This window comes from Oenanthe melanoleuca, chromosome 1A (assembly GCF_029582105.1).
Source record: "Oenanthe melanoleuca isolate GR-GAL-2019-014 chromosome 1A, OMel1.0, whole genome shotgun sequence".
Classification (NCBI taxonomy): Eukaryota; Metazoa; Chordata; class Aves; order Passeriformes; family Muscicapidae; genus Oenanthe; species Oenanthe melanoleuca.
Genome location: NC_079334.1, coordinates 36,951,723 through 37,064,733, shown reverse-complemented (window position 1 = coordinate 37,064,733; position 113,011 = coordinate 36,951,723). Strand labels below are relative to the sequence as shown.

The 113,011-nt window shown below is 37.9% G+C and overlaps 4 protein-coding genes across 10 annotated transcripts; 2 read left to right on the top strand and 2 right to left on the bottom strand.

The window, feature by feature from the left end:
• Positions 1-3,867: 3,867 nt before the first annotated feature.
• LOC130248346 (bestrophin-3-like) lies at positions 3,868-6,359 on the bottom strand. The gene is made up of 2 exons (XM_056482055.1): positions 6,345-6,359; positions 3,868-4,933 (listed from the first exon to the last, which is right to left on the bottom strand). The coding sequence occupies exons 1-2, from the start codon at positions 6,357-6,359 to the stop codon at positions 4,025-4,027; spliced, it is 924 nt and encodes a 307-aa protein (XP_056338030.1). The 3' UTR covers positions 3,868-4,024.
• A 505-nt stretch (positions 6,360-6,864) lies between these two features.
• On the bottom strand, positions 6,865-24,315 carry LOC130248379 (bestrophin-3). The gene is made up of 9 exons (XM_056482102.1): positions 24,193-24,315; positions 20,400-20,569; positions 18,639-18,733; positions 17,888-18,121; positions 12,887-13,041; positions 12,118-12,195; positions 11,576-11,728; positions 8,312-8,392; positions 6,865-7,020 (listed from the first exon to the last, which is right to left on the bottom strand). Exons 2-9 carry the CDS (start codon positions 20,549-20,551, stop codon positions 6,865-6,867), a joined length of 1,104 nt encoding a protein of 367 aa, XP_056338077.1. The 5' UTR covers positions 20,552-20,569; positions 24,193-24,315.
• Positions 24,316-35,414: 11,099 nt separating this feature from the next.
• Positions 35,415-67,587, top strand: RAB3IP (RAB3A interacting protein). Of its 4 annotated transcripts, none has more exons than XM_056482098.1 (11): positions 35,415-35,495; positions 43,587-43,859; positions 44,068-44,329; positions 51,066-51,161; positions 53,675-53,752; positions 54,123-54,326; positions 58,714-58,842; positions 61,019-61,131; positions 64,516-64,615; positions 64,723-64,792; positions 67,219-67,587. In XM_056482098.1, the coding sequence occupies exons 2-11, from the start codon at positions 43,612-43,614 to the stop codon at positions 67,299-67,301; spliced, it is 1,383 nt and encodes a 460-aa protein (XP_056338073.1). In that variant the 5' UTR covers positions 35,415-35,495; positions 43,587-43,611; the 3' UTR covers positions 67,302-67,587. The 4 variants fall into 4 exon arrangements, with proteins under 4 accessions (XP_056338073.1, XP_056338075.1, XP_056338076.1 ...); XM_056482101.1 differs by lacking the exon at positions 35,415-35,495 and adding an exon at positions 35,675-35,890; XM_056482099.1 differs by lacking the exon at positions 35,415-35,495 and adding an exon at positions 41,445-41,662.
• Positions 67,588-68,719: 1,132 nt separating this feature from the next.
• MYRFL (myelin regulatory factor like) lies at positions 68,720-107,659 on the top strand. Of its 4 annotated transcripts, none has more exons than XM_056482094.1 (25): positions 68,721-69,046; positions 75,566-75,656; positions 78,528-78,595; positions 78,690-78,942; positions 79,659-79,750; positions 81,572-81,719; positions 84,741-84,936; positions 85,373-85,449; positions 86,702-86,812; positions 87,365-87,455; positions 90,208-90,408; positions 90,772-90,880; positions 91,357-91,466; positions 94,927-95,090; positions 95,685-95,748; positions 96,490-96,575; positions 97,353-97,424; positions 97,547-97,593; positions 97,692-97,856; positions 102,142-102,216; positions 104,099-104,186; positions 104,400-104,474; positions 105,255-105,363; positions 107,308-107,382; positions 107,476-107,659. In XM_056482094.1, exons 1-25 carry the CDS (start codon positions 69,001-69,003, stop codon positions 107,560-107,562), a joined length of 2,700 nt encoding a protein of 899 aa, XP_056338069.1. In that variant the 5' UTR covers positions 68,721-69,000; the 3' UTR covers positions 107,563-107,659. The 4 variants fall into 4 exon arrangements, with proteins under 4 accessions (XP_056338071.1, XP_056338069.1, XP_056338070.1 ...); XM_056482095.1 differs by having other exon boundaries at positions 68,722-69,046; positions 97,550-97,593; XM_056482096.1 differs by lacking the exon at positions 104,400-104,474 and having other exon boundaries at positions 68,720-69,046.
• Positions 107,660-113,011: the final 5,352 nt, after the last annotated feature.

The window sequence follows — 113,011 nt, the reverse complement described above, 5'->3', positions numbered from 1 at the left end:
GTTTTTAGCTGTAAGACTCAGTAAGTATTACAAAACCAGGTCAGTTTTCCTGTAGGTATCTCTGAAATATTGATCTTGCCTTCCAGTATGAAATAATCCTTCTCTCTGGTGCCTGTTTTCATGACTCTCTATTTGCAGCCACATTGTGTTACACATTTGGCATCCAGGCTATCAACCTCTAGCAAAGGGGACTCTGCGGCCAGCTGTCTCTTTCTGCAGATGACACTGAGCAGTGTGAAGTTACTGTGTATTTCAGGCAGATCTTGCCTTGATTCCCCTTTGTCCAGGTCACTCTTAAAGAATGGATTGACCATGAGCTAACTTATTTGTCTAGAAAATGTCATTTGTTTGGTCATGAACCAAGACAAACATCTTAAAGCCCCATCCCTCATTTAACAGCAGCAGGGTATTTTTGTTTTCTCTCCTATGCAGCATACTTAACACTGGTACATTTTAAATATGTGCATGTTCCTCAAATATGAGTTTGAAGTCAGAGTTAGAGCTCTGTTATTTACAACAGAAGATCTGAAGGGTATTTGGACATGTCCCCACAGCCAGTCAGTCCCTGATATCTTGGCTCTATGAATTCCAGTGCAGTGTGAACACATCCTAGAGACAGGTGGAAAGTCAGGCAGCATGCACAGGGACTAGCCCTCTCTTTGTTCTGATATATCTGATCTAGCTCAAGATTAACACCATCTGATGGGAGCAAACTGCTGCTCTGACCTACTTATCCTGGCCCTGTTTTATCCTCGTCCAACTTTGCCAGCTTCTGTAAGTGCCTTGCTGTTCCTGGTAGACATCAAGTTGTTTTGCATGACAGGTCAAACCCTTGCCAGAAGTGTTTCTTGAGAGCTCAGTACAACCAAGATGATGGTGTTTCTCATAGTGCCTTTATTTATGCAATAACTCAACGTTGCTTATACCTGTGAACATGAATTGTAGATTGCTGTGTTGGCTAAAATACTCCATTTACCATGCTAAGGAAAATAGTTTACTGAGAGAAGTGCCTAAGAGAGCACATAATCCTGAAAGATAATTTAATACAAATCAGAGTACACTGATGTTTGCCAAAGTGAGATAACAGACTAAATGAGGAGAGGAAATTTTCCTGGTAACTCATCCCAGTGAGAATTACTTTTTCAGAAGTAATGAACAGACTGCTGTAGCTAACCTGGAGCTGGCCCACTGTGTGAAATGCTGGCTGTGTATTACAGATTGCACTGCGCCACTTCAGAGCTGTAATTCCTAATTTAGCATCTACATGTGTAACAGACACCTCTGTGGGGCTTAACTGAATCTCTTACCCACCTAATGGCTGCTGTGTGGCCAACCCTTAGCCTCCATCAAATACTGAACACAGTTTCAGGGCCAGGGAGTGCTGGCAGAGTGAATGGGAGAGGTAGCAAAATCATTGCTGATTAGATGTATGATGGAAAGATGTGTTGGTGGAAAGCAGCAGTGTGCATCCTAGGCAGCAGCAGTGGAGAGGAAGATGAGTAGAGCTGCAGGATGAGAAGCTGTGAAGGCTTTTAATGCTTAGCTGTGATGAAACAAACTGATGTCTGGGTTGGGGGCAAAAAGAACTTTGGTCCTATACTTTAAGTCCTGGTGGAAGCTGTGTGAAGGTTTAGAGGGAGGAGGTGTGGTGGGACTGGACTCTCAGTGCAGATTTGTGGTGGACACTTGAGAGTCATCTCCAATTTCTGGCTTAATTTCCCTTAGAGAGTGAAGCACAGCTCCTCAAGCTTATGTACTGTGAGGAGAGAGCTAGATAGAGGGCCAGGTTTCCTTCACAGCTGCTGAAAAACCTTCCTATACAGGCATGGCTGGGAGGAGTGTGGCCAAACTGCCCAGAAACTTGTACTGCTCTCCTGCCTTTAGGAATAGTGGTATAGAGGAGAGCAGCAGTTATTTTTACTTTGTTTATAGCTGTGTGACTGGAGCTGTCTGCCCTTAAAATTAAGTTCCTTGACAATTGCAGATGCAATTAGATTGAGAAACATTGAATTGAAAAGTGTGGCTTCAGCTACAAGAGGAAAGAGGGAATCAGGAGGAAAAAGGAAATGCTTCCAGAAGTTGCATAAGGGCCATTCAGAAAATCAGACTGCCAGGCTAAGGCACTGTTTATTCCTGTATAATTTCACTCCATAGAGTTTCTCATTTTGTTGGTCAAACCTCAATAAAGCAACCTGAATTGCTTGGAGACTACTTGTGGGGTGGCAAGGGTGAGGTTGCACCAGAACGCCTGGCTCCAAACTGTGATCAAACTTCAATAAGCTGCTCTCAGACACCAGTGTCACCTCATCTCATGGTGTGAAGAAGTCCTTCCATAGGTGCCTGGAAAATCTGTGCTTGGCTTCCCTGCATAACTGGAATTCACATCATATGGATTTAAATAGTGCTTCCTTGGGCCAAGTGTCCTCTTCTTCCTAAACTGATGGGATATATGTGCTGTTGTCTAGTGTCTCTGGAGGATTTGAGGGTTGGCTCTGCTCAGACCATGCCTAACATACAGCAGCAGGAGCCAATTTCCAGACTGAGATAAAGCTGGAAGAAGTACAGGTGAGGAGGGCAGTTGATCTTTGTTCAAAGCCCACCCAGATGAGATACAATCCTGCTGTATATGATGCTGGCTAGAAGGGCTCCTCACCTAAGTTGTTGGCCATAGGAGCAGGAGCAGGCAGGTCTGTTCATTCCCTTCCCAAGTTCAGGGAGTCCTGAAGTCTCCCAGGAGCCACTGGTGTTACCAGTTATCATGGAGGAGAGGCTGGTTTGTTTTTTGAAGTGCAACCTTCTGAGCAAGGGTGGGCTTGCTGTCCATTCAGTCCATACTGCTTTTGCTGGTTGTTGCAGACCCATAACTTTTGGTCCTCCACCCCATCTGTTCTTTCAGTCCCTGAGCTACCTTGTCTCTCCCTTGTCTGTCCTCTACTTGGATACTCACTGATGGGAGAATGCTGGCAACATGCTCCTGACTGCACTTTTGTAAATGTGGGTGAGAGCTAAACCCAAGGAGCTGTGGCTGCTTTCCTGGCCTACTTGGAGACTTCTCCCAGGAGTGATAGCTGAAAGGCAAGGTCACATTCAGCAGGCTAAGAGAGGTGGCTTGGTCATCCCTGGAGTAGCAGGAGCCACCTAATGCTGGCTCAGGTTTGGGTAAATTAAGAATGTGTGTAGTACATCTGGGAAGCTTGGGAATGGGGAAAGGGTTTAGGAAGAGGAGAATAGTTTTGGTAGGAGTCATGGGCCACTTTGTTGTCTGCCTGGGATGACTACAGCTTGTGCACTTCCAGCTGAAGCACTCCACAAGAGTGGAGCCCTAAGCTTTGTTGCACCTGCAGCTCCATCACCTCTCGAGAGTGCTGCAGCCCTGTCAACACTAGGGAGGCTGCCTGGTGGCCTCATTTTACAAGTTCATCAGCTGTTTTGCACCTTCCATTTTTATAATGAAATTAAACATTTAATCCTTTTATCTTCTCTACTCTTTAGTGGCATAGCTTCATCAGGAGTGGGGCAGAATATTGTCCTACACAAATGAGGGGCCTGATTTTTCAAGTGTTCCTCCAGACAGTGAGAGATGGTGGGCTGAATCTCTCCAGATTGAGAAAGGGATTGAGCCCAAATCTTTCCTTTAAGCCACTTGAGTAGAAACCAAAACTGTTGGTAGATTTTACAGGGATTTCATGGGGCTTAAGATGATGGAGCAGACAAAGGCAGCAGAGTTCAGTGTATATCCAACCCACTGTTCTGATAACCTCAGTGTTTCCTCTAGTTATGTCTACACAGCTCACTGCCATATACATCCTGAGGCTCCCAGTTCTCCCTGTAAATGTATTTCCCACAAGGTCACAAGGCTTAAAGTATGTCCCCACAATGCCTCCTATTTAGGTGCCCAAATGCTCTGCTGGATCTTGTTCATGACTTGTCTGAGTATCGAGTCTGCCCTTCTGCATTTCCAGCAAATTTTGTGAGAATAATGTTCAAGAGAAGACAAGTTCAGTCAAACCCAAAGGAAGAATGGTCAAAGTTTTTTTCCACTCTCCTCATTAGAAAATTCTACTATGGCTGTTTCTTTACTGTCCATATTTTCCCATAAGTCCTGCATCTCAAATGTTTGTGGAGCAGAAGCAGAAGTAACATTTTTTCCATCACTGAATGTCCTTTGCTGTGAAGCTGTCCCAGAATCTGTTGAAGGTGGTGGAGCATCAGCATTTGATGCTGTATTAGGACTATGGAAGCTTGGTAAACTCCATCGCTGAAGGTTTCTCTCATGATCTGTTATGAGACCAGCTATGTTACTAACCTGGGGCTCGTGTTTGGGCTCTCCTATCACACTAGGGAGTGACTGATGCACCTCTGAACTTGAGAGGTATGGATTCATTTCTGGGGGGAAAAAGTGTTGGTCCAGAAGAGCCACATTAGCCTCAGCTAGGATCCTTTGGAGCTTCTCTTCTGGCACACTTGCGGAGCGCTCTGTTGGCACATCAGGTTGGGTCTCCTGGGCTTCAGAAATGACCACCTCAGGAACTGGCCTGCTTGTCTCCGACGAGGTGTCACTGTCATCAAACTGTGCCTCGCTCCTTGAGGTTTCTGTTATGGGCCCCAGCTCTCTGCTACTGTGAACTCTGCTACTCCTGGTAACTCCTTCATATTTCCTCTTGAAGCTTGAGGTAGAGTGCCTCCCTCTCGTGTGCATCTCCTGCAGCCGTCTGATGTGCCCCTTTTCGTCTGCTGGGAAAAACACGGAATTCTCACTCGTCTGCCGGCTGTAGCGCTGGTGAGCTGGGTACGAAGGGCCCTCATGGACACTGAGAAACCTCTTGACTCTTCTCAGAACTGAATAATGCCTCTGGTGTTTCTCCTCTTCCCAAGGCCACTCTTCACCATAGAGGAATTCGGTATCAGCCAGCCTGCCAGATAAAGCCAGGTACTAGATGTCACTTACATGTAGGAAACATTGGGTCTCCATGCACATTTATCCCTCTGGCTCAGACACAGAACCCAAAACCCCAGTGTTTCCCTAAAGAGAAGGAGCAAAAGGATGAGAGTGCCAGGAAAGAGTGTCTGTGCCTTTGAATCAGCCAGATCACACAGAGAACTCTCCACATTTGGATGTCTCTTCTCCTAAGGACCAGGCTGGGAAGGCAGCACCAAACCATGGTTAGGTTTGTGCTCAGGGTGAGGGAAAGGGGGGGAAGGAACCTACTCAGTGCTGTAGTTGCTTTTTCAGGAGAATCCTTCAGGCAAAAATAGCAACAGTGAAAAGTTACTGCTGGAAACCGAGGACTACAGTTTCAAAAAATGTTGAAATTACTCAGATGGCCAAATCTCACTTGGCGGTAGATGTTCCATTCCTGTAAACATTCAAGGTCAGGTTAATTGTTCTTAAACTGCTTTGGGCAACCTGTTCCAGATGTTAGCTCGAGGTGACTGGAGAAGACTTTGGATTTGGGCTCATGTATTCTATATTTGTTTTGGACTTGGAAGAATTTTTAGAGCTTGTTTTTGAAGTTTGCATAAGAACTAGCCATTATTTTTAGAGATATTAACAGAGCAATGGTTCAGATGAAAAGATAATTAATAAAAAGTCAACACATCAGAGCTGTTTGCATTCCACAGGAGCTATCATGGAGCTACTTTTCATTCCTTCCTTCCTTAATTTTTTGAGTGAAATACTCCTTATTAAAAATTGTTTGCAGACTTAATGATGTTTCTTCTTTGCCACCTTTACCCCCAAGAAATTACTTTAAAATAAATTATATTCTATGAATTTTTCTTCTTTACCTTTTTTTACTTTCTTCTTTACTTTTCTTTTTGCCTTTTTATAGTATTTTCCAGAAGGAAAAAACTTCTGAAAAGACTGTGTGTGATAAAAGGAACTCATATAAACCATTGTCTTTTGCAGTAGAATGCAGGCAAAAATGACAAAATAAGAGGAATAAAAATGAGAAAACCACAATTTGGAGGCCAAATGGAACAGAAAAATAAAGACATTTTATTTTGATAAAGGTGAGAAATGATGGGAAAATTGTAAATATCTTGAGATGATTTTTAAAGTTAAAAAAACAGCTTTTGTAAGGTTTTAAAAAAGGTTTTCAGGTGAGAACATCTACTTGCCTGGTATTTTTTCAGGTGTGCTGGTATTTACACTTATTGATCTGTCCATATTGCAGCATGTCACAAGTATTTAAACTAATAGCTTCTAAGCTAACTGGCCTGTCTCTGATTTCTCATACAGATCCTGACAACAGGGGGCAATCCCATACCCTCTATTCCTTGTAACCATTGTTTTGTGTTGATCTCTGCAAATAAATCCTCTTCATACCTTCACAAAATCTGACCATTTCAACTTCCATGCCAGGATTATTAGCCAATGAAAAGTCATACAACATTTAAGATGATTTCTTGTTGATCTTCACAAAAATCTGTACTGATTTCAACTGTTGTCTGCTAACTAAATGAACAAAGGAATATCTGTTTTGCTACCTGGGGATGCATGAAGAAGCTGTAGCAAAGCAAGTATTATTAGAAAAAGTCAGTCACTGTCTTCAGGTATCACCCTGTGCTCAGAGACTAACAACAAATGTGTTCAGAGACTGTCAACAAACCCTCCCTGCATGCTCTATTTATTGATTATACAACTTAAGAAATGCATGCACAGCTTGGATGAATGCATGGACCACTGGAGACATCCTCCCACCAGCACCAGCCTGTCCACTCCCTCCTGATTTCTTTTCCCCTTTCCATCTTCTCTGCTTGCAGTATCATTAGTGCCCACATCCCTGCACTGACTGTCTGCCAATCAGTGCAGACTGTTGGGGTGCTGATCTTTCTGATGGCATTGGGGACCCTTGGTGCCACTCACCCCATTTCAATAGTCGATCCAAGGAATGAAGGAATGCAGTAATCAGCAGCTGCTTTTGTGTAGGGTGGCCGGGCAGAGGTGTCGTTCCAGTAAATATCTTTCTCCATCTTTGGCAAGTTCATGTGCATCTCATCCACTGCCAGGAGTGAAACCTTAAATTTTTTTTGCATAAATCATGTCACTTACAACATATTGGAGTACATGAAATAGTCTATTTTATACTCCCTGAGTAACATTTCTTTCAGAAACCCTTAAACATAAGCTGTGTGTGATGGCCTGGGCATTAGGAAGAGACTCAGTATTACAAAATAAGCCCCCTATATCTGCATACACTCATGAAAGCATAAATTTTATCATAACTTGAATCTTCTGTACTGCAAAGATATTTGTGCCATATTGAAGTCCTCCCCACGTGTATAATGAATTAAATGTGATCCTTCATGTGCTTTGGAAAGTCTGTATAAAGCATTACCCATGTGCTCCTTAAAATGTCCAGAGGTCAAGAATGTTTCTGATAGGCCTCATTGCCATTTTAAGACATTTCAAATTAAGTATGTGAACATCCTTTCTAATAAATTTTACACAACAGGCTCTAAGGCACATTAGCATGAGTATCCTGACACAGTGCTAAGCCAGAGAGCATCTCTGTCACTGTGAAGTCCTTTCCCATTCTTGCATACACCTGCATGGCTTACTTTAGTTACTTTGCTTAATTTGGTGGTTTATTTGGCCCTTGCTCCCCCTAACTCCTGGGCTCTGTTTGCTGAAGTGGGGTCCAAGAGCAGCTCAGCCAGCCCTGTGCTTGGCTCTGTGCAAGGGAGTGCTGTGGGACCTCCTCATGTCTCTGAGCTCCCTGACAGCACAACAGCCAGGGCTCTTTGGGAATCAGGGGTAACTGGAATAAAACTATCCCTGTCATCTCAGCCCCTGTGACTGGGGATTGGCTCCTGTGCTGACCACAGATACTGCCATGGGTGGCAGCATCCAAACATGAATCATGGCACTGGCCCTGCTTATTAGTTCAGGGCCCCACTTGGTCTTTTTACTATTTTTGCTGCCTTTCTTATTAAAGGAATGTTCATTTGCAATATTTTAATCTCAAGACAGATTAGCAAAATGTGTTTTTATCTGTGTGGGAATGGCATTTGGGTTTTGCAGGATTGACCTACATTACATGTTTTTCCAGACATAGAGTGGTCTTATAATTTAAAGTCAGCTGTCTGCATGTTTAGTCAGGCATTGTAAATGCCAAATACCAAAATCAAGATGAATTAGCTTGTGAAAACAAACTCTGTGGATCACAGCCACAGGTAATCCTTCAGGGAAAGAATATGTTTTGCTGGCATTTGGTGCCCTGATTTATTCCTCAATATAAGACATAGTATTAGATGTAATGATAACCTATGATAGAGTAAAGCTGGAAGTGGAAACAACAACAGCAACCTGTAAATTTCTGTCGATGCACCAGTTAGTTTCAAAATCATCATCATCTTCTCCAAACGGATTAATGAGTTGTTCAGCGACCTGGAAAGAAAACAAGACAGTGAAGGGAGGTTGGCATGCCATGTCAGGACTACTGCTGCAGAGAAAGTAGGGCTGGGCTTTTCTCTCTCTCCCTGCCTGTCACTTGCAATCATAGCTTGAGCTCCTGTGTGATGGTTCTGCCAGCCCAGCAGAGGAGCAGCTTGCTTTCACTGCGGATTCATGTCTCTGTGCCTCGCTGCTGCTGTCACTCATAATCATCAGCTGGCCTGCTGGGAGCTGAGACATGGCTGGGCCAAGGTAATTGTCACATCCAATAGTCATTACCTTTCCTTGCTGTTGTCTTTGGCTCATTTAAATGAATGGTTTAGCACTAGAGGCTCTGTTATTGCACTGCTGTCTGCAATACTCCACCAGCCCATGGGGTCAGTGTTCCCAAGCCTTTCAGCTGCAGGGAGTAGAGCTCATCTCCCCACCTCAGCCCTCAGTCCCTGCTTCTTTATCAGCATTAACCCCAAAGGCAACCTTCCAAGGGTCTTGAGGAAAAATAGCCTACAAAAATATTTGACTCAAATCAACTCTGTGGATTGTGCTAATGAAATCCCAGAGACAGAATCTGAATGTGTTCTTTAATTCAGCCTGCTGGCTTGGGTTTCTGTACCTGAAGTGGTTGAAACTGCAGGGCAGAAGCTCATCCTATGGAGGATACAATGAAGCAATGAGCTCAGACACACTTGTGGTGAGGTACTTTAGTCTGGGAATGAGTCTGGAAAGGGAACCCTCTCTGGCTCCCCATATCCAGTGAAAAACACCAGAGACTGCCCCACACCCCTGTGATCACTAAAGTACATTGTGTGGAGAGTAAGCACATAGATGCTGATAGAGGAAAAAAGATTAAGTAGAAAAGGTTTTAAAAAATTTTAGGAAATTCTTCTCTCTTCCCTAGTTTCTTGGTACACTGACATTAAATATCCTCTCCCCTCCATCCTCTTCTCCTTCTGCTTATCTTTTAAAGCCCTGGTTTTGAAGCAGATCACATTCTTGATAACCCTTTCAAGCCTTCCTTGTGGTCACCAGGGCCATGCACAGGAGCAGCAGTCAGGTCCTTGTTTAATGTGGATATGGGTAAAGCAGCTGCATGACTGAACAGTCCTGTTCATTAACCTCACTATGGACAGCAATGATCTAAGTAACTTATAGCTCTAAGGTGGTTGCTCCCTGGATATTTTTCCTGCATGCCTCAAGGTTGTACCTGTGGATAAGCACTTGTTAACTCTCTGAGGCTACAAGTTCCCAGGCCAGCATTGGCACACAACAAAAGAACTGCTGAGCAAATTAACACTGCAGAAACACCTGTAAGGTGGGAGCAATGAAAGGAGACCTCTGCTGAAACTCATGGTATTAAATTTTGGTTACAGCTGTGAAAGTGCTGCAATAGGGAGGAGCCAGAACACAGTCTGTGTTGTGGCTCTCCAGGGAAGATATGGAACAGCTCCACATAAACCAGCAGACCACCAAAAATTCACCATAAAACCTATCACATGAGCGTAAAAAAGTGAGGACTGGGACAGAGCAAACAATGGTGGTGACTTTTTTTGGCTGACTTGGTCCTGGCATGTGAGTCGTGATTTTATTCTCCAGAAAGGGATGTAGTGCTGGACAACTAAATTCTGTGTTTGGACAGTTCATCTGTCCTTGTAATGCAGATGGGGATCTAGAAGTGTCTTATGTAAATGGGAAAATTTGGCCCTGTGTTATAGGTGTAGCAGACCAGGCTTGAGGCCAAGGAATGAGCTCAGTTTAATAACCCATTATTTCTGAGGAATTGCCAAGTTACTGGAAGTCAATACCTCCGGGCCCTTTTTGCTGCCTGGCAGCCAAAGTCCAACACACTCAGCAGGAATCTGGCTGTAACCTTCAAGACAAAAATATCCTGACTCGGGGCACTGAAGGTGGACCAACCTCCAGTCTGAAGAAATTCTGCTGATATTAAATTAACTTTTAAAAACTTATTCTTCTTCCTTTCATTTTCTCATGCAGAAGATTTTTCTGTTACAATGGCACCCACACCTGCCACAGCCAGGAGTTGGCTGGAAGCTCTGAGCCTAACTGGAAGAGATGCTATAAACATCCTTGGGTGCTGAAGAAGGAAAACCCATTTCTCTCAGGAGTACCAGCAGGGCGGTCAAGAGGAACAGCTTACAGTTTTTAACCCTCTAGTATAAAAGAGATTCAAATTTCACATTTCTTCAGGAGAAGTTGCTACCTTCACCATACCAGGCTCCCTTCCTGGCTCCCACTCCCATCCAGGCTACTATGCAGGAAAATCCTTTCTCCTCTCATTTCCTAGGGCTCAATGCTAGAGGAGCTTGTCCTGCACACACTTTACTTTTCCCCACAATCTGCCAGCTTTGCGCTCTCCTTCTCTACTCTGCCCTTCGGAATAGGTTGTGGGAAGGTGTCTCTAAAACTGGACAATTTTGTTCAATTTATATTCTAACAAAAAAGTTAGCTCTGTGTTTCCAGCCATTAATAAACACAAAAGGAAATCTAATATATATGGACCCCAAAAAATCTTTTTTCCAGTTAGTCTATTGCAGAGGAGAGAATCACCTTGGTGAATGTGGCTAAATTACTCAACTATCTGATTGTGATGTGTTTGCCTAGCAGTCATAAACAGGCTGATGGGCAGCATCCAATTCCTCTATCATTTTTCTTTTTTAATGAACATTTTTATGGAGTGGAGTTCTAGCCAATATTGTCTCTTTCATAGCCCTCTGGGATTGCCTGCATCTGATGTGGTTAACAGCAGATACTAACAGCTCTGATCATAAGAAGAAAGTATCATTCAGTCCTTCTCAGCTGATGCTAGGTCTGCAGCCATAGTTCCCCACTGCAGAATGGAGCAGGAGAAAGGTTTTTTTATTTATAGTTAAAGTCCTTAGACCTTGTGGGAGTAATACTCCCCTGGGGAGTTGTGGCTGCATTGGTGCTACTAAAATGGGCTCTTTCAGATTCATGACCATTTCTCACCAACGGTCTGTCAGGTAAATTAAAAATGTGCTGCATGATATTTCTATATGACCACAGGACACTTCAGGCTGAATTCACCTCTGGTGTAACTTCAGTATTCATTGGTGATTTTACTTGTGTGCCACAGATCTGACACCTTGACCAGCCCCCCAGGGAGGGTTCCCCCACCAGCTGTCCAGAAAGCCAGTTTACCTTGAGCCATCCTGCGTAGAAGAAGAACTGCAGCAGTGTGAAGATTGGAATGTAAATATCTAAGTCATGTCCCTGATACCCTTGGTCAGTATCCAAAAATTGACGCCCTATCAGGCAGGCAAAGAAAAAGGTATAGACTGCAAGAGTAACAACCTGCAAAGAACAGAACTTCATTGAAATAATCAACTAATACAGTCATGTGCATAAGGCAACCCATACTCAAAGGCTTTCACCTGCCTTTTACCATATAATTTATAAATCTGTAGGAGGTGCTGCAAATATAGAGGCTACAGGAAGAACACTCAGGAAACAGAAAAACATTTCAGTGCTTGCCAACCCTCTTCCAAATTATGCAAGATCTTAAAAATATCTCTGCATTAAATACGCCTTAAATAGTGAGCCATGACCCTGTGTGAGTGAACCAGTGCTCAATATCTGAGAGGCTCTGGGACTATGAATGTTTTATACCATGAATGTTTGGTACCAACCCCCCTTTTATGGAAATTGTGTTTTGAATTTTCTACAGGATAATAGCTGAGTACCTGAGTATAGACCAGTGGAATTCCAACCCAGTCATAACCAAACAAAAGGCTACACCAAGACCGGTACTTGTTCATCTCCTAAAACAGGAAAAAAAGCCAACCAGCAAGAAACCATAACAAAATAAAATTGCATGAGATACAATTCTGAATTATAAATATTTTGTTGCAGTTCATATTTGCACATATAAAAGGACAGGAAGAAAATAAAGTATAGTATATATAAATTGATACTATAACTGTACCCAACACCTCATTTGAATATTGACTTGGTTTTTGGAGTTGGAGTGTTTCATATACTTTGTATTTCTTCACAATTCATCTTCTGTTTCTATCTTATTCACAGTCTAGTGATACATGAAAGAGAATATATTGCATCATAAAAAGGATATTTTACCACTTAATGAAATATTCAGGGAGATTATCTTTTCTGAAACTGATAATAAAAATCTTCAGAATACCAAATTATTCTCATTTCTCATATTTTTAGTGATGGAACAAGTATAAATGTAGAGTAATGTTAAAATAATTTTTTATTCATCAATTTTTTGCTTCTTTCAATACCTTCTTAAAAAAGAATGTTAAAAAAAGTAAATGCTGCTATGTGTGTTTAGGCGTACATTGGTACACAAAGAAAAGTGGAATAAATCCTTAGTAAGGTCATTTAGATGACACAGGAGATCTGTTTATACTAAATAAAACCAATCATGTAAGTGGAAAGCAACATAGCAATTTCAGATTAGTTTTTTGTAGATTTCCTTTTTCTACTTACATTCATCAGTGTCTGCAGATCCACACTGTCTCGAATTCTTCCCTCTTTTCGTGCCTTTGAGGCCAAATTTCCAAACCAGACAAATGGGACCCAGTATTTCAGGTGAGGAGACTTAAGGTCATCAAAAAGTTTTCTTTCATATTTTGTCATAAAACCTGTTTACAAAAACACCAAAACAACCTCCATTTATTCTGTGCTTTCAGTACTACTGGTATGATAAATTTGGAATATGTTTCTATCTGTTTATGTAATATTTGCATAGAACTCTGCTAAACACAACTTATAATTCTAACTACTAACCTCCTCTGAAAAAAAAACAAACCAAAAAAACCCCCCAAAAAACCCCAGGACATATCTTGCTTGAAAGAACTTCTTTTTGCATTAATTACCTGTGCTAAATTCCTCTTTACCAGTATAGGCAATAATTTGTTATTACTATGTTCTTATATCTAACTGCTGACATATAGTAGATACATAGAATACTAAGAATTGGACAAATTACTCTCTAGTTCCATATTGTACTTTCAGAAAAATAAGGGACTGGATATATAAGTCAGGAAACATTTTCACCAATGCTGGCTTTCGAAGGCATTTTGACATTTATTGTAAGGGCAGTTATATGACCTGATTCTGATAATTTTTTGTTATATCTGCTAAGCAATGAGCAAGCAACAGAGGATACAAGTGCATGCATGATACAGAGCCCAACAGAGTGTGTGCCTTCTGCCAGTGAAGCACTTCCCTGACAGATTGTTTGATGTTTTCTTTGGGGTTATGAAGGCATGCAAAGGGATGAAGAGGGAATGGTGCACAGAAATCCCGCTGCTAAGGGGACACCGGGCCAGGTGACATGCTGGGTGCAAGCTGAAGCTGCTCTTTGCCTGGCAATTTGCCTTGCTGGGAAGGTATTAGGTTTCCTTAAGAGTTCCCTGCCCCATGAAGCCCTGCTTCCCCCTGCTGCAAGCAAGTCCAAGGTCACAAAACCGGGAGCCAGGGCTGCGTGTGACAAATCCTGCACCAGAGCCAGTCTCTGCCTGGGGCTGGCAAGGGAGCAGCTGGCTTTGGAGCAACACCTCTACCCCCTCAGGGAAGAAAGCCCTGCCCTGCTGTCCTCCTTCCACCCAGGCTTTGACAAAAACAACCTCAGGAAATTCACATTTTCCTTTGCCCAAATCCTGGATTTTCTGGTATTGGAGCAATCATCATGTTTGGAGGATCTTAGTTTTTGCTCAGGTGTGTGACATCTATCAGGGTGGGCATAAAGCTTCTTTTATTGTCATTATTGTCATTATTGTCATTAGCTCTGAAATAAGACAAAGTTATTAACATGACATCAGCAAAATAGGGGGTCAGCCAACCAATTACAAGTTTGAATGATGAAAATTCAGTAAGAGAATTGACAATAGACTCCAACTAGTAACTAAGTATATGCATAAGTAACTAAGAATATATCCATTATGGCTAACATTGCTAAAGATACATGACACAGCAAACAAATACATATATAGAAACTCAGTTGTGTTGCCTAGAAATGTGAATTAAATTATAGGAGATTTGCAAAACACAGTTATCTTAAATATTCTGTTGTTGAGGAAAATGTCACTGTTGCACAGTTGGAACAAGCCTACACAGGAGGCATGAAATACTGCAACTACTGAGAAGGAAGGCAAGGACAGGATATAAAACACTGTGGAAGAGAAAATATTTAGCAGCAAGAGACGGTACTCATGCAATATCATAGAATTTCAGAGCAGAGTAAGATAAAGCTTTTAAAAGTTCTCTGGGCATTTTGCAGCCATGGCTCATAATCAACTTCACAGAAATAATCAGGCAACCAGACAAATTAACCTGCTAGTCATGACTCCTGACTCCTAAAAGTCAGTCTTTCAGGCTGCCTTAATTTTTTGTCTGGCCAGCCTGCTTATTACAGGACAGGAAAAGATACTTCTGAAACAGACAGATAAAAAAACAAAAAAATGAGTCTAGAGTAAGCACTGGACGCAAGTCACTTGGAGGCTCTTGAAAGACACAGCCTGAAGGGGTCACAAAGAACATCAAGGGTCAATTCAGCTTTCCACTGAAACTTGGCACCTTCTGTTCAGAAAGCTCAACAAAGTCTGTTTTTTTAATTATAAAGTTCAAATTGGCATTGAGATGTTTGTGTTAAAATATATTAAATATTCTCTTTGATAAATATTAATAATACCTAGTATCCTTATTGCTCTTACTGCTGGCAATACAGACAATAAACAGTTCAGAATAGCTCACTGTTATTGCAGCGATAAAGAAAAACACTTTATATTCCATCAAACATGGGGGAGGATATCAAGCTTCAGTTATTAAAATTACATGGTTTCAAAATATGGTCATGTTAGTTTTATTTAGGAGTATTCAAAGAATCAACCAAGAAACTCTAAAAACAAGAATACTGGTTTTGACAAGCACTGGAAGACTGGAGCAGCTCCAGAAAACAGAAAATATTTGTCAAATATTGTGCCAATATCTTGAAAAGGATGATCTAAGGAATGACAGGGCACTGAATCCTAGTGAAAGTATCAGAAGAGTAACATAGAGTGCAATCAATAAATAATCAAAGGACACTAATGTGAACAGTGTCAGGAAAAGAGATCTTACAGGAAAATTATTGATGAGAACACAAGCATGGCTGGGAAAAATCACTCGTGATTCAAAGAGTATTCAGTTCTCCTGTCAAAACTCAGTGCTTTGAGACTAGACTGGTTCAGGTTATTCACATTAAATATTTTTAATACTACTGGTTAGAGAAGAAGGAACACAATCATGTAGATAAAAGTTTCATTTTCTGCTTCTGTGTTATGTGGGAAACAGTTAATTTAGGTGCTTCCTTCCAGTACAGCCATCCACGGGTATTCATGTTGCTGAGCTCACACCTCATGTTTGCCTTCAGTGTTTCCCATCAGCTCTTTTGGGGTGCTGTCTGCTCAGCTGCTCACTCATTACTCAGTGTTTTAACTGTTGTGTTCTTGGGCATCCAGCTTCCCTCTTGCACTTTGCAGCCAACAGGATTGCTGTGCTCAGGATGGCTGCTAGGATTTGACTCTTACAGCATGTGTGCTCCAGCAGTCAGCATCATAAAGGAGTGGATCTACATTGATCTACTGCCTACAGTTCATAAGGAGTGTTAAAACATGAAAAAGAGTCAGAAGGAAGGTCCAGCAGTCAGGAATGTATCCTATAGAGAGAGACTAGGGTCAGTGAGGCTCCTGAGTTTCATTCAAGCTTTTATGCAGTCTGCTAATAGGTAACCATTGAGGGAAAAGGTATGTTTTCTTCTAATTATAAAAAGGAGAACCCAAACCTATTACAAAGTCAGTGAATAGAAAGTAACACTGTGAAGTTCAGACTGAGAACAAGATGTCACTCTTCAACAGCAAGTTTACTGTTGTGGATGTCTGTTCACCTAGGATGTGGTGTAGTCTCCAGTATATCCATCAGAATTTTAAATCTGGGCTGATTATATATTATATATAGAAGGTATTACAGCTCAGTCAGAAATTGCAGCATGATAAAAGATGCTGCATGGAAGTTTTTGTGCCTTGTGTTATGGATGAGTCAGACCAGATTATTGTGGCACTGTTCTCAAATTTAAAATCTATGAATTTAAGCAGTTCATTTGCTGAAAAAAAAACATGTGTGTAGCAATAGTTATGTCATGGCAGTTCTCAGTTTGACAGCAAAATGCAAAATCGTCATTAAGTTGTTTCAATGATGACTGTGCTGTAAGTATCAGATTTGTGCTGTTCACATTCATAATAAATGCCTCTCTCCCATGCAGTCTGATATGCAATGCCACAGGGAGTTAGAGAGGGGATGATTGCAGAGTATTGTCTAAGTCACTGGATGTTAATAGGAGCAAAACATACCCTGAAAAGATCTGCACTGCATCAATAAAAATTCTGCAGCACAATATGCATTAAAACCTACAAAATAAGTACTGAAATCCAGAGATGACTACACTATCTGTACCTATATACACAGTTTATAGTAGAAGATTTGCCACTGTTAAAAAAACAACAATCAAAGCTTGCTTTCCAGTCTACAATTTTGGTACAATGCTGTGACATTCTGTCTCTTTGGAACAGATTGTCTTTAGCAATAGGGAGGCAGAGCTGGATTAGCTGCCTGGAAATGTTGTAATTTTCCAGTGCATTGTAGAAGCAGATTGCTGCGGAGAGTGACAGAAGTTTCCTTGACCTCTCACAGTCTCAGATAAACAGTTTTGTTGTGCAGCACAAGGCAGAGATCTTTAAAATTCAATGAATCCAACATAAATGGTTTGGGGTTTTTTTTTTCAGTAAGATTGGTGCTTTCTGCCTGGTATTTTTTTTTTTTTTTTTAATATCCAAAGCTTCTCACACGTATTTAAAATGTATATATGTATATACACACTGAATATTTTAACTTGCTACAACTTTACTTACTAATCTCTGTCAAAGGAATAATTTTGAGAAATTCAGGATGTTCAGTAGCAAATATGACTTCTACCTGGAACAGATCTCCATATCTACCTCTGACACTGACCATGTGTTTTAGTTTGGACAAACTTAGGGGAAAAAAACCTTTAGAAGAGCTTTTTAGGGAATAAATGGTTTTTTTGAGTAAATCACAACATTTAAAATGTGCAATCTATTTAAAATGCAGTCTACCTAAATAAAAATTGAGCTAAAGCTGTACTTGTGAAGCACCTGCAGAGATCAGTCTGTGATACACTGGACCAAGTGATATCCCAGACACTGAGGCAATGCCATGTAACAAGTCACCATTCCTACTTCATCATATTATATTGCAACTTTAAGAACATTAAAGATGCACTCTTAGGGTTATGTCATTTAAGTCACTAACAAAAAGATGATTGATTTGATTCAGGTTAGTATGGGGCAAAAATGAGGCCGGCTCCTTCCCTCCTTGAGCCCCCACCTCTGAAGGAAAGGAAAGCAATTTTGGGAAGGCAAATTCCAGTACCTGCTCCTACCACATGGTCCATGGTGGGGAACCTTTTGTAGACAGCTGTGCTGACAGAGCGGAAGATGAGCAGAGAGGTTAAATTCACATAGCGCATCAGAGTCCTCCTCAGCAGGCGCCCGTACTCATCTCTGCCCTGCACACAGCTGGAGATGAGCAACATCAGACGGTCTGGCCACGGCAAGTTCACAAACTGGTTCCACCAGCGATTCACCACCAAAGTAACATAGAAACCTGAGGGTTAGAAGGAGAAAAATAGTCCAGTGCCTATCAGGATTTCAGTTACATTAATCACTAAATCACTAAACTGCTGCATTTCCCAGAATAAATGCAGTAAGGCATGTAAAACCAGGATGCAATAAATACTATTTAATGGACACTGCAATGTAACAGTACATTCCAGCTGAGTACCTCATACCCACGAATTTCCAAATTTCCTCTTCTGTAGTAAAACTTAGGGTGAGTTTAGTTCATTGGAAGATCAGGTACAAGGTATCAGTGTTAGTTGGCATGATCTCGATCTAGGAATATGTATCTAGCTCTAGACATATGGAAACCTTTCTTGTTAGTATAATAAGAACTTGATATAAGAAATGTTGATGTGACAAAAGCAACTTGTTGGAAGTGGATGATTTATTATGAACCTCTAACCTCCCACATGCACCTTAGCTCTGAAGTGCTTCCATGCATCAACATTCACAAAATGCCTGAACAGAGACAGAGTTGGGGAATAATTTCACATTTAACTTACCAAGCACAAAAGTTACTGGGATTTGTTCAGCATATTTGTCACAGTAAATTGACAGTTTTTCAAACAACCGTTTTTGGCGACCTGTAAGAAAAAATCTGCAGCAAAAATAAAATGTATCTGTCCTTCCATAATATTCTGGCACTAGCTACTAAGTGCAAACACATATAAATAATCAGATATGTGCACTGGGAGCAACCTTGGCTAGTGCCTTCAAGCAAATTCTTAAGGGTAAAGATCTGAACATTTTTGGAAGTATTCAAGAAGCTGGAGGAAACAACAGTATTATTCCCCAGTCTTTGTGGTTTTCTCAGGACTAATTTGACTGGCACTACTAATTGGATCAACATGTCTGGAGAATCAGTTTGCTGTCCCATACAGACCAAAGATGTCTGCAAGTAGAGCTTACTCTCCTTTTTTCAGAGTAGTATTTAATGGAAACGCTCAGGTCTGCCTGAATTGCAAAACGTTACCAATAAAATTCCTCTGATTTGAAAATGTTACATTGTTGCAACAGGTTTTTAATTCTTACTCCTCTGAAATTTTTCTTTTCTACAAGATTAAAATACAACTGTATTTATTTTGCAATTGGGAAAATATTCACCAAATGATAGCAAATGGACTATGGTATCAGCTTCTATCCACAAAAAAAAGATACCTGATGAAATACAACAAACCTCCATATAATTTTTAAAATTGGTATTGCTGTTATTCTTTAATTTTTATAAAAGGAACATATAACAAAGATTTGGTGGGTTTTGCTTACAATTGTGCAATAAAACCGGGAGCACATATAGAAAGTTTTCTGTGGTGTATTTACCATGGTCTTCAATTGCCTAACATTTCAATAAAACTAGATTAATTTTAATAACTGTGAGACTTTGGTGTTCCTTTACATGCTATAATTTTCTTTCTTTGTTTACAGGTATAGATTACTGAACAAAAAATAGTGATTAATCAGAGAAAAACTGGAGCTCATTTTCTCCTTGCTTCCAATAAAAAGCAGAGATCTAATTAGAGATCACGGTAAGAACTGAACTATAATTTTGATACTTCCACATAATGTACTTCATCAATTAAAAGTTTCACCATATTAATTGATGCATTGCATCTGTCATACAGTGTTTAATTCACACCTTGGTGGAAAAAGCAATTCTTCTTCTAACGTGTTCCTCCCAGGTGCTGGCTGACACACAGATAATAACCATGTCTGGCTTCCATGCAGTTTTCCTTGGTTCTTTGCAAGCTTAAAAATCAAGTTTGCATGCTTTCCTAGCTTGAAGGAAAATTTTTCTTTTCCTTTTTTCTATATAAGTTCACTCTAAAATTATTACCTCTCAATATTGTTAAATTCCCACCAAGTAACCAAAGCCAGAGTCTTGCAGGGAGAACAAAAGGTCTATACCTTTGATCTAAAGCAGGGAAGCATGCTTACAACTGACAGCTCAATGTCAGAATGACAAAAGCTGTATAACCTAGGCTAGTCCTGAGTTTTTATTTCATCTAACTTCAGCAGACAGCTGCCCAATGCTAGGCTAAAAGTAGAACCAGCTGGATATGATAAACACTATATGATAAACAGTAAATTCTACATATTTCCTCTAGAGCCTTAAAATAAACATGGAAAGGCAAGCACATTAGAAAATGTCCAAGGAAAAGACAATAAGTAAACGGTAACCTCCCCCCATTATTCATCAGCCTAACTCTAGTAAGTCTGAAACTTCAGTATAACATTTAATGAGATGTGAATTGGAAAGAGTGTACCTGTATAATACACTTATCGCTGTGTAAAGAGTAGCAAAAACAATAAATTCTCTGTACAGCAATTTGTAGATGCTGCCTTTCCACCTTAGGAGTAATCTGTGAAATCCAAAGAAAGTGGCATTTGCTACTTTGCTGGAATAAGTGACTGTCATCGTCGTGGTAGGCTGGGCCTAGAAACAGTAGAAGAGAAGCAGGACACCAACAACATTTTAGACAGTGTATCCTAACCTGAATGTACCCTTTTATAGATAGATACACGGATATACATGTAAATTTAATTATATAATAGTATGTGCACACAAATACACGGTGATTGCATTCATATATATAGAAAGAGGGAAAAATAAAAATCTTGCAGTTACAAGCCCTCCTGAGACCTGCAGATTGACTGACACAAGGCTGTATTTGGGCTTCATGTCAATGACCACCCAAACCCAGCAGCTAGCAATGAATGTGCCCACCTTTCTGGGTGGCAGTGGCAGGGACATGTTAACACCTCTGAAGTCTCTGCTGACTCTCAGTTTGCTCCACTCCAGTGTGAGCAAACAATAGGAAACAAATTTGCTTGACACTTTTTTCAAAACTTTTCAGCTTCTTGGTAAGAGAAGTAAAGCTAAATTCCACAAAAGATGTACATCCCCAGCCAGTGTTTTTTTAGCTGGCTGTGGTAATTATAATAATTGAAAAACCAAATGAGATTTGGAGACTGCCTCTCATTAACAGTTACAACAGCAGCTGAAATCAGCTGGGGAATGCAGTTATTTCTCTCCTTGGCAGCCAGACTCACTCGTCAATACTTCAGCATTGCAAGGCCCTGCAAAACAAGCCATAGGGTTGCTCACAGGTAGTGTGAGACACAGCATAATTAAAGCACAACTGAAAATACACAGGTAAATATTTTCTGCTGGGTTTGGTACCTGCTTACCCAGTGCAGGGAGATGCTACAGGAATTTTCATATGCTTACAAAACAAATCCTAGCAGTTTTATACAGCATGCAAGAAAGAGAGCAATTAAGACAAGCACAGGATCTCAAGAACATTACTGTGTATCACAAATATGATTCCTGTCTATATTTTTGTGATGCCACTGTAGCAAATTTATTGGGGGTGGGGGAGAAAAATCTTTACTCCTAGTTAATATATGACAAGTATTTTGTGCATCTTGGCTGTGTCTCTGATGCAGAGCTTAAGATAAGCCATTAAAATTCACCTGTAAAAGTGCCACTTTTTATTTTAGTCACCAAGAGAATCAGGAGGGAAAAGACACCATAAGCCTAGTATTGCTGACAGGTTGTTCTCGTCTGCAGAATGACTGCTTGATATTTGCCATGGGTCTAAAGATTTTTATTGTTTGGTTTGTTTTTTTGTTTGTTTGTTTTTTTCCCTAACACATGTGTTTCGGTCTTTAGAATCCAAATGATAGTTTTTCTTTTCCTGAGCCTTGGCACAGACCTTTGAATTTTTGGTTGTCACTGCTGTACTCCAAGAAGTTCAATGCTAGAGCCAACTTGTCTGACTGGCATCATGGAAATGCAGTCCTGTCTGCTAAAAATCTTGTGGTCAGGATGCAGTGCTTAAGAAAATGGAGGCACAGATGTCCATTCTCCAGCAAAAGTGAAGCTTTATAAACAATGAAAGAAATCTGTGGCTGGGCTACAGGGAAGGAATGAGGTAAAAAAATATGCTTAAAGAATATACTTTTTTTCCTGGAATTGCTGTAGAAGCCTTTAGGTCTTGCTCATTGATGTTGTGGAGTGTGTGTTTAAGCCATATCACCAACAAGTGTGTCTCTATCTCCCCATTAATATCTGCTTTGTAATGGAGATCTCCAGTGGGAATGACTGAGTGTAGACACTTAGATCTAGAGAAGATGTCTGATAATGGGAGGGCTCATAGTCACAGGGCCACAACGAGAGGATGCAGTTAGACAAATGCAGGATGAAACAAAGCATAAATTGCTAACTGTGGGGGCAGCCAAATAGCAGAACAGGAGACTGGATAGTCACCCTCTTGTTTAGGATCTTTAAGCTGAGGGCAATTGTAGGATGACCTTCAGGAAGAATTCACATAACTGAGACAGCCAGAGGCTGAGAGGTTCTGTTGGTTTCTCCTGGTATCTGGGCATCTGTAAAACTTTCTATGAGATCTCTTCTATTGTGGGCCACAGAGGCAAAAAGATTGCAGGCAGCACCCTTGCAGCATCTGCAGCTCTGCAGGAAGGCAGCAATTAGAGTAAAAAACATGACTCTCACTTTCTGTGTTGGAGGTTCAGGAAGGCTTCGTTCCTCCCAGCTAAGGTGGAAAGTGCCAGAAATTGGTCAGCAGCTAAGCTGGACAAAGTGGCTCTACCATCTCTACAGACCTGAAGCAAATCCTGTCTTGCAAAGGATGTCTTGCAAATGCGGAGCTGTAGTGATTACAGGAATTAGGATTAAGAATTTCTCCCATTAGACAGGGAGAAGAGCTTTATGCATGAAATGCAATTTGTCTGCTTGATTCTAGGAACTATATTTCACTTAATCACACTCCAGCCATCTCTTAGCACCTTATTCAATGGCCTTGACTCTGAATATAAACTCTGGAAGACACTGGATGCCCCTGCTTTTTCTTTCTGCCTCTGAAATGGGTCAAAGAAAAGTGGGACTCTTACAGCAATTTTAGGCTTTGGTTTCCTTGCCTTTCCTTGCTTGTGGTATGCTTTACTTTATCTTCCTGTTAAATAAATGCTTTCCTTAACATTTGTCATTGGGTTCATACAGGGACTTCAGGATAATATAATTCAATGTCTTAAAATGTACATTAAGTCAGATTAGGTGATTACAGAACAGTTTAGACCATACAAAGCTATGAAAAACAGTTGTGTGTTCGGTTAGATTTCTTAGCAAACACAAATTAAAATCTGCATTTGTGTTTTCTTTTCTCTGGGAACAGCTACAACCATTTAGGTATGGCCTCCCCTTGCAAAGGGAAGTTTTGGCGTAAAGCCTTGCGCTGACTCTGGCTCTCGCACGGTGGTCCCATGTCCCTGGTTCACAGGCAGCATGTTGGCAGAGTGTCCTTCCTACATTACTTATGGCCACAGGAAATTAAAAAGCTAAAACTGAGATGGACAGGAAGAGCAAAGTATAACAATGCCCCCCAGCACATTCCTTCGTGAGCGCTCCTTTGGCCAAGGCTGAAGAAGGACAGAGTACATTAGATCAGATACCACAGGCACCGGTGTCATGAAAAACATTCCTAATTACCATGCTGCCCTTAAATTCATCAACAGATACAGGGCTAGGCTTTTTGCAGGTATGGATTTGTGAGTTATGCCTGTTTGATAGCTGTAGAGACCTTGATTCATATCTATGATGCTGCTTTTTCTTTCACTCAGTGTTTATTTACTTTCTGAAACTTTTTCAAGCTTAGATTGAAGTGTGAGTTATATATTACTCCACTTTTGCTAAGATCATCGGAAGATTTTAGGCATAAACCAAAACTAAAAATATAACTGCGTCCTCTCCATTAATATTGAACCCAATTGTAAATGGGATTTTTGCCTGGCTGAGAATTTCAGGATGCATTAGGATTCAGAGAGAAACCACAATACAAAATAACAGCCATCGGTGTTTCTTAACTGACCATGAAAAGCTCGTTGCAGAATGTATAAATAAATAGTACCTCTATGCAGACCTACCCCTTGTCATTGTTCACCTTATTTTTTAGTTTACAGCATAGAAGAGAAAGTGAGTGAGAGAGATTTGAGTTAAGCCAGCTATAAAGACATTAAGCTTATGCTGTATCCACTGACCTTCTATTTTGATTCAGCAATCCAAGCCCGAAGGCAAATCCTGGACCCTTCCTCTTTCTCAGACGTCCTAAACCAAGTCCCCTTCAGATCCGCAATAATCACCTTGCTCTTCCCTTAACCTGAAGCAAGGGGTTGCTGCTGCTGAGCTCTAAGAGGAGTGGACTGACAAGAACAGGGGTTAAAATGTCTTTCCACTTCTGGAAGTCTGTTTTTGCCAAGTACTCTGTCCTGTCAGTTACACAGGGAACAAACGCAAGCAGCAGCAGCAGCAGCAGCTGCTGATCTTGCTCTTTTCTAGTCTATAATTATAACGCCACTTGCCATCGGAAGGACCTCTTTCATTTGAATGAAGAATCTTGCAATGGTTTTGGCTGGCACATACTAGGGTTTTTTTGCATTTTATTTCCTCCAAAATGAGATGGACAAGAAGGGAGCATTTTGTACTGAAACTTGCCATGAAAAGTGATATGTCTCTAACGCAGTCCTGTGAAGACACATCAATGTATAGCACTGATTAATTACATCTAAATAGGAAGACCTGAGACAACCCCACCGAACCTGAAAATGTGCCCCAGCTGCACCTTGGCCCACCCTGAAGCACAGCATTTACTGCATTTCTGCTGTGCTAATTTGATTTGGGAAATAAGGTCTCTGGGGCATGCTGTAGAAATCCTTCATGCCTCAAAATAGGCAGATTTGCTGCTACCAAAAGTCTCAGTGGACCTCTTCACAATTGTCTATTTCAGCACGTGAAAACCCTTCTGCAATTGGAGGTTTTGCATAGGACTTCTTTCCCTTTGTAAAATGAGAAGAACTCTGTCTTTTATGACCCATGGCATTAAGAGTGAGCTGTAAAAGGTGATAGACTGTGAAAGCTCAGGAGATATCATATAATGTTGTCATAAACTTTAGCAGAGAATGAAATAATGTGACTGTGAAGTAAATAAAAAAAATTGCAGAGGGAGAGAATAAGCAAGATTTATAGATTTAATTCATTTTATGATGAAAGATTTCCCCCCCGCCTTAGTCCCATTAAGCTATTTGAGGCCATTTATTTAATTAAAACTCTCCCAGAAAGAATGGAAGTTTCTGCCATTGTTTGCCTTTCTTCTTGTTGTTAATGGCTGAAGGAAGATACTTTGATGTCAAAGCAGGCGAGATATTAGACTGTGGCATGTGTGTGTCAGGCAGTGGCCTTTGGCGAAAGATGACAAATCATTTTAGCATTCCAGTGACTTGGCATGAAGAAACATACTGCCTGATCCTATTATAGAGACTGCCCTGTGCAAGGAAAATTCTTAACAACGGAGATATTTTAAGGTCACTGGTAAAATAATTACTTAGACCTAAAACATTTTTCTTTGCTGAGCATAATCGTTTGCTGGTCTCACTGAGCAGTAAATAATAGCACCTCTGTGTGTCAGTGGGTATCAGGTGGTTTTCCTGGCGGCTCTTCAGTTTTCCTGCAGATTGGAATGACTGAGATTGCTCTACTGTCTCTGAGCTGTTTTGCAGAAGACATGAGATTTAGAGTTCCCATGTTTTCAGAAGTAGAGGCAGAAATAAATACAGGTTTCCATCTGTGTATGGAAACAGCCCGTTGGGACTGGTTCTGTAGGAAGTACTCCTTTTTACATCTCTACGGTGTCCCTATTTCCTTGTTGGATATTTCCAAAGAGAGGCAATGTTTTTACCTCTGTTCCTTGTTTTCCTCTAGGGAAATGTGGTTTCATCTACAAAAATAGTTTTCAGAAGTTTCTTTCTATATGCAGTTCTACTAATGATCATCGATAATGGTGTAATTTGCATTCATTTTTTCTTGATGTACTTTAAACACATACAAGAGACAAAAACATTTTAGTACTGTGTTACTAGACAGGTTTCTGCTGGTATCGTCCATGGGTGTATTACAAGACAGCTGAGTGCAACATTTAAAAATCCATAAAATAAAAGTTATTTAATATATTTATGCTTCCGACTTCTCTTTCCTCTTGATTTTTGAGCCCATTTATACTGGAAGTTTTCTGGAAGACATTAATACATATCATGTGCTAGTGAAGCTTCAAGCAAGCATTTCAATATCTGTAACAACAACACATAATGCCAAAATCCAAAGAAATGCCATAAATAATAGGCTAAAATGTGGTCTGGATAACATGAAAGAATTTTCTTATTTAAAGGAAGTGAATAATTTTAGTGTTGGGAAGAGAGCGGCATTAAAAAACCTGCTGTCAGATTTTCTCAAATGAGAATATATTGAGTTTTGCTATACTTTTCTACTTACTGTCACTTACTGCTGGAATTCCTGTCTTAAATAAATCAGTAAATTAACATAAAATGTCCTCTGCCCATAGAATGACTGTGTAGAGACTTGCTGTGCTATCTTACAGTCTCTTTCATGAGAGAAATTGCAATAATTAAAAGTTAATCTAGTGGGAGAGATACCACTGTACTTAGCATCACTCAATGTGGGTTATGGAAATATACTTTAAAGGAGGCTCTTTTATCTACTGAAGTCACATGGTAGAATACTTGAGAGGATTACAAATGAATTTGTCTGCAGGATAAAGCCTGCTGTCCTGACAGATTAATTCTCTGAGTACTGTAAAACTGCAATCAAAATTACTATGCTTTGCAACTTCCCTGTAATGAAATAAACATCCTTTGTTATGCAGTAATGCTGAGTTGGCTATTAGAAATATTATTACTGTGACTCTTATCAGCCTCAACAATCCTTTTATTGGCAAAAGGCGTAGACACAAAATATTACTGTGGGACTTATCAGACAGAAGATGAGATCAATGATGCATCCAGAATAAGGTGCCCAGGAGCTGCATTGAAAAGCCAGTGCCTGGATTGACTGGAAGAGCTTTCTCATGACTTAAGACTTATGTCTCCAAAGTGCTCTGTATCTTATTAATCTGAAACAGTCTGGGTAGGTTATTTAATATATGCTAGCATAGTTTAAGTGAAAGCTAAATGGTTAAAAGGCAATCACAGAAGGAGAGGTGCTTGATTTTCCTCTATGGATTGGGTTTTCTGAAGTCAGTGTCATTCTACTTTGCAATATGACCAGGGGTTTTAAAACTTCTTGCATATTATCAAATACTAGATAAAAGACAATTTCTCTGGTTACCTAAAAATGCAGCTGATTGCACGGCCATTTGCATAATCATTCTTTTTTTACATGCAGATGCTGCAAAACTTTAATTTCTTTTCTTCTTAATGAAGAACTTATGCTAACAAAATTTTGTATTGTTATGAACATCCAAGAATCCTGATAGTTGATAGTTTGTTCTTCATAATATATACTAATATCTTCTGCATTCCTTAGGAAGTTAAATTAGAGAAAGACAAATATTTTCTCCCATTTAAATGTTTATTTTGCACCACAAATACTTATCTAATATATTCATATTAGAGTTAATAATGCATCTTTGTTTGCACACCAGGGATTTTTGAGCTCAGTCAAGATTTTTGAGGTACCACTGGAAGCCTCATAAATTCATGCTCTTTATGGCTTAATGGCCTAGGTTTTCAGTGAGGGATGTTACATCTCAGAATAGCAAATGATGACCTATGTGCCCTGCATGGAAATACAACAATAACAACAACAAAAATAAAAAAAGTTTGTAATAATGGACAATGCACATAACACTAAAACTGAACCATTCTGTTTCTCCCACTTTACAAGGACAGCTTTGCTTATTTGGAGAAATCCTTCGTATGATTGTATTTTAGCTTGTGTTGATGAAAATCCAGCCACAAGAATGATGATCCAGATTAGTGCACTGCTTAAGATAATAACACCATGCAACGATGAGTGATACAAAACCATGGAGCAATTCACCCTCTATAACACTGCTGGAGGTGTGATTAAACCACGTGGCAACAGATGAGAGAAAGTACACCCTTCATTATCTCTATTCAAATTAAAGGGGACCTCAACCCAAAATTTAGAGCCATGGTACCAGCAAATGCAAATGGGACTTATAGGATGGAGAATTTAGAGCTGTCTCTTGGGCAGAGAGATTTGTTGGAGTATCTGCTTGTATGAGAGACAAATGGAAAAGATCAGAAGAGATCCTAAGAACAAGAAACCAACTAAGAACAGAAAAGCATTTCTGGGGAAATGTGTCTAGAAAAGGTGAGTTCTTTTGTGTTTGTTATTGTCTAAAAAGAATTTGGAATAGTTGTTTTCACTGTATTTGTGAATAGTATTATTGGTATTTGTGCTAAAAAAGGATTACATTGAGATGGTTAACCATCATTAATTTCTTTTTGTAAAGGGAACAACTCACATGAGTTTTATCTTATTTAACTAGTTTTTTTTCAAAGAACTGTAATAATACATTTTGGTATTCAAAGCAGTAGTAATACACAAAGGAAAAGGATAAATCTGAGGACTTTACTTCATCAGCCAAGTGGTCCTGCCAGTCCTGTATTAAAGATAACTCCAGCTTTCCTCTCTTGCATAGTTCAATGCTACACATTTCCCTCAGAACTTCATTTGTTCATTTTTAAGATATTGCTTTAAGAGGTGAAGGAACAAGAAGAGTGTAAAAACAGCAAGTAGCATGCAGGAAAAAGAATAGTGTGTTTAGTGAACCAACAGAGATAAACAACTAACCTTCTTCAATGGAAAACAAGCCTGATAAATTTCACTTGCATTTCAACAAACCCTCTCATTCTCTGCTCTCTGTAACTTTTCACTCAGAAAAAAAATGCCTGAACAGCACCTAAAGCCTCACTGTTCCCCCAGACACGAGGTTCAATCAGTTAGCCAAGAGCAGATGAAACAAACCCTCTGCTTGCTGTGCTGCTGCTGAGCTGCTGCGTGGCCCAAAACATGCACGGGCATTGAATGGTGCTAGCTGGGGAATTTATCCTTCACTCTCCTCTGGGTAAATCCATGCTTTGACTATTTTAATGAGGTGACAGAAAATGTTTCCTACCACGGTGAGTGTGAGAGAACATTTCTAATCAAGGTAACAGAGATGTATATGATACTGGAGACTGGACTCCTGGGAGGCCTAGCACTTTTAAGGTCACTTTGGGAAGTGTAACAGTAATCCCTCTCTTTTGTGCAATTGAAACTGCTCTGGTTTCAATACTACTTAAGCATTTTTTACGTCTATGCAACTGAGTAAAGAATTCATGTTTCACATTCACTCTTCAGAAATGTCCCTCTGCTGTGCTGAACTTGCAGAGCCTTGGCATCATGAGTGTGCTGAGCTCAAGAAGACAGAAGAAGACAAGGAGAGGAAAAGGCCACTCTAAACTGGGAGGCATTCCTGTGCCCACTGGAGTGGTGCCTGTACCAACCAGGTAACTAAACAGAAGGGGAAAAAAAAATGGTATTTCTATCACATAGGGAAATGGTTAGTACCTGTAGAAACTTCTCCATAAGATCAGGTTCACCTCATAGAACAGAACTCAGCAATAACTGGCAGGCTTGGCTGAAGACTGATTTTGAATGTTGGTGCCATTGAGCAAAAATAAAGAACAACCAGCCCATTAAAGCCATATATTCCATTTTCATAGCAACTTCGGTCTTAAAGAATGAAGACCTTTGAAAAATTATTTAAAATTTATCATGTGAGTACATGTTATGGGGAAGGAGGTAGAAGTTTCATTAATTTCATTTAGAGATGGAAAAATTAAGGCACAGGAAGGTACACAGGTGCAAAGCAGGCTTGTGAATAAAACACAGGATTCCTGAATTCTCACCTGATGCCTTTAACTGCTTTTTATTTTCAGTATGTGGTGGAGCTGTTTTTGGAGTCTCATAAAGTAAAAGAATTCTTGAGTTTTAGCAACAGGTTTGTTGGGGATACAAAGTTTGTTTGGATTTTTGGAGAACTAACTTTCATGTGAAAATGTATTTTGTATTTTTATTTTCTGATTTCTGAATTCAGGTTTGGTATCTCTGCTGTCTTCCAACTAGGAATGAACATGTTGTACTATTTTTAATCACACTCTGGATCCGTCCCTGGATTGCTTCTAAAGATAAATGAAGCCACATGTCAGTACTTACATAAGTTGGTAAGCCCATTTCAGTTGCTATGTTTCTTCTACTTAGTATTGTTATTTTTCTTCTACTTAGTATTGTTACATTTATAAGCACCTTCAAAAAAATCTAGAGCCATTATTTATTTAATATTCAACAGCAGAATCTGTCTAGTTGGGCAGCTTGTTTGCAGAATCAGTCTTATGGTCAAAGAGGACAACTGTAATCTAATGTGCTTGAATGGGAAACTTATTTTTAATCCTTGTCATTTTAATAGTTAATGAAGAATTTATATTCTTTATTAATTTTTATCTGCCCTGGTCAGGCTCTGTTCTGCATATTCATGAAACAGTGTTGTTTTGTTTTTTTTTTCTTTTAAATCTTTAAAGAATGTACCATTGTTTTAATATTGTGTCAGTGAGTTCTGCTGGTTGTATATAGATATATGCTGCGTATAAAAGGAATTTATTTGCCAAGTTTGTATTTTTTAGCATCCAAGCCTTGACTTTCAATAAATGAATATAGAGCTTTAATGAAGCATTTCCTTTTTAGACATCATTTAAAGCTCTTATTTCTGACATTTATTTAGTGCATGGACAACAGAGGTGATAACATTGATAACAAAGGTGAAGACTATGAAGCAGTTTGAGGTTTTGGTCCTGCAACATATTTGTTGATTTGACCATATCATTTGAGGACAAATAGGAAAGAATCAATATATGTGATACAGATAGTTTGGTAAGGATTTTGAAATTCCCTCCTGTGACCTCTCACAAGAAGGGAGAGGTATGCTGTGCAGCTTAGACTACTGTAAAAACAATACAAGATGGGTACGAAAACCCCACTCAAACCATGGTTTTAGAAGGTCAATTTTTCAAGAAGAGCATCTTAGCTCAGAGGATCATTCTGGATCTGGTAACATGCATTATTTTAATTAATGTCTTGGCTGATGGAATTGACAGTGCACTTACCAAATCTGCAAGATACGAAGAGTTTTAAACTTTTGTTTTTAGAAGATTAAAATTCAGTAAGAATCAATGGGCATAGAAGTAAATTCACAAGAGAAGTCATACATAAGCTGGAGAAGGACTGGTAAAGCAGTGTTCTGCTGCCATAGGAGAAAAAGCAAAGGATCTTTGGTGGGATGTATAAGTAGATTTGTGATATTTTAAAGCCAGTGCTGGCCAGACTTCAGTTCAGTTCTTCAGTGCCTGGAACTGAGCACTGTTCAAAGACTCATAGGAAGAAACCCAGAGAGAACAATGAAAAGAATTGGAAGTCTAAAAAACATTACCTATGAGGAAAGATTAAAATAATTCTTTATTCTTTGACAAAATTGAGGGTATAGATGATGGTATCAAATGCCCTGAAGATTGCTGCTTCTTGTATCTACTGAGATAAGCTCATTACCTCTTCTACACTGCAGCACAGGAGATGAGGTTAGACTTTAGAAGATATCTGCAACTCCAATGTTACTTCAGCACTGGAATGCACTGCTTGGTGGGGCTTTTCTGTCTTTCGCCATTGGAAGTTTTGAGAAAGAGCTTCAGGAGCAGTTAACACCAATCCTGCTTATTTTCTGTTATTCTGGGCCTTTTCTTAGTGGGTAGATTTGAAAAATAACACAGACCTCACTGGTTTTAACATTCTATTAGTTGGACAGGGAGGGCAGCATAGAGCTAAGTTTTAGGACTCCAATAAGCTGGAAGGTTATTTATGCCAATGTGCTGATTGGATTTGCTTTCAAAATGCTTAGCTAAACATTGAAGAAACATGCCTGAGAGAAGAACTATAGTTCCCAATACTGCTAGCACTGCTGAGCTAGTAGAAGGGGGATGGGGGGTGAAATTTCTAAAATAGGTAAGACTTGTAGTCTCTGTACCTTTTTTTGTATATAGTAGATCATTCTTTGTTTTTTTTTTTTTTTTTCCCACTGTACTATGGGGTTTCAATGCATTATATTTATATTATATTATATTATATTATATTATATTATATTATATTATATTATATTATATTATATTATATTATATTATATTATATTATATTATATTATATTATATTATATATTAATAGATGCATCCTTTGACTTTCTGAGTTTATTGTTTTATAACATCTTGACAAAAAGGGATGTTAAAATTGTTGATTTGACCACATCATTTGAGGACAAATAGGAAAGAATCAATATATATGATACAGATAGCTTGGTTCATTCAATATTTAAAAATTCATTCAATATTAAAACATTAATAAAATAAACAAGTAAGAAGTACCATAGGCAAGTAGAAAGTGATATTTCCAATTTTATTTGCTTTTCTTATCCATGACATTGTTGGGACATCCTACCCTACTAAACACTTGAGGATCTTCTACAAAGAGAACAATTATCTCTTTCTTTTATTTCTCCCAACATGTAGGGAGAAAAATTACATTAGCTGGCATTTGTGCTTCTGTGTAGAGATGAGAAACTTAAACTAAATTCAGACAAAAGAAAAATTACACTCTTGGTTTTTCTATAGTCCTGCAGCCATTCTTGCCTTCAACAAAGAGCCCTGCCATGGTCTGGGACTACGTTCTGGAAAACAGCTTTGTCTCTTCTGTTTTCTCCTCCCTGAAACAGGTTTCTTATGTTAAGTGGACTGTAACTGTAAGGAAAAGAAACAACCCCATTTGAAGATACAGTCTCTCAGACAGATGGTTCAAATATGGAAAGACATTGACAGACAGAGCTGCAGTTCAGGGGGACTCTGTGCACTGCAGGAACTGTTTGCAGTGGTTTTTATCACACCTTCCATCAGTATGACTGGAGAGAAGTTACACAAGTGAGACTCAGTTTTTAGTATACAGATTGCTCCAGCCAGGTCTGTGCCAAGATACCTATTCTGTGTTCTATCTAGCTGGAGAATGGGAATTTCTGATCTAGGCCATTGAACCACACTAAGAAGCTCAAAACAAACAGACCAACTGTACTCTGTCTTGTGTGAGTCTGTCTTGGATGATCTTTCCTTGGATGAGCCTCAGACCTACATTACAGGTGTAGTTCTGCACACCTAATACATGTCACCATTACTGCCCCCTGCTCTTCCTGACAAGATTCTGGAATGGATCCTGGACTTGATGTGACCATCTCACCTTGCATGATGGTCACTGGGGTATGGCAAAGCTCGTTGCTGTTGCCACCTGGCCCTTGGCTGTGCCCTCATTGGTGACCTTGGCTCTCAGTTCATGATGCCTGGAGTAGCTCTGCCCTGACACTGATGTGCAGCTCAGGAAGCAGCAAAGGGCTGGATAAAAATACTCTTCTAAAATATCTTTTTCTTTTCCTCAGCCCCACGCAAAATACTCCTTCTTTGATTTATAACTCTGGATTTAATTCAATTTATTTATTCAATTTATTTTAGCTTTTAATTTTAACCATGTAAATTATGCTTTCTGTGGTTTGCTGCTGCCTGACTCTTTAAAGTATTATACACAGAAAAATACAGGAGTACTTTGACAAAATAAATCTGTTGGTGATTAATTTTAGCAGTCAAATGTCTTTGGAATTGCATTGCTTTTATTTCTTGAAATGCAAGATTTCTAATCTGGTTAAGACAGCAGACTGTCATACCAAGCACAGTCATTGTACAGGATTAAGAACTATAGGATTACAGATCCTAATTATAGACTCTTGTTGGTTTACTATGTCTTAATAGGTTGTTTTCAACTTCTGATTCCACTTGTCATCTCTTTTGCAATCATATTTTTAATAAACTTTCTGATTAGACTTCTTCTAATTTGTCAAACCTGTATTCTGATAGCACTACCTGGATTCTACTTCATGACAACATCAGCAAATTAAATAATTTAAAGTTCAAGGTCCTTATACTGAACATCTCTGCTCTTTTGGGTTTTTTATAACAAATTTCAAGTTATACTACTGTTTGAATATTCCACTTCTTGCACTTTGGTTTCTTCGTTTTCAGATTGCTTTCAGAAAAGCTGTAAATGATGACTTTCTGTACTCATTTTTTTCTGCCTGAGCCCCATTGTAGTCAGTGTAGATTTATGTACTGGAAAGTAATTTAGAAAATATTAGTATTCATAGGTACCATATTTACTTTATGAGGAATGGCATTGATATATTTGCCTTTTGACATCATCTTTATGGTATTATTTTGCTCTCAATGAACTTTTTGCTTGGTGCGTGCCATGGGGGAAGTGCCACAGAGAACATTATTTGTCTGTGGCTATGTCCTGCAGGACTGGCCAAACAGGATTCTTTCACATTCAGTGGAAAGCTGTCAAGATAATTAAAGTTTCAATTATTGACTGGAATGCGGCCTAGATTCCTTAACTGATGAATGGGACAAGGTCTTGTTTACCTTAGGTTTTCGCTCAAGTTCCTCACCATGCAGCACACGGCTGAGTTCAACTGCACTAACAACAAGGACAGTACACGGTCCAGCTAATACTGCTGTCATTTGGAGCATATTTTTTGGCACTGCAATCAGACCAGCGCTGAAATGGAGTCATTTATAGCAGCTTTATGACATTTTGCCTATCACCTTTAAAGACATAGGACACAGAGAGCAGTACAGACCAGGACTTTGAGAGCACTAAGTACCACGCTTGTGTCAGGGTGGCGATGGGGATGGCTTAGGGCAAGCCCAGATGAGACATAGTAGTAATCACTCTGCATCAAACTCCTGGAGCTGGAAAAACACCTCTCCTTAGCAAGCGAGTCCTTTTATAGCTCTATACGTGGCCTCGTTTCACAAATTTTGTATGTACGGCTCAGTCTTTAATTATGAAATTATAAATACATTAGGGAGGCTTGGAAAACCGATTTGGAGCAGTGCATGCCCCATGAACGAAAATTGCTGGATAACCACCTGGTATGTTTTTAATTTCCTCATTTTTAACTGTGCAATCCCGTGCCTTCGTTAATGCATAACACTAAACACAGAACTATTAACTTCTCGTGTTTTTCGCGGCAACAAAGCACTCAGAGTTTAAGAGCCCTGTCCCGGCCCGCCCTTGAACAGCAGCAGTGTTGCAGAGTTGCAGAGTTGCAGTGTTGCAGAGTTGCAGAGTTTCCCCCTCGGGCCCGGCGCCTTCTCTGCCCCGCCCGCTCCCCTCACGGAGCTCACCCCGCCCCGCCGCTAGGGGGCGCCGGCGGCGCCGCGCACACCTGCCCCCCCCCGCGCCGCTGCGGGCGCTGCGCTGCGCCGCGCATGCGCGGCCCGGCCCCGCAGGTCGGCTGAGGGGACGCGGCGAAGGCGGCGGCCGCTCCTCTCTCGAGGCTCGGCAGGTACGTGCGGCGGGGGCGGCGCGGCTCCGGCCCCGGCTCCGGCCCCGCCGGCGGGAGCGTGGGGTAGCTGCCCTGGCTGTGGCTCCCCGCTAGTGCTGTTGCACCTGCCCGCCGACGCGTCTCCGGGAGCCTGAGCCCAGGCGGGCGGAGCGGGCGCCGCCGGGGAGCGCTGCCCCTAGCCGGGGCGCCGTGCCCTGGCGCGGGCTGGCTGTGGCGGCTCTGGTCCCTACCCGGAAGATCGTGGGGACAGGTGACAGCCCGGGCCGTGTCGCTGTGCCCGTCTGCGGCGGGAGGGCGTCCCCGGATCCGTCGGGGCTTGCGTGGGCAAGGAAGGGGCAGTCGGCGGCCGGGACGCGCTTGTCCCCGAGTCCGGCCGCGGTCGAAGGCAAAACTGGGTAAAAGTAATTCTCAGGGAACACCCCGAGAAATGCCGGGAGCACCTGCCCCGGGGGAGGCAGCGTTGGCGGACAAAGAGCCGTGGCATCCCGGGGCCGGCGGTCGGAGCAGCTGCCGTGCTCCCCACGGAGTGCCCGTGTGGGGCCCGGGGGGAAAGAAGGGCGGCCCGGCGGCGGTGACCGAGGCGAGGAGAGGAGGGATGCGAGGAGAAGCTGAGCCGGTGCTGAACGCTTCGCCTCCGCTCGCAGAGCTGTCGGCCGGCGGGGCGGCAGGTGCGGATGGGGGAGAGCGCCGAAAGGGGCAGGGAGGAAGCGGGGGTCGGGCCGAGCAGGGCCCCTCGTGGGGTCCGTAGCTTTCACACCCCTCGAGGGTCGCCAGAGCCGCGCGGGAAGGGACCGGAGGGGTGTTCCGCGCTGTGGGACAGTGGGGCTGCGCTGGCCCGTAGCGTTTGGGGTTGCTTTATGGTTTGTCAGCCAATACTGAGGGTCATACTTAGTCGCCGATAAGTGGTCTTGTAAGCTGAAGTAGTTAAGTAGCGTATTTGACTAAGTCCTAATTTCTGATGTAATTGTGTTGGAGGGTAAGGCTTAGAAAGTAAATTTTGGTTACAGGTTGATTTCATGCGATGGGCTATGCAGAAGTTTGTGCTGCCAGAGAACTGATGCTCCATTAGCTTCCTGAAAGTCGCAGGGCTTTGGGGGTAGGAGAATACAGACTGACCAAAGCCTTGATGGTACCCTCAGAGTTTGTCTTGCTGACGTAAAGCTACAGTGTTCATGATTTTGAAAGTGTTATCATAATGTACTAAGTTTTATGTTGCTTGGTTTGTGTGCTGTGTCCATTTTTAAGCGTGTTCTTAGGAAGTCTCAAAAGCAATTATCTAGATAGGTAAAAGAATTAATCTGCAGACTTGCTGTAACTGAAATTATCAGCTTCTCTTTTGAAGCAGATGTAAGGTTATTCTGACTGGAAGTATGTATTGGCAGCTACCATCTGTTCAAATATTTGTATTCCTCACTATAGGGCAAAACCTGAAGTCTTGTTGCTTTAATATTTTTATTGTTTTTTCTAGATCTGTTTAATGAGTTTTTGGAAGGGTTAAAGTTTGGCCTTCTGTGTTTGTCTCTTGGCAGTTATTCATCCGCTGTGCTTGGTTAATGTTACCTAGTGAGCAAAGAAGGATAAATAATTTACTGTTCTCATTACGCTTTTAATAAATAACAAATGGGAGTGCACCTCACAGCTGCAACTGGAATATCCATCTTGTTATGCTATATTTAAAGGGGGAATATTTTCCATAGGAGAATAGAGCAGTCACAAGAAGCATTTTGATTATAGACCGCAGCTATCTTCATAGCTTTTATTGACCTGGTTTAAAAATTCATGTAAAATACGAAATGAGATAGTCACTCACTGTTCCACTTAGGTTTATGGATTTTCTCAGAAAAGAAATGTGTACTTTGGATTTTTATTTTTAAGTCCCTTTTTAATATGGCATGTAAAATTTTGTCTTACTGTAACCTGTCTAGACTTGTATTAGAGACATTATTAGCACTAATACGCTAACCATTTTTTAATAAATTAAGAAAATATTTCTTTACATGTATTTGCAGATACAATGTCAAGAAATTCATGGCGATTTTACTGAAGTTTAAGTTTACTTACTGAATATTTTCAGTGTTAACTGAAAACGAGAGGGTCTTTATGTCCAGCTCTTGGCAAGAAGGACACTACTGTCATTGTGATCAGGTTTAAACCTGAGATGGGCTTGTGAAATTGTTTCCAAGATAAGGCAGAACAATGCTTTGCTTAAAAAGAACAGCAACTGCAGAGAGAATCATATTTTCAGTTTAATTAACTTGGTTTGAGAGTCTTTGTGAACAGAACAGCATTCTCTGAATGTTTGTTTACAACGAAAGTTTGCAGTATTCTTTGCCTTTGCAAAGCACTTACTTTTCACTCTAGTAAGAGGTGTACTATCTACCAGACTCTAAATCATGTTTATTTATAAGTTTCACAAGCACTTCTTAAATATAGGTCATTGAATCTCATGTGCTGCTTGTTTCTGTAACAGAAACACTTAGTTGCTGTCTGTAGCTATATTTTTCTAATTGAAGATGCCCCTATAATAAAGTTTTTAAAGGGATGTTTTTTCTCATCAATTCATCAAACCAAAAATCCTAGTAGCTTCATAAAATCCTGCTGTCAAGTAAACTGTGTTTCTTTTAAAACAGTGCAAAATAGTGTTTCCAATGCGTGAAGTGAGAGTAAAAATAGACCCTCATCATAGTGTTATATGACAACACTAGATGGAATGCAGTAGAAAAATATTCTCACATTAAAAGTGTGTTTCTTCTAGCTGTTAAGTTCTGTAGAGTTGCTGAACTTACAACTTGCCTTCCATTTATTGTCTTGCCTAATGTATCATTTGTTGGTAAATACATGATATGAGGTCACTTGAAAATAAAAGTAGAATATGTAAAGACTGGAGAAGTCCAGTGCTTTCTTTTCTCTCATATTTTACTGGCTCAAAGAAGAGAAAAAAAGTTTTGTTTTTGGTTACTGGAGCAGAAATTTCTATCACAATTGCAAAATTTTAGGATTGGGAATTGTTTTTTGCAAACCTTAAAGGAATTCCTATGCCAAATCTTGAATTATGTTCATGTTATCAACTGGCATTGATAATGGTATTTAAACTTGCTTGAAATCTCTGGCTAAACTTAAACATAAAACAATTTAGGAAGAAAATCTACCAAACGTTGTTATTTGCCTACATCTTGTGAATATCTTATACTGGATGGATGTAATTGAATTAGTTTTGAACTTGAAATTATTGCCCGTATATGCATGACAACAGTTTAAATTTTAAACTGCCTATTTGCATCTGATAGGTTTGAAGCAGCAGTACTTAACTGAACTGCTTCTTCAAAAGGTATTCATTACTCCACTATTTTTAATTCCCTACTGAGTTTTTTTGAGTTTAAAACACATTACATTCCAGGCTCAATAATGCCAAATATCTAAAAAAAAAAACCAACTGAGAAGAATGCAGGCCCAGTGGTGGGCTAATGGCAGTTGTTTGGAGGAAAAAGGTGCTTTCCAGACCCCTCCCAAAAGAGCTAAAGCAGATGTTGGCATCTAATAAATGAAGTCTTTGAGACTCAGTTACATATTAAAAGGCCTGCTGCATGGAGGTTAAATCACAGTGGCTAATGGGCACGTTCTTTTGATAAATACTAACTAGAATTTGTTCTGGTGAAAATGTTTAAGGGTGTTAACTCTCTTCCTTAGGGGATTTTTTTCTTACTACTCAAGCAGTTAGTCATTCTATTATGATTGTACTCTTTTACTATTAAAGCTAAAAATAAGATTACTGATGTGTGAGATGTTTGGTGTTGGTATTGCTTTTAAATGGACTATAGCAGTCAAGAGATTGTTTAGAATTGATATCTTCAAAGTGTCTGGTATTCAAAAGCAATCTGTGAAAGGCAAACTCCAGACTTCGTAGCAGGTAGCTTTCAACATTTTTTTTTTTTTTTTTCAAAAGGAAATAAACCACAATAAATTACTGCTTTTCAGGGAGCTTTTTAGTATTTAGTCATTGTGTGCTCTGTAGCTAAACCCCGCTTAGAGTAATAACAGAAAAATTAGGTTAAGCATTTTGATTTGACTGCTGTAAAAAATGTTTGTGGTTCTCGATTTCTGTTAGAAGCTTTAGGAAATTTTAAACCAACTGTTGTTAAACTGGTTTCTTTGTAGTGCATTTTAGTTTACTATTAGAGAAAACAGCAGATCTGAGCATAGTTTCCTCATGAAGTTGCGGTTAGTCAGCAGGGCAGGTGTGGCAGCAAAGAGGTAATAAAAAGCGACATTTTGTCAGCTCCCTCCAAATTTGCATTATTTCCAGATGAAAGCATAAGGAAATGTATTATTTTGTTGTTTCATCCTGATTTATTACAGTATTTGACATTTTTATGTGAACCTAATTGCATAGTATCAACTAAGACAAAAATAATCACGTTTGGTAGGCACTAATGTGATTCCAAGCTTTCACCTTATATTAATGTGGTAGGAAAATTACTAAGAAAATTAATTATTTTATTTAACATATGTGCTGTCCTGAAATGTCAGAATATCAGCTTTTGTTCACAGTAGCAGAATTACTCCTAAAGAGTGCTGTGTCAACAGTGTGTGGTTTTTTGCACACAATCAGCTTGGCTCCTAGTGAAGCGCTCTCCTTACCATTTGCTTCATGTTCCTTCACAGCAAGGCTGTTCATTGCTGTCTTAGTCAATACTATGAATCCTTCCTGCAAGCCTTAAGGAACTCTCTAATCTTTCATGACCGTGAAATTTAATGTGAATTTTTAATCCTCCTTCTTTTGTTTACCATTACTTTGAAGAGTTCTTTCCCAAAAGAGAGCTTTTAATTTTACAACCACCTGGCTATTTGTATGTATGTTTGGTTTCATTAATGTGTAATGTGTCTTCATAATTGTGTGTGTGTGTGTCTTGAAACAGAGATACTTAATATAGACTCCTTTGTCTTGTCTGGGTGATGTACCCAGCTTGTGCCTGCTCACTGCCTAGTGAGAAGTAATCTTAGGAAAGAAAAAAGTTGTGAATGGAAAGTGTTTTACACAGATGGTTTGCTTGTGAGTGCCCATTTGACAGGCTGTGGAAAAAATATAGATGAGGGACTTTATTTTCAGCTCTTCCAGGAATAACTTATATAACTTTTTAAACTTTCTTAACTTCCTGTATCAGAAAGAGCTTGTTTTTTGATAGCTGAGAAGTTATGCATGGATTTATTTACTGTTTAGGCTGAGGTCAATATTTAATGTATAAGCATAGTGATAGTCTTGTAAATACCCTAGTCTTTTTGGTTTGGGCCCTTCCTTTTTTTTTTTTTTTTTTTTACTGTTAAAAATACTGCAGGATATAGCCAGGTTAGATGTATAAGCTGTAGAAAAAAGTTAATTGGAACATTTCTTCAAGGAGTGGGACCATATAGGTAGGATAGATTCTTCCCATCCATCCTCTGAACATACTGTTTTCTAGGGTGAATTGTTGTGATGGTCTAGAGGACAGCTAGAAATGCATATTTGAACATTTGAAAAATAATAAGTAGGCTTTAAATTTTTTTTTTTCTCTGTGTGAGCCAGCATGGCCTTCTGGGCTTCAGATTGTAGACAAATTTGTGTCTGTTATCACAAATATATGAATTGGTGCATCTTTTAACCTGTTGCTTACTCTGTGTACTTAAAATATTTGATCCAAGCAGAAAGCTCTAAGATTTGTACAGAAATAGTAAAATAAATTAAAAAACAACAAAGAAGCTTTTCTTGAGCCTTTTTTTATTCTTGGAAAAGGCTAGGTAGTATCTATCCTTTTAAAAAAACAGTTTTTTGAAAAAAACCTTGCTTAGCAAAGTTCAGCCCAACAGGGTGTGCAACTTTAAACAGTGGTACTGGTGATGTGAAGTTCCATGATACCTCTGCTGAATATCAAGGCAGACTGTGAGTTTTAAGAGTGACTAGCAATGCATCTTTCAAACTTGTAATAGAAACTAGTCAACAGCAGAAGCGTGCTCATGTTTTGGTCTCAGGTGGGTCTCAATTTCTGCTTCTGTTGTATGGATTTGGATGAGCTTTCCTAGGTGCTGTAGAAAAGGCAAGGCATCCAGGCAGCCCTTCTGCATCCGTGTTCAGAGCCTGTGTCTTGTTAGTTGTGAAGACTGGAATCCAAAGAATTGGGAATTATAAGTGACAGGTAGGTGTTGCTAGTACAGTGGTGTTGGGTATGGCTGGCTTAATGAAAAGGAGTATGGTGGGAACAAAGACACGGAGAGTGTGTAGATGTGACCTGACTTTGAGATCTATAACATGGATATTTTTTAACTGGGGTGGTGAACTATAAAGATGGCAGTATTTTAGCGTGCTGAATGTAAACCAATTTGGAATAATTGCATTGTATAGCTGAAGACATTCTTGAAATTAAACTTTGAAGAGATGTCCTGTAGCTGTGTCAGTTCCTTCATTTTAATTTGTCTACTTAACAGGCTTTATCATCATGTAGAGCACCTAATTTTAAGGGTTCTAATAGTTAATAAGAAATGTAGGGAAAGCAAACAGTAATATTTGCCAAATTTACTTAAACTCAAAAGTAAGCTTTTCATCTGTGTTATAGAAAAGCGTCAAAGCCCAAAACTGTGACAGTGCTTTTCTATGCAAATCATATTTGTGCAACTGCTCTTGATAGTTCAAAATAAAACAAATTTCTGCATAAAATTTTTTGCAGAAAAGGAACCTGAAAATAAAAACATTCCTTTTTGTTTATGTCCTTTTTGTCCCTTAAGTCTGGGGAGATTTTTAGAGGGGGGTGAATTTGGTTGTTTTTTTTTTTTTTTTGGGGGGATTTTTTTTTTTTTTTTTTGGGGTGGGTTTTTTGTTTTTTGGTTTTTTTTAAAGCAATGAACATATTCTTACTATCTGAATTTCTCTGACATGCTGATGTGGCAAAACTCCTTGTTTTGCACTGGTGTATGCACACTGCAATCCTTGAGATGCAGAACAGTTTTGAATAATGTTCTTTGAGTTTAAGGTTACCAGAAGGTCTTAATTTAACTACAACATTACTTCATATGTAATTTTGGGTTTCGTTCTTCATGTCTCCTGTGAGTTTTGTGAAGTCACTAATGAAGTGGATGTACATGTGAGTTGATGGCATCCTCTCTTCACTGTTATGATTATCATCTTTCTAGATATTCTCCCTACCTTGTCTTTTCAAGTGTAGGATCCAAGCAACTTTCTCTGTAAAATACCATGTATTATTTTGTTTAGATTTTTTTGTGCACATTAAGTATACTTTTGAGCCTTTCCTCTTTTCTGTATTTATGTAACATGGAAAAGGGTTTTGGGTTTTTTTTGGTTGGTTTTTTTTTTTTTTTCAGTGAATAATCAGTGCTAAGTAATTCCTTTACAAATTTCTTCATACTATGTCCAACATACAGTTTTGAATTATGCAAAGATTTTTGTCATCCATGATAAACTTCTGGAAAGTAGAACTTGTAAAAATCATGTGTTGTATGTGTTTTCTGTTGATCTTATGAAAAGCATGTGTAATTAAAAAATAAATTGAAAGATTGTCAGTTAAACTGCCAATTCTTAGTACTTTTTTATCTAGAATATATTTTTGGTATACTTGTTCACAATTATCACATTCACTTAGTCATGTGATGTGTTAAATATACACCATAATACTTTGTGAGGGATCTTATTGGCTAAGTCTGTCATTTCAGTTAACTATTAGAAAATCAGATAAGTAGTTTAACCAAAACCACTACGGACTGTAATTTATTTAAAGGTTCACTGATTTCTGTCCTAGATTATTTGCTTCATTGAGATGAAAAGTGGAAGTTTAGAAATTTTTTTTCTTCACTGATTCCCTGGTCTACCCCACTTCCATGAATGAAATATATTTGTTTTGATATGAAACAGCTCTAGATGTTATTAAAATTACATGGCTTTATAATGTAGAGTATGTTCTTGATTTCATCATCCCATTTAGATGCAGAGTCTGTTCCATTCTATCATGAAGTACTCTGGACATTTGAGTTCTTTTTAAATTCAAATAGCTGTCAGATATATTTAAGTATTCCCTGTTTACTTTCTGATAATGTGATTATTTCATTTAGGGATTCATATAATGAGGCTTTTATTATGGCCAGTGACCCCTTGGAAGGCTTTCATGAAGTGAACCTCGCTTCGCCGACTACACCAGATCTTCTTGGAGTAAATGAGCCAGGGACTCAGGAACAAACTACCTCACCCAGTGTAATCTACCGACCACATCCTTCTGTTGTGTCCACACCAATCCAACCCAATGCATTAAATGTTTCTGACCTTCCTACACAACCTGTTTATTCATCTCCCAGACAGCTGAATTGCGGAGAAGTACCAGGTGTCAGGTAAATGCCGTGTGTCTTTTTATTTAAATTGTTGATATTTGTTGCATATAAACTATTTGCTTCATTAAAGATACAATTTTAATATTATTTACAATGTTGTAATATTAAATTGTGTCTATAATTATATGTTCAACATCACTATTGTCATTTTTAAAATACTTACTCTTAATGTATTATATAAATAAAAATTATATTGCTTTCTTTACAGCATCAATGTTACCGACGCAGTACTTTGTTCTACCTCTGGACCCCAGAGTGGGTCATTCAATCACAGTAATGCCAGGAAGGAGAGCAATAACGTAGAGAGGGAGCTTTTGCAGGGTACTACAGTAGCAGATGTTGCTGAAGGAAATGAAGATATTTTTGGGTTGAGTACAGACAGTTTATCTCACTTACGGAGCCCATCTGTACTGGAAGTAAGAGAAAAGGGCTATGAACGATTGAAAGAAGAACTTGCAAAAGCTCAGAGGGTAAGGTTCGTTGTCTTGTTTCCTCCCTCTTTTTCTCTTTTGAAAGTGTTTCTAATATTGCAGAATGATAGATGGGCCAGAAGGTGCACTTGAATTCTGGTTATTTCTTACAGATTTGTTATGATGTAATTATTAAATGCAAAATTTTCTAAGTGCAATGCTGATGTCTTAGAATTATTCTTTGATATTGGTTTTTTTTTCTAGTGCTACTGCTGCTACTTAACCATGGAAGCTTATGCTGCAATATCTGGTTAAGCACACTTTTTGAAATGTAGGCTTTCCTTCATTCTGACATTTGAGAATAGGAGTAATTTTCTGTCATTCTGGTGTTACTGAATAAGTATTTATAGACACTGACTATATACCTTTAGTGTCTTCTTTCCTCTGGAGTTTAAAAGTGTAGCATGTGTCATGGAATTTATAAATGCTCTAGAAACGAGTGTTTCATAGGGGAATGCCTGCATAGGAAAGAAGCAGTAAAAATGTCTCTGGTCTTCTTTAGAGTGCTGTTACACCACACTTCAAATTGAATATGGATACCTTTGAAGACACTGTGTCTCAAGTCATTAATATTTGTAAAGCGCTTTGTCTTGTTTGGATGGATGGTGCTATATAAATGCAAAGCCATTATTTATCATTTTAACATTTCTCTGTGCTTAAGTTTTTGAGTAGATTTTGTGCTATTTGTATCTGTGCCCTTTCTTCTCTCGGTGATTCCATTCTTGTTAGGTTTAAGCTCATCTTGTGTTTGAAGTTTTTATCTTCTGTTTGTTATCTTGTTGGATGCAGTCATCATTACTGTCATAGTGAACCTTAACTATGGATTCAGACATCGTTTTTTCTGTTGATTGTTTTATTGCTGAGTAGTGGCTTCCTTTGCTAGTGTGTGTGTTTGCTTAGCTTTTGACCACTGAAAGAAAACATTAACCTGAGCTAAATTTGAGGACCTTGCATGTGAATATATAATCCTAGCAGTTAAACTTGGAACCCTAGAAAATAGGAACAAATTAGCATCCAAATTTCAGAAAAGCTCTACAGTATACCAAATGACAGCTCATGTACTTGAAAACCACTACTTGGATCTGCTACTGATAGCTTGGAATGATCTAAAAATCTTATTCCAGTGTGTAACGCTTTGTCTCTTAAAGATTGAAGTGTTTCCTATTTCACTCTGGAATTTGTTAAGGCTGTTCTTAAGGAAATGGCATGAAGGCTGCTAGGACATACTTAACTGCATGTTATATGTTTTCAAATTCTTTGTGTGGTCTTAACAAAAGCAATTCACCACTAACTTGAGACTGTTGATATCAGAGTTCTTCTTAATTCTCAACTCTTCATGTGATTCTTACCAGTGTTACACTGGAGAGGTAACTTGCTTTGCTTTCTTTCTGAACTTGCACTGTTTCATAGTTGCTTAGTCATGGCAGGGGTCTGAACAGACTGTACAACAATAAGCCCTATTCCTTCCATTATACCTGCTTTCTTCCTTTTCCTGCATGAGGACTATTTTTGCTTATCCTTAACTCATCTCTGGTATCTTTCTTCAAAAACTCATGGCTGTTCACATAGTGCTGTATCCTCTCTGTGATATTCATATGTCATGCAATCTTTAAACTTCTGTTTCCAAGCATATTCACTTTTGTTGATGAGTACTCAGTTCAAACCCTGTAGGGATGTAATGAATAGGTAGGGTCTTTTTATAACTGGTTGTCTTTTGTGTAGTGGCTTTAAATTCTCTGTAATTCTCTGTGCTGTTTACTAGTGAGAAAAATGAGAATTACAATTTGAATTTAGTGAGCTTATTGAGCCTGGAAACTTTGCAGGCTACAGAGTGTGAACAAAGTAAATGCAAATTTGCTATTTTGCATTTTTCATTTGTTCCAAATTTCCTACTCAAACTGTGTGCTATTGTACTATACATTAGAGATTGATTTGAATTTGTTGCAGTTGTGATCTGAAAGGGAACTAGAAAAGAAAAAGAAATTTAAAGTTTAGGGATCCACAGATTTTTTCTTTTACTTTGCTTGGAGTGTAACTTTTTTCAAAACGTGCTGTCTTTTTTTTTAAATATTATATAATGTATGTATGCCATGTAATTGTTCAATATGGTTCATGAATAAATTATTCAGTAATAGAATAAGTATTATTTTTTTCCTGCACTTGGATTTCTTAAGACTATAGACTTCTTAAAATGAACAGTATTGCTGGCACAATTGTTAAAAAAGTCTTTCAAAAGCTTGTGTCTTAATGAGAGTAAAATACACTCTTTACTTCAATCTAGATCAGTTGCAGCATCAAATCATGTCATTAAATTGGGAGGAAAATTGGGTCAGAGGTTAACAGTAGTGCTGAACGCTGTACTAATGGACTATATATAATTCTACATACTTTTGCCTTAAAATGCTCCCTTAATTAAAATGACAGGTTTTTTTTTTTTTTTCAATCTTTGAAACCATTCAGATAATCTTTTGTTTACTTTTTCACTGAAGTCATAGTTTCTGGCTATATTTTAAAGATGGAGATGAGCAGCGTTTGCTTTAGATCATCGGAACCCTTCTTGTTTCACGGATCTTCTAAAGCAGCATCGGGGAAATTGAGAAGGTGTTAAAAGACTTGGTGATTGTGATGCCTGGGACCTTATGTCCTCATGTCTCTATGCATTTGTGTTTTCTCTGCCATGTTTGGATTGAGCTCTGTCACTGTGATTATTGACCATAGGTCAACCACATGTAGATAGCCTCCCAGAGAATAGTTATGGTATTTTGATACATGGTATTTCTTGATATACAAATTTAGTGGAGTCCTTGCGAGGGAATGCCTTTCCTTTTCATCTGAGTTAACCAGCACACTGCGTGTGTTTTGGATAGCTTACCTGTAGTTTCTGAGCTTTAGCATTTCATAGTCATGTTTTTTCTTGAATTTTTGTGGGATTTGACCCAAAGCTATTTCCTTGTCAAACAAACTGATGTTTTAGCCCTCTGATGAGAAAAGAGCAGTCTGCCAGAGGTGATGGTAACAACATGTTTGGTTTCCATGATTCCTGTGGTCTTTTAAAGTAAGATCTGTACAGTTGTTAGTAACAAGTAAAACTATATTTGGCTTTCAGTAGTAAAATGTGAATTAATTATATTTTCCTAGTAGAGTAAAATATATTTTTTTTCCCCGATACAGTAATTCCTGTGAAAGAGGTGATAGTATAGAATGTCCTGTCATAGTTCGAGAGCCTGGTTTTTCAGAATTAGAATTTACTTTCAAAGGCTTCAATTTCTGTATACGTATTTCATCTCAAACAAACTGAGTGTTACAATTTGATCTCGTATCTTCAAATCTGTAGTGAAACGTGATATTTTTAAACTCTGCATGGATTAATCAATAAACAGGTTCACAATAACTACCTGGGAGTTCCAGTGGTAGTATACAGTACTACCCAGCATTTTAAGATTTCTCTTGTTTTCTTATAAGTTAACAATAAAAATGAGGGTGCGTTAGAACTGTACTGAAGTGTATGCTTTCAGTCTTTTTAAAAATCCAATTGCATTTGAACTGTAAGGCCACAGGCTTGTGAAGGTTAAAGATGCATTGGTTCTCTGAAGGTGTTTTAGCAGCTCCTGGCTGTCTTTGATGAAAGTTTCCACACCTCTTAAGCTGTCACAGTGCACTGTAGGCAGAGAAATTTTCTCAGGCGAGTAGAAAAAAGGCTGCATGAAAGCAAAATAGAAACATCTTCACCCACACCATAAGATAACTCAATAGTTTGTGAAATGCTGGTAACTTTGACAGGAGATTCTGCATCTTCTGTCACATCAGATCACTCCCTTGTGAATCAGGCTGCAAAGGACTGATTTTTATGTAGCTTGTTTAATTTGTGTGCTGAGTGAAGACCAGTCAATAGGAGTGCATTTAATGTAAATTCTTCTTTGACAACTTCAGAATTCAACAGTTCAGAATTTAGGAGATATCTGTAGAAAATGTTCTTTCCTTGGTATTATGCCTCTAGTTCTGATTTGGTTAAATTGCTGAGCTAGATGTAGGATAATTTTCTTCCTAGAATGTAAAGAGTGAATGGTTTTGAAGCAGTAATTTGCAATTCTTATCTCACGGTTCTTTTTAAATACCCACCCTGTAGCCTGAGAAGATCAAAGAGAAATAACAATATGACCCTTTGATACAGACTTTTTTAACTGTAAAGTTGTTTTTTTTTTTATGCAAGTTTATTTTTTTTCTTGCCTTCTGTCTGTTTGTAGTGTGCTTTTTGTTCCTCGTCTTCATGTAGTTACTTTTTCAGAACAGTAAAGAACAGAACGGTGTAAAGGACTGCAGCATGAACGGCTAGTCTAGCACACAGTTTTCTTTTCTGCTTTTTTATTTGGTCTGTCTGGGAAGTCTCCAATAATGCCTTTAAGCCATAGGCAGCAGTTTTGTTTCTAATAACTGCTAGGCTTTTTGCTTTGGGCACCCTTCATTTCTTCCCGGCCTAAAAAACCTGAGCTTAAATATGCTTGGCAAAAATAATGTTTTACCTTATGCTTCTCCTGAATCATGTCATGGAAACTTGCCTAGTGTTTGACAAATCCAGCTAAGCAGCCATGCATAGTAGATTGCCTGGTGTTATCTTTTTGTTTTTGTTAAGAAACTTTACTCATCTGCCTAAACTTCAATTGAATCTTTCCTAATCTTTTCAGTTGCAGGCAAAATGTAACTGTTCTGTGTAAGTAGTGCATCAGTAGTGGTAGGTGAGCCTGGGGCAGTTTTACTTGCTTTGTTTGACGACTCTTGACCTGAATTTTGATACAATCTGCTTTTAAGACGTGTTTATGCGTATGTAGCACTGTCCTTATAAATCAGGGAAGTAACCAAAGGAAATGTTGATGTTTCCTCTGCATTTTTAGAAAGTATTTCAACTCTTTTTTTCAGCTTTAAGCATTTTGCATCAGAATCATCTATTTCCTGATTAAGAGCCATACTTTATATGGGAAATAACTTTAAACCAACACAAAGTGATTTTTTTTCCCCTTTCTTTTTTCAACCTGTTTTTTTTTTCTCTTGTGTTTAGTTTTTTTGTATTCTTTTCTCCTTCTCATGCCTCCGTCTATAGCTACTTTCCTTCTGCCTCTTTCTTTTTTTTTTTTTTTTTTTTTTTTTTTTGAGAAGTCACTGTGTGCAGAATGGTAGCTAGCAAGTAAGACTTGAATAAAATTTGAAAAATACTGTTTTTGGAAACATCCCAAACATTTAAGTGATACCTCACAAAATAGTTGCAGCTTAGAAAGCAAAAAAATCCAGATGACAAACAAACGAGACTAAAAATCAATCAAAACGTTCGATGTTAAAACCAAATAAAAGAAGGCTAGAATAATGCCTTTGATACTAAAAGATTCCAGAAGAGTCCCTAACTTCTTGTCCACCATAGGAGCTGGAGTCGAACTGGACTCTTCAACTTACAGAAAGATCTGTTGTCAATTTCACTGCTGAGTTTGAGAGCAAGACCTGATACCAGCAGGCTACAAGGCAAAATGCAGTTTCCTGCATAGTTGTATGTAATATTACTGCAGTCATGAAGACTTTGGAAGAAATAGTAACCACCTTCCAAAAACACAAGAGAACCTGCCATTTGGACCTTTTTTTATGACTCTCTTGTGACTGGCCTCCCGCAGTTTTCTGAAGATAGCTATTTTTCACTGGCTTGTGAAGGTTTTCAGAACAAATCATTGCTAGACTGTATTTGAAGTCTTTAACCTACTAGTGACAGTCTTTGGTCTTGCATTTCAGGAATAATGGCAGTGTAATACCTTTCTTGGCAGGGGGAAGAGGAAAAGAGGAGATGGATGGGGATGAGAAGGGAGCTAGGGCCAAAAAAGTTTGAAAGGTCAGAATTGGCTACTTTTCTTTCTTTTACTTGATCTCTACATCCTTCTCTTTCTGCAAGAGATTCCAGGGTTTAATGGATGCAGAACTGGAGAATAGCTTTTTTTCAAATTTCTTGTCAGCCTTTTTCTACTTCTCTGCAAAGTACCCCACTTTATCCTCAATATGGATGAGATTGGGCATATCTAACCCTTATACTGTCGAATCTTGTTAAAATCTTACTGTAAAAATGGTCAGACCTTCACTCAGATTTTAGTGGGAATTTTGTATTTCATTAAGTTGTTTTAATTTTATTTAAAAGTCTGCATAAATAAGAGCAAGAATATAATTCAAGTATGATTTTAGGAACATTGTAAGGAGATATCTTGAAGATATTATTTGTAGTAAAATATGTTTGAAGAGTCATTTAGAATTGTGGATTGTCCTGAGTGAGTACTTTTTAATTCTTTTAATCAATATTTTTAGCTTTTTAAAAAGGATTACTTTAACCATATTTTAAGAAATGGGTAGATGAACTGATGTTCTGTCTACCCCAATAATTAATTTGATCTATATTTTATGTGAATGCAGCCTTTTATACTTCCAGGAAAAAAAGTTTTTTGCTTGCTTCAGAGTGTTTTTGTGTTTAGCTTAGGTGTACATTAGATTGGCCTGGTATAATTCTGTACAGCAGGAAGAAACAGCTATATATGCATAGCATTAATTTAATTGTTTTTAGTGTTGACTATTTTGAAAGGCTTTGTTTAGCAAAGGTTTTATGCTCCTCTGATTATTTGCTTTTATTTTTTGTCCCTCCTTCTCTTGTGGTATTAGCTTTAAAAGGCCAAATTACTACTCTAAGTCAGAATAAATAACTTTCAATTTTCCATAGGAGCTGAAGTTAAAAGATGAAGAATGTGAAAGGCTTTCTAAAGTGCGAGATCAACTTGGACAGGAATTGGAAGAACTTACAGCTAGTCTGTTTGAGGTTTGTTGGAGTCTTCGATGTGATATACTTAAGGGAAGCTGAGCCAGATGTTTTATGTAGAACCAGTGTGTTGTATACTGAATTGTTCTGCAATAAGCCCGTAAAGGGATTTGTGTCCTGAAGACTTGGGTGTGTTGAAGTAGAGGCTTAAGAAAAAGCAGCAGACTTTTCACTTAGATGCAGACACCTTATTGAGCTTGTTGATCTGCTTAGACACAAAATGAAGAAAATAAGGGAAATATATCAGCTTATTTTTTGGCATAACTATTTTGAGACAGCTTCTCTGTCTGGCAACAAGGCTATCTAGATAAGAGCTAAATTTGGGGTTGCCATGGTGACTAAATAGAAAAATAACATAGTTCCAGATGAATGGAGGTAGCAAGTACATAACTTAACCATGCTTTCAGCTTCTGAATTTTGGCTCTGTCAGCCTGTTGCACCCACAGACTTCAAAAGAAACATTAGTGCTGAGTGATGCACCAGGGTGAAACCTGGTTACCAAGTGAGAAGCCTGAACTTTCAGTGGGACCTTTGCTTTTGAGGAAAAGGCAGTAGTAACAGCAAAGATTATGAGATTGTATTATACAGAAATAAAATGCTAAATCCATAACTTGAAGAAGGATCAGTTCTCATTTTATCTTAGGAATATATATAGGACTGCTTTGGGCCTAAGTTGTGGTATCTTTAACTGTCAGAATAAATTTCATAATCCGTGGATGATTTATACATTCACTAAATTGTAAGTATAGGCTTTCAGTGTATGCATAAAGATACAGAATTAGATATGTTTTAGAAGCAATTTTTAGTCCTATGATGTTGTATGAAAGTGCTGTTTTACATTTGAAACGTTTGACATATTTGAAATACATTTGAAAATACTGACATTCAAAAATCAAATTACAAACTACATCCTGGTAGAGCAAGGTTGCTTAAAATATTAAGCAGTTCCTTTGTATAAAAAAATAAATAGAAGAGTGGAAGGGTATTTTTATACTATAAATACTTGTGTATGCTGGGGGGAGGAAAATGTCAGGCAGGTATTTTAACTGAGGAGAAATAAAAGAAAAATTATCAGTGAAATTTTTTATTTATGACATTGTATTGCTTAGAACATGAGTCAGTTTGTTAAAAATGTTTGAAGTCTAGTTTATTAGTAATAATTGTTTTGAGTTTGAATTGTCCAGACTTTTATAGGCATGCTACCCTAAGTTTTCTTTTGTGATTTGATTTCACCTGATTTGTGATTTGAGGCTCTAACAAGACACAGTGGTGAGGTTTATTGATTTTTTTGCACTGGGATCTGCCGCCCTTGAATTCATGTTTAATTTTGAATCCCACTAATATCAGCAGCCATATAAATGGATATGCTAGGGCTTATATTGTTGCATCCCAGTGGAGGATTGAGACTTGTTTTGCACAGCTAGGTGCATATTACACTGTAATAGCACAGTAACATGCATTGCTTTCAAAGATGCATCACTAAGCAGAAACTGCATGATCAATGTTAAATGTACTTGTACACATTGTATAAATGTGTATGTTGCCATTCCTGCATGTGTCTTGTTACCTATGAGAATTTTACAAACCCATACTATACAGCTGTGTTGTATGCTAGTGGGAGCCAGATCTTTTGGTATGACAATGTATGAACTTTTTTATTTTATTTATATAGTGTCCAGATGTGCTAGGCGCTTTACAGATATGAAAAGGATCCTATCCCAAGTAATTTGGTTGGTGGCTCTGATATTTCAATTTTTGTTGCCTTCAGTAAGTACCACATGAGAGCAGTAATTTGATCATAGGCACAAATTGCTGGATCAGAGCCTAAACAAACATTATACAGACAAAGGGCTTAAAGTTATGGGGTAAAAGGATGTTGGAAAAACCCTCAGTCCGTTTATGCTTCCTTCTTTATTGGCTTAGCCTTGTTTCTTTACTTGGATTTACTTGTTTTATTAGTGCTTTTTCCATTCTACTTAAAAAATGCGTATTAAATGATGAAGTGTTTTTATGCTGTTGTTTTGTCTGTTTTATTGATGGCAAGAATTTAGACTTCATAGTTGTTTGACTGGTTCCTTCATGCCAGAATTTACAGTTGTCTAAAACTGGTTATTCTGGCTACAAGAAGGGAGAAATTCTTTTGAATGTGCTACTGTGCCTATGTTGCTTTTGTTGCTACTGGTTGAGTCTTTCTCTTGGGGGTCAAGGAGCTTGTCAGCCACTGAAGCATGACTGGAGCCTGGTGTTCATGACAGGTATTGTTCCTGCTGGAGTGGGGTGGGTGCAGTTGCTGAATTTCTGAATCTGGACTCAGAAACAAGGAGAGCCTTAGTTGGCCAATGATGAATCATAATCATAGGTTTGTAGGGATTTTTTTTTTTAATGTAGCTGTTTCATTTCAGACTTTTGCACATCTTAATAGTCACAAGTAGTCTTCGTGAAGCAAATGTCATTAGTTGTTGGATTTTTAAAATTTGTGTGAATCATTTACACTAGCTAAACATCTTTTATAGGAAGCACACAAAATGGTTAAAGAAGCAAATGTCAAACAAGCTGCAGCAGAAAAACAGTTAAAAGAAGCACAAGGAAAGGTGAGTTATTCTCCAGCTTGTTTGCTTTGTATTTTCACATGGTTTTAAATCTGAATTTTATCTACATAAAGATGGAGATAAAGCATTACCTCTATACATTTTTGGAATATATACTCAGTTGTTTTGTGTTGCTTGACATATTCTTAGTGAGCACCCATGGACACAGTGTTTCAGCATCATGTCAGCCAGCAAGGTGCATAGGAAGCCTGTGCTACTACAATATGCAGTTGGCTAGGCATCTGTATGTTAGTGCTGATGAAGTTTTGATTTGCACCATGATATCTGCAGCTGTTTTTAATTGATTTAATGTATTTATAAACTAATATATTTTCTGTTTGTTAATGACTTTATTCTCCCCTGCCCCATGAAGATTGATGTCCTCCAGGCTGAAGTAGCAGCATTGAAAACACTAGTACTGTCTACTTCACCAACATCTCCAACTAAGGAGTTCCAGTCTGGTGGAAGAACTCCTTTTAAAAAAGGCCATGCAAGAAACAAGAGTACAAGCAGTGCTATGGGCGGTAGTCATCAGGATCTTACCATGATGCAGCCAATTGTAAAAGACTGTAAAGAGGTAATATATAAGGATTGTTCTCTTTTTGCTGATAAACTGGCTTTATTGTTTTGTTTTTTACTCACAATAAATAGAGTATATCTTAAATCTTTATTTAATGCTTCCTATCTTTGAGATATTTTTCATTAATGAAAGAATTTTCCTTACACAGCAATATGTGGTGATTTTTCCAAGTCTCATTTACCTTTAAGTCATTAAGGGAAGATGAGATAAGATTCCAAACAATAAACCAAACAATAGAACTGAACGATAAGTCCTGTGTGGCTTTTTTATGAAGTCCATTACTGAAAGTTCATAAACTTTGATAAGCATTGTATAAACCGTCATAGAAAAGAGGAAGAATCATTTTATAGATCAGTAGTGGTGAAAGAGGCCAGTAATTTTTTAGAGAACAGGTGACAAGTCACTGGAATCCTGGAACCTGTGTGTGGGGCTTTTTGTGTGGGTTGGGGGATTTTTGTTTGATTGGTTTTTCTGGTTGGTTTGTTTGCTTATTTTTTACATTGGCTCATGTTACTGAAAAGAGGGAAATAATGAGGCGAGGAGTTGGTACTTGAGTCCTTGGAGTGGTAGTAGCAAAAATTGACCAAAGTATTGAGAAGGAGCTTATTTTACTGGGTAGTTAGTATATCAGCAGATGAAATCCAAAAATTAATAAATGAGAAACAAGGCATTTCGGAAGAAAGTTCAATTAGCAAGCTTGCAGTTGTGAACTTGGTAAGAGCTACATTGTACTGGAAAAAACCTAGTGTCCTTGTAGATCACTGTCTTAAAACCCCATCTCAGTATTCAGTGATGGTCAAAGACATACATTTCTTAGAAAAGGAATAAATAGCAAAACTAGAAGTATTATATTACTGTACAAACATGTAGTAAGAGTGTTTCTGTACATGCAGCTATGATATATTCATCTCAGGACATTGAAAATACCAGGAGTTGTGACGGAGATGATCAAACTTAATGGAAAGATTTCTGTGTAGAGATACTTGAGGTAGAAGAAAAATCTGCAATCTCAGGTGACATAGGGAAGATGAATGATGAAAACTCTGGAAGCTAAAAGGAAAATAATTTTTAGTCAGTGCATAATGAAACATTTTCACAAGGAAGCAAGATTAAAAATATGTTCAAAATAAAGTCATGCAAAGTGACAAAAGAAAAGCCTCTCAGGATGTATAGAAGATAGATATGATGTTTGGCTTAGAAAGCTTCTTTAGTTACAGACTAGAAGTCTTGAGGCTGTAAAAGAATATGCATCACTTTCATTCCCCTCAGGTATCTCTTCAGCTAGCTCTGTGGCTGCTGGTTATTGTCAGAGGGGTAATATGCTGACTGGATCTTTATACTTCATTTTGCCAGTCATTTGTACTAGAAACCATTTAACTATACACCTAGAAAATTAAGATATCTTCCAGTTTGTGTTACATACTCAAAACCCCCAGATTATTTACAAACTGCTTACCCACTTCCAATGGTATCCAGGGTTTTTCCTTACTAAAACTGAATCCTTGTTGCCCTTCAGAAAAGGAGAGAGCTGGAATGGAATGTAGTTACTCTGTAAGCATCACACCAAGGTCATGACTCCAATGAAGTTTTTAAGCAAGAGTGAGAGACCAGAGAAATCTGTTTTGTCTCAGTTTCTCATGGACAGAAGGTGGTAGTCATGGAGTGTTGCATCTAAGGTTCTGGGTCTCTACAATGGAGGACATGCTGCAGAAGAACCAGTCTACCTGACAATTTTCTTTAGTTAATTCACCTTTTTATTGGCTGCATAAGGAAACACTTCAAGGCTGGTGACTTTTTCTCCCAGTGATTGCCCAGAGAATCACTAAGAAACACACGGGTTTTCCACCCACTGGGACTTGAGTATTTTAATTTCTCTTCTGAGTAGGAGTATTTAATGGAACGTAGAATGGGGTGAAAAAAACAAGATTACCTTTGGCATGGTAGTTAGGACATTGTTTTAAGCAGGGGATACATGCCTTCCCAGCTGTTCCTGTTATCGAGTTCTTTGTCATTTTGTTTACTGGTTTTATTTGTAGCTGCTCTAAGGTGAACTGTTTTGCATTTCTGGGAGCTAGGGTCTGAAACCCTAGTTCAGTCCCCTTCTTGCTAGTTGTTCATGCCACTGAGCTGTTACTCTTTGGATCTTATTTTTCTGGTTTTGGGTGACTTGACTTCTAAAGGCAGTAAAGAGTACCTTTGCTCAGGGCTGTATATTGGCCCTGAGCCAATAGCTTTGGACACTTTTGCAGAGTCTACCACCTAGGGCTTTGTGTTGTGGGATGGAGCTGGGTGTAAGTACAGGTCAGCTCTCAGATTTCTTTGTGGAATGTAGGCAGAGTCACGAGTCTCTGGCTGTCCACCCTAAAGTGCAGTGGAGCTAGAAAGCTGCCAACGTGCCAGAGAAGTATTTCCTAGCATGTGGTAGTAACCTCTAGGATAAATAGATGTGTCTAATGAATTTAGATATTAAAAAGATTGAGAAGCTGAATAGCTGTCCAGGTCTTAAGCAGATAGTTATCATCCCCTTACCCGAAATGTTGATAAATGCATCAGTGTTGTTCAAAGAGCTGAGATATTTTACTGATGTCGTATTTACTGTAATGAAAGAATAAAAAATTTAACTAGAATTATTATTGCATTTTATTGTATATTTAATTTCAGGTAATCAAAACTGGGATTTTGTGAAAGCATATGTAAAGGTAGGAGGAGATACACATGTATTACACATTGTAGATTGAAAATTAAGATCATCAAGCTGTGGTCACTGAACAATTTTTTTTCAAGGCAGCTTTTTTATCAACTGTAGGTTCGGGTAAGATTGAGTAAATCGAGAAAATAACCAAGTTAATAAGAAATGCATCTTAATTTTTGGAATTTTAGAGTACAAATAAAAGGTGAATGTTTTTCTCTTGATATCTCTTGATTGTATTAATTTTAAGCCAGACTGAGATGGGTTCAAGTTGTGGGAAATGTTCCTTTAGGTTGCAAGTTACACCTATTGAATTCCACTTGTACAATGAAGTTGGTGGCCTAGCAACCAGAACACTTATGGATTAGCTTAATTAACATAGTTGTTCCTGATTGTACCTGAGTGTAATGCAAGTGGTTCTAATAAAAGACAAATTTTCCAGTCTAATTTTTGTAGGTTATTTTTCAAGGAAAAAAAGAAAAGAAGAATAAAGTTTAACCGAAAACCCCTGAAAGTAATAAAAGAACTCCCCAAAGCATATATGTAAAAGAATGGCAAAGTGTTGAGAGCTCAGAAGGGCTGATGCATGGGGAATGAAAAAAAGAGACTGAGGTTGGTTCAGAGCAGCATACCTGATCTTTAAAATGAGATTAAAAATAAATTTTTAGTATATGCTATTTCCCCATTTCATTATCTGTATTTTTTCAATCGTACAAAATTTTACATTAACATCCTTGTTATCTTCTCCTGCAGTGTACTTCCTTTCTATAGTTTTAGGAGTATGGGTCTCTGTAGTTCAAGAAAGGGATTTAAACAGGGAAAGGATGCTGAAGCAGAATGTCAAAGCCAGTCTGAGGCTGGTGTTTGACCTGGGGAACGGAATGGTGTTGCATATCCCTAGTTTTATATGTTGGGTTAGGAGCATGTGTCAGAGGCACTCATCCTGACTCTGCTTGGTTGTGTCCTGCAGCAGTGTTGGAGCCTGTGAAAGGTCTTTCTTAAGTAACCCTAAAGCAGATTGTGCTCTGGGAGCACCTCAGTGTGCTCTAGCTGTTAGTGGGTAATAAGCCCATGGGACAGAGTGTCCAATAAAGGAAATAGATCCTACTGCTAACTGATCTCAGCCTGAAGACGATAGAACGAGGTGTTTTCAAAGCAGGTACAATTATCTTTTCCTAACACAGAACATGGTTCATCTGAGAGTGATTTAATAGGTAATTTTAGCATTTCCTCTTTGACTAGAGGAGCTGTGGGAGGAGCAGGCTCCTAAATCATTCCCATATGCTGTATGTAAAATTGTAATGTATGTAAATGTACAGTATGTAAAATACTATAATGAAGATGGAAACTGTTTTATGGCTCTTCCTAAGTTTTTCAAAGCTATCTGTAAGTTTAGGAAGTGGGGGAAAGGTATTAGCTTTTCCCTGGTGTAGTGGTAACCACTAGATGCATTATCTCTGAAAATTGTATGGTTTAGATTTGCTTGAATTTACAAGCTTAGGAAAGTGGATTTAACAAGGTGTTCGTAGCTGACCCATGATAGCATTCTTTCATTTTATACATTACATTCTTCCAATTTTTACATCACAATAGAAAGCATTTTAATTCTTATTATTTACCTGTGGATATTTGCAAAAGATAGGTACTAGTGTGATAATTGCATTGCTAAAATATGTGAATCTTTGTGTGTTCTAGGCTGACCTGTCTCTGTACAACGACTTCAGATCTTGGAAGGATGAGCCTACTATGGACAGAACGTGTCCTTTCTTGGACAAAATTTATCGGGAAGATATTTTTCCATGTTTAACTTTCTCCAAAAGTGAGGTAATGGAAAGGGTCTAAATGTGCTCACTGATGTCTTCCCCTTAAATATGTTACATGGAGCCAAAAGATTACTGTATTGTCTTCAATATGAAGTTTAACCATTTTTGTTTCATTAGTGTGTGACAATTTACAGTGAAGTCCTAAAGTTTGGTCTGAGTATTGAAATGACCGTTTTTTTCTTCACTATTCTATTCCATTTATGCTCATCCAGATATGGCCTTTTTGCATCTACTTCTTCAAATATTAGTCCTGTCTGTTAGAATCCGATCTTTGTAGGAATGGACGGAAGTTTTCTTCTTGATACTTCAAATACAAAGTCGTGTTCTGCCCCTTGTTTATCTAGGGGGCACTAGAGACCAATATATTTAATTTTGTGGACTGATTTTCTCTCATATTAGTCAAAGCAGACTGCAAGCATAGTCTGGGCCTTTTCTTTTAGTGAGGTTTGAGTTACAAGAATTAGACTTGGGGATTTAAGATTCAACAGGGGCAGTTGGTAAATACGGTTTTAGAGGAATTAAATTATGACAGTGTTCCCACACATTCTCCCATAAAAAGGAAAGACTGGGAATAACATGGAACTGATTACAGATGCAGCTGCTTTACTTAGTTTTGTTCTTAAGCACCATTTACAGGCTGCTCTTGTAGTATAGGTCAGTAGGGAAAAACGAGCATATTCTTAGATCTTTATTAAAATAAGAACAAGAAATTTTAAAGTCCTAAGTATTGATATTCTTTTTCAATAAAATTAAACACCTCACATAGAAAATCCTACATTTTCTGCGTAATGTTTACCTCTTGTTTTCAGGTGGTGTTATGTTCTTTTCCTGTTATTTTCATCTGCTGTTGCTTGCTGGCCATAAGCACATGCAGTCTTTTAGTTAATTGTATACCAGTTTGTTATGGTTGTTGTATAGCTTCATATGAACCTCTCCCACTAAACAGTTTACTTGGGTACTATGGGAATTAAATTGCTTATGCAGCATATGTAAGTAGGCCATCCTGTTGTCTTTTGCAGCAACTTAATTTTGGATTTTGTTCTTCACTGGTAATATAATTACTGTAGATTTGTATTGCCTTTTAAAGGAAGAATGAGGCTTCTAGCACTTGTCAGTTACACCATTTATTGTTTCCAGATGCTGTGTGTAGTGACTAACTTCTGTTTTGCTTGGCTATTGATAGGCTAGCACAGTTAAACTAAACAATAAATTACACATATAATATGTTTTTGAATAATTGAAAGTGCAGCTATGTGAATGGCTGAAGTATTATATTAACTCTTAATAGCCTCTTGTGTGTATGTGTAGGGTTCTGCTTTTGGGAGATGGCAGAGAGAATATCTAATAGTAACATTCTGGTCATTAAATAATTAAAGTACAATAGAAAAATATCTTTATTACTTAGTAGGAAGGAACTTTAGCACAAAAATATTTCATTAGTAATGTAAGCTGCATCTTTTTTTAAATTAAGCAATGGCTATTACTTGAAACAGTGGTCTTGGGTAAGTGTGTTCAGTCTAATCAAGTAAAATGGTCACATTTCCAGTGTCTTATGATTATTTATAAGGAGTGAACAAAAAAACCTGAGCAAAGTTGCACTTCAAGCAGACTAGTGTTTGAAAGTTGCAACTGGCATTTCTATATATTGCTCAGTCTTGTTTTAACACCTTGTTAAAGCTATCTTTAGCTGAAAAACAGTGACATAACATTTGCTTGTTTTATTCAAGATAAAGATGCATGCAGCATACTTTTGTATTTTTCATAGAACAGAATAAAATTAGACCAATTTTTTAAAATAAAATTCGTGCCGTATTCAGTCTCTGACAAGAGCACAGCATGTGCAAATACATGTGCTATTTGGTTATGTGAGGAAAGGCTGAAAATAAAGTTAGTGTTTTAAACATACTTCATTGCATTCCTGGCTGTAGAGGAAGTTATATTGCCTCAGGGAGGGCAGGGTTATTTGTAGGGCAGAATTTAAACAGGAGCCTGGAAATGGGACCTCTTGCTCATGATAAAAGTGAAATCTTATTTGTAACAGAATATGTGTTTGGTGGGTTGATTTTTTCCACCCCCCCCACCCCGTGTTCTTAACTTTCCAGAAGAAATATGTCACTGCTTTGAGGCAGTGGATGAAACAGAACTGTTTTTAACTGCTTTCTAAATTTCTCTTGCAGTTGGCCTCAGCTGTTCTGGAAGCTGTTGAAAACAACACTCTGAGCATTGAACCTGTTGGCTTGCAACCTGTTCGATTTGTGAAAGCTTCTGCAGTTGAATGTGGGGGACCAAAGTATGTTGATCTAACTCAAGGGGATAATCTTGACTCATTTGAGATCTCTTGGCTTGAGAAAACTGCTATCAACTGATTAGCTCAGTCAAATTTTTGTATCTTAAATTTAATTTCCTAAAATCTAAGACTTCAAGATTGTTGTTACAAATTTTATGAGAAAGTAAGCAACTAATAAATGAAACTTCAAAGAAAAACCCCTAATACAGAACAAAAGCTGTCATTTGGGGAGAGCTTGACTTTTGCTCGTTTTGATGCATCGACCCCGAAAGCAACACTCTCACCTCTTTGGGGAAGACCATTCTGATACTTAAACCAGATGGTTTGAGCTGGGGGCTCTCAGCTGGAAAGCAGCATGAAAGAAATAGGTATTGGAATAGTACAGGCTGGGTTTATGACATCTGGAGTATTGTGGCATAAAAAATTTAGGACATATGTAGAGTGCTGACAACTGTAGCTGAAATATTTGAGAAATATAGAGAGTTAATCCTCTGAATTTGAGTAGGAGGAGTGTAAGTGGAAAAGAAGATGAATGAGAGTTTGAGCCTGAAGTAGGAACTATGCTTTGAATGCCAGGAAGGAAGGTTATTTTAAAAATTCTGGGGTGGTCCTAGAGAAATGTGAAGCAAGACTTGTCAGGTACTGGTACAAACATTGAAGTTGGGTGGGAGGGATTTGCCTGATGCACTGGGCCATTGATGATACGGAGAAGGAAAGGGATTGTAGGATGCCGTAGTGGATGTCGGAATAAAAAAGCAAGGTCAATCTGGATATTAATCTGAAGCCTTCCAAGTCTTGAGAAACACTTGACCTTTCTATTGGAGGTATTTTGGACAAGTTGAGAATTTATTCTGTAGTATTTGATTTGAGAGAGCTCAATTTTATAATAGAAAACTTCCATCAAAAGATTTTCATCTGACTGTAAGATTTTTTTCTCTCTCATTTTTAATCCTTGGTTTTCCTCTGTTGAGTGGAAGAGACACTACAACTGACACATCTCAAAATTCTTTATTTTCTCTTTAAAGAAGCTGTATAAAATGCAAATTTATATTTTGTGTGTTTTGTTACTTAGTCTTTGATCCCTTCTAGGCTGCAAAGTTCAAGCATTCAATTATTTTTCAACTTCCTCCTATCACTAGAACAGTTCTTGAGCTGTGGCAGGCAGCCTCTCATCAGAAGGGACCACACCAGTAATGGAGCTACTCAAGGAGTAGGGAATTCCTATCCAAGATCTGCCACTGTAAGCTGTGTTCCATGAAAGCCCTACAGAATCTGGACTGTCAGAAACCACTGGAACAAGTCATATGTCATTAAAAACTACGGCAAATGGATTTAAAGTCATTGTGGTTCAAGCAACTTTGCTACATCTTGATGTGATGAAATACTTAGCCAGACAGGAGACTCAGCTGCATCACTCAGAAATTTCTGGAAATTTTTAACTGTTTTCTCCAGTTTAGGATAACTTTTAAATCAGAACTTTAAAAACCCTTAAATATTTTGCAAGATTAGAACTTACTGTTTTGAGATGACAATGCACGAGTTGTAATTTAGTTATTTTAGATATACCAAAAGGTCAAGCAAATTATTTTTTTCCTTTTCCGACACTTCTGTACTAACAAAAACTTCTGTGGTGCTGCTTGTAGATAAGTAATAGGTAAGGAGTCTGCAGTATTTAAGTGTAATTTAACAGCAATTGTGCTTTGCCTTATATATTATTACTGGCATTGAATGGGAAGCAGGTGTTGCAATTTTCACTGGATCATGTAGCATTTTCAGGTTTTTATTTTTCTATGGTGCAAAATGCTTTTTTAATTGAAGCTATTGTCTTAAATGGATAACTTAATATAGACAAACTAAGCTAGACAAACTTAATATAGATGAACTAAGCTAGAGTAAAAAAAAGCTAGTCCTAAAGAAGTCATTTTGTTGTAGATTTGTGTGAGAGAGTAGATAGATAAAATAGTGGGTAACAGCCCAAATAGCATAGTGAAGGATGAAGGACAGAGCTGTTATAGTAGTACAGAAAGGTTCTGTATATACAGAATTTACTGAATGGTAACTGTGATGGTGTGTAGTGAGTGCTGCCTTAACAAAAGACAGCTGGGTTTCCCCAGAAGATTCCCATAACTGTCCCCATGGGGAACAAAGCACTGAGCTGCGTGTGCTGTACAGCACGAAACTGAGTCACCAGCAGGAGCACTCAGCATTTAACTGATTTGATGGAACACAAAATAGAGGAGGCAATTATGTAACCAGAAAAAAAAAGAATTTTATTTTCCTAGCATTGAAAGTTCGTATTCTGACAAAAGCTAGACTGAAATTGTGATCCAGCTTGCTTCAGGTACTTTAGGATTTCTTGTATCAATGAACTGCTGTCAGTCCTCATAAACTACTGTGGAAAATCGTATACACTCTTCAATTTTCTCCTGTTTTACATGGTTCTGTAGACCAGCTGCAGGCAATTTAAAAGGGCTGCTGAGCCACTGTTCAGAACCACAGAAGCTTAGTAATTTTTGTTTCATTATTGAAAGCCAGCTTCTTAGACTCCCCAATTTCATGAGGTAGAAATGGGAGAAAGAAGAACCAGCAGCTTTTAAAATTAATGAAACAGTGGTTGCCATGACAACCCAATTCATCTGAGATGCTGTAATATAGACATTCCGAGTAAATCAAATTCTTCTCATCTTTTAAAATTCACTGTTTTCCTAAATTGGGGGGTTTTTTTGGAAGTTTGTGGTGACTAATGACCTTTCCTGAATACTGCATAGTTGCAATACACCAGAAGGAAATTTGATTATTTTACTCTCACTTTTTATAATGGTAACAGAATTACTGCCAGACAGCCCAGTTTCCTTCGTCTCAAAAGATTTTATACTCTGGATGTAACATATTATTTCAATTTGGACATAAATGCAAAACTGGATTTAAAATGCATCTCAGAAATCTGCTCTTCTGTGAGGCTGATTTTTTTTGGATGAAATACAGTATCAACAGAACTTAAAAAAAAATCTATTTAAATGTTGGCATCAACTGATAATTTAAAAAATGTTTATTTGACATATCAAGAGGTAATTAAAGAAATCCCACTGTGCTAGAGTTGTCAAGCTAATTTAAATTAGTGAATATGGAGGTGTATTCCCAGAGCTGAAGAAAGTTTTAGAATTCAAAAAAAAGCATCATAATGCACCAGTATTGAAATTAAATTAGGCCTTCTGGAACTAAAATAATTGGCAACATAATGTAATAATTGCAGCTTGTGAAATGAAGGTAGAGACTCATCTATCTGTGCCAATATGAAACAGTTACATTAACACCGTAAACACATGCACATGTTTAGACATTAATGTCAGATTTGTTTATTGAATCATGTGACCTTTATATTTGTAGGAAATGTGCTCTCAGTGGACAAAGTAAGTCATGCAAGCATAGAATCAAATTAGGAGATTCAAGCAGTTATTACTACATTTCTCCTTTCTGCCGTTACAGGGTAAGTAGATTTACTATGATTTTATTTTTTGTAGTAGTTATTTAGCTACTTTTTCCATACCTCTATACAAAATTACATTAACCACTATTATTTTCATATGAGTCTAGATCACTTCTGTGTGTAACTTCTTTACATATATTCGATACATCCAGCAAGGACTGTTGAAGCAGCAAGATGGTGAGTATAAAAGAATCATATTTGACCTACATAAAGAGACATTTACATAGTGCCTAGTCCTAGAAGTTGCTCTCTGTGCAGCAAAGTTGCTAGCTGTGACCTGACAAGTTATCAATTTAATAGTCATTGTTGTAATTTGAGAATATGGTGATATTTTACTCTTCAATACTGTTATTTTTTAAAACAATGGATTATAATGCATTGGTTTTCAGTCCATTTAAAAGTCCCCTTTTACAATAAGAAATGCTAAAACAAAATCTAACTAGGGGAGTAAGTCAGAGATTTTCCACATAGTAGTCAAAAATCAAATCTCTGTCACAGAATGTGGAGGTATTTTGGATGCAAAAAACTTCAGGTTGGTTAGATCTGGGCTGCTTTTTCTTTAATTTGGTGTTTTGTGCAGTGGCAATTGAGACAGCTGTTCTTGTCAGACTATTTTTTCAGGGGGAACTTGCAAGAAAGACAATGTTTTGGGTTAAATTGCAAAATGTAAACAGGTAATGTTTTATATATATAGAAAACCTGTAATCATTCATCTGAGTGCATCTGAATTGAGATCATTGCAGTGGCATGGCCATATCTTGGTTAGGGATTTGGTTATAAATGTAAGGCTTGATCACCCTCCACCCCAAAAGAGGAATGTGTTTTTTACTGCCGTTGCTTCAGGCTGTGGCTTGCAGGGTGGGGTTCCCTACCTTTGTTAGCCAGTTGATTTGGCCATGTCAGAATGTCATATCCAGCAACTGCTTATTTGAACTGTGTCTGCACAGTAATTCAGAAATTTGCTTAGCTGTGGTTCCAAGATGTCTGTATAAAAGAAGATGTTTTTGAAAGCATATCCATGGTGCGCCTGGTTACTTAATTCCAGAATTTAAAAAATATTGCATGTTGGCAGCGTAGTTTTGTCTTCATTTTCAAGACCACTTTACCCGTTTATCACTGTAAAAGGAAAATAAGATGATTTGACTGTGTTTAAACTGCGCAGTATTGATTTAATTGTATTTCCTGTCCAGGTCAAAAAATACTGCGAAACAGCTTTCAGTCCAAATGTTTTTTGAAACAGATTATATCACTCAGGCTCCCAGAAATACTGGGCACATGTCAATAGTAAATTAAAATATTTGCTTTCATTGTGAAAATGTAATTTTTTTTAGTTCAGTTGCATTTTTAAAAGTAAAGTAAAACAGTTAAACTTTGTAATATTTATGGATGTCTGTGCATTTCATTATTCCAGTTTTCAAGTCTCTGTGGATTTGCTTCATCAAGAATCTGGCTAGAATTAGCCCTGCTTTGCTACCTCACCTATAGTCATCTCTTCCTGATGTTTCCAAATTTCAAGAGCTCAGGATTTTAGCTACACCCAAATATTTCTAACCTGAAGTACTCCTGAGGTGATAGATAGACTTAGACTTACTTACAAAAAATAATGCTGTTAATATTTCAATGTTAAGAGGTCATGGAATTAACCAGAAATTCAGCTATTTCCTATCCTTGATTATATTTAATGAAACCTTCAGCTGGTGGTAATTTTTACTGGTTTACTAGCATCACTGAAGATCTTGAAAATATGTTATTTAGGTTTTAATGTGGTTTATAGTTAAAGGCTTTTACTTTGACCAAAAGGACCTTTGAAGTTTCAACTAAAAATTGTTTAATTTACTATTGAGATAAAAAACTTAATTTTTTTTACATCATATAATGAAATATTTTCAACATTATCAAATTGATTTATTCTTCAAGAAGTTTGCAAAAAAAAAAAAGAGTTTGTTGTTTTAGTTCAGTTGTCCTTTTTACCGCTAGAACACAGCATTTGCATTTCTAGCTTTATAATGATTTCACCAATACATTCACAAGAATGTAGGCACTTAACAGAATTGTTGTATAACGGGCTGCATGGATTTCTTCTAATGCACCATATAATTTTTAAGACAGAGGTCACTTTTACAAAAGTTAATTGTTGCTAGCAGATTACTATAGAAAAAATGGGAGCAAGAAAGATTATAAATGGCAAAATTATAAGAAAATTGCAGATTATTTGGTGAAACAATTCTTATTCAACAAGCTATATTTTTTCTTTTTGTAGTCATTTAATTTCACAGAAGATGGGTCAAGGGCCAGGGAAGCTTAAATAAGAAACTGCAGTTAATTAAAACTGGCAAGAAGTACTGATATAGTTCTGTTCTTCATTTTAAAGAAACCTAAAATCTGAGGAATTTTTTAGGACTCTCATTTAGAATATTTAGAGTATGTACTTGAACAAATTTTGTCATAACCAACACAGTTAGCCCTTACACATACTAATGCTGATTTTACCAGATGTTTGTTATGAAGTTCCCCTAAACTCATGTAGAGTAAAGCAACCTGAATACATCAGTTGAAATAAAATGTGAATTTGGTATATTTAATGATATTTCTGTCTTTTTTAGTGGATCAGATGTTCTGGGAAGTTATGCAGCTGAGAAGAGAGATGTCACTAGCAAAACTTGGCTATTACAAGGAAGAGCTCTAAAACTTTTTACTCTTGCGCATGCATGAACTTCATTGAATATACATAACTAAAATTGCTGAACCTTTTTTTGTCACTTGATATTTATTTCCACAAAGTGGGTCCAAGATCTTTCTCCATTTGCAGATGGCACTAAGAAGTACTGTGATTGTTTTAAACTGACCTATACTGTATATGCGTACATATAACACTTAGTTGAACAAATGTGGTAAGCACTTGCAGGTGTATTAGTGATTGTAATTTACATTTAAAAACAAAACTTCTGATTAAAGTGTTAATCTGAAACAGTCTCTGTCTTCTGGTGTTTGTGATGCAGAATGATGTCAACCTCCCCAGCAGGACACTTCAAAATGTAAAACTGATTTTATGAAGAGTGAATAAATGCCTGGTATTTTCTTCATAGTAGTGTTTAGATACACTTATGTAGCTGTCTATGCATGTATGCCAGTACAGCTAACAGACATCTGGGGGAACTTGGAATTGTTTGAATTACTGCTTCCTAAATGCTTGTTAACCCTTAGTTTAGATAATGAGATAGAACTGTTTCCATGATTAGCTAACAGTAGGCAAATGGTAGCAAGTAGCTGGTGCTATTCTGACTTAATATCCTTTACAACAACAAAATCGTGTTGCTCATTTAAGCAGAGAGAAGGGTCCTTTCTATATATGGTAGTATCCAAAATGTGTTATGCTGAGGCAATTTTCGTGTACAAAGATGTACCCCATGTAGTGCATCTCAGTAGTAATGACTGTTTGGCTCAGTTATATCTCCATCTTGTAAATGGGGCTGACTTCCATCTTTGTGTCCTTACTCCAAAATTCTTTTCTATATTTTTTATATGACCTATTGATCATGAGAAACCTGTGTCACTGTGAGTGCCTGGGGCTTTTAAAAATTGGTCAACAGCTACTTGTCTGGTGGATATAATTAATTCCAAAAATGTCCAGATTCCAGACTTCATTGGAACTTTTGTTCATAACCAAATGCCTTTTTTAGATGTCTACTCAAAACATTTGAGTATTTTTCTCCTGTTTGCTTAGTGGTGACAGAATAGGTAGTTTTCAGAGTTTAAAGATGGACTAAAAGAAAGTGAAACAGTGTTTGCTTCTAGGCTTAAAAGAGCTTTGTTCCATGTTCTGCTTTCCCATTCTGTTCTGTTTTCCAATGTTACCTTAGACAAACAGGCTAATGTGTGATTTGGTTTTGTTAATAATAGTAACAACATAGAAGTTCTACTTCCCTAACAGTGATGGCTTTGCTCTTGCATTTTTGATACTATTGCTTTCCTCAGTAGTACTAACTGCTTTCATTGGTAGTACTAATTACATGACCTGTGTGAAAGTACAAAGACAAGATAAGTAATTTTTATTGCCGCATTTTTTGCGCATGTGTAATTAGTACTGGGACCAAAGGTCCTTAAAATGAGAACATTAGACTTGCTGGCTAGAACCCACATCATCTTGCCTGAAAAGCCTTGTTAGATTCTCCTTTAAGTGTAGTTTAAATCCTTTACATAAAGCCTCAGTATAACCCTGACTCTAGTTATGGAGGAATGATATCAGCTGGGACAAAGTGATTGAAACCTCTGACAAAACCATGATGTGTTCCTTGGCATGTTAATAATCATCTGGAAAAGAGTGCATTTGTCCCAGCAGGAGCTCTTCAAGTAATAGGAAAGCAAAACACTTCTACTGGGTTTTCATGGATGTGGTGGGAGAAAATGAGGCCTTGCAGCAGTTCTTTGAAGGTAAGACTAGTTTCAAGAAAAGCCTTAAAAATTTTTGGTGGCAGCAAAACCAGTAATTGCTTGGGGGTAATTGAGGAAGAAAGGAGGAAGACAAAGTACTCTGAAACCCAAAGCAGTATTTACACTAAGTTATTGTGGAAGACAATATCAGAATAAAGCATTACAAATAGTACAGATGTGCTGCATTGCTTTTTTCTTTGTGCTCTGGTCAGAGTACCAAAGGCAGGGCAGACCCAGAAAAGCCTGCAGTACGGGTGAGATAATTGCCTTGAAGAAAAACTGGGAGATGACTGAGAACTCACTGCAGTGTAACACTTCTGGAATCTTAGTGATTTTCATGTGGTTAGAGATCTCACTTGCTTCTCAATTTTAGCATGTTGGGTAAAGAGGGTTTTCTTTCCATTAATGTTCTTCTGAAATGGGCTGATTCTAATTGGTAAAATGATAATTGTGTTGGTATCCTCAGGACCCTTCTGAGAAGTTAAACTTGGATATTTTTGTCTTTTGACTGGGATCATCTGTCCTTTTTCTCCAAGACGTTTTCTATTCAAGCTGGTCCAGTTAGTTTCATCACTTTCTCTTACTACAGAATTCACTTCGTAATAGATTTCATAATAGAACTGCATTTTTAAGGCTCTGATAATGTGTTCAAAGGCTTCTTACTTTTATATTTATTTACTAAGTATTTTCCTTCATGTTTGCACTTTGATTTTTGTTTTGTTGTTAATACATTACCTCTTCTAAGCTGCTTTTTTTGTATTTGTTTTCCATCTATTACCTATGCAGGTATTCACTGATCTCAAAGTGACTTGGGAAACTACCTTTTCTGTTGTGATTTTCTATTTGTGTTTTTTTTCCCTGCCCCTCTGTTGGCCTGGGTGAGAGGTGGCAGCTGTAACTTTTCAGTTTTAATTTCAAACTAGGACATTAAAAAATTGATCAAGGAAATACATTTAAGCCAAGCAATTTCAATTGGTGAGCTACAATCTGGGGCTGCTAGCCAGCAAATCTGTTGTTTATAGATTGTAGGAAATTCATACCATATTCCTTCAGTTTGTCATAGAGTTGAAAGCCTAACAAACTTGCTTGGCTTTGCTTTCAGCAGCATAATACTTGTTGTTATCAGGCTTGCCTTCTTTTTTTTTTTTTTTTTTTTTTTTAATTGCTGTACTGCATAGTTGTTAACTATCAAAGTAGTGTTGAATATGAATTATATTAAAAACCCTCACCATCCTCTTGGAAAACAACTTTCCAGGGAGTATAGGTTAACTTCTGTTGACTTTTGTGGCAATGGTACTTTGATGGATGATACTTTGATGGTAGAAGGTGTGGCAGGAAATTTAGCTGTATGAGCTCTTTAATGAGAATTGCTATTATATAATTATTACTTCAACTCTTTTTAAAAGATCTTTTGATAGTCTGTGCCAGTGTGAGGGGGAGAAGCCCTGTTGATTCCTTTGAATTACAGGAAAAACAAAACCCTTTGGGATGTCATGTCCCTTCCATAATGCGTGGTTCTGCTGTGTTCCATTGGAATGTGACAAAGGTCTGCTAAGGCCATACAGCATGCAGTGATGCTGTTAGATGGCTGAATTTTGTTATCTGGACACACATATGTGTCAAGGCTGCAAGAGCTAATCACTCATTCAGCGTGGAGTAGGCTCTGTTAGTGTTATAAACCACAGGTAAGTCTGAAGAGAGCAAGCTGAGGTTACGTTTACTGAGCGCAAAGCCAGTTCTAAGCAGGGGCATCTCTGCAGCTTAGCACTACAGCTTGTGGGCTGGCTTTGTAATACCTCAATGAGGCAAAACCTCATGAAGCAAGAGTCATGAATTGCTAGAGTTGATTTGTTGGTCCCTGTGATTAGTCATAGCAGTGTCAGAACCTTGTTTTTCAAGGCTATGAAAAAACTGGAGCTTGCAATATCAGGTGGAAAATGGTGCTATTGAGTGGTTCCTCAGTGGTTCAGTTTTGGCTTGCAAATGCATCAGCTGGCAGTTAATGAATCTATAGATTCTATTTGAAATTCATGAACAAAAAGAGTCCCCTCTACCCTGTGCTGTAGTTCTTTACAGTGGATGCTTGTTTTGATGCTCACTCATAAGACGAAGTTGCATCTGCAGTATTGAGAGGGGAAAGTCTGAAACAGGATTTTCTTTTCAAGGAAAGTGAGATAATATTTATTTTCCTGTCAATCACTTCTTTGAGTAGTTGATAGACGTTTTGGATTAGATATGACTCTGTGATTTGACCTTGGCTTTTTCTCATTCAAGTAAATGGCTTTTGTCTTGTGTAGCTGCGTTCTTGTTTTTTTCTGTTTCATTTCACTTGCACATTAGAGATTTCATTTTTGATGCAGTTTTTTGTTTCCTGTTATTCCTGTTGAAATGACTGATTATCATTAAAACATTTTAATTTTAGAGTCAATAAGTTCCTATTTGTCAAGGGAAGGTCAGAGCTCCTGATTAGCTCTTCCGCCTGTGTGTGGCAGAACAATCTGTTCTTGCTGATTTTATCAGTGGGTTGAGAGCTGGTCAGCCTAGTTGCACTGTTGAACTCAGTCTTTTCTGTTGTAAGGTACTTTGAGATGTCTGAAATTCATGTGTTTTGTCTGTGCTGTCTGTCATCTAAAGAAATCTCTTCCTTAGTGGAATCGTCACCTCTCGGTATGGTCATGCTTCTGCATGGGTAACATGGAATTTAGATTAGAGTTTGTGCTAAATAATGAAACCATTGAAGAAACGTGCCCTTAAAATACAAAACACTTAAATTGGAGAGGTACCACATGCCATTTTAAGGATGAGAGTTTGAAACAGGAATAAATGATGAAATTAAAAATATAAAGTATTGATGGTAAGATTTGTTTCTATAAAAATGTAACTCTGGGGAAAAAAAGTCTATCTTAACTCATTCCTTACAATTTGGACTAACAGGTCTAGGCTGTGATAGCTCCTGGCTGGCTACAGCTGATTTATACTTAAAACCCTGTAGCTCTGCAGCTTGTGTCAATGACAGCAGGTCCGTTCCAGTAAAATGAACTGGGCTTCTGTGCACAATTTAAATAAACCCTTTAAATAAATAAACCTTTAAATAAAGTCCTTTGGCCTAAAAGAAGGGCCTGTAAGCCCCATAAGTAATACTTTCCTTAGTGTAAGTCAATGAGGTTCAGCTCCATTGACTGGAACCTGTATAGTGGAGCTCATAAAGTCTCAAAACCTCTTATTGTAAAAAAAAGACTTTTATGGTAAAGTGTCTTTAGATGGAAATCAGTTATTAATTCTCAAGAAGAAACATATCTCTGAGGCTGCAAGGCTTTGTAGCAAACATGAATTTGTTCAGCAAATATTACCACTGACCATGTTTTCAGTGCCGTTTTTATACCTTGAGCTGTATATAAGGATTGTTTCCTGTGTAAAGCAGCTGATATTTTAACACTGATCTTATTACAGATATGTTGACTTGTCTGGGAGCTTCCTGACATCCTCTTCTAATGTCAGGAGATTATTAGTTTAGTATTGATTTTCAGTCAGTGCTATTTCTCTGTCCCCCATCCTTCACTTTCCATTTAGATACCACTGAAAAGGAGGCAGCTGATTTAAATGCAGATATACATAAAGCTACCTGAAAGTGTTGGGAGAATTGGTCAAGGTAGGTTTTTCAGGAATTGAGACTTGGTCCCAGGACCATAGGGTCAAGCTGAGGAGCCATGTTATGAGACCCTCATGTCTGGAGGAAAGAAGGGGATGTCTGCCAAAGAATAACAGCCAAATTAAGAGGCTGGAGTTCATACTTCTCCCTGGGGGGCCTGTGGCCAGGTATTAGGGACAGGCTAGGTGAGAATGGACAGAGAAACAGAAGAGAGTGCTAGTACTGACAGGTTTTAGACTTGGTGACCGAACAACAAAAGTATCAAGCTTATGAAGAAATGAGGAAAATATACAGTCATATGCAGCCTGTGACTGCAGTGTAAGTTCTGCAAACATCTGTCTGTGAACCCTCTGCCATGGCACTGCCTTGTCCTTTCACCTTCAACTGTTAGTTGGGTAGTCGTCTGCACAGTGACACCAAGGTTGAATGGGTCACTTGGTGCAGACTCTCCCAGAGATGTCTGGGCACATTGCAGTGTGAACTGTGAACTGCAAGCAGAGCACAAGCTGATGATTGAGGCTGCTGACTCCACATATCCTGCAGCAGCTCTTAGCCAGGCACATGGTTCTGTGCAGGAAGCTGTGTTCACAGACGCCTCACCGCAGGGCTTGTCCTGCCACACACACAGAATTCTCTGCTCTTACAAGCATGTAACATCCAGGTGAGTTACTGTCTTGCATAATGCCCATATCTGTTAATCACTTACTGTGACTAAATGCCTGTGAGCTGGATGCCACCATTTAAAATAAATTTGCATATGATCCAACAAGTCCTCCTCTGCTGAAGCAGTTGCCAGTGCAAGCACGTGATGTCACTGACCTGGAAAGTACATTAACAAAGTTAAGTTCTACAGGGCAGCAAAATGTGCCCACTGTTCCATGCACCTGCATCACAAGCGTTCATTAGTGGTAGCCTGTCTTCCTGGTGTGTTTCCTTCCTCTCCCAGCACTGCTTATTCTTCCATTCTCCTCCTCCCCATTTAGCTGTTCATGCAAAGTGGAGAGATTAAGATGTGATAGATATTTCTGTTACTATCACTTAGCAACAGAGCTGATCTCTGAACTGCGGGATGTCCATTTGAAAGGCCTTGTCCATGTTTGATTTAGAGCTGTATTCTTTGATTCAAAGGAGCCTGTCCCTGATCTTAGTCAAAATAAAGGATTCTTTGTTGTGTGGTACAGGAAAAACATTTTATATTTGATTTCTGGCCTCAAGTTAGTAATGAAATTCTATCATCCTACATGAGGGTTTGGTGGTTTGAACAGGAAGAACAGGTGGGGTAAAAGAAGGAGAAGGTGATTGGATAGTTTTTCTGTGGACTTTATTATTAAAAGGAGAAGGATTTATAATTCAAGGTAGGAGGACCCTAAATTCAGACATGAAGAATGAAAAGATGAGAATCAAACAGGCTTGAAGAAGGCTGCTAAGGAAAACCAGGCTCTTTTGCACTCTCCAGCTGGTTTTGCAAGTGATCTGCTGCTACTTCCAGAATTTGTGCATTCCAGTTTTGGAACAGAGATAAGCTAGTGGGCTGTTGAACTGTTCCCTTGTGTGTGTGGGACTGGTTTGTATACAACATCAGTACATTGAGGATCTATCAGTAGCACATCTCCAAGTTGCTATTCCCCAGTGAAAGGCAGTCAAAATTAAGCCTGCAGCACCAACATAGATTAATAGATTAATCTATGATCACAAAGCAATTTGGGAAATGCTTATTAGCAATGTGGATTTTTTTGTTAAGACAGACACATGAGGGAATCCTGTGCAAGGTGGTGGATTTTTAGATTCTGTTTGCATGAATGTTCTTTCTAAACAGTAGATTAAGAAGGAACAGACAAAGGCATCAAAAAAGGAACTGAAGATATATTAGGTAGGTGTCCTATGCAGATTAGTACAGTGAGAAGACAGCAAATGCTCCGAAGGCAGCGACTGCTCCTGGATTTAGAGGCAGCGTTTAGCGTTTTGTGTTTTCACCTGCTGAGCCTCACAGCTCTGGATGTCTGGGCTGGTCCATTTTATCATGTGTGGAGTGGGACAGGCACTTGCAACTCAAGCAGGAATATCAAGGTTCTTATCTTGTTTGCATTCTGACTGGCCACACCTGTATTTATGGAAGGCTTGCTGCAGAGGTGGGGAGCCTGCAGAGTAGGGCTGCACGGCTGGGTTTTTTAATGAGTGCCTGTTGACTTTCTATGAAAGTTGTCATGAATTCCGGAAACTTTATAATCATAAAATCTGTTTATAGCCTTCAGTTACTAAGCAACAAAGGACAAAGTACTGCACCTTTCTATTTGCTAATACATTTAAACTGTTAGTGGGCTGGGTTTTTTTAGGCAGAATAAAAGGAAGCCTCCAATCAAACATTTTTAAAGCTTTACTTGGGTTTATTTGAACTCAGATAGTGGAGTTTTAAATGGAGTTTTAAGGCAGAAATTCACTTGCAGTACTTGTGAGTACTAATGTACCAAGTGGATCTGTGTAAGACAACCTTGTCTGAGCTTCAACCCAACAACTGTTTAGACCTCAATGTAAAAGAGCTGGAAATTATCTTCAAAACCCTTTTTCTCAGTTGCAGACTGAGGTCTTTCATCCTGCTGCTGTAGTAATTCCCTGAAACGTTAGTGCCATGCATTCAGTGGTGTTTGCCCTGTGCTGCACTGTCATCAACAGTACTTCTGCATGTTGTTAATTGCTCTGCATTTCTCATCATCCTTTTTCCTAGTATGACTAAACCAGAAGCATGAGCCATTTGTTACACATGAGACAGGACAGATTTGGTTTTCCTTTGTATAGGACCATTGGCAGCATCACTTGTTCTGAAACACTGACAATTCCCTCTGAATTTTTGTCTTTTTTACTTTTAACCTTAGGGCAAGATGTCCATGGAGCCTTGGAAAATCCCATGGTGGATACAAGCCTGTTGGAAGAATTCATTAGTAGTGACATAGAGTTTGGAACTTTGTAAGTATTATAGCAACATGTACTTCATCTCCCTAGCCACAGCTCCTGAATGATTTTAATTAGTGCTATGATAACTTCTGAGTTTCAAAAGGATTGTGGCTCTCTTGGCATTGTTTCTTGAAGCTGCACAGGAAGACTCAGAAAAAATGAACTACAGGCAGTAATGGAAATATGGTTGTCTTCTTGTTCAACAGAACAAATGATAATGAAGTCTGAGTTGATTCACAACTGTTGAGCTAGTTGTGACATTAAATGCAGAGCTGTTACTTTAACATTCCTGTAAGTGCTAATTTACTGTTTATGTACAGAATAAATGATAGAAATGAGACTACTGTATTATTAATTGAAGGAATAATGGAAGTCTCCCAGTTTGAAGGAAGCAAAGCTGCTGTTTTCACCCTAGTACTTAGTTCAGAACAGAAACTGTTCATCAGTCTCTTTTGAGCCTAATACTATCAAAGGATACATAGTGCAAAGGCTTATGGTCAAGGGTGGAAAATTATGTGGTATAGATCTGTCAAAGACCTTAACCCTAAATCTTTCATCTGCTATATGACTGTCAGGTGGATGTTGTTCAAGGCAAAATACTATGAAATAGACTGACACTCACACTTGCCAAGAAGCAGAGCAAGAAGAGATGTTTTAAAAATAATTAAACATGGAATTTTTCTTTCTAGACAGACTCAGCTGCACATGTTTACTTAAAGTGGCCAAATAGGCTCCTACCTGCTCTAAATAATGAATAATGAATTGATTCTCCTTGCCCACACTATAAAAGTAAAAAAGAATGAAGAGAAGGCTTTATTTAAATACCCATAACCTTTATTTTTAGAGTGACTAAATGTGTTTTAGGTTAACAAGATTATTGAATTCCTGTATAACAACTTTAAAATATTATTTTGCTTTTATACAAAAAAATAGCAGAAATGTAATGTGTGTATATATATGCTATTATATCTTAAGTAAGTTAAATATTATAGTTACAGTGCTACAAAGTACTTACATGCAAGAAAAACATCTCTAAACATCTCTAAAACTATTATGGGTTTGGAGACTGAACAGGATTTTACACTAACACTACAGTTCTATTTCATTATTTACAGCATTAAGAGCTTTTAGTGAATCATTAGGTCTGTACAGGTCTGTATCTGTCTGTAGTGCAGAAAATTTGTGCATAAACAGAATAGAATCTCATAAAAGAACATGTCAAAATATGTCAAAGGAGAAAAATATTAAAAGCCTCTATATAAATATATAAAATGCAGAATTCCATAATGTCATGTTACCACCAAGGTCTTGGGAGTACCCTGAAATTTCCATTAAAGATCATCTTGCATCAGAAAGGTCATCAGCATTACATTTATTCTTCTCTTACACCACATGTGAAGCACCATGTGATTTCCTCATCTTTTCCCACAGTAATACCTTCCACATTATCAGTGAAAGGAGAAAAAGGGTTGCCAGGTCCTTTGCTATGTAGGGATTTCATTGATATACTACGTAATTGATATTTCATTGTTATGCTATGTTTGTAATGTAGAATCATTTAAACTACAGATTATTTTCTTTTCCTTCAAAAAGCACAGTATTAGTTTCAGTATAGTTCTGACTTGGAGATATATCCCTACTACCTCTGTACTTCATACATGCTTTCTCCTAGAAAGTGTCTGTCTCTCTATTTTACTGAAATGATCTACATTAAAGCAGAAATAGAGTACCCAAGGCAACATTTGAAACCAGAATATGAACTGAATTGTGCAGAAGGGAAGTTTTAGACTTTTATATATGTATCTTTTAAATTTTTACGAAGCCCAATTGGAATTCAGTATATATGGATCAAGTACCACAGAAAAAAAGAAAAAAAAAAAAGAAGAAATATTTACTAACTATTCAAAGTTGAAACAAGGTTTAGAGTGCAGTCATGGTATTTAAAAGCATCAGATAATCTATTTTGAAGGTAATTAAAGAATATTGTAATGTGGAATTTTTAAAATTTATTTTTAAAGAGTGTGATTGAAGCTAGCCCAAAATGCAGGTTGTGGATGAAAATGAAACTGCTCTCCTTAATGTTATCCAACCTCAGAAATGCAAAACCTGAAGTGGAAACCATGTAGTGAAAATTTTCCACTGATGCTTGGAAATATTTGCTCTGTGTGTGTGAACATGTCTTTTATGCATCTGCGGGTGTCTCTTTAAGGAATTTACTTTTATTCCGCTTCTGTGAGAGCACTCAGCTTTGGTAAAAGAGATGTGTCTCATTAGACTTCTGTCATCCTTCCTCTTCTGCAGCATTTTTAGCATAAGACTTGTGTTTCCGATTGAGCTTCAGAGCGGTGTTTGAGCTGACAAATCACAGGAATATCTGAAAGGATTGAGAATCCATTTCTTGAACCTCCATCTATTCCAAGTGTAACAGAGGAACCCTCTCTAGCTCCTTTAGATGGCAGCAAGATGGCATTGGGTTTTCTCTTCCTTAAGAGAGATGAAGATGCCACAGATCTCTAAACGTTAATCTAGAGAGAATGGTGCTTAAATCCCTTGTGCACTCTATGTTGAGAGTCACTGGTGTGACTGGAGGTAATTGAAGAAGCACTCGTGGGAAGGAGGATTGAAGTCAGCAGATTGTGAAGAGGGGATTTGGGTGAGAAGGGATGGGGTTCAAACCTTCCTGCAGGACAGAGGTGCAGAGGGCCACAGGAGATTAAGCGTAGGTGACATTGCTCCTGTGAGAAGGGGCAGCAAACATGGTGAGCCATGCTTCCTGAAGACCCTTGTCAGCAGTCTGGTGGTCCCCCTGCACTTTCAGCATTGGTGGTTGCTGTCCTCCATGTGTTGTTCCAGTAGAAATTAAAATACCTTTTTCATCCCTAGGCAAAGCCAGTTGCCAGACTCCCCACCAGACTCTGGATCAGAACCATGTTCCCCACCACAGCTACAAAGTAGGTGCCATGAATTTGGCCTCTCCCAAGTTTGTAGGAGGATCTCCAGCTCCTCTTCCTTGTTCTTATTTTCTTATCTGTTTATTTCCCTCAGCCCCATGGTGTGATGCTCTGTGCCCCAGTGGGCTGCAGCCTCCTCTCCCATGCCCGTCAGTCATGGCACCCAGCAAGATTCCCTGTGGGTTCATGGAGACTGACCCCAGTGCCACAGGGTATCCCTGCACCATCTCCCAAGGCTGCTGCCTGAAGACACAAAATGCTGTGACTCCATGGAATCATTCTGCATCCTCCAGCACTTTGGGTTTTAATTATCCATACTTCCAGCCTAATGCACCTCAGATTTCTGGGTAAATAATATAGCTTTTATGCAAAGAGTGAGGCATGCAAAAACCAGTAGAACTGGTTTAAGACTCATTGTAAATCCCTGTGGGTGTAGGATTTTCCACAGGATGGCAGTGTTTAGACATTTTTGAGACACTTTAAAACATCTTGATTGATGTTTAGATTGGAAGTAGGAATGCACTTAAATTTTTAAAACAATAGAAGGCTAATGAGAAATCAACAGGTTTTCCATAACTGTGTTGTAAAAATATTGAGGTGTTTTGCAATACCTGTTGTAGAGATTTGTGCATGAAGATCTTGGAAGTGTTCTAGGAAATGACATAACAGAAAAGGAGTTACATATCTATGTAAGCAAGTGAAGCAGTAATCATATACTGTCTGCCATATTAACCCACCAATGTGTTCTGGATGCTCAATTATTTAAATTGTTCTGGTATTCTAACATTAACTAGCAAACCCCTGTCACTTATACACTGTGTAAATTTTTAAATGGGATTAACTTATTTATTCATGTGACATTAAAAAAAGAAGTTTTGGAAGGGAAAAATTGGATAATTCAGTTTTTAAAACCAACCAACAATCTCTTCCCTTAGCAAATCAGAATATGATGACAGTGCAGTTAAAATGAGTTAAGAGTTATCTGGGTGTTCTTTTGTTATGATTCTGTAATATCTTTGTTTAAACTTATAAATGAGTAATGCAACATGTGTTTTTACAAAAGTATTTCTGCAGCACCAAGCAAAAAAAGGAAGCTCTCCCAGTTACTAGGAGATGGGATTGATTCTCTGGTGCAGTCTCAAGATTCCAGACAAGGTGAGCAATTGTGTGAAGAGGAAATTTAATGTTTTATGCCACAATGAATACTTGGGGAGCACAGCTCCTGCTGGCTCAGAAGAGGTAAAGGTGTTAATGGTCTGTGCTCCACTACCCAGTCTGGAGGAATTTACCTATTTGGAAAACCAGGATTTATTTATATTTGGCAAAGAGAGAAGAGCATCAGAGATTCATGTTTCCTGAGGCTTTTCTGGATAGAATACTCGGCCTTTTTCCATATGTGAACCTCCACTACAGAGGTGGTAATATATTTTGCTTGCTTTGCTTGGCACCAACTTGACTGGGCAAAGAAACCATTTTGGGTCAGCTGAACAGGGAAGGGCAAAGAGATTGCCATTTCCCATTATCTGCTCCATTCTGTATTTTTTTTCCTACAAAGTGTCTCCATAAGAAAGCTTGGTGAAAGCTTTATGTTCTTTCCTGCTCCTTCCCCATATTGGTTTGGTTCATTGTTTTATCAAGATAAAAAGAATAAACTTATACCAATTGATACAAATAACCTTATCAGGCTTGCACAGAGATGAACCAGCTTCTGTGAAGTGTGAGGCTCTCTCTGAATGAATAGCTTGTAATGGCCCATGTCTGTTAATGAAAAATCTGAGTTGTTTGTTATTTCTTCAGAGTAAATTATTTGCTGGCATTAAATCAATCTTTTAGAATGCTTTTAATGAGTATCAACTGGATTTAGTAAGTTCCTTTTCCTTTGATATCTTTTGTTTAATCAGTGTTTCTTGATTGGGACTAGTTCTCCAAGTCAACAACTGCTGAAAAGAGAAGACACTTCTGAAGAAGCATTCACTTCTGTATCTGAAATTGCTATTGCTGTTCTTAATACTGAAATATATAGCTTTGAAATAAGCTTTCTTTGGGTGTCATTCTTAATAGAATCTTGCTGACATGTGCGTTGGAGAAAGAACAGAGACATGGGTGAAAATGGCATGGGGATAATTTAGAAGTGAGGTGTGAATTTCTTTACTGTGATGATTTTCCATCCATCCATCCATCCATCCATCCATCCATCCATCCATCCATCCATCCATCCATCCATCCATCCATCCATCTGTCCGTCCTATGCCAGAAGTGGGGACTTGCAGTTGGAGCTTGGGCCTGAAGTGATTCTGAAGGCTCTGTCTTACTGTGCTGCCACTGGCTGTGGATGGATCTTAGTTGAATGCTCAATGACACATTTTCTCCTATTCTTGCTGCACTCTGTTTATCTGTCTCTCTTACCACATTCTCCTCTGTCTTCATAAAATGTATAATATCTCAGAGAATTGGGGTTGACCCTGTCTGTCAAAGAATTCTCTAATGTATATGGAGAAAGCAGTAAGGAGATTGACCAGATATAGTGGTGAATGTGCTTGAAATTGAAAAGCTGTGCTTCCTGTAGTATATTCTTCAATTGAAACCTTTAGTAGAGGGAGTGGGAAACAAATGTAATTATTTTGCTTAATTGCTTCTTGCAGTGTTGCAGATTTACAGTAGAATTCTTAGCTTTCCTTCTTCCCTCCCTCCCCCAAATGAAACTATTCATCCTTTTGGAGAGAATAAAAAATAGGAAGTGCTACTTGTGTACTATTTTGCAAATCAGGAAAGCTGAAAAATTTGTTTTCTAGAGCAAGAGAATATAACACAATTCTTGTGGAATAACTGCAAAGGATAATCACATTTAAATATATATGCAATGCATTTGTGATTTGTATGTGTCTGCATTTATGTAAATATATTTATAAAAATGTCTCTGCAGGATTTTTGGCTAGTCCCAAAAGAAATAACTGAATTATTATTATCTCTCTATAGCAATTGTAAAGGATTGTGCTGCTGAAATGCAAGAATATGACAGTGATGGACAGAATGCAGCTTTGGAAAAATGCTGTCAAGCTCTTACATGGCAACCATACCAAACTTCTCAGTGGAGCAGCTTATTTAACTCTAATTACGAAGAACTGTAAGCACTGATGTTTGCGCTTGAAAAAAATTGGTTTCTTTTTTTTTTTTTCCATTTTTTATCTGTTGTTATAGTTTTGTAGGAATAAATTATACACTTGGCATCCCTTTTCTTATTGGAAATAAGATCAGAGAAGGAAGTATAACAGGTTTGATGAAATATGAACTTGCAATTGTATCAGATAAGCTGAACTTGAAACCCTGGTTGAAATTAATGCCAGATTTTTTAATTTCCCTTCGGGGATTTAGGGGCAAAAGAAAAGTGAGTTAACATAGCTGGTAACTTCTGTTTATTTTGTCAAATGCATTGGGGCAAGTGATTACTAAGTGTATGGCAACTTTCCGTCTAGTAGTCTAAAACATTGAAGGACAACATTAGAAATTACCAGTATTACTTCTCAGCTCATACAACTTAAGTCTTAAGACATTACAGACAACATGTGTGTGTGACATGCAACTGGTTATTCAAAGATTTAGAGTTTTCCTGTGTTAATCAAACTGTAATTTATTTTATTTTTTTTTGCCACATGATCTGGAAAAAAATCATTCCAAGTTCACTTCACATCCCTGATTTTCTATTATTTAGCATATGAACTCTTTTAACAAATTAACAGTTTTCTACAGAATGTGGTTAATTTGTCACTGTCTACATGGGACTTATATAGCACAGTAAATTTTAATTCTCCTCTCACCCAACCTGCCAAAAATCTCATGGGAGCACACAGGGGACAGGGGCATTACACATCTTACTGTGTCCCACACAGCCCTTCTCCTCAGGTGGTGATTGACATGACAGGAGAGCAGACCTTTGCACTCCTTGGGAGCTGGATGGACCCAAAACCCTCCAGCTGAATTTGTGACATGAGTATTCACTCTAAATGGAAGTGGCTTCCAACTCCTTTTGCACTTTCAATCAATGACTACATGAGGTCTGTGTGCCAATGGTGGGACATTGCTCTCCCACCACTACTCAGTTACTTGTTGTTTCCCATACACCTAAAATTAAGGTTCCAGACACATTATTTGTGAACAAAGCCTATGTGATGCTTAGCAATATACTGTGGGAGGGGATTGAGGTGTTATTTGCAGAGGAAGTCAGTATAACTTTTAAGTGAGGTCAGTGGCAGTGCTGTTGTTCCAAGGTGCACTGTAATTACAGCCCAGTGCACAGATTTTCTGAATAGTGATCTTCTGTTCTGTTGGTCACAAAACACCCACATACTTCTCATTACTTAGTGTAGAGGGATTGATCCCATGCCTTCAAATTGCTGCACCCATTTGAGGGTTATTTCTCAGATTAATTATTCTTTTCTGTTTTATTCATACAGTACTTGAACCTCTTAGTTATTTCATTTTCACAACAAAAGTGCTGTTAGCATGTTGTAGAATAACTAGAAAACTTTACTCTGCCATTAATTCTGCCCTTCATTGTGTCTGCTTGGCACATTCTTGGCCCTTGTCTGATATTGGTGGTGCTCTGTCCCAAAGATGTCTGAAGACTTAAGTTCTGAATAGGAAGAGGAATTTGGAGCATATTTTTAGTAGGGATGTGACAGAGATATCTGTTTTTACCTAAAAGTTATTCCAAATTTTGCTGTACTGCTTGGTAAGACTTATTATTTGTGCACTAGGAACAGAATATATGTTTGCTCTTATTTACTGTAAATTCTGTACTCAGAAAATTGTAATATGAAAGTATACTTTGGGAGCCATTGTTCTAAACACTGCAACTTGAAGACATTTGTAATTTTGGTTCTCAAGCTGCTTGCTTGTGTGCAGCCAAATAGTCTGAAATTGCATTAAGAATATCAGTTAATGAAGTTCCTGACACCTAAATATGAAAAACTACTCCTTTCCCTACTATGAAATACTAATTTCTTATATAAATTAAAAAAAACGAAACCCATTGTAGGAAAAAACTGAGTAAATTTTACTTTTTTAATAATGATGATTTGAGAAGATGAAGGAACCTTCATTATAATTTTAAATATGAAGTAACACATGACTTAGTAGTTTTGAAGTAGTTACAAAGCAGTTTTCTCTTTATTCCCTGTCCCCAGGTAATCAATAGTTGTTTGAAAGAGGACTTCTGTTCATGATTTATAAAACAATAATAAAGTCTGTATATTTCCTATGAAGTCTGTACATTTTGTTTTTTCCAACTAATAATGGAAGAGTAATGAAAATCCATCTCCAATAATTGTGTTAATGAGAGGTTCTCAGTAGCATCATACAAGATTATCATTATCAAACTTTCATTATTAACAAGAAAAGCCAATGTCTATAGAAGAGGACCTTGCCATATAGTTCTGTTGCTTTAGAATTATCCATCACTTAAATCAGAAGGACTGGAAACATTGTTGGGATGGTGAGTTCACTGTCTCTGATAGAAAGATCTTTTGAAACATTTCCTTGTTTACTGTGAATCATAAAGACAGAATACTCTTGCTCTTTGGGTGACAAATTGCTCTTCCAAGAGATAAAATAGAGTTGCTTTAGCCAGAGTAGGCAGGACAGCTTATAGTCAGGCTGGAGGGTTGGTACCCATAGCTTTTCTTTAAGCTTAAGTAAAGCCTTACTGGAATCCCAGTGGCTCCTGTAGAAGCACTTGCTGTGGGAATTTGTGAACAAAGTGGGGAGTCTTGCTGGCTCATTAGCTCATTGTCTGCAGCACTAGCTGCAGACTGCTGTTTGTAGCAGTATTATAATGAATGGTTGAATTCACTGAAAGGTTGGTTTGTGTTCTTAGGTGCACAGATTATGTAAGCTTCTCAACCTCTGGTTTCCAAACATTTCAGACTAGAATTGGAGGACATTTTATATGCATTTTCATTTTCACACCTTTGACAGTCTAAGAATAAAATACTCGTAGAACTGGTGATTGTAATGATGTATTTTTAGTCCAGTTTTGTCACTAAAAAGTCAGATGGATTTTTGGACCACATTAAAAACATAGGAGCTCAAGATGTCATTTAAGTATGTCAGCACTTAAAGTTGCTATTCCTTCTCCTTGTTTTTGTAGACCTGCTGTAGGATATCACATTGTCACAGATAAAGGATTTAATTTTTCAACAGCAGATGATGCCTTTGTGTGCCAAAAGAAGAATCATTTCCAAATCACAGTTCATATTAGAATCACTGGACATCCAAAATATGTCAAAACTCAGCAGGGGAGGAAACCAATAGAAAAGTTTTACTTGAAAGCTTATGGAATTAAGGCAAGTGTGTCTCCTCTTTGAGATTATTACTTTTAATTATCCATGTAATGAGGTAAATAATTGAAGTGAACTTTTTTTTCCCCCAAGAATATGTAACTATTTTGTGTAGGTATTGAATATCTGCATTTATGCTTGGGCATGGAATGAGCCAATAACAGTCTGGATTCATAAAGCATTTTTTCTTTTTTAATTAATGCACTTACTTTCCTTTTTTTTTTCTTTTTGAAATTACATCTGCCAAAAGACTTGGGTCTTCAGATTAGATTATCAATTATCACTTGATCAGGAGTCAGCTTCTCTATTAATTTCTATGTCATCCCATTAGAAATTAGTGCATTTTCACTCTTTTAGGCACAATTTGCCTATAAATTTCAATTTTTTTGTGTTTGAAAATTTAATATTCTTTTCATTTTTGAAAATTATTTTTGTTTTATAGGTGGAAACTCCAAATCAAACAGTTGCTATTGAACAGTCTCAATCAGATCGAAGCAAAAAAACTTTTCATCCTGTTAAGTAAGATTTTTGAGAAAATTATTCAGTTTTATTTCATTATGTATGATTGGTTTGAAATATGAAGTAGTTGTTTCTTGAAATCTTACAGTAGCTCTAAGCCAGTTTTCGGATTTTTTATCCAGATTTCATTGTGGTTGTACACATAAAAACACAGTAATATATATCTGGTTGCACTTCATTAAGGAAAACTATCAATAGCTTTACAGATGTGTTAAGTATGTCTATCCAAATTTATATATCCTATTTATATTCAGCTAGAAACACTCTGTTATGCAGCTTAGAGCTGTGTGGCAGATGCATTTCCAATCTTAAAAAATGTCAGAATGTTCCTGTTCTATATGGACATGAGATACATTTACAGTGCTTTTTAAGGGGAAGTGCCTCTGCTAGAAACACACATGCAGCATCTTTCTGGACCTCTGCCATTCTTGAGCATTTAACTCACTGACAGAATCAATGTTTACTCTTCTGGCATGAGTTTCCTACACTGGAGCTAGTCTGTTCTCTATAAATAATTAAATAAGATTTATAGTATGAAGAGAGAAGACAGTGTCAAGTTGGACAGGACAGTGCTGGGATAAAGGCTTCACTATATTATCACCTAAATTGAACTTTGAGCTTGGAAGAAGAGCTTGATTCTCACTAAATTGCCTCTCATGACATTTTTCTCCCTTTTGTGTACTGACAAACAAATTCTGCATGTATGTAAATTATTTTATGTGTGACTGTTTGGTGAACTTTAATTTTATCTATACAGACTCTATTTATATTATTTACCACTTACTGGAGGACTACCACTATGTACTTGAGACATAGGTGTCTGCTCTGTACTTCCAGACATGTGAATTAGGTGGAGATGAAGGGAAGGACATGCAGTAAGATCTATTAATTTTGCTGTGGAGATTCAGGCCCAATAATAAGCAAGCAGTTATTAATCCTGTGAAGCAGCCATTGTATGGAATACATAGTTTTATTATATTCAAGACATGTACAAACAGACCAAGAAACACAAGACTCTTATTACTAAGAACAGTTTCCTACTGCTGGTGCTTTATCCTGTTTATCTCCTTGATGTAGTCACTGTTTTTAATACATTTTTAGAAATCAGGGTTACTGCACTTTTCCCTGAGGTTCCTCTGTTTTGTTGATCTGTTAGTTTTTCTCAGGACTGTTTCAATGAGTTTGGGGAAACCTGATTGGAGCAGCTGGATCTCTAAATACTTCCCTGATCTTGTTTCCTTTTCCATTTTAGGGTTGATCTGCCAGGGGACCAGGTAACTAAAGTGACACTGGGACGGCTGCATTTCAGTGAAACAACAGCAAATAATATGAGAAAAAAAGGAAAACCTAATCCTGATCAGAGGTATTGCTATAGCTAGTTGGCCTGTGTGTTAGAAACAGAAAAGAGGAGGTATATTTAAAATGGAGCCAATGTTTGTGAAAAATCTCTGCTATCAAATCTGTGGGTTTTTTTTCAAATTCTTAGTATGTGCTTAAAAGCCTCTTTCTCTACAGTCACAGAATGATATGAGAATTAAACAACCCAAACTTCATCCTCATGGTTAGAGATAGTTTCAGGAAATCATAGCCAGAATAATGGCTGACAAAATCAGGAAGCAAAAAACCCAAATCATGATCATTTTCTTCTGAAACAGGAAAGATTTTAATCTTTGAGGCTTCATTACTTAAATTTGTGAAAATTATTGTATTCTTTGTTAATTTGCAGTGATTGTGGGGTTTGTAAGAGCATATTTCTTAAGAGTGAAGGAAATACCTTTTATATTGTAAGAAATACATTTAAAAACATTGTCTGTCTTTTTAAGTTTCAATAATAACATCTGTATTTAAAACTTTTTTTTTTTTTTCTGTGAGAATTACTTCAATTATTGTCTTGATTAAATCAATTTCAAATTAGATACTTCATGCTGGTAGTTGGACTGTATGCTGTCTCTCAGGACCAGTTCTACTTACTATCTGCAAATGTCTCTGAAAAGATCATTGTAAGGGTAGGTATAAATTTGTATTACTTTCATGTAAAAGTATTTACTGGGTTGATATTCACAGGAGATTGAGGGGTCATGATTCTTGGGGGTAAAAATTACCACTGAGTCAAAAAGATTGAGGAAAAAAATTTACAGTTCCATGTTGTATGAGTATGTTATATTCTAATTATCAGAAATTAAGAGTGTTATAAGTAGAGCTATAGATGGCTTTTAACAGAAAGCTTGTTATGGGTTCCAATACAAAATATATTGATTTTTCCTTTTTTTTTTTTTTTTTTATTTGCAGTGAAACTATTTACTGCACTTGCCAGGAATTTTGTAAAAGCTTTCATTAGCTAGTTTTCATTTTCCAAGGAGGATGAGAAGGAAAAAAACAGTAGGGAAAGAATGTCAAGCAGCTCTAGGAAGCTTAAGACCCAAAGTTTCACTTTTCCAGTGTGTTTCCAGAGTGTCCCACCTCTCAATTTGATGGTAGTAATATAGGTTTCAAATTAACAAAAGGAAGAATAATCTCTTTTCCTCTTAACTGTTACTTTTCAGTTGCCTGGTTCACAGAGAGTTTTTCTTTTAGTATTCAGCTTTAGCTTACAGTTAGACTCAAAGGAGAAAAAGCCCAGATCTGCAGTGTAACAAGAGCTATGGAGAATGAATTAGGATTAGGAGAGAGAGAAGACACAGAGCCCCAGAACAAGTGGGATTGAAAGGGGACTGGCAAGGGAAGGTGGGGGCTGCTGGAAGCTTTCAGTCCTGGCCCTTTCTTCTTGTGATCAGTAGGTGGTGGCTGATTTTTGAACTGGGCATAGTCTGGAGTTATAGTTATTTCTAAGGTGAATATTATGTTTGGGGCATAGAAAGATGGGAAATATGTAAGATGCCATGTGGTGAGGCTGCAAAAGATGGAGAGGGCCTCTGGAAGAAACTTTTTCATGTAGGTCAGTTGAAGAGCTGCTCCTTGTTTGCATGGTCTGTTTCTAGCCCTTGGCTTATGGAGAGGAAAAGACTTTGGATTTTGGCTTGGAGTAAAGCAAGACCAAAAGCTCTGGTGCATTAAGTGGAGCTGGGAAGAGGCTTCTAAAGAAAGTCAAGGGCTCTCAAAAGCTTTTAGCCCTGGCATTGTTTTTTGCAGGCCATTGCCTGCATAATTTTTGGCAGCCCATTGTCTCTCTAGGCTTACAGCTATGGTCTGGTTTAGCATTTGGGTTCAGAGAGAGCAAAAGGGCAAATCTCCAGTACATGCTCAGGGGTTTCCAAAGGAAGATGGGAGATTTCAGATGGTTTCAGTCCTGGCTCCTTTTCATCTGAGTATACTCTTGTGCCATAAACTTTCCTTCTGTAGTTAGAGTTAGGTTTCTGGGGGGAGTTATGGCCCAGAGCTCATTTCTGGGTGGAGCTGTGAAAAGGCTTTGAAAGCAATGTGTGGAGTTCAGCAGTTTTCTGCCCTGCTGAGAAGTTTTATCATCCTGGCTGCTGCTGTAGTTTTATTTTTTTTTGCTTCAGGATGCTGAAGCAGTGTTTGCGTCATTCCTGCATACATTATATAGTTATTTTCTTTTTTTTTGTCCATTAATTTTCACAATCTTGTTTTCATCTGAATTTCTCTTTCTGGATCTGACAGTGTTACAGATATCACATCATGAATAATTTGGGGAAGCTGTTGAATTTTCACATTTGTCTCATACTTCTTATTTTATGAGAGATATATTTTTATGTAAGATTTAGAAATTCCCATTTCCCCACTATTTTTAATATTAGATTCTTTTGAAATTTCATGAAGAGGGCTCCTTTAATGTATGTGAGACAGTTTTTGAGCAGGAATTAATAGAATGAGATTTTTCAAACCTGGCCACTATTTCAGACAAAGAAAAAAAAGGCAATAAGGCAGGAAGATCAAGAGGCTCTGGTCTGAAGTGGTGAAAATATCAACAGGAAAGATAGAAGGAAAAAAAAGTAATTTTCTAGCTATCTAACAGGGCAGGCTAAAGCGAGTCAGCCACTGGCTACCTTTAAGTGGCAAAGCCATGCACGCAAGTGCACTGTGAGAAAAAGCAGCTCATCTTCTGTCCCTTTATACACCCCAACACAAGAAAGCTACCAGCTGAGTGGTACTTGTCAGGCATATCAGATCATGCTCTAATTTTGACAAACAGTGGTGAGTACACAGTGCCAGGCCTTGTAGCTGGCAAAGCCTTGTGAAAGCCTGGCTTCTTTTTGTCATGATTGTGCTTTGGCCTGAATTCAGTGTTCAAAAAAAAAACCAAAACAACAAACAATCCAAAATTAACTATTGAAATCAAACGCCTTTTCTTGTTATACATGTTCTATTGTTTTATTGGTGTTCTTTAAAAGATCCTGTTTCCTTGACGTGAAATTTTCAATATGAGTTAATTTGTGACATTACAGAGGATTTTATGAATCGCATGTGTTTAATCTCTGCCTTGCTTTCTCTTTTCTGATCTCTCAGCTAAAATTTAGATAAAGAATGGTTATGTGGCATGTCAAAGTTAAAATTTGGAAAGCTTTGGACATTGTCAATTTAGCTTAAGGTTCTAATACAGTAGAATTCAAGGGAAAAAAGCACGAGGCTGGTGCTGTGTGAGCAACACTTAGAAGTAACTCCACTCTGTTTTTTAGTGTGTTAAAAAGCTCTTGAATACAATTTCAGGATTTGGCTTTTCATTTTCCCCGAATTTCTAACAGAATAAACAATAGTGCATCTATGCTATCCTGTATCATTAAGCAAAAGATTTTCTGGCAGGCATCTAACCCCGGGCAGTTTGAGAACGACAGCGAGGCGCTGTGGCAGCGAGGGCTCGCTCCAGAGACGATTGCCTATCACGGCCGGGTGGGAATTAACACGGACGCGCCCGACGAAGCGCTGGTTGTCTGCGGGAACGCCACGGTCATGGGCAGAGTCATGCACCCGTCTGACAGCCGAGCCAAGCAGAATATCCGCGAGGTGAGGGCTGTGCTGCCCTGGGGACCTGGTGTTTGCAGCACCCACTGTGGGTCATCGCTCTGACACGTGGAGCAGCTCCCGTGCCCTGGCTGTGCTGAAATGCTGCCTGAAAGGAGCCAGGTTGTGCTCTGTGGAACCGTCACCTGCACGCTTTGGAGAAGGCTCTCTGTAGAGGCTGGGAGCTGTCAAACAGAAGGGCAGCTGGCAAAGCAAACACAAACAGCACTCTGGTGGTGGGGAATGGGAAAACTGTATTTTTCAATGTGGTGATGTGACCTGTGTCAGTCTAGTTGTACTCTCAGTGGTGCCCTAGATGCCGTGCTTAGTGTTTCAGCATGTAAATCTTGGTATTTTTCCAACTAGGTCGATACAAATGAGCAGCTGAGAAGAATAACACAAATGAGGCTGGTGGAATATGACTACAAGCCTGAATTCGCATCTGTTATGGGAATAAAAGATACCCATGAAACAGGTATAAAGTCAGCTCTGCTCACATTTTTCATTAATATCTATTGATATTTATTGTGCCATAGTGCCTTTTAATATCCTGCTATTTCATCCTCATTTCTTAGGTTACTGCAATTGTACACTTTGCTGTGTATCTCTTGTGGTATAAAAATGCCAAAATTAGGTATTGCTTGTAATTTTACAACTTCTGTTTCAATTTTTAAAGATGGGAAGTTTAGTTTCCAGTAGTTTAATTAGAGTGAGTTATGTGCTTACAAACAATTCTGTCCTTTTTGCAGAGAAATCAGAATTCTAAATGTTTCTGGGTTTTCGTGCCTTTTTTTTTTTTTTTTTTTTTTGTGAAACAAAACCCCTGAAATCCCGGATTTTCCTACCACAGAGAAATTCTAGATAATTTTTTGCTGTGCCTGTTGTTTTTAGAATGGTCAGCAGGTATGCCAGTGTGTTTCCTGACATTAGTTTTTGTTACCTCCTGAACAGGAATAATAGCCCAGGAAGTGAAGAGGCTTTTACCTGAAGCTGTTAGAGAAGTTGGAGATGTTGCTTGTAATGATGGAGAAAAAATAGAAAACTTCCTCATGGTTGACAAGGTATGGTCCTGAGGGAAGAAAGTAGGGATGTGTATTTGGACTGTTCTTTCATGTGAGGAGCTATGGACACACGCTGTGCCCCATAAAAAGCTGTAACCCCCCCCACATGTGTTACAGAAACAGCATTCAGTGAATTATCAAGAAAAACTGAACTACTAGCTGTTAGTAAAGGGCTGAATCTTTTAATGACAAGAAGTATCTACCTTAAAAACTGATTACAGTACTATGTAAACATAAGAAAAAGCCCTAACTTTTCTGAATAAAAGTGGAGAGTGATTTCATAGCATTTATTCAACAAGTGGTACTCCAAAATATTCTTTTGTGCTTAAGTGTTTCAGTTAATTAAGTGTTCCACAAGTGAATTAAGCAATGATGGCGCTCAATTTGTTAAATAAAACTTCCTTACTCTAATCCTGTTATAACCTCTACATACCAAATCCAAATGCTAGGGTTGTTGTTGTTGTTGTTTTTTTGGCAATCTGAAATGCTTTTTATAGGTTCAAAATAATATGCTATGAAATGTCACACAAAATAGTTACCATGCTCATAGGTTGGAAACACTGCTGAGGTATTGTCCTGTGCTCTCTTTTCCTCCTTTTCCTGTAGAAATATGACTGCAAGGGACTGTCAGTCACAGAGTTCAGTCACACAAGGCTGCAGACATCACTTGTCTCAAAGCAGCCTCTCTGCTGAGTGCTGGTTCACTGCATGCCAAAGACCTCTTCCCAGCTTTTTCCCACTTGCAGATGATAATGAGAAGAGGGAGGTCTTAGAGAAAAGGGACCTTATCTTGTCTGGATGATATCATGAACACAATCCTGTATTCATTGTCATAATGCATTCTTTCATTATTCTAGAGAAAACACAAGTTTACATCACCAAACTTAGAGAAAATATCTACAAAAATATTATAATTCACTTATCATTTTTTGATAGGCTATAACTAATTTAAATTCATAGGTTAAATCTTCTATGTTGTATTATACAAAATATAATAGAATACTATATAAAAGAAGTATGAATTAGACATCTTGAATAAAGCTGTGGAAAAAGCACTTCTGGAGATACTGTTGAAAAGTAGATTTTCAGAAAATTTGGTCTATTTGGTCAGGGTTCCAGCCTGATTTCTGGATGCTAGCAGAAGAGCAGTGTTGGTAGGTGAATCCAGGTTAGTTTTGCCCTTTAGGCCTTCCTATTATATTGTATGGCAGCTGTAGCATTGCTTGCATTTTTGAATGCCTCCAAAATTTCTTTGGAATAGTCAGGTTTTTCATCTGACAGAAGTTTATGTTGGAGAATTAAGCTTTTGATTAATCTCTCTTCCTTGCTCAAATATCACACAAAATACTATCTCTAACAGTACCTCACAGCATTGCTGTTTGGACCCATCACATTCTCTTTCTCTGTACCTTGGGTCACTGGAGAGTGCTTGCCAGGATGTCTTCCAGGGATGTGACCTACAAATGGAGAGTGCCTACTTTCTATTCATCCCTGTAGGGTGTGACTCTGCTGTGTATGTGGCCCAAGCAGGAATGGATTGATACAGCAAAGGCTTATTTTTTTGCTTATTAGCATTTTCTTGACTACTTGTCTAGATCTGGATCTGGGATTACTTTACAGGCACTTTGGTGTTTTAATATGGTCAGATAAATCTGTTTTCTCCTCTTTCTCCTAACACTTGTGGCAGAGTATATGAAATTTCCCAATTCCATTACCTTTGGGGTGACAGGATTGGGAGAGATCTGTGTCCATTTAAGATGTATGTTGAATTCAGAGATTTGGAACATGTCTTCTTCAGGTGGAACATCTGATTTAAATTTCTGGAGCTCCCAGCTCCAGATTATCTCAGCAGCTTGAATAGTAAATGGACAGTGCTTCATATTTTTTCTGTCAGTTTGGCAGGTGATGAGACCTTGAAATTTGTTATTTCATATTCCAAGTTTATTTCCAGATATGTAGGGGGTTGGCTGGTTTTGCGTCTATTTGTCAGTTTGGAGCTGTTGAACTCTGTAAAATTAATTGATTGTGTTACACATTTGAAACAGTCTCTGCTACTTTCTAGAGAAATGTCTCAACTATGTGCAATTTGGTTTTTTGAGACAGAATCTTTTCTTCTCAGTTGCACTGAGACTCAGTACTTTGTCACTAGAGGGGCAGTAAAACTCTGATCAGCTCTTTTCCCCTCAAATAGAGTATTCCTTCATTTTGCCAGAAGAGCAATTTTCTCAGCTAGTTGAAGCTACCTGGAAGCAATTCATGCTTGATTTGAAGACAATGGAAAGGACAGCTGCTACATATCATTGATATGGGAGGGCAAGTGTCCATATAAGTGATTTCACAGTTCTAGGTACAAGAGATTATTTTGAAGTCATTTTTTATTTAAATGGGCTGCTGGTATTCTGGCAGTAGGAAAGCTTGTGACTTGCCACTGATAATGTGCTCTGATTCTGTTTACATGAAATGCTGTCTGGTTTTGTGGAATGCAGTCACCTTTAAAAGAAAGGTGTGAATGGCTTTTAAAATGTGAAAGGTAAAACTGCTTTTACCTTGCTTCTGCCTAACTTGACTAGACTGGAACACTAAGCAATATTAACTACAGTAATAGCTTTGTCAAATGGCACCAGTCTGGTTGTACATTAGTATGAGAGAGCCATTCTTTCAAACACAGCAAAGTACTCTTCTACAATGCTCCTGCAGTGGATCAGTAACCATTTTTGACTCAGAAATGGATAAAATATTTACTACCTGGATGGTTATACTGAGGACTTCTCCAGCAGCAGATTGATACCTAGATGATAAGCAGAGGTATGAGAATAGGAAACTTTTCCTGGGTAAAATATCCAGAAGGAGTAAATGGAGGTGTCTGAACAACATGTTTTAGTTGCAGAGATGATCATATTATTAGAACTACAAGACTCCTGTAACAGACTGGAGAGGCTGAAGGGGAGAGCAAAATATTATACAATCACAGCTTGATGTCTGGTTTGGTTTTTAATCTGTCTCACTTATCACTGTGTGATTAACATTATGTGTACAACACAGATAGAAACTCTGGTTTGTCTGAGCCTACTTAATGCCTATAGGGAGGTGGTTGGATGTACATTTTGCTAAGGGATTTTAGAATCCATGTTCAGCTGCAGCACTGAAAATCAAGTAGTAGATGCCTACTAGATGGAACAGTGTTAAGGTTTCAACACAATATGAAGGTAAAATACAGTTTAAATTCTTGGTGTAAAAAGCCCTTCAGCTTCTTCAAATTTTTCTGCAAGTCCTAATTTTCAATTTACTGGAAATTAAATGTCTAGCAAAAGGGCTTTATGGTCATATATGCACCCATCTACAGTGAGATAACTGGTTTTTACATAAATGAATTCTGCACTCATTTCTGCTTGTTACATCCAATTGATGAATATACTATGTATCTACTACGTACCTACATCTGTCATTGTTTTCTTCTCAGGATCAGATCTTTATGGAGAACGTTGGTGCTGTAAAGCAGCTTTGTAAGCTAACAAACAATCTTGAAGTCAGAATAGAAGAATTGGAACAGTGGAATAGGAAACTGGCTAGGCTGAAACGGCTGAACAGTTTAAAGTCAACAGTCAGTGAAGAGAGCAAAGTCAGGTACCTCGGGCTGGGATGTTCTCTCATACTTGCCACACAAATTGTTAAAGTGATCTCTGTGATAGAAGTGAAAACTGATTTTGCTTGACAGTAGAGTTCAGCAATTTTCCAGTATTTAAGTTGTGCAAAAGACCCCAAATTCTCATAATTTTTTTAGCCACTGACAAAATTAATGTTTGAAATGTCTGTTAAATTGCAGTAATTTTTGTAGTTGCTTCTGTTGCAGAAAGTAAAAGGTAGATTACGTCCAGTTACCGCTCTGGGACTTGGAAATTACTTCTAAGGCAAATCTGCAGAGCTTCTTCTGCAAGAAAGATTCTTCATTAGTGCTTCAGTGGAAGTGATGAGTGTTTCCTGTTTCTAAGCCATTTCCCCAAGTTTTCTTTGAAATCAAATGTAGCATTTAAGAGCATTCAGATGAATGAGTTAACTGGAGACCTTTGTCCTTGAAAATGAATCTGCTGACACTTCTGCCTTTCCCTTTGTAAATGTTAAAATTGCAAAAGCAAGTGACATTAACACATTAAAAATGTCTTTTCTTCATTAATTAGTTGCTGAAGCATTTAAATGTTAAAGAGATCTTGTCTCTTACAGCAGGTATAGTCGAGCTAATAGTCCCTTGCCATCAATAAAATCAGTCCCGCTAAAATCCAGGAAGGTGAGTCAAATTAAATCCTTGTCTGAGTCATTCACTGTGATTGGCTTTCACTTTCTCTTGCCTTTATTGTGGTATAGGAAGTGGATACCCATTTTTAAAGGGATCATATGCGTGAGGAAATACATATGTTGACCTTTCTCAAGACAGTCTTCCTAGGCTGCCAAGCCCTGATCTTTAGATGAACCAATGCTTATTTCTCTACCTTGCTTTTGCCAGTGCCAAAGAGCGAGAGAAAATAATAGGTCAAATATGCTTTGTACCATAATGACAGTCAAATGCTCCATCATCTAAGATTATCCTACTTATATGGAAAGTACCTTTCTTTTTTGTGTTTATACCAGTCCTGCTTTAACATGGTCTGAGCACATACTGAAAGCGGTTGAGCTTTTAGTTCTGGACACTTTCTGAGTTCTTAATTTGGTTTTAAAATATTTCTAAAGTAGGAAAAATGGCAGGAAGAAAGGACAAGGAGCTGTTATTTTTTATCTATCCTTTCTTCCTCTGTAATGTTTGTGCCTCCACACTATCAACAATGTGCACTGCACTCGCAGTCTTAGAGGCTTTTCATTACGAAGTTTTAATTAAGAAATTTTTCTCTGTAGATGTTGCCCCCTATATAAAGGTGACCATGAAAGAAACAAGGGTGATGTAAAGTCAACCTAATGTATTATTTCTTAATCTACTAGTAGTTGCTTAAATGTGTGCCATTTGAATTAACCAAACTGTTCTTTTTTACCGTAGGTTTGTTTGTCAAAGACCAAAGAATCTTGCTCCATGAAGATTTTCCGGGTGACTGTAATAGCTTTGATTGCTATTATGGCACTATGGTAACAATTAATTAGCAACAATTTGACTTGTTTCTACCTTCCCTTTCCTGCTTATCTGAAAGAATATAGCACTTTTTCTCCTCCTTTTCCCTTCCTACTCAAAGAACACAATGTATATTAAATTAACAATGAAAATCCCTGGTAATATTGTAAAGTTGAAACCATTGTATAAAAGTAAGGTACTCATATGATGGGCACACAACTGATCTCTCTCCATGTCACTATGTTTGGTGCACCTTGAGTGTACTTCAGTGGCTTGTACTAGAGGTGCAAAACTGGACTCTGCATGTTTTATCCAATTATTCTGTGCCTAAGTGCAATTTCTGATGTACAGAGTGATTCTGTTGTGTGAAATGAAGCTGAACTTGTTCCCACTGTGGTGTGCAATTATGTGACTGAAAGTTTGACTTGTGGAAAGGAAAGTACGGTCTGGACTTTCTGAAAATTCAGAAAATTGCCATTTTCTGACTCCAGACCAAAAACCTATAGCTTACAATCTCTGAACTAGTGGTGTAATTCTATTTAGGTTGGAAACTGGCTATGTTTTGTGTTGAATGCAAGTATATAAACACAGTACTGTATACAAGTATCTGATCTAAACCTCATTAAATTCAGCTGAAATTAAAGGCAAAGTTAACACTTTAACTTTGCCTTTCATAAGCATTAACATAGTTAACACTTGCATGACTGCATTTCTACCTGATGCTTCAAGGTATTATTCATATTGTGTTGCATAAAAGATGGATGTAAATCTACAGAACAATTCTTTTTCCACAGTGCTTTGACAATATGGAGCCTGTATTTACTTAGCATTCATGACAGCCGTTTTGAAAAGCATCCAGTTTACAGGCAAGTAGTTAAATTACCATTAGTGAATTCAAATTAGTAGAATCAGTAATAGGCTGTGGATCAATTTGTTTTGGTCCTCAACTCTAATGTCCATTTCTTAATGAATTGTTTTTCTTCATCAGCAGTACCCCAACTTCTGTTCTAGTCTCTCCCTCTACCACCACAGCAGGTACTGTGTCTCTGCTGGTCTGCATACACATAATGGGCTATTATAAAATGCCAGTACACAGCATTTGTGAGAATTGTAATTATTTTTTTTTGCTTTAGCATTGCAGAGGGAAAGCACAGTTTCTCAGACCACACAGCCTACTAGCAGGATCCCTGAAGTGAATTTCTGTGACCTTTTGCCTTGTGACAAGGTCTATTGTTGTCCAATTCATCAACCAAAAGTCAAATCTCTAAATTATAAAAAAAACAATGCAAAGGAAAAACGTAAGTTGAAAACTTTATTTTCTATAATTTGTGCAGAGATTGTATGGAAAGTGTGGGGGAAGGGACAAGGTAGTTTATGTTTAATGGTAGTTAGCTTTCTACAAAAGAGCTTAGTCCAGAGGATTTAACAAAATCTTGATACAGCTAATCATCGCTGCAGACAATATGCTTTTGAAAAATCTGGCCTGGTTACCCTTAAGGATTTGGGGCCCTAAGATATTTTGTCTGGTGTCACTGTTTTTCCTGGCCATTCTTGGTAAATTATTTGATGTGAACTGGAAAGTCACTAATCCCTTTAATTAACCTTTGGCTACAAAAACCTTAATTGTGTCACAATGTGGTGGTACTACATCTTTTCTATGGGCTGAGACAAAATGCCAACTGCCTGAAAACATAAAATTCTGGTTGTTAAGGCAGGGGTTTTGAGTAGTATTATTTGAAGACAGAGCTCTATAAAATAAAACACTTTTACTGGAATTAATTCTATTACTGATATTGCCTGCCAGATATTATATGTGTAGTGTATGAGAAGATGCATTGTTTACAACTTCTATAATATTTATAAGAAAGGGTTAATGCATAAAGGTATGCTATGTGAGAATCTGTGTTCCTCTTTCCCAGTCCTTAACATACCCAGTGTCTGGAAGCAAGTGTTAATATTACTAAACCAGCATTCAAACTCTTCCTATCTTGGCCTTGAGAAAAATTCTTGCTTTAACAGTCAGCAAAGTGAAGTGAAACTGGGGATGGATTCAGTTCAGCCTCTGAGGCACAGATGTCTGCCAGGGCAGGCATTACCAGCAGCTGTGACACTCTCAGCCTGGGCTGTTTTAGTGGGACTCACCCACTGCATTCTCCATTCTGCAGACAAGCTGTGTGTGAGTGGTCCTTGAGATTCTTGTGATCAGTGCTGCAGTAAGCCCTGTGGCAGATAGAGCTCAGTACAGTGCTTTCAAGAGGTCATACCTGAGTGATTTGTATTGCTCTGAAGGCTGAAAGAGTGTTGATTAATTAAGAAGACATTAATCTCATTTATAAATCAGGCAATTGTAGATGGATGAAATTGAAATATGAAAACCTTCATCCTCAGCTGGCTGCTTCTGATATTAGGTGGAAAGAGAAGATAAGAATAGACACAAAGCATTACCTTCTCAAGGTCTTATGCTCCAAATAGCACTAAGGCTGGATCCAAGAGTTGAAAAAATCAGCACAGTACACAAGCTACTGAAAGATTTCAGTTCTGCACAAGTTTAATGAACCTGAATACATCCCCAGATGGAAGGTAACAATGTCAATACGAAATCCAAACAGAAGGAAAACCAACAAACTGTTTAATGTAGCTGTAGCCAAGATAAAAGGAAAATGTTTTCAGAACATTTCAGAGCAGCTGAGAGTTAAATATGGGGAATAATCAAGATAAAAAGTGGATACTTTAGAATCAGCTGGTTATTCCTATTCATAGAAAGGTAGAAATGTTTGATACTGCAGTTAAATTAAATACTAATTTAGGAGTTATTACAACATTTTGCTGCTCCACAATGCAATACCTGAATTCAGTGGGTGCAGACTACTATGGAGTGCATCCATTGTAGCTCCTCATCCTTTGAATCCTGGATTTGTTGATGAAAAGGGTGTTTGGAATGTTCAAGTAGAAACAAAAGCATTCATAAGCAAGAGGAAATTTATTAAACAAAAACTCAGCACATATTTTTGTCATCTAGCTTAATGTGACCTTGTTTCCTTATATTTTCTTTTAACTGATTTCTCTGGAGGATTTAGGCTTTTGAACTTCCATTGATTTCAGTGGAATTCAGGAAAGTGAATACCCTTCAGCATTTGGGCTTTTTCTGCTCTCTGCTTCCATGCCATTAGTGCTCATTGCTTAATGTTAAGTGTCACCAATAACCAGGAGCTGTCCTTACTAGTTGTTTTTCCCCAGTGTCTCTCCTCTCACAGTGAGAGGTTGGTGAGAGCTCCTGCTGGATTTTGGTCAGCTTTATGCATTCACATTTATTGCTTTCAAGGGTAGTTAACAGATTCATAGTAAAGTACCACCACGATGAGAAATCACCAGCAGATTTTTCCCACACTGCTTACAGATATTACAGTTCACTTAAATTAAAACAATAGAGTATTGGAGGGAAAAGAAAAAAATCAACTACATTTACTGGATGAGTTTTTTGTAATCTTATTTGGAGATGATGGCTTTCCTCATTACGTTCTTGTCATGTTTGTAGCTCTGTATTTGTTAATGAATTTGTTCTTCAACACCCCACATGAGCCTTTGAAAAAGCCCTAAGTGTTACTATATGTGAAAGTGTGGAATTTTATTTACAATTTATTGAACGTTGCTGTGGTGCTTTGTGATAGTTCTTGGTCTTCTCAATTGACACCTAGTATTCAAAATTTAGATTGCAATATCTGATAGAACAATGAAATGGTAATTTTATGATGAGTGAAAACCCAAATGAAAATAAAGTTCTATGCTAGTTACTGACTCAGTTTAAATAGTTGAAATCTTAGTGAAGTAAATCTGTCTTTGTCCTGGCTTTTGTACAAAATTCTGATACTGCTTAATGCTTTCTTCTACCATCTGCAAAAGAATAAATTTTAGGTGCTTATTAATCCCAAGTTTTTACTAAATATTCCTACCAACACTTGTGTGGGCTGAACTATTTTATCTACATAGAGTAATCCTTCACCTCTACTAGGGGATATAGGTTTTCTACAGAATAGCTCTCTGCTAATGAAAATACAAAATTACAGTGTTTAGTGCATTGCTAGCATATCTGGACTATTGAGAGAAATCAGGAGAAAATGGATGTGTGACAATTAGCTTGTGAATTAAAGGGAGGAATGAGAGAATGAGCAGGCTTTTCTTAGATCTGCCCCAAGATGAGTGTACAAGTGTGATTGCATGTGTTCAGTAGCCATTTTTCCAGGTGTCTGGAACTGTACAAGGATATGGCACAGCAGATTACTACCAAATAGTCATTGTAGTCATAGCAGATGACTGCTACTCCCAAATCTGGCAGAACCTGTAGATCTATATGATGAGCTAGTAAATAGGATATGGATTCAAGGAATAGCTGGCAGCAATATGAGAGGGTTATAGAAAAAACACAAGCCAGATTAAAATCCCAAAGATGATTTTGCATTACATTGTTTCTGGGCCCTTGGATTCCAATTGTTAATGTTGCTCCATGCTTGTGGTCATCTACTAGCATGAGAAAAGTCTGGATTTTCTTATTTCCCAATACTGGAATGAATAAGAAAACAATAATAAAAATAGCTGTCTTGTTTCAATCTCAGTAATAATGCATTTTGATCTCTGCTTCCCATCATGAAACAGACATTCTGAAATCAGAAAGTCTCCTTTGGAAAACATGGTCATTTAGTATTTTGGTATTCTAGAAATGTTATCTGATGTTAGTTTAGGCAAGATCAGCATTTCCCAGTGCCAGTGTGCTGTAACATGTCTCTGAACAGATTCTTAGCTGTAGAAGCACAGGAATAGCATTAGACCATTTCCCATGGGCTTGAAGGGTCATTTGCCTTCCTTTAGAGGTCTTTTATTCAAAAGACCTCTAAAGTTCACTTTTCTAGGCAAGTGTTGAGGAAATTAACAGAATAACAATTAAAAAAATAAAAGTAATCAGCTTATATTACATAGCCTAGTCCCATGTTTGAAGTTACAGAGGTGACATCAGTGAGCATGGTGATCATGTTGCTAGAGATGTGTATTAGCTTTTTAAATTTGGTTATGCATCCTCTCTCTGAATTGCTGGCTCTACTAAAGATATCAGTATCTTAACATCTCACATTAAAAAATCTGAGTTATTCCCCCAGCCTGTATTTGCATGCCAGATGCCTATAATTCCTAATGCTATTTTCTCACTAACAAAAAAGATGTGGCTTTATGTTTAGACTTTTGCTGAAGTGCTTGGCTGCATATTGACTTTCAGCTTGGCTCTCTGTTATAGAAATTGTTGATGTTCTCTGTGTGTGATGAAGTCTTTTCTACTAGGCTATGTTTTGGAAATGGCTATGTTTTTGGTATTTTGTAGATTTCAAAAACTTGTTTCATGTTATCTGCAAACTTATTTTGTCTGTGTATATCTTCTTCTGAATAGAGGTACTTTCCATTTTAAAGATCACTCTTGTGGTTACACATGTCTATTCAGGGGATAATTAACAAAACATATTCTGGTTTTGCATTCATACTTTGCTGTTACAATTGTGCAAGGCTAATTTGGGCAATGTTTGTACATTCATCCTTTCATAGGAAACGAAAGTGGCATGTTACCCAAAAAAGATCCAGTCAAAAAACCTGGTGGAAGACCTGATCTTGGAAGTGACTGTAAGTTCTATATTTAAATGAAAAAAAAAATTTAAAATGTTTACTTGTATAACTTTTAAGATCTACTTTTAGGCTTGGAATTCTGCTTCTGGAATTTAGAGAAGTTTCAGTTATAATTCATCATTATAGAAAATTAGCACTTGTGAGTCTAGTTCCTGTGAACAACAGGAAACCTGTGATTCAGTGTAATTTTCAGTTTATTCTTACGTCTTCATTAGATTTTTATAGACATTCTGACTGCCCTCTTGAGAGAGTTCTTAGGCTTGGCTTCAGATACAATAAAATGACAAGTGGCATTTTTCCTTGACGGGGGCTAAAATCTTGTGCTAAGGAAATGAGTGTGCTATTTGTGTGCTGGAAACTCATGATACCGTGTGAAGGAAGTGTTTGAGGTTTGCCTCATCTCACCTAAGGGATTAAAATGTCAGCTGCTCAAAGGGGCCATCCCTACCTTCAGATCCTGATACTGCCTCAAGAGGAGATGAAATAAAGTTCCTTGACTCAGGAAGTTTGGCTTGATTTCAGGTTCCCCTTTTAGAGACTGTGCATTGCTGTCAGAGCCAGCCTGGGCTGAAAATATTGATTCTTTCATGTAAAGATGAGTATCTGCTGACTACATATGTTATAACAGCATGCTCTGGCATTCATTCAGTATGAGCAGGATTATGCCTTGTGTCTTTTTGGTTTTTGTGGATCCTCTGTTTTAAGGCTTTTTTTTTATTTTTATTTTTTTTTTTTTTTATTTTAATGAATATTTAAAGGCTATAAAGGCTAGGCAATATTTGGATGATAAAACATCTAGACTTAGACATCTAGATCATGCACTTAAAGCAGGTGAGCAATAGAATACAGGTTCTTTTTGCCTGGATGTGCCTCTGTGGGATGATCTGGAGAAAAATCATTCCCCTTCTGATTTTTTTTGCATGGGTACACACACCTCAGAAAAGATCCTCTGAGGCATCTCTATGTTGCAGGTTGTAGTGAGTTGCTGTGTCACAGAGAAATGTTCTCCTGTGCTACTTCTCTGAGATGAACATGCTCAATTTCCCTCTGTCACTTGTAGATATTTGCATGCTGAAAATTAAATATATACTACCAGACAGAGATTTTATAATCAGAGAACAGGTCACCCTATACTCATCAAGTTTCTCTGCAAAGTAGGGAATGGTTGCTGTAGACCAGAGGAGCAGAAACACAAACCCAGTGTGCATAGTGTGATGTGAAGGGCTTGGGCCTGCTAAACCAAGTCTTCCTTTTGCTTTCAAGTTTCCCAGAGAAGTGGTCATGACACCAAAGCTGCCAGAGTTCAGGAAGGATTTGGACACATGGTGGCTGTCAATGTTATCATGACTATACTCATCATCTATCTGTAGAATATTACAAAACTCTTGCAAAAACAAAAGTTCTTGCAAGTTCAAGACAACATTGTATGAAGGAATTATAATTATCATTTAAGTTGGGTAGGTTTCTTCCACAGAGAATTAGAAACAAGTTTTGTTGCATTCCATGTTATTCCTCTCAACAAAGATAAGGTTTTTCCAGTTAGTGGTTACTTGAATGAATACGGCTTCTAGTACATTAAAATAAATATTGACACATTTGAGTTTTACTTGGGCTGCCATCAAAGTAGCCTTCAATGTCTGTGGAGAAGAAAATGGTGTAATGTTAGGTTCCCAGGATATTTGTCCTTGCAAACTGAACAAGAATCTTATCTCCAATGGCAGAAGGAAGATAATCAACCAGAGGCTTTTAACCGAGCTACTTTAGACCTGCAGCAGGTCCTGTAGTGGCAATCAAGGCAGTTAACTAACTGTAGTTTTATTTGGCTTATCTAAGCTTTCTGAAATAATCAAGAATGAACCATTATTCTTAATATTTTTAGGGATTGATACAACAATCAGTTCCATACAGATTTTGGAAACTCAGCAAAGCATTGACAATCGCTATTGTAGTAAAAATCTGCAGTGCAGGTAGGTGAATTGTTTTTATTGTGCTATGGTGGAATAAACACCATTAATGTGGCCTGCCTGCTTGGCTCCTGCTCACAGTTGTTTCCTCCAGCATGCACTAGTCTTTGATACCTTTTTATATTTTTTCAGTTAAAATTTAAATGCAATTTTCATGTTTTGGTGAAGATACTGTCTATCTCAAAATCCCATGTGTTTTAATGCAATCTTTTTCAGCTCTGGAAACTACAGCTATCTTATTCCTATTAACAAATACACACCCATGGATGTAGAAATCTCACTGGAAATAAAGTAAGTACAATTAAAAGGAATACATACCATAGATAAGAGTAGTTCTTTATTTCATAGAAATTCTTGCCTGATGTCTTTTCTTACACAAATGTGTCCTATTCAGAGGAGTGGGAAAAATCTATACACAATTAAATTTTAATGTAGACCTTTTGGGTAGATTCCATGCTGTTTCATAGGTCCAATGCCATTCTCAGCTCAAGGAAAATTTCACCTGATGTTGCAGGTATTGAAATCCAGAAGTCAAAAGCTTCTATCATAACAATCATTTGAGCAGACATGTATGTTTGTATTGGCAGGAATATGGTCTCTTGCCTAGGGATCTGATTTTGCTTTTGTTGTAGAGCAACATTTTTAGGAACATAAAATGAGTAACTGCAGAGAGTACCTTCTTTGGTCCTCTTGTGCCAGGCTCTGTTAAAGGGGGATTCTTGTGCACAAACTTCTGGTAGTGAATAAAATTGTGACTTACAGCAGGGAAAAGCAAGAAAGAACTCATCCAGTCTTTTGATCTTCAATCTTATCCCTGAAAACATCTGCCTTTTTCAGATAAGATGAAATATAACAGTACTTCTGAAGTGTCTGCTTACTTTCTACAGCCACTGAAAATTTGTCTTTTAAATGTATGTCATTATAATCCAATAGTACAGCACTCCCATGTAGGGATTAATAATCATATTCAGAGTTTCACTGAGTATGACATTATTTTGAATATTTGTTTGGGGGAAACTGGTTTTATTTTTAATAAAGTAATTTATCCTTATTTTTCTCTGTTTCTTGAAGCACCACAGAGCCGTTAATTATATTTCTGTGCAAAGTCACATTTGGAAATTATTGTTCCCATTATTCTTCAAGCCAAAACAGTAGGAAGGATTTCCAAGAAACCACACAGGTAAGATTTTTGTAGCAATACTCTGACTTTTGGGAATAATTTTTATAAAACTAATGGCTGCAAAATTCTGGTCTTTGTTGAAGTACTAAAAATCCAAATGCTGGTGCTTTGAGTCTGTCAGTCATGGCTGGCTCTGGCATGACAATAATGAGATACAATATTTTTGTTGGAGTCAGTTTTCTGCTGACTTTTATAAAAATCTAGCAAATGATTCTCTGCAAGGAGAGTTTTGATTCTACTTCAATCTGACTCATCACTACAACTCATTATAACTCCAGAGATACTTAAGAAATAGGAATAACTTACCAGTCAGAGCTTTAGGAGAGTCCTCCAAAATCTCATCTACTATATGGTTTCCATTATTATCTTAGGTAATGAATTCCAGTTTTAAAGTCTAGAATTTGCTGGTAACAATGGTAGTATTCTGCTTTATTTCTGTGCTAACAGAAGTTTACCAATAAATCCCTCTAGGGAAAATCCTTCATTTTAAAAACAAAAGTTGATTATGGGTCATCTTCTGGATTGTCTCAATGGGGATAAAAGCTGGTAAAACAGGTTTATCCCAATAAAAATGTATTTAGGGACCAGGTCTTGCAAATCTTTAAGCATCTCCAGTAAATTGATCAAGGCTTTAAACTCTGTTCAAGTTCCCTGGACATACAGGACTCCTTCAAGGCCTCATTTGTCAATGTTTGTTTGGAAATGTTTATTCTGGCTAAAACAGTAGGAAAGGCAGAAGCAATGATAATAGCATTTCTGAACATATTGTAGGAGAAACATCCCTGAATTCGGAAGCAATTTCAGTGTCTTCTTCAGAATTATGATCTCTGCTCCCATACATAACATGTTTTTATCTGATTTCTTTTTTTATGCTTTGTCTAATTACAGCACTTGAGATACCTCCAGTCAGTCAAATTACAGCACTTGAGATACCTCCAGTTGTAAGCTGACTTTTTGCTCAGCTTTTCAAATGTCTTTGCAAAAAGTTCAGGCTTCTCTGTAACAGTGGCAAAGTAATCCAAAAGCCCAAATTTCCCAAGTTTTTCCCTGTCTGCTGTAATTTCAACAGAATTGAAATTAAGTCAGACATAGAGAGTTTCACGATATGGAAATGCCCTTGAAGCTTACTGACAAAACTGGTCAAAGAGATTTCCTGTGTCAACCTGAAATCCACATCAAAAGACTAAAGCTAACTAGCCTCCAGCAGCAGTGAGCTTTCAAATTTGATGTCACTCAGAATAGAAATGCTGCCTAGTTGAAGGGGTTTCTTTCAAGAGGATTTTTCTAGGGATGGAAAGGCTTATTCCCTACCAAAAGGCAGCAATCATTTGGACTCACCAGTCCCATGTAACTTTGTCATGTGAACATATTGTCTACAGCAGAGAGTGTGTTTCAGAAAGTGAAGTGAGGAGAGAAAGATGAAGGAGTTGAGACACTAGAAATATAAGTTACCATGGATCATTAGGTGAAAGAGAGGTGAAGATTGAATTTTGTTTTATTCATTGTAGCATAAGCATTTCAGGTACAAAATATGTTGTTTCACTTTTGCATGGCAGAACACTGTAATAAAAAATAGCATGAAACTTTGCAGGTATCTGTTTTTGAAATACTGAGTGAAGACACTACCCATTTCTTTAGAATATATGGAGGAAATTTTCTGTCTTCTGAGCAGAGCTAAAGTTGCTGTCCCAAAATCGGCAGAACTGCCATTTGCTAGTTCACTGGGAGTCAGATGCCTGCAGCTCCCATGTGGAGCTGATCAGAGTAAACATTTACAAGGTTTAAAGTCAGCACTTGGTCTTTAAATACTTTGATTGTAATTATTAAGGCTTGGTATCATAATTACCTTGCACTGCATTTGTCAATTCAATATTTCCAGAGTATCCTTCTCTCCAGTTTCCCGTGAGATGGGGTTCTCTAGTCTGTCTCTCATTGATCCCCTAGGGTCGCCAGCACGTCTGGGCTCTCCCCGTAGCCAAGCTGTACGACAGCGCGTACGCTTTCCGCGTAGCTGTGCCGGTAAGGCTTTTCAAATGACAACACAGCCAGAGACAAATACCTTTTGAACTTAAAGAACTTCCTTTATGAATCTCCTTTATTTTCCTTTTGCAGGGTTTTGCTAGCTGCTCAACAGACCGTTTCTTCGCTGGAATTTTTTTTACTGATTACTACTTCTACTTTTATCGGCAGTGTAACTGAAATGTTGCCGAAAATTCTATTCTTTGGGGAAAAGATGAGGAAACACTCAATGTGAAAAAGAGACTTGCAAATAACCCTGCATATTTTTTAAACCTCTTTCTGGGTTGTATGGGACCACCTTGTTTTTTTTTCACTTTTAAATAAAAAAAAAAAAAAAGTAGAAAAATGAAGTGTTTGTCAATAATCATAGCTCTGCATTTCCAGAAACTGTTTCTAAAAAGATACAAGGTAAAGGAGTAGAAGATGTTGTGGTGGGTGGAGTGGGAGCTTCAAAGCTTTTTAGAGAAGTCTTCCCAGTGAGTCACAAGGTGCAGAATGACCTCTGGCTTTCTACACTCCTCAGAGAGGAATCTAGGTGTGATTGGATCCAATCTTAACCTCAGACTTGGTCAATGGTTTAAGACTAAGGAATTATACAAGTGTGATTGAACCTTTGTACAATTTTGTCATGCAGAATTAAGGATGGCAAGCCAGATGTATAAAAATTAATTATGATAAATGATTAGACAAAAAGATCTTAATCAGGATTACTCCATGGTATAGATGCTAACACTACTAGTATAATATATGATAATGTATTATATGAAAGCATATTAAAGATACCAAAAGATATTAAAGATACCAAAAAAGAAACAATTATTTGGTAGAGACAAATGTTACTCACCCATACCAATAACTGTGGGCAAACGTCTTTAGTTCACCTAGAGGCATCCCCACCCAAGGGAGGAGTCTCCACACACGCTCCAAGAAGGAGTATGCTAGAAATCTCTGCCATTTGAAAGTGGCACTTTTATAGTATATATATAAAGTGGTTCACTTTATACTATAGTCATATGTCTCCAGGTCAGCTGTGTCAGCTCAGCATCTCTACATAAGGATACTTTACAATATCTGCTGCACCTTCATCTCACTATGGGAGTTTAACTTTGGGGCTGATGAGTCAGATTTGGTTTTGCATACTTCTACACCAAAGCAGCATGACACCTCCTCTCAGTTCACTAGTGACAGCTTTGCAAAATTTGCATTGCTCAAGTTTTTACTGCACCCCAGACAGAGCATCCTGCAACAGATGTGTAAATAAAATGATCATATGGATCATAGTGAAGTTATATAATATTGTACATATAACAGACAAGAGCAAATGAGTAGGAGCACTGCTGGGAGCTGGGATATCCTTCAATTTTCAGAAAATGGGAAGATAATTAAATGTAATGAGCAATAAGGAGACCCTTCTGACCTACAGGCATATGCCTTCTTTTAGTATCTGCTGTATTCTTTTAGATATAAATCAATTTTTTTTTTTTGCTAACAGAACCAAAACCAACCAAAGCTCTAAAAGAGAAATGTAGCACTCTGCAAATGCCCTCTAAAATATGTGTAACTTAGGGAATAACAGGTCAACTCAGTTGTCTGTGTGTTTCCATTTCAGAAAGCAGTCCTGTCATAACTGCCACAGCTGTGTGATTTAATAGTGCTACTGCTATTTCAATGAGTTATATTTTAGCTACCTTTTTTTTTCCCCATCTGAAACTGTACACCAGGAATGAACTATTTACTCCTAAATTCAGGTTATATTTTTTCTTGGTGTTTGTGATTTGTGTTTGTATGATGAAAGAATAGAAATACTGTCTTGCCTTCGTGGCTTTCTAAGTCACATATGGATACACACCTGCATGGGAAAATTCTTTCTGTTTATATTTAGGAAATACATTTTTAAGGAAAAGCTATTTAAATGAAATTTTACATTGGTTGCTCAGAAATAAACCAGAAATAATAATCAACTAAAGTGTAAATAGTGTTGTAGGGTATGTTTAGATCAATCCTTTTTTTTGCGTAGAGAAGAGAAAGTAAATATAATAGAGAGACTGTAGGCTTTTAAAGATTTATGTGAAAGCTACATTTGAACAACTGTCCTCTGAATGGAATTATTTAGCAGTGAAAGGGAAACATAAGGAAGAAAAATTAATGCCTAAAAAAGACCTTGCCACAGACTTCGTAAACACAGTGTGCCTTAATTGTATATTTATTGCCTGACAATGTGATGGGAGAGTTTAATTTGTTTCTGTGCCTTGATTTGGCATTTCTTTTGTCACTATTTTGGGATTTCCTTTAAGAATCTCCTGCTTACTGATTTTTTTTTTAGATGCATGTGCTTAGTTGGGGTCAATTGCGATGTCTGGCGTTTTTTCCTTAAATGACTCATTTGTTTGACCTTATGTGTTTAAGGGGTTTTTTTTGTGGTGTGGTTTTTTTTTTTTTTTTTCCTAGGAAGTGTTTGTGCTATAAACCACTGCTCTGTAATATTCCAGAGACTAACTGGTGTTGAAACTCTGGATACAAAATCGTCAGAAATTTGTGCCTTTAATTTTTTGTAGTCTGTACTTGAGGGTAGAGTCACAGAGGATAATGCATGTGCATTTTGAACAAAAATTCTACCTTTTTAGGCCCACCTGGTTTTCATCACACTATTCTGGATTGTAATACCCTTCCCAATGGCACAGAGCACTGCAGCAGGAGAATATAAATTCTAAGTGTTTCCTGTCATCAAAAGGCTCTCTGTAATTTGAGTATAGGGAGAGGTGCATGTGGGATAGCAACTATTTTTTTTCTTTAAAAGCTTAATTACACATTATTTTCCCCATTTAAGAACTTTCAACTCAGTTCTCAGTCCTGTCATGTCTGTAGTAAGATACTGCTGAAGATTTCCTTCAGGTTTCAGGTGACCTGTGGCTGTATGAAGGCTGTGTTCTAACAAATCTGAGATGACAAATATCAATCTTGGCAAAAGCTAGGGAAGACCTAGCAGAAATTAAATACTTGGAGTTAAAAGAAGTGTGGCTGGGTGCCCTTTAGCTGCTTAAACTGTGTTAAACTGTGACACAGCCCCACCAGAAACCCAGTGAGTGACTGACCTACATGACTAAATTTTGATCCATTTTGGACAGGAGATGTAGAAGCTTTAGGAATGATTCTCATTCCCCTAACTGCCAAGCCTTCACTTTACCATGTTTGGGGAAGTGGGACTCATCTTGACAGCACTGGACTGGTGACATTCTTGGCCTCCTGCTGTCCTTCTCCCTTGTATGGCATTGAACTAGAACTACCAGAGAAAAATACCAGCAGCATTTTCCATCCTGTACTGCCAAAGGAAGTATGGACTGAGCTTTCCAAATGAAAAGGTTTGAAAAAGTTTAAGCATGTTTGTTGGTGTTGTATTTTTTTTTTCTGTTTCTGTGTCCTCAGTAATGAAGTTACAACATTTTTTAATATTTTGTCATTCAAAGTTGAAAGAATTTTTGTGAATACCAAGTAATGAATTATGAATCGTTTACGTAAATTCTACTTGGAACAGGAAATTCTTTTTCCCTTATCTATTTTTACCACAATGTGGTTGTGAGAGACCTTCAGACACCCATTACTGGAATATTTCTGCCTAATTTAAGAGGGAGCTGAGGCAAAGCAAGCTGCCAGGCTGTGTGAAAGTCACAGCTGTAAGCTGCAGAAGGCAAATGCAGGGCTAGAATGGGGTGATCTTGTACCATCTGATCTAGATTTCAAACCATGCTGGGCATACCAAGAGCATGATGTGGCAATTCAATTTTTACTTGACTGTAGCACAAATTACTTCACTGTGATTTCACTAAGTCTGATCTAGAAGTGGCAGCAGCACTTGAAGCAAGAACCAGAGATGAATTCAAAGCCCAGTGCATTAAGCCAAGAGGCTGTAAAGGCTGAAAATCCTTCATGGTCACTTCATGGAAACCAAGGACAAGGCAGAAGAGTAGAGGAGGATTTTACTGCTCTGCCTAGGGTTAGGGTTGTGCCTCAGCTGATGGTTATGCCTAGGTTTAGAGTTGAGAAAACCACAAAGCCCAGAGCTCCAGGCACACTGCATGTAAAAGGCATGCCAAGGAGAACACTAGACTGTCACAACGTGACTCCCTTCACATACTTTTTCTTTTCAGCAGCCTCAGCCCCCTGAGCATTTTACTGCTTCACCTAAGGTTAGGGTACAGCTTTGGCACAGCTGTGGAAAGCTGTGAGCAAAGAGGCATTTTGGTCCCTTACTGCAGCTCAGTCCAGGTGACTCTCAATTAGAAGATGCCTGGTAGGTAGTGAGGAGGCTGCCTGGTGACATGACCTGAGCCCACCCTGAGAATTAGCAATCCCAAAACTGAGTCTGGAGTCCTGCACAGCACAGTTCTGAAGGGAGATCTGGGAGTGAGCTTTTGATTAAATCCTGATCACCTATGCTTGTCTAGGATTTTAGCTTGCTTTATAAAATTAGAAAAATACTTTCATTAAGATTTGCTAATGGGTTCAATTCTGCTCACAGTACAAGAAGTTCCTCACTCAGGAGTCACTGACTTCTTGAACTACAAATGTGTTGCATAGAATCTGAGCCAATCCATCTGCAAAATGCAAACCTGATTTATATCAGGTTTACTCTTTCTACTGATACGAGTGCTACAGTGTGTTTACTGCTCTCTCATACGGGGATTTCTTACTTGCCTTTGGAAATATTAAATTGTTCCTATCTCTTTCTTTCTGTGGGCACAAGCTTTGTATTTTTCAGCTTCCTGGCTTCAGATTTTCTTGCATCTTGAAGAAATATAATTTGGCTGAGTCTCCATCAAATTAGATTGTAATTGGTCAACACTTTAAAATTATTAGTAAGCAGAACAGTGAAGCTGATGGTATCAGCTTGTTAATTTGATGTTGGGTTAAAAGCCAGGATTTAGTTGATTCCAGACAAAAGAATCTTGAGTAACGTCTCTCAAGTTTCTTAAGGGAAATGCTTCTTTTTGAAACAGGATATTTGAGAAGTTTTATTTTGTAGTTCCAAAGCTTTGGAAAACATCTGTGACACAAGGAGGCTGGGATGCAGTCCCACTCCTCTGTAGACCTGGGACCACTGAGGGAACCTTCATGCCTCCATTGCTCACTAATAAAACTTTGCTAATTGTGTTTTTACTTCATGAAGGGGAAGAGGATTTGGAAGTGGGTCAGTGTTGTAAGGATAAATTAATTAGGCACACTGAGATGCTCTGATGTGTCAGGGCATAATCAAACAGATCCTGTTTTAGTAAAACAATGTGCTCAGCACTTTAGAAAAATCAGGCCTAGTTAGTGAGGAGTGTACTAGGTCTAGATTTAGCTTTTCAGCATGAATGCTTTGATTCTGGCATGTTAACTCAATATCCTTCTCGAGCTACAGAGATTTCTCCAGAAAAAGTATGAATGGATTTTTTTTTCTGTAGAGAGAGAATCAAGTAATTGAAAGAAATTGTTTTCACTGTTACACTTCCACCCCTCTCCCTGCACTTATGCATGCACAGTATTTGTTAAATTCTTCTAATATGGACAGAGTAATTTTAATTATCATCTGCAAACCATCACATAATACCCAGAGTGGCAGTTGCTAGGTACAAGTCATGCATTTAGCTGA

Excerpts from the sequence above, each read along its gene's own strand:
- LOC130248379 (XM_056482102.1), bottom strand. The coding sequence starts at position 20,551 with ATGACAGTCACTTATTCCAGCAAAGTAGCAAATGCCACTTTCTTTGGA. Across the intron at positions 13,042-17,887 it reads GGACCATGTGGTAGGAGCAG|GTTTTATGACAAAATATGAA; the intron begins GTACTGGAATTT and ends TTTTGTAAACAG. Across the intron at positions 7,021-8,311 it reads GCATCGACAGAAATTTACAG|GTTTCACTCCTGGCAGTGGA; the intron begins GTTGCTGTTGTT and ends AAAAAATTTAAG.
- MYRFL (XM_056482093.1), top strand. The coding sequence starts at position 75,454 with ATGAGACAGGACAGATTTGGTTTTCCTTTGTATAGGACCATTGGCAGC. Across the intron at positions 95,091-95,684 it reads AGTGAAGAGAGCAAAGTCAG|CAGGTATAGTCGAGCTAATA; the intron begins GTACCTCGGGCT and ends TGTCTCTTACAG. Across the intron at positions 102,217-104,098 it reads ACCTGATCTTGGAAGTGACT|GGATTGATACAACAATCAGT; the intron begins GTAAGTTCTATA and ends TAATATTTTTAG.
- RAB3IP (XM_056482098.1), top strand. The coding sequence starts at position 43,612 with ATGGCCAGTGACCCCTTGGAAGGCTTTCATGAAGTGAACCTCGCTTCG. Across the intron at positions 54,327-58,713 it reads TTGTAAAAGACTGTAAAGAG|GCTGACCTGTCTCTGTACAA; the intron begins GTAATATATAAG and ends TGTGTGTTCTAG. Across the intron at positions 61,132-64,515 it reads GTTGAATGTGGGGGACCAAA|GAAATGTGCTCTCAGTGGAC; the intron begins GTATGTTGATCT and ends TTATATTTGTAG.